The 144,179-nt window shown below is 42.8% G+C and overlaps 2 protein-coding genes across 6 annotated transcripts; one reads left to right on the top strand and one right to left on the bottom strand.

Annotated features, from left to right (window-relative positions):
* Positions 1-30,282: 30,282 nt before the first annotated feature.
* EXD2 (exonuclease 3'-5' domain containing 2) lies at positions 30,283-62,224 on the bottom strand. 5 transcript variants are annotated; one of them, XM_061611135.1, is made up of 11 exons: positions 57,383-57,490; positions 53,458-53,676; positions 49,524-49,874; positions 45,802-46,061; positions 43,733-43,859; positions 42,885-43,207; positions 42,179-42,285; positions 41,404-41,539; positions 40,081-40,437; positions 37,808-38,026; positions 30,283-33,887 (listed from the first exon to the last, which is right to left on the bottom strand). In XM_061611135.1, the coding sequence occupies exons 3-10, from the start codon at positions 49,848-49,850 to the stop codon at positions 37,810-37,812; spliced, it is 1,854 nt and encodes a 617-aa protein (XP_061467119.1). In that variant the 5' UTR covers positions 49,851-49,874; positions 53,458-53,676; positions 57,383-57,490; the 3' UTR covers positions 30,283-33,887; positions 37,808-37,809. The 5 variants fall into 5 exon arrangements, with proteins under 5 accessions (XP_061467119.1, XP_061467117.1, XP_061467116.1 ...); XM_061611133.1 differs by lacking the exons at positions 30,283-33,887; positions 57,383-57,490 and adding an exon at positions 61,771-62,224 and having other exon boundaries at positions 36,874-38,026; XM_061611132.1 differs by lacking the exon at positions 30,283-33,887 and having other exon boundaries at positions 36,874-38,026; positions 57,383-57,485.
* DCAF5 (DDB1 and CUL4 associated factor 5) lies at positions 62,070-129,833 on the top strand. The gene is made up of 9 exons (XM_061611131.1): positions 62,070-62,705; positions 83,364-83,507; positions 85,321-85,357; positions 86,429-86,568; positions 96,939-97,068; positions 103,472-103,685; positions 111,765-111,831; positions 115,618-115,745; positions 126,998-129,833. The coding sequence occupies exons 1-9, from the start codon at positions 62,492-62,494 to the stop codon at positions 128,780-128,782; spliced, it is 2,859 nt and encodes a 952-aa protein (XP_061467115.1). The 5' UTR covers positions 62,070-62,491; the 3' UTR covers positions 128,783-129,833.
* Positions 129,834-144,179: the final 14,346 nt, after the last annotated feature.

The raw sequence follows: 144,179 nt of genomic DNA, 5'->3' as shown, positions 1-144,179 counted from the left end.
GTCCGTCTGTCTTCCCAAGTAATTTGCAGAATTTTCCGGAGGCAGTTTTGGTGAAATATTTCAAGAAGTTGGGAGTGGCATTTATAAATGGTCCATGTTTCACAGGCATACAGTAAGGTAGGTAGTACAATGGGTTTGTAAATAAGCATTTTGGTCTCCCTGTGAATATCCCGATCCTCGAACACTCTACGCTTCATTCAGGAGAATGCGGCACTCGCAGAGCTTAGATGATGCTGAATTTCAGCATCAATGTCAGCTTTTACAGAGAGATGGCTGCTGAGATAGGGGAAGTGATCAACGTTCTCCAACGTCACATCATTAAGCTGGATTGATAGTGCTACAGAGGGACTGGTTCGCACCTGTTGATGAAGCACTTTGGTTTTTTAAATATTAAGTGAGAGCCCAAGCTTTCCATATACTTCTGTGAAGACATTTAGGATAGTTTGAAGATCTTTCTCTGAATGTGCAGAGACTACATTATCATCGGTATATTGAAGTTCTCCTAGTAGTATGGTATCGTTTGCATATCTTAAATTATTGATATTTCTCCCTCCAATTTTCACACCTCATTCATCTTGGTCCAATCCCGCTTTTTGTATGATATGTTCTGAGTATTGATTAAACAAATAGGGTGATAAAATACACCCCTGTCTCACACCCTTTCTCCATATTCTGTCCTTACAGTAGCCTCTTGTCCACAGTATAGGTTGCACATCAGGACAATCAGATGCTGAGGTACCCCCATTTCTTTTAAAGCATTCCATAGTTTTTCATGATCTACACAAAGGCTTTGCTGTAATCTATAAAGGGTGATTTTCTTCTGAAATTCCTTGCTCCGTTCCATTATCCAACATATGTTTGCAATATGATCTCTTCCCTTTCTAAAACCAGCTTGGACGTCTGGCATTTTTCGCTCCATAAATGGGAAGAGCCTTTGTTGTAGAATCATGAGCATTACTTTACTTGCATGAGATATTAAGGCAATAGTTCAATAATTGCTGCATTCCCTGGGATCCTCTTTCTTTGGAATTGGGATATATATTGACCGATTCCAGTCTGTGGGCCATTGTTTAGTTTTCCATATTTCTTGACAAATTTTTCTCAAAATTTGGACAGATTCAGTCTCAGTAGCTTGTAGCAACTCTATTGGTATGCCATCTGTTCCCGGTGATTTGTTTCTTCCAAGTATTTTAAGAGCAGCTTTCATCTAACTTTCTAAAATTTCTAGTTCTTCATCATACGGTTCCTCCTTTAATTAATCTGTCATTCTGTCATCTCTTTTACAGAGTTCTTCAGTGTATTGCTTCCATCTTCCTTTTATTTCATCTTGATCAGTCAGTGTGTTCCCCTGTTGATTATTCAACATCCCTACTTTTGGTTTAAATTTCCCTTTCATTTTTCTAATCTTTTGGAATAGGGCTCTTGTTCTTCCCTTTTTGTTGTCCTCTTCTATTTCTATACAATCACTATTGTAATAGTTCTCTTTGTCCCTATGTACTAGTCACTGTATTGTTGCATTAGGATTCTGACCATGCTTCTATCTCTTCCTGTTTTTGCTTTCCTTCTCTCTTTAACCATTTTAAGAGTTTCATCAGTTAAAATTAACAGTAAGAACAGAGAAAGAAAGAAAATCAAATAAGCAATAAAGCCATTGCAGATCAAGTTGTAGTGATTGGTTAGTAATTGTATTAATTGCTTGAAATACCTCCTTCTGGAATGAGATAAAAAGAAGTTCCATGTCCCCAAGTCCAGGCTATAGATTTACAAATGTTCTTTTTTTGTTTTGCAGGTTTCTTCCTCAAGTATTCAGCCAAAGCTGAATGTGTATGGCCAGAAGCTGGAAGTTGCCATCTTGTAGAAGTGCCACATTTCATAAAATTCGTCTTCCTAAGTTCCCTTTCTTAATGCTCTTCGTTTGTGGGTTCATTTCTCCATTAATGCTAGTTTATGTATTTCTTGATACAGTAGGGCCCCGTTTTTTGGCAGCCCGCTTTTTGGCATTCCGCTAATACAGCAGCTTTCAATTTGAGTAAGGCCCCATTCATACGGCACTTGTTCCGCTTTTACGGCGTTTTTTGGGTGCCGGGCACCATTTTATTTACAGAGTTCCACTTTTCAGCGGGTTTCACTTTTAGGTGGGGGTCTGGAACATAACCCGCTGTATGAGTGGAGCCCTACTGTACCAGCACTGGAGCTGATGAGAATCAAGGGCCTTCCTGTTTTTAGCAATCACAAGGTGTGCAGCAATAACAAAAAAGGTCACCAAGCCTTTATGTATTGCTGTTTTAGAATGCCCATCAAAAATAAATAATAAAGCCATTTGTGCATCAAGTTGCAGTGACTGATCAGTAATTTTATTAATTGCTTGAAATACTTCCTTCCAGAATGAGGCTATATTCTTGAACATATAGTGTTAGTCTTGCCAACTTTCTGTTTCAACTCTATTAATGGTTTAACTATGATCTAATAATTTAATGATCATTTCAGGTCCTCATCCATATGCTTGTGTTTTACACAAAGCATGGAAGCCTGCTCAAAAGGCACAATAGAATGGAGAAATTAACAGCTACTTAATAGCTTTTAGAATGGGATTTACCATAGGACCTTTTATTTCCTAAAATGCATTTGGAATCTGTCCAGCAACAGCAATAGCTAACTTTAACATATGGCATTTATCCTTGGAAGTGAACATTTCTGCACCTTTTGTAAGATCCAGAAGCCTTGCTACAAATAGTCAGCAGCACATGCTATTAGTTATTAATGAGCTTTTGTTTTTTTCTGAAGAGGAGCCTCTCCAGTTGCAATCAGGAACTCAGCCTCTCTAATGGATACCAGTTTCCAAATGGGAAACCCCAAGGCTGAAACTACTAGACTCAAGGATACTAGACTACTAGACCCAAGGGTAATAAGTGAATCCAAGGCAGAGAACTCGAATCACATATGGCAGATTATTCAAGAAAGTGAGCCTCAGCCAAGCCGCAGACCAGTGAGCCTCTGCCAAGCCACATGGAAGGAGGGTTTCTGATATGGTGGAATATTCAGAACTATTTTTTCCTACCTGCAGCCTGAAGTTGTATGGTTAGGCAGGCTACATATCTGTATTTTACATTCAAGGAATTATGTCAGAAACACAAACACTGACTCTCATGATGTACACACAGCGGGCAAGAGGTCCATGTCCTCCTTCCTTCCTCTCTCTCCTGTCCTCCATTTCCTACTCCCCTCTTCTCCATCCTGTCAATTTCTCTCTCTTCCTCCCGCCTTTCCTCCTTTCACCCTCCCTGACACAGCCCTACCTGTCTGAGCATCTACTGCCTGTTCTTCTCTATGCCGGATGTCTGTTGGCTGAGCTAAGCAGCACTTCATCACTACCCTTGGTCTCTGCTTACCCTGGGAAGGCACCAGGTGAGCAGGCAGGCAAGGAAGTGCTGAGATTGGGGCTGGGAGCTGGCGAACTTGTCTTGGGCATGGCTAGTCAAGAGGGCAAGCAGTGGTGATGTGAGCTTGAGTGCACTAAGCAGAGGCATTGTCAGGGAGTGGCAAGGCTCAGGTCTTTTGCACAGGCCCCAGACAGACCTCCTCTCCTTTCCTCACCTTTCTTAAAGTTACACAGGGCAGCTAGGCCTGCTGAAAAGTGCAGTACTGGTAAGAGACCCCAGGCACTCACCATCGTAACTCACTCAGAGGGGCCTGCATTTGTATCTATGCATATCACTTAGTATATGTATATAAAGCAAGAACTTGTAGAAAGATCATGGCGTGTACAAGAAAACCATTAAAATAAAATCAATAAAAATTATTCAGTGTATGCACATTTGTGCCATGGGCCTACACCCTGCATCTTTTAAGTACCAAGCAATGGCCCTGGAGCAAGACCACCAATCAGGCTATAATTTGCCACTGTTCCAGTTGTACCAATGGGGAGGCCTGCAGAGATCGTGTACATGTGTCATGGCCATTTAAGCTTCAACTGCATGGGGCAGTGCCATGCATGCATGTGCTTGTACTCAGGTCTCCCTTTGCCCAGTATGCATGCATGTAGTTTGCTTGCATATGCAAACTCACAGTTTTATTAAGCATAAGCCTGAAAGAAAGAAACAAATGGGGACAGGAAAATCAGATAGGAATAGACACGTGAAGGCCCATTAAACTGGAAAAAAATCAGGGAAAATAGGCAGAAATCATCTCTCCCCCCCCCCATTTTTTTTTCTAGGCCTTCACATCTCTAGACAGGGAAACTGGCTTTCCTCTCTGTTGTCTGGCAATGAAATCTAAGGAAGGCCTCAAAATACCAGCTGAACCATTGTCCGCCCCCACCAAGTTGGCAACCTTAGTACTGGCTTATTACATGGAAGGAGGGTTTTTGATGTGGTGGAATATCCAAAACTATGATTTCCTACCTGCGCCACCTCATTCTTGCTCATGAGTAGAACAAGGAAAACATTTATGGGAGGTAAAGGGCAAAACAGGGAACATATTTCATTCATGTTTGTTCAACCAGAGAGAAGAGATATAGCAATGCACACACTCACACTAGGTGTTGGCATGGGGGTGGTGTTCCAGCAGGCATACCAGAATTAGTGCCAAAGAGTCAGTGCCAAATCAAGACTTGTGAAGTCCACTGTTGCTAGCACAAACTGAACTGTTGTTAGTTTACATACAACCAATGAAATCTCAGAGCATCCACCAGGTGGTCAAAGAGAAGTATATGATGAGGCCATGTTTTTCTTGAAATCATTCGGCTCACTTACAACACAGTCCTTCATTTACAGCACAGACTTCATCATGTCCCTCGTGTGACATGTATGGCCCTGAAGGATGGCCCTTCTGCCTCTCTATATCCCTGTTCATGTGCTACTTGCATGCAGGTGTCGGGCACTCAGTTTCAACTTGGAGGAGGGTTGTGCTTCTTGCCCCACCCTGCTGCTACTGCTGCACTAGCACTGTCCTCCAAGGACTGCACATTGAGCGCAGTTCTGTCCAAAGGAACCCATTTCATGAGTAGTTGCTCGTGCTTAGGGGCTCCACATGGCTGAGAACCCCACACAATCAGGTGTTCTGCTCATCTGGGGCCCATAAGCATGAGCAGCAGCCCTGCAAAAGGAATCTCCTGCAGACATCCAGAGTTATTGAAAGGCAGAGCTAGTGCGGCAACACAGCCTCAAGGAAGGAGTGAGAAGGAAGCCTCTCTTGCTCAAAAATGTGAGTGCCCTGCACACAAGAAACATGTGGGCAGGGCTTATTTCTCCTTTTGGGTAAGGCAAAAGAGGTTCTGAATGGGTGCCTAAGGTCAGTAATGGATCGGATGCTTTATTCAAAATCAGACCCATAGGTTTAAAACAGAGGTGGAGAACTTTTTTCATGGCGAGGGCTGTATTCCCTTCTGGGCAACATTCCAGGGTCCACGTGCCAGTGGTGGGTAGAGCCAGAGGCAAACGTGGGTAGCCACACACCCCTCTCCTCTGTCCAGGGAAACAAGAGGCACTATCAGAATTCAGGGACACATTTCAGCCAGGCAAAAGCACTCAAGGAGCGCCAGTAGGGGGTGTGGCCTGAGAAGAACCCCAAGACCAGAGAGAGGCTTGGAGGGCGACATTTGGCTCCCAGGCCTGAGGATTCCTGCCCCTGATTTAAAAGTCCTGTGCCAGGTGGGGTTTGGGGGGGGCAGAACCATATTAACAGTGCAGTTATATGCAGTTACGTTTCATTAGAAATAACCCTGATTAAGTGTTATTAAGTAATAAGGGATTTATTGAGTAACCATGCTGAACATTTGAGCTGCGGCGGGCACATGTACTGCCCATGAGTGATTTGTTGCCACAGACACCCTTTGGCCATGTTGTTATGAGTTTGCCACTCAACCCAAAGCCCTTCCTAAATGGGTTGACTGGGAAGCCAGTGATGGTGTAGCCAGTGGCTGCTGATGGCTCCATGTCAGTGGGGGAGTGGAATCTGTTCCAGTTGTACCCTAAGCTTCAGCACCTTGGATAGCTCCTTGAAAATTTGGACTAAAACCTGGAGTGGATTCCACTCCCCCACTGACATGGAATCTCCAGCTGCCACTGGGTGTAGCTGAAGTGGGCAATACAAGGGCTATTTTGTCTCACTCATTGTCAATGGCTGCATGAACATGCTGCTTGTGAATAACATATTACAAGGTGGGATATAAATATGCTAAATAAATAATAATTAAGAATACATTTCTGTGTAAATCAGTTGTAAATAGATTCAGCTGAAATCCATTGGGCTTCAATTTAAATGTGTTTAGGTTGGCTGAAAGATTCAGTAGAGGATACAAAATAGTGTATCTTCTAATCCACAACAGTCATTTGCCATATTCTTCAGAGCATCTAATCCTTAGTTGCATATTTTCTCTGGAGCAAAACAGCGGAAAACATTCTCTTATTTCCATGGTAGTCATTAAAATCCAAGGTCTGGTGCATGTTCTGAATATGTAGTAAGGCTAATCAAATTAATTCATCCCCTTCTTGCAAGACTCTTTTCCACAAGCCCTGTTTACATTTTTGTCAAGATAGAATGCTTCAAACTCTAAAGCTGCAGGGAGATCCTTGTATGTGAATTGAGGGGGGTACCTAACTTTGATACATCTTCCAGATTCTTCAGGCAACCTAGACAAAATTATTGGTCATTTAGGTAAGGTTTGAAGAACCACCTCATGCACTTAATAACTCTGAGAAGAGATTGGCAGTTTGTAGTATTGCAGAATGAAAGTCTTTTGTTTCCACTTTTTTTTAGCATGGATAGCCATGAAGTGCTTCTGACATATTGTGGCATAAGAGAGATGGTGCAACATCTGGAGTGGTCTAGGAGCTTTTCCTTAACACTCCTCTGATCGGGGGAAATCAGGGTCAGCAGTATTCATGGCCTGCAGAGGAGGATGTGCCATTCATAATAGCAGAGGAAGATGTGTCTTCAGCTCTGGAAACAATTTAAACTAAGTCATACAGAGTTAAATTGAAAATATTTAATGCCACATGATCCTTCAATTGAAATCAAGAGGCTGGAGGAGTCATAACTTTAACTGGCTTCATGGACTTTCTTCTTTTTGAATTTTGTTGGGTATTTCACACACAGACACACACATATGCAAATATGCAATCCTCCTTTTTGTACTTAGGCTCCCACTAGTAGTTGTGCTTCATTCTCCATTTTCACAACATTTTTACATGTGTAATTAAGACAAAAATATTCCTTTTTTATTCCTCCCTACTTTTCTCACGCATAAGTTGTTGTTGTCTTACTTTTTATTGCCACAACATTTTTAATTGGCATAACAACACTTCTAATTGGAACCACTTTTTAGCTGCTGATATTATTCAAAGGGTGTTGAATATCATATGCTTTGGAAACAGAATTCTCAGACTGTCTGGCAAGCTTTCATAAAGAGGCATGGGGAGTTGCTTGAGGAAGGGCAAGCTCCTCTGCACTATGCACTCCTACCCCCCACCCCTCATACACAGCCCAAAGGCAGGGGGTGTGCTGGCCCAAAAACATTTTGCTGCGTGAAGTGGAACTCAGAGGCACCTCCCTTCACTTGTAGTAGAGCCCAAATGGCATTTTCCCCCTTCACACCTCCTGAAACATCACCTAAATGCTTGCCCTTGCTAGTGCCACACTTCGGAAAGTCTTTCTGAACCATTCAGATACCAATTCCTGCTACCAGCTCCCTCCTCAAAGTATTGGCATCTGAAACAGGTTACTTTAAGCTGTTGCATGGTGGGGCCGGCCCTAGCTGGGGATATGTGTGCTTAGGCAATAGGGCCAGGAGGCACAGGAAAGGTGGTCACCTCTAGAATGTCACTATTTGCAGGAAGGGTTCAACTGCATACCAGAAATTTAGGTTTGCACAATTAAAAAGTAGATTAAAGTGCTCTGGCACAACAAATCCACTTAAGAAAACCCAGAATTTTTGCAGTTAGGAAAGTGATGGGGAAATGACTAAATATATGGGATAACGATCAATTGATGGGAAGATGTGTAACCTCCATACAAACAAATCAAGAAATGCATATTAAAAATATAAAACTTTGTACTTTTGTACACTGCTTTGGATTTATAAATATATAACAAATAAAAATCATCAGTACAGAATACAAAAGCAGCAACATTGATTAACTGGTCAACTCAAAAGTCTTTTGAAAAAGAAAGGTCTTGTCCTGCTTTTATGACAGACCATATCAACATCTTGGAGGAGAGCATTCCCAAGCATTGGTGACCTCACCACTCTTTTACAACCAAGTCACACTCTCAGAAGAACATCTATACTCTCTAGATTGGAAATGGGCTGCTTTCCACTGAGGCTGCTGCCACCATGTGGCTTCACTTCATGTCTTCTGTACTATAGTTCATGGTGATTTTTAAAATCCTTTTTTTAAACATGATCACCTGCAGCTGATGCCAATTCCAGGTGCTCAGTGAAGACTGGTGGCTCCGATATCAGTGGGGCAGGAAATCCACTCCAGGTTTTAGTCCAAACTAAAGCAAAGCACCTTAGACAGCTGCTTGAAAGTTCGAACTTTCAAGTTCAGAGTGGATTCACTTGCCCACTGACATTGGAGCCACTGCTCTCCATTCCAGGTGCGACTGCTGGCTACAGCTGAATCAAGCATGTCCTTTTGGAGGATGGAGCCAGCTTGTAGTCACAAAAGGCAAAGATAAGCAAAAAAAGGAAAAAAAGGTCAGGGAGTTATCATACATCCCCAAGCATTATGCTGCCAATTCTTGTTTGAACTCTCAGTGCAATCTGCATGCCGTTTTTGTTTATTTATTAAAATATTTTATGCCTCTTTCCCAAGTGCTGAAAGTGATGTACACCAATCAAACTCAGAATAATACTGACAACCAGTACATCGCCATGTGTGTTATGTGTCTTCAAGTCGATTACGACTTATGGCGACCCTATGAATCAGCGACCTCCAATAGCATCTGTCATGAACCACCCTGCTCAGATCTTGTAAGTTCAGGTCTGTGGCTTCCTTTATGGAATCAACCCATCTCTTCTTTAGTCTTCCTTTTTTCTACTCCCTTCTGTTTTTCCCAGCATTATTTTCTTTTCTAGTGAATCATGTCTTCTCATGATGTGTCCAACGTATGATAACTTCAGTTTCATCATTTTAGCTTCTAATGATGAAAAATGGAAATGGACTGCCTTCAAGTTGATTCCGACTTATGGCAACCCTATGAACAGGGTTTTCATGGTAAGTGGTATTCAGAGGAGGTTTACCATTGCCTTCCTCTGAGGCTGAGAGGCAGTGAATGGCCCAAGGTCACCCAGTGAACTGCATGGCTGTGTAGGGATTTGAACCCTGGTGTCCCAGGTCGTAGTCCAACACTCTAACCGCTACACCACAATAGTTATGGTTTAATTTGTCTTTTTCGCGATCCATGATGTGCACAAAGCTTTTCTCCAACACCACATTTCAAATGATTTGATTTTTCTCTTATCCACTTTTTTCACTGTCCAACTTTCACATCCATATATAGAGATTGAGAATACCATGGTCTGAATGATCCTGACTTTAGTGTTCAGTGATACATCTTTGCATTTGAGGACCTTTTCTAGTTCTCACAGCTGTCCTCCCCAGTCCTAGCCTTCTTCTAATTTCTTGACTTTTGTCTCCATTTTGGTTAATGACTGTGCTGAGGTATTGATAATCCTTGACAAGTTCAATGTCCTCATTGTCAACTTTAACATTACATAAATCTTCTGTTGTCATTACTTTAGTCTTCTTGACATTCAGCTGTAGTTCTGCTTTTGTACTTTAAAATGCCTCAGAAAAATAAAAGTATTACTCAAAACCTTGATGAAATGGAAAAGTTTTACAGCCCTTCTGAAAAGATAGTAGAGAAGATGCTTTCCTTACCTGTTTTTGGAGGCTGTCCCACAGTTTCAGGGGCTAATGCCAAACAAGTTCAGACCCTCCTAGCCACCACTGCCTGAATCTGTCAAACATACAGCAGGGCCAAGTGACTCAGTTGGTGGCTGGGCTCACATGGGAGAGATTATCCTTAAGCTGGGGCAGCCAATATGGAACCCTCCAGATGTTTTGGAGTACACTTCTATGATATCACCCCTGGCTATTGGCCAGGCTGGTTGAGGCTGATGGGAGTTGTAGTTCACAACATCCAAAGGGCACCATGTTGGCTAACCCTGCTTAAGCTATGAAGGTCTTTCCCATATGTGGAGAGATAGTTCTTAAGGTATGACATATTTAAAATATATTGGGCAGTACAAAAGAAGCAGATAGTGTTTATCAGCAAATTGCTGTTTGGTATCCTACTAAACCAACAGCACTACATGTTGAGGCTATCAGAAGAACCACATTTCGTCCCTCATAGATGTAGTAAACACTTCTGGCATAGCCTGTAGAGCTAAAAGTAATTGCAGGATTCACTTTGTAGGAGGTCTGTCACCCACATGACGCCTAGAATGTATGTTCCTTTAGCCAATCTGATATCTAAATAACCTGAACAAATTGTCCCCGGATTGGCAATTTATAAAAAGAAGGAAAAATCTTATCCTGTTTCTGATCGTTTGCTGTGAGACTAGCTTAACCTCTGTACAGAAAATTGGTTTTGAGTTGGGAGGGGCTTTAAAAAAGACACTGAAGGAGAATTTTGCTAAAAGTCACAGCAGCTCAAAAATAGTTTACTGTTAAATATAACATTTTGAAGCCATCTTTCCTTTGGAGTCACACTAAGCATGAGAAACTATGCTTGCTGACTGTAGGCCAAATATAGAACGCTGAGGAACTGTCAGTCTTGGGGGAGAAAACAATTCATCAAGCTCTGCAGTTGTGCAACCTCTGCTTATTTCAGTGGGACCTGTGTGGGTACCCCAGGCAAGCCCCATTTAAATGACAAGAGGCTGTGCAGAAGCAATGCCTGCTGCTGGATTGCAGCTCTCAACTGCAGAGAGGCAGTGTGGTGTAATAGTTAGAATACTGGACAAGGATGGGTGTTGGGAGACTCCCGGTTTCTGCCCAGAAAATATACTTGCATTTTTGCATGCACTAACTTCCTGACATGCAGTTATGGTAAAGCGGGGGGGGGGCTCTGTCCCACTGCTCGCTCTACTCACCAACCTCCTACTGACTTCCCACAAGACATTTTACTTCTTGAACTGTCTGCCCAACCAATAAATCATTTCAGCTTCTCTCTTCTATTCTACAACCCCACTTAGCACCCCTGTTCTCACCTTCACCCCCATGTCCATGCCTCCTCCTTTTCTGTCACCCCCACTTGCACACAGACAACCTTGGACAGATCCTTGAAAATTTGGACACAAACCCAGAGCAGATTCCACTGCCCCACTGACATGGAGCCACCAGCTGTCACTGTCCACCCCTTTTAAGCAACAGGAGAGGTTTGAGTAGAGCGAGGAGGGGCCACTTAGATAAAAAAAGTGGCCATTTTAAAAAACAGGAATAGTCTGAGTACAGTGAGAAGGGAATTAGAAAAGTCTCCGGGCTCATCTACATGGTGATTTATTGTGTGTTTGGTGCTACTCACATCTCCTTATAGTTCGCCTGGTTCACATGACATTACCAGCAAACAGAAGCTATCACGCAGTTTTCCCCCTGTAAATCCATACTAACCCAATCCAGTGATAATACGAAAAAGGGAAAAAACGTATCTCCCTTTCTCTTGTGCTTGCAGACACTTTATTCTGATGCTTTTAGGTGGGTGGGTCAATCACTCCCCTCTCCACATCCATTATCTCCTCGCCCTTCTTTCATGTAGTTTCCTTTAGGCTGACAAGCAACTTCTGACTGCTCTCCTCCATTCTGCTGGCCATTTTTATGTTGCTGCAAATGGTGCCTTATTTTTCTTTCCCCCCTAAGCATAATACTGCTCAAACAAAGATTTGTGTTTTAGCTATTGTACCAGTGAAAATACAAATAATCACACTTCTGGTTTTTTGTTTTGTTTAAATGGAACCTACTGCAACTGGTAGAACAAACTGAGCATGCTTGGTTGCCAAGCAACCAGAGGGAGTGGAAATGTTAAATTAGAGGGCATGGTCATTAGGAAACTGCGTGATTGATCCTTTCCCTCAGTGTGAATAGAAAACACTGTGTTTGCAGCTGGCATTGAGCCCTTACTGTGGATGGTGCAAACAGAAAATGGAGGTAAAAATAGCATCTTTAGTATGAAGTAATGCTTTCATGTGGATAAATCCTCTATTGTGATGCTGTTAGCTTTTTGGTGTTAGCTTTTGTGTTGTACCCATCTCCACTTTTTATCCTTTTTTAAAAACCTCAACGCTCCTCCCTTCCCAATCTATTTAGACCTCTCCCATTGTTTTGAACCACCACTTTTTTCCTCTCAGTGTCCCTCAGTTCTCACTTTCACACCATGGCCACTGCTGTTGTGCAGCCTGCTTTCTCTTTTGCTCTCCTACCCTGCCCTGACTTCATGTAAATTCAGGATTGTGATGCTGCATTAGAAATCTTCCAATAGGGGCTGTGTGGTGACAGTCTACTGAAAACATATTTCAGAGAGATAAATATGCTTTATGCATTATGCTGTTTTTACTTTAGGAAGATATTTGATTTCCAAGTCCCAGGAGCAAAAAAACAGGAAGCATGTCAGGGTTCAGTGCTCCGCATCTCCAACAGAAATTGGCTGATCCACTGGATATGTTTTAAAGTATATGCATATTTTGAAATAATTACAATAAATAAATAGGAATACAATATAGATCATCATATTGGGAAAGATTGTGACCAGGTGATCTATACCTGTTCAGTCTGCCCATCCAGAGCTCATATGTGGACAGAACTCTAAGGCACCTTTTCTCCCTTCTTAGGGTTCTTTATCTTTAAACTGGGCAGCCCTTCAAACAGAGGACTACAAAACAGAACACAAGGCCATCCTGTAAACCATAGTTTGACGTTGGCTTGTCTGAAACAAACCATAGTTAAAATTAACAATATGTCAAGTTCTGATGACATGGCAAGCTGCAGATAATGAAAAATGGAACAAATTTCTGAAATCCTTGTAGCCACACCAGAGGAGGAGGGAGCAGTATGCAAACCCAAGGCTTACTTTGGCTCATTCTCATTAAAGCGGGCCACTATGAATATCAGTGTGCCTTATTTCAGAACAGTATTGGTCCACAAAACTTTATATAGGATCTGTAATATGAAGTTTGATTTGGCAGTCCTACTCCCACTCTTTGAGGGACCAAAAATGCCTCTGATGTGCCAAACTAGATTAAAGATAGCCTGATAGAAAAGTTTTGACAGTAGAATGTAATGTTTCCACGGTTGCCTCCAGGGATGTAGCCAACATGTTGACTTTGCAATGAAGTTTGACAAGTTGTGTGCACATCCTTCCTACACACACTCATACATGACACATACTTTCTCAGTTGGGGCTGCAATCCTATGCACACTTACCCAAGAGTCAGCCTCATTGAACACAGTGCAACTTACTTCTGAGTATGCATGGACAGGATTGTGCTGCATGATTATCTGATTTCTAGAATACATGTAAAACAGAAAATAACAGCAACAACTGGTGTACACCACCCAATTAAATAAATAAAATAAAATAATAATAAAAGTGTGGGCCTTCGTGTATATCATGCAATGTAACATTTCAATATGCAATGCATATACCTACATGAATCTGCCTCAACTTTAATCAGGCTATCAGCCCATCTAGCCCACTACTGTTTACTCTAGCAGGCATAATCCAGTGGTGGCTAGTATCCATTGGGACTGGTAGGGCAGAAGACAGGGAGGCCAATCTTAGGTGGAGCCAGAGCCAATGACAGGTGGAGCCAGAGGCAAAGACATATGGAGCCAACTAATTTTAGTTTTGTTCCCATCCTCCTCCCTGCTGAGTTTTACAAGAGCACAACTGAGACTGAGGAGGAGGAAGCCGACACACTGAGCTACCACCTGGAGTGGATCTAAGTAAGAAGACAGACAGATAGGGCTGGCTGAGGGCAGACCAAAATTAGTGGGCCAGTGCCCCATTCACCCTAACGGATTCGTCGCCACTGATGTAATCTCTCCAGGGTCTCAGGTAGAAGACTTTCTGAACCCTTCTGCCATTTAAGAACTGAAGCTGAGGCCTCTTCACACAAAGCATTTGCTCCCCCATGGAGCAGTAGCCCCGCCCCATATTTCTTTCCACAGTGACTTGGAGGATGTAGTTCTTTCTCTTAAGTTAATTTATTGGACTCTTCCTTCTTTGACATTCAGAATAACCCCATCAGTAGGACTTTCCCTGTCCTTTCTATGAATATTATGTTCACGCATAAGAGGATCCCATTGATTTTCACTGTTCCACTAGGTTTCTGGTGTGCCCACTGTTTCTAAAGCCTCTGTATATTCCAGCTGCTCTAATTCATCTGTCTTGGCTTTTATGCTTCCAGTATTTATAAACTATATATATTGCATCTCTCTTTCACTGTCATTTGTGGGTGTAATTTTTCCTGTGACACTTTAGCCTTTTGGGTTGACTATCATGTGCCACCCTCATCTTAAATTGTTTTTATCCTCTGCCCAGTTGGAGGTCACAGAAGGCAGAATGCGCTAACAAGAGAAATGGCAGGGGAAGTATAAATGATCAGTAACTCAGAGATGCTCAGGGACATGATGAGAGGAGAACAAGTTCAAGTTCTATTTACTCTCTTTAGGGTGGGCTGGATCCAGAAGTGGCCAATCCATGGGCCATTTTGATAGGGGGTTGAGGTGACCTACTTGACAATCACCTGACATTATTTGGGGTCAGGTGACTAAAACATCAAAAAACACCTGTCAAGGAAGATTCTCTTTTTTGCAGCCTGAGCTTGAATTCAGCACTATTTGAATTCAAGCTATGGCAGTGTTCTTCCTTTTCTCTTTTTTAATTTCCTGGGTTGAACTTTCCCCTACTAAGCAGCCAAGCTAGTGTTACACCCTAGAAATAATGCCCACAACTCAATATATCCTGGTAATTTCTGTTGCTGTACACATACTATATTCTGTTGTTTTAATGGTATTTTCATCATTATTTGTATTTTTGGATGTTGTTTGGTTCTTTTATTGTTTGTTTGTTTTGTTTTCTTGATTTATTGTATTTATTGTATTTATATATTGCTTGTTTTTTATCTTTTTGTACACCGCCCAGAGAGCCTTCGGGCTTAGGGCGGTATATAAATAAAATAAAATAAAATAAATAAATAAATAAATAAACTTATGCACTGACTATAAAGCAGTGTGAGGATTCCACCTTTTTGCAACTATTTTGGGCTTCCCAACAGGTCCAGTGCCACCTTCACTCTTGAGAGCCAGGGGGCAAAGGGGGAGAGCCAGGGATCAAGGCAACAGTTGGAATGTGGTGAGAGAGGGTATGGGGGTGGCAGGCAAGACATCCACTAGGTTTGTCACTTCAAGCTGTCTAGAGATTATTGCAGGTTCCTCCAGGTCCCCAGTTGTATTGGAGTTCTCCATGAGGTCCAAGCTTCTTCCTCAGGATCTGGGTCAGGTGGGATCCTCACACCCACCATACCAGTGTTCCAGTCTGGATCACATATACCCTATCCCACAGTTGTTATTTGTAAAAGAGGGAGGGAGAGAGAGAGGCTTTCGCACATCGGCACAATCATGTCTAACTTGTCCCTTAGCATGTTGTTTTAAGTATCCTTCAAAGCTGTGTTTTGAAAGAAGGAAAGATTCTGACATTTTGCAAAAATTAAATAATTCCATTGTCCATTTCCCGAGGTCAGGAAGGCTGGAGCTTGGATGGCACCTGTTGTTTCAGCAAGGACGCCTATGTAGGAGCTGGAGGCTCTGCTCCTTCCTGGCTCTCAGTCAGACCCTGATCAGAGCTGGTGTTTCCGTGCACTTTCCCCTCGGCCTCAGCAGCCTTTCACACAGCTACCTGGGCACTTCGGTGGAAGCTCTGAAGCACTGCCTGGCTCACTAGCTCCTCTGCACCTGTGGCCCTGGGTGAGTTGGGGGGCAGTCTAAGAACCAGTCATGCAGCTGGGGTGTGAACTTCCAGTCCTGGGCCAGGGACGAGATCTGATGGGTCCTGAGGTTTGTTGGCAGTGAAGAGATCAGCTGGAGAGTGCTGATCCCCTTGCTCCTCATCTGAGGAGACCACATGTTTGAAGTCTGGGCAGGGCTGACCCCTGACATCTAGTTAATAAGCAAAGAACAATGTCAAGCCACAAAAGTGTTGTCTTCAGCATGAGTTTTTGAAATCCAGAAGACAAGGCTGCACCTACATTTCATTACCAAAATGGGTAAACACCACAGGGAAGGCAACAGTGAAAACCACCAGGTTGCACCTTAGGCAGAGTATTTTATGCCCTTTTCAGGCATTCAGTATCCATGGCCACAGGACAAGTATGAGCCTTTGTCTCTGGTACATATATATGCCTTTTTTTGGATGCCTGCACAGGCTCTCGAATGCCTTCTGAGCAGCTTCTGTCCAGCGGAAAGGTCCTGAGCCCTTCAGGCAGTCCATGAGCGGCACAGTCTGCTTGGAGTAATCGGCTATGAACCGATGGTAATAATTGGCAAACCCCAAGAAGCACTGCAAATCTTTCTTGGTCTTGGAGGGCTGCCACATGAGTACGCAATGGACCTTCGCCGGGTCCATTTCTACTCCTGCCGGGGAGACCCGATACCCCAGAAAGTCCAAAGTGGTCAGGTCAAACCCACATTATTCCAGTTTAATGTAAAGGCGGTGCTCCCGTAACTTCTGCAACACTACGCACACATGTGCGTCGTGTTCTTCTGGGGTATCCGAGTAAATCAAGATATCATCCAGGTACACAATCATAAAGCGGTCCACAAAGTCCCTGAAGATGTCATTCATGAAATTCTGGAAGACTCCAGGGCCCCCCGACAATCCGAAGGGCATGACTAGGTACTCATACTGTCCGTAACGGGTCTTGAATGCAGTCTTCCACTCATCCCCCTCCTTGATCCGCACCAAGTTATAAGCTCCTCTCAAGTCCAGTTTTGTGTAAATTTTGGCAGATCGCAACCACTCCAGCATCTCCCTGATGAGCGGCAAGGGGTAACTATTGGGGATTGTGATCTGGTTGAAGGCTCTATCATCATTACACGGACGGAGCTCCCCCCTTTTTTCTTAACGAACAACAGGGGTGCTCTGGCTGGGGACTGGGAAGGGCGAATGAAACCTTTTTTCAAATTGGTGTCCAGAAACTCCCTTAGCGCGGCCAACTTTGGTTTGGACAGAGAGTAGATCTGCCCAGCGGGGATGCGCGCCCCAGGCATTAAATCAATGGCACAATCATAGGGCCAGTGAGGAGGGAGTTGTTCCGCTTCCTTTTTGTCAAATACGTCTCGAAAATCCCCATACTTGGTGGGCAAAGCTATTTCTCTTGGAGTAGTCACCCCTGCCAACACCTCCGGCTTCTTCCCAGGCTGGCAGTGTTGATGGCAGTGCTTGGAGATAAAAGCCACCACAGCTTCATCCCAAAAGATTGTGGGGTTGTGCCGGACTAACCAAGGCATGCCCAACACCAACGGAAAGTGAGGCAAGGATGCCACATAGAACGACAGGTCTTCCTGATGTCCAGGGACTGTCACTTCCAAAACCTCAGTCGCTCGGGTTACTCCCCCGGACTTCAGGGGCCGGCCATCTATAGTTTCCACTGCCAACGGCTGGCTCAGTTCTCATGTGGGGATAGCGTGGTGTCACGCCAAATCTTGGTCCATGAAACAAGAAGATGCTCCGCTGTCAATCATAGCCTTGGCTGAGAAACTCTTGCCTGAGGGCATGGTGATGCGAATGGGTAACAGGAGGGCACCTTGGGACGGAAGGGGTCTTGGCGGAGGCTCAGTGTCTGTGGCACCCCCCAACTCTCTAGCCTCTACGAGAGCTGGGATGTGAAGTTTTCTGGCAGCTGGGGCCTCCTGGTCTTGGCTGCACAGTTTCGGGCGAGGTGACCTGGCTTCCCGCAGTACAGGCACAAGCCTTCCCTCTGGTGCCTTTCCCTCTCCTCCTCTGTCAAACGTGGTCTGCCCCCCCAACCTGCATGGGCTTCTGTCCCGAGAGAGTAGGGACGCCTGGGCTGGGTACAGGGCACGCAGTGGAGCAGCAACCTGTGCCCGGGAAGGTTACATCCGCCATTCCAACTTCCTCCCTTCCAGGCGGCTGTCTATCTGCAGACTCAATTGAATCAACCCCCTCAGGGTGTGTGGTGTGTGGAGCACGCTATTCATCCAGAACTTCTAAACTCAGTCCATTTCTGTAGAAATACATCAAGGCAGGGTCGTTGTACTCAGTTTCTTGAGACAAGACGCGAAAAGCATTGGTGTACGCTCCCATGGATCCCTTTCCCTGTCTCAGAGTTCCTAGTTGGCGGGCCACCATCTCCTTCCTCTGGGGGTTTCGGAACATATCCCCCATCGCATCCTTAAATGCATCAAAGTGTCGCAATACCTGGTCATTGCGAATCAAATACGGGATGGCCCATTTGGCCGCTTCTCCCTCCAGTAAACTAATGATGAATGCTACCTTCGCATCATCAGTCGGGAACTCAGCTTGGCGCACCTGGATGTACAACTCACATTGGGCTAGAAACGTAGCAAACTGTTCACTGTGGCCCCCATATCAAACAGGGAGCCCTACTGGAGATTTGACAGGGGCTGCTGCCGCCCCTGGCAGCGCAGCTTGGATTTGGGCAATCAAGGCTCTGAGATTCTGGTTATGCGCTTGCAGGGCTTGCGTTGCGGCTCTGTGGTTCTGGTTCTCAGTTTGCAATGCTTGTGTGGTCACTCGGAGGTTCTGGATCTCAGTATACAAGGTTTCCATGGTTATGGGTATTCCCCCTCTTGCTCTGTCCTGGTCCATGTTGTCCATCATGGGAACAGATTCGAGTAGGGATGGTGGCTGAATCAAACTGTCCTGTCCAGAGCCAAAACCACAAGGCTGAGATGCGGGTGCAATTAAATCTTGTTTTATTAAAGTAATGGATACATCAAAGGCATTGCGCTTCATAGAAAAACCTGCACTAACTCACTAAAAATCCCTAACTACACTCTAGACGTGCTCTGTGGCGTATGAAGGAAGTTGACTCAGCAACTCCCCACTGTGAGCTGCAAGCTTAAGTAGGGAACGTTTTTGATCATAATCTCTGACTCCTTCGCAGGTCCTGTCTCTGCCCTGTCCATTTCTCGTGGTGGCGGGAGCGAGGTGATGGGGGGCATGTTTCCAACGGCTCATCGGAGGACACCTGCTCCTGAGTAGCAGGCTCAAGATCAGGAGGCTGCATCATGCTGGTGGCATCCTGGGAACTGCTTGGCAAGGGAGGAGTTGGCATGTTCTCTGGAGCTTCCCTCAACAGGTCCTCTGCAACAACAGGGGGCAGCGCGCTCTCCTCTTCGGCGATCGTGCCATCCGTGGGAATTGGTTCGAGTTCAGGCTTGCTTCCCTCCCCAAGGTCCTGCTCAGACTCAACAACTCCTGGGTCTTCCACGCCTCCTGGCAGCTGAGGCGCCTGAAACTCATGCCTCCCCCCTCCCTGCCCCTCCACGGAGAGCTGAGGCTCAACACAGATACAAAACTAGCTTATTGGGGAAGAGGCTAGGTTTTCTATGTGTGGGCAATTTTTTTATGTGGAGTAGCATTCTTCAAGTATGCAATCCCCCATTGGCAACCTCAGTGATACAATTCAGAAAATACTATACCATGTGACCCTCCAGACTGTGTGATTCAGCTCAAGTCAACCTTGTTGGAAACACCCCCCAGAAAGAGTTATCCCTTGGTTGACATAATTCCTAACTTGTCCCCAACACTTAATGCCCAGAATAGATAGCCAAATATTGCTCCTCTGGTAAGTACCATTTATAGAGTGGCTAGTTATGTATTGCCAAACAGGAGGTTCTGCATCATCAAAAAGAGGATGCCAATTTGCATAACATTTGCAGATGGTTATTTATATGTATATAATTGCAAATTTAGAAATAATTACTATAATTTCAATAGAAATACAATACCTCTCACCATAATGGAAAAGGCATGGAGTGTGCCTGCTCAGTCTGATGGCCCGGGCCTGCTAACTATTGATGGGCAACATCAACTTCGCCCTTTTCATGGTTCATTATCTTTAAATCAGGCTTGGGCTAGAGAGTCCTCAAACTGACAATGTTTTCAAATAGAGGACTGCCCTCTATAAAGTAGGACCCATGAGCACCCTAACTATACAATTAGCTACTTTAAATAAATGGAAAACAGACAATTCTGAGAAAGTGTCAGATCAGTCAATTTTTATTGTAGCACACACGCTCAAACACTTGGGTTTTGTTTGTGGTTTGTTGCTTGTTGTTTGTTACTGAACAGACAGCTTGATTCACATTTCAGCTGAATCTAAACAGTTTATGGGACAAAATAGTCTTAAATTCAAGTAATTTAACTGGGTTGTGAAACAGATCTGGGAAGCAGGAAATAAAACCCATGATTTTATTCACATATGTTAACAAGCCCTATAAAGATGTAACCAGGCAGTCTAACCCTTTGCCTGTTTATTTGGATGTAAGTCACACACTGTGTTTAATTGGGCTCACACTAGGTAAGCGTTTATAGGATTGCAGCCTCAATTGACTACGAGTCTACCTTCATGCCAATTTTTATTAAACAACTGCTGTTTTCTTTATTTCTTTATAAAATGTATTCACCATTGTCCTGTCTGAAAAGGCACCCCAAAACAAAACATCTATGACGATAAAAATAAAAGCAATAACGAATAAAAATCCAAATGACATTTCTCACCTTACAATGCCAGTGAGAGCAAAGACATCTTCCCACCCGGCCCCTGATTCCAAAGCTGTGATGCCACTGCTAAGAATGCCCCACAGCAAGCCCCACAAGATTTTACATCACGCGGCTAAAGAAGAACCTGCAATGTTAATTAGACACAGTTAGGGACAGGGCAGTTTGCATTTAGAGCAGAATTTATCAAATTCACCCTTTCCAAAATAATATGAGGACTGAAACACAGCCGTCCTTCAACATTTGCACTTGTTCGAATTTTGTGATGCAGTTCTCCAACAAAACAATGTTTACAAAAATGCATTTATTAGGGAATAAAGTGCACAAAAATGAATATATTAGTGAAACTAACATACAAAACTGCTTTATATTAGGAGACATGGCTTGCAAAAATGTCTACATTAGATAAACCTATAAATTGTGTTTAGTAGGAGAAACGTTGAAGAATTTTCATGAAGATTTTTTTAAAAATCACAAATTGCTACAGAAATGTGGAGAACTAAATTTCAGATTGGAAAAAATGAGAACTGAATCAAAATTGACAAATCTTCCCATTCCTAGACACAATGTCCCCAGCATAATATGGGATGGAGAAAGAGTAATCCATTACCCACCACCAGTCTCTCTTAATATTTGAACTTGGAGTCACCCAATGGCATTGACTGGCAGTAGATTCAAGACAGATTAGAGCAGAGGTAGCCAATGTGGTGCCTTTCCAATGTTGTAGGACTACAACTCCTATCATCTCTGAACATTGGTTATACTGGCTGGGGCTGATAGGAGTTGTGGTCCACAATCTCTGGCAGACACCTTACTGGCTTCCCCTGAACAAGAGAAACACATGCATCATTCATGGATGAAATTAGCTTCCACAGGATATGGTGATGGCCCCTGGACTTTAAAGGAGGAGGAGACAAATTCATGGAGGATAGTTCTGTCCAACAGTGGTTAGCTATGATGGCCATATGAAGCATTCATATTCAGGGATAGCATACTGCTGAATTTCCTACCAGTCCTGCTTATGGACTTCCTGGAGGCATTTGGCCAGCCATTTTGTGAGAAGCAGGATGATGGACTAAAGAAACCCCCCAAGAGGAACAGAATGGAATGACAGACTTTGATGTGTCGAGCTTGGAAAAGTTACTTTTTTAAATTACAGCTCCCATCAGCCCCAGCCAGCATGGCCACTGGAGTGGGCTGATGGGATTTGTAGTCCAAAAAAGTAACTTTTCCAAGCTCTGGTCCTGCCACTGTGGGGGCAGCCCAACAGGCCATGATGAACAATTAATGGCTAGATCGGTGGTGCAGCTAATCCAGTGTGACCCACCGAAAGGTTTCTGTTTTTCAGAAATCCAGTTGTAGCTGAACTAGTTTGAAGTCTGATCCCAAGATCTGATATATTGAAAGAGGAGGGATTGGTGAACTGCAGGCTCCCTGCACTCCAATTTGTGATGCTTTATATAAGTACTTTAGTGGAGAGTTACATTATATGGCTGTGGTATACAAACGGCTGCTACAATTAAAGTTCTTTTTTTAAAAAGCTAGTTTTACAAAAAATGTGGTTTTTCAACTTACATGATTCCTAAGTCCATGTATCAAGACTTTTAAAGACCTGCCTCATGCCCCCACCCCCACCCCAGCTGACCATTTGACAGGAAGCAATTTTAGAGGAAAGACTATTGTCGAAAAAGTACCAACCTGAGTCTGACATCTGCGAGCCTTATTAAAATGATATGTAAATTAGATTGCTTACATGCAGCTAATGTACTCCAATCACCTGTGCTCCCCCAGGTCTGGATGCGGCCTTTAATGCAGAAATTGTTGTCCAGCCCTCTCCTCCGCAGTACTGAGAGCAGGAACCAGTCACAGCAAAGTAGAAAGCTTGTGAAATAGGTATTCGCTTTGGTGGTGGTGACTAAGAATTGCTTCCAAGCGTCCATGTAAGGAGATGTAAGAAAAATCCCTCTCAACTGCAGGCAGCTGTGCCCCCTGAAAAGCCTCTCCAGACTGTTGGGGTCCCTCCTGAACAACATGGGATGGGGCAGGGGGCTGGTAGGGGAGGAGAAATCACCCTCTGTGATTTCCCCCTCTCTCCAGTAGCCTCCTGCCCCTACCATGTATTGTCCAGGAGGGATCCCAACATTTTGGAGAGGCTTTATAGGGGGCACAGCTGCCTGCAGGAGAGAAATGATGGGGACAGGAAATGTTCCTTTTGTCTGCTTCCTTACTGTAATTTATTTTAGGATCCAGGTCAAAGAGTTTGGGATATATGAGCATCTTTGGCTACTACAGTAAAAATGGTTCCTTAATCACAATCACTTTTGAAATGCCAACTATCAAATTTTTAAGGGGGAAAATATAGTGATGCACCAGGCTTATGAAAGAAAAAAAGGTGAGATGAAATCCTTCCGCACAGTCCTTTCGGCAGCATAGTAATTAAATGTTCCTGCTGAACAAGCTCTGAAGCCTGCTCCCCTAGGAAGGTGGCACAGGCTGTTTGCATCCAGTGTGGAGAATAAGACCATCTGTCCAATTTTTTTATCACTTTTGCTGTTAAGGGCTCCTCTGCACGTTTGTTCTCAGAGTACCCTGAACTCCCTTCATCTACACCACTCTCACTGTTGGGATCTCATCAGTGCCTCAGGCAGAAAACTCTGCTTTGATGGAACTGGTACAGTGTTCCTTCTTGTACTGTTTGGAAGCGCGTGGAGTAGGAAAGGGAGGCATAGCCTCTTCTTCCTTCCATCACAAGGAACTAGGGAACAATGGCCGTATTGCAGCTCGCACACAGAGGCTGGTCGAAATGGTTCTGCAGAACACTCTGGGTGCAGAAGCTCACTGTGAGGACCAGGCAATTTGCTTCATGCCACCACAAGAGTTCTGTCACCCACAAGTAGATGGACAAATCTGTCCTTCTTGGTTTCTCTCAGTTTCTCTAGTTTCAGCTCACTGCATTTCTGCATTAGTGTGTGACTACTTTTTAAGTCCTCATGAAAACTCATCATCAACATCTTAGTGTGCGTTTCTCCTAAAAGACACATTTTTGCAAGCAATTTCTCCTAAGATAGTGCATTTTTGTATGTTATTTTATTAATGTATGCATTTTATGCACACTTTTGCATAATAAGCACAGTTTTGTACACATTCTTGGTTGAAGAACTACATCGCAAAATTGAGAGATGTGCAGATTTCAAAGGACAGCTGTGCTTGAGTTCATGCATTGTTTCAGGATTCAATTTGGTAATTTTGCATGACCAATGCAAACTGAGCTGCATTTCTCCCCCATCCGTACCACCAAGTTCCCCTCCCCCACCCCCCATGTAACCTTACTTGCTGCTTCAGCAGCAATGGTAGAAGTGGTGGGATGGAGGAAGGTTGGAACCCCACTCTTCCTCCTTCCTCCCGTCTGTTCCCTCGCACGCCGCTACAGATGCAAGCCAGGTGCTTGGAGCACCAGGAAATGTAGTGCTGTCAGCATCCATAGGAGCTTGCCAGGCCCCAGAGAGGAAAGAGGGGAACATTCTGCCACCACCACTTCTGCCACCAGAGGACCAAGCCACGTAAGGAGGTGAGTGGGAAATGGAAGGGGCCCCCAGAAATGAAGGGGTTCATTGGAGGACAGAGACTGGACCTCAGTGTACTCCTGAATCCTTATGACATCATTGGAATGTATGACCAGGTCTGATTGACTTGGAATTCAGTGTGGAATAACTGGGTTGTTTTCCAAGTTTAGGAGAACAAGTTTAGTTTCCCGAGACCAATTCTGATCTGAACCAGGAGAGTTTGCTCCATGGTGATATGGAGGTATCAGGGGTAGCCCATGTTGGAACCTAGGCTGTAAACATGCTAGTTTCCAGAGAAAACCTTTCCATTAGCCACACCTGGAGAGGGAATGGATTGATCTGCCAATCAGCTGCGCAATCTCTTTGAAGCTGAATTTAAAAAAAAAAAAACACTCAAGCTGCTCCCACCAAGTTTTACAATAAAAGGGGCTGTGGTTTGACTAGCATCATGTGCCTCTGTTTTCAGGTGGAGACGGACTGGAACCGGCAGAACAGTGAGCGTGTTTTTACCCCTAGTGAGTCCTAGATGGATCCAGAATAGAATATGGCAGGATAAGGTGCAGCTAAAGCAGAACCTAGTAGGATGAAGCTGGCAGAATCTGAAATGTCCTGGCAATTCCGTCCCAGTGCTGGTTACCTTAGAGGATATTGTTTTGCTGGCCAGATCAGCAAAATTCTGGCAATCTTTTGTTGTAGACATCTTTGCTTCCCCCCCCCCCAGGTCTACTTGCACGTTCAAAGAAGGAAAAATAAATCTGGGTATTTTTACACCTCTTTATAAAAAGACAGAAATCCATTACCTTGTCTTCTAGTGTTAGTTCTACCTGTCCAGAGACTATCAGAACACAATTCATGTTGATTGTTTATTTGTCTGTATGTTTGTCTGTGCTCTGCTTCTCTGTGGCTTACCCCCCCCCCCAGAGATGAGGAAATTGTTTATGCCTTGGGACAAAGAATCATTTTCCACATAGTATTTTCTGTGATACTTCTGGGATTTGGAGTAGCTGCTTCTGACCCAGAAAGAAATAATTGGCTAGTGTTCCCTTTACAAAGGCAGAATCCCCCACCTTCCCTTACTCAGCAGGTAAGGGAGAATCTAAGACAGCCCTGACTTTCTTCTCAGCATAGGGGAAAAGCAGAAAGGAACAACAGTAATTTAATCCACACTGAGTTGTTGTGTGAAAAATATGAAAGTGAAATAATCTAGTGCTGAAACTAATGTGGCTTCAGACTCAGGACTGGCTTACCTGCACAAGCAGCCAATGGTCCCTTAAGCAGCAATATTTGAGGGAGTGGTACTGTTGCAACAGCAAGCTATCTGGGCGGTGCACCCCAAGATCCACTGCAGTGTTGGCAAGCATGGTGTGTTGTGACTTTTGGATTGTGCACCGTCAGCACAATGCAAGATGTGCGATTCAGCATCCTTTGCAACATTGGAAGGGAATCGCCCAGAGACCTTTTGGGGTGCCTCCAGACTATCACTATTTTGCAGGAGGGATTCAAGCACATACTGCACATTTAGGTTTGTGCAAATAATAAACACATTATTGCCTTACCGATGGGGAAGTGCACTGACAAGTGTGGGATGAACGGATGATCAACAGGAAGATGTATAAATACCCCACAAACAAATCAGGATGAATGTTCATTATCATATATAAAAACTGCCCCTCAGACAAATCAGAACAAATGCTTAATAAATACCAGATATAATTTAACTTCCACATAAGCGTTGTGCAAGCAAGTCAGGATGAATGCTCAATAAACAGGTGGTCTGGAGGAGTCCTTTATTAATAGGTGCTGTAACAATGTTGCAAATAAATAAATAATCAAATGATGCACTTCTCAGATCACAGAATGCAGCCACTGAAAGCAACTAAGTATTGAGGGCCAGCCTTGTGTGGTCTGTTATTTACAGTAAATTTAGTTTAATGTTGTGACCACAGGTCATAAAATAACTGACCAAAATGTACACAAAAACATTAATACATCATACATTCAAAATGATTAAAAACATTGACACAAAATAAAAAACAATAAAATCCAAAATACCACAATTTATATTAACATAGTGCCCTTCATATGTTTTGGACTATGAGTCCTATTGTCCCCACCCATTAGTCAAGCTGGCTGGCTGATCAGAGTTGTCCAAAACAAATTGGTTACCCCTGGCTTATATGGATGGATGGTCCAATTGTTTTCAGGCTTAAAAAAGGAAAATTCTCAATGTGCTGAATTTCCATGGATTTCCCCATTCTTCTTCCTTTCTTATAAAGTTCTTATACAAGTTTTTTTTTAAAAATCCTAATCAATTGCATCTTGAACTCAAATTTAGCAGCTTTAGTTCTTTTTAATCCTGTGTGTGATAAACTGAGATGTTCAAAACATGGCCTTGTATGGCAACAGAGAGTTTCCTCAGGTTTTGGCTTTATTTTTTGAAGGATAGCGTTTTTGGAAATGTCTTAAGTGGTTTTATAAAGTAATAAGTTACTTTCTGAACACCCTGCCCCCCATTTCCCTCAACTCAAGCCATATGTTCTTAGTGAAGCATTTCGGCTTTTGGAATGAAGCTGAGTGCTGAAATGTGATGAAGTAACATATGCCAGTCAATGTGACTAGTGGAAATGGACAACTGCTTGGTTACCAAGAAGTCCTTTTCCAAACAAATGTATCAGCCTGGCAACCGCCCAGAGAATAATATTCTCTGGGACAGTAGGGACATGTTACTTCAAGTAAACCCGGGGTCTACTACTTTACCTAGCCCTGAACAGGTTTGCCACATAACATTTCAGAAATAAAGGGGCACAAGAAATGGTAGCTACCTTTGGCCTGTGCTCCCTCAAAATGGCCTGAATACAGAAGGGAGGCATTAGATGACATAATCCAAACTGCATGTCAGAAGGGAGGTGGCAAAGAGAAGGGAGGGGATGAATGGAGTAAGGCTGGGAGCCAGAGAATCAGGAAGAAGATGATAAGCAGTCAGTTGGATGGGGGAGGCTGGCTTTAATATGGATCAGCACACACCCCTGAAATATTATATGTAAAGGCAGCTTGTGTGTGTGTTGCATGTGCGTCTTGGTCACACTGGCCTTCCAGTCTGCTGTACCTTCCTCTTTTGTAGAAGGTGCACACCCAATGGAGACACAACTTGACAGGTCCTGCCAGAGACAATGGACCACTGAGTGTGGAGCTGGGAGGCCCCTGCATCTCTGGATTGGACTTCCTTATATATAGCAGGTGGGAGAGGAAGTTGAAGGCATCCATGAGCTGTCCCAACCATCACAGCTCACTACAACATTGGCAGTGCTTGAATGGGGGGGGGGTTAAATCCCTGCCATTTATGATGGACCTGTTATCTTAGAAGGCAATGGTGTTTGTGTTTGTGTGAGATTTTATTCACTTATTTTTCACCTGAAGCATTTTTATCCCGCTCTAGAACCAGTAATGGCTTACATATGACAATGTTAAAGGAATGAGGATTTCTTTCTTTCTTCATAATTATTACATTTTTATCCCACCCTTCTCACCAAAAGAATTCTCTTAGCTCCTCCTACCTCTGTTCAAGGCTTCTACCTCATCACTGAGCTCTCTCCATGTCTCTCTGTGGCTCTGTGCCTGGCTGTTGAGGGCAATCTGGTCTCCAACTCTGCATCACTTTTACTCTGGCATGTTCAGTACTTGAATTGAAGAGGAGATGGAATGGCCTCTTAGCATTTTTTTAAGGTTACCATGGGGCATGTTTTCACCAAAATGAGGATTTGGGGGCTTTGAGGAGGATTTCACTAAAGGCCTTATAACCTTTCCTCTCATAAGTATTGTCATGGGCAGCCCAAGACATTTTGCTACCTGAGGCGAAGGACAAGATGACATCCCCTCCCACTTCCACATATAGAAGCCAGCTGGACTGACAGTTGAAGGGAGTGTCCTCCGCTGTACCTGACAGCAGATGGCTTGCTTAGGGGGCACAGGGCAGAACATCTGACACACACACAGTTTTGTCCTTCAACAGAACTGCCAGGGAAATCAGGAGTGGGGGGGGAGTGCTCTCTCTGCTACCTGAGACAGTCACCTCACTCTGCTTAATGGCTGGACAGGCCCTGAACATTGCACTCCAACCCTGACTTCCCTCCAGTATGACAAGGAGTTTGGAGGAAGAGCCACTCCCTCAGAGGACAACCAGAGATGGTCAGGCAGTTAAGTGCATGCCACAGTTCCCTTCTGTTCTGCCAGTTCCAGTGCGTCTCCACCTCTCTCTTCTGAAAACGGAGGCACACGACCCTAGTCAAACCCTGCCCTTTTTTACTGTAAAATCTGGTGGGAGCAGCTTGAGTATTTGTTTTTTAAATTCAGCTTCAAAGAGATTTTGCAACTGATCAGCAGATCAATCCGTTCCGCCTCCAGGTGTGGCTAACAGAAGCACTTTGCTCTGGCAACTAGTGTGTTCACAGCCTGACTCTTCCCCCTAAATGCAATGTTAGGCTCTGCTGCAGAGAGGTGGTCTGTGGGTCCCAGGCTCTGGTTCAGAGCAGGACTGAGTCTTTTTGTGTGGGAAACTTACCTATCAACAAGGAGGCATGAACCTGATGCAGGGAGGCACTACTACAGGGACTTTCCTAAGACAAAGAAATAAATCCCATCATGCCAACTGGCACTTTAAGCAGTGGTGTAGAAGGCACCTGTACAAGCATAATTTCAGTGCAGTTCATTCACCAAGGTTTTAAAGCACTAGCTTATGATCCTACATAGTTTTGTTATTTTTAAGATTTCTGTTATTTTTAGATTATACAATGTTTGATGTCCATCATTGTTTTTCTCTGCTGCTGCTTTTCTAGGTCTGAGCATTTTATGATTGTATTACTAACACCTTTGTTATTTTTTATGATTGATGCTTTTATGAATTGTACAACTGAGTGTTGCTATATGGACTGAAAGGCTGAAAACAGCAGATAAAGACTTACACAGATTAAGAAAGTGTGCCTTGAGCAGATTGCCCTCACAGCTGGGTAACAAGCACCAGTACCAGGCACTTGTGACTAGGAGAACAGGTTTCCAGAGCAGAAGATGGGGCTTCTGGAAAGATTTGATTACTGATCACCCTCACGTTAGAAACATTAATGGGAACAGTAGCCTTTGTGGGTGCAGAGAAGAAAATAATGGGGAACGGGGGAAGAGTCCATGGCAGAGGAACCACCACAACCTAAGTCCTGCCAGGTTTGTGTTGGCCAGGCAGAAGGTGGCTGTGCGTGCCTTATCTCCCCCCCTTCCCCCTTTTTTAAAAAAATCCCTCCTGAAAATAATTACACCATGGTTCCCCTGCCTGCATTCTAGGGGCGTATCTAGGGGCAACAAATGCAATCTGCCCCCATCACACCCCTGGAAGTGCCCCCCTTTTTGCCCTTACCATCAGTAGAGCAGCCGTGGCAGTGGAGCTTTCTGCTGCCAGTCAAGTTAATTGGTTCTCAGAACACCCCGGCTCTTGGCCTCAAATTCCACAAAAAATTATCCTCAGAAAGAGACTACTCTGCCTTTAGTTCACTTCACCTACAACTCTGAGGCAGAATTAGCATTAACAGAGGTCCTGATATGCAATTTTTGTTGCAAATTGTTTATGAAGAAAAGCTAATGTGATGAAGAAGCAGAAGGATCCTTTCTTGTGTTCCCCACACCTTCGCAAGCACATATGACGCGGACACAAGATAGGACCTTTTCGGTGGCTGCCCCTAGGCTGTGGAACTCCCTTCCGAGTGAGGTGCGATCAGCTCCCTCCTTGCTGTCTTTCCGGGGACAAGTAAAGACTGTTTTATTTCAACGGGCATTTGGGATAGAGAACGACCAGGATTAAGTGTCATAGGTTTGGTGATTACATTATATGATTTTATTATTTTAAATTGTCCGCTGTTTTTAACCTATATTTGATGGTTTTAATTTTTCTCATAGTTTAATTCTTTTTTAATAGTATACTCTGTATGTTTTAATGGTGTTGTTTTTAGTTGTAAGCCGCTCTGAGTCCTATTGGAAAAAGGGAGGGGTAATATTATCATTATTATTATCCCCCACTCCATTGAAAAAAGCTAAATAAGTGAATAGAATTTTATCTGTTTTGTTTGGGCATTAATTCAGCATTACTGGATATTATAAAAAGAATCTTGTGGCACTTTCAAGACTAACAATTATAGCACAAATTGTTGTGGACTAGAGCCTACTTCAGGACTGTCTCCTCCTACCTCAGCCTTCCTGCTGCCCAAAATCTGGCAGAGACAGGGATGTCTCAGGGTCTCAATGGGTCTTACTTTTTGGAAATAGGGTCCCTATGTTTCCAGCATCCTGTGAGCCGGTCAGCACAAAAGGGGAGTGTGTTAGCCACTGAGAAGAGTCTTCTAACTTGCTTCCTTGTCCTTTCCTGCTAATTGGAGCCAATCAGAGTGAGAGGAGGCAAGTTAGCCACTGAGAAGACTTGAGCAGCAGATAGATAAACCCATAAATGCTAAATTCAATAATTCAAGCAATATCTCAGATAGTGGTAAAGGACAGTCAAATGGCGACAGTGACACAGAAGCAGAAACCAGTCAGATTATTCCATAATCTTAGAAGGTAGTGTAATCTTTGGAGGGGGGTGGCTGTGACTATTATGAAGGGGCCCTGCACTTCTGAATTTGCCACTGCACTACTGGGCAGAGAGGTCCATCACTACACTTCCTGGAGTGGAAGTGTGATTGGCAGTGACTAGGCAAAGGGAGCACCTTCACGGTGGCAGCATCCAAATTGTGGAGTATCTTATCCCATAAGGTTAGGTTAGACTTCTTTCTTGCTGTTTTCTGCTGGCTAGTGATGACCTTTCTATTCTGACAGGCTTTCGCCTTTCAGGGTCACTAATTTTTTTTTATTTGAAGAAATGTTTTTATCCATCATGCCTGCTTCTATTGCATTTTATTGGTGCTGTGGTTTGATGGTAAGGTTGCAATTTTCATTTATGTAAGTTAGTCTGAGTGATGCATAGACATCAGAAAGGGGGGGTAAAACAATTTAGAAGCGGGAAGAGTAGAGAACGGTCTCTAGGGTGTCTCAATCAAAACAGAAACAGCATGAAAGACACTGAGGGGCTGGGGGGTTTGCTGTAGCCCTTCAGCAAGCTTCACTCACTGTGTTCAGTTGAAAGTAAAAGGAAGCAAACCTTGAAAATAAGGCTCAAAGACCAGGAGTGAAGAACCTGTGGCCCTCCAGATGCTGTCGGACCACAACTTCCATCTCTCCTGACCATTGGCCATGCTGGCAGGAGCAGATGGGAGTTAAGAGTCTAAAAAACTCTGGAGAGCTCCTGCCCCCCATTCTTGTTCTTCAGGATCCAGGCACACTCCTCTGGAAGCAGGAAAACACTCTTTCCAATTCATGCAAGAGAAACAACTGCAGCACCCATACAAGGTCAAGGGATAGTTCTCCCTATTCTTTTCCCTTTCTAGTCGTTCCTTTCTTTGCAACATTCTGACTTCTTGGGTGCCATCTAGTGACTCACTGACATTAGTTTCTTTTCAGCACTGGGATCAAGCAGAAGACTGTTCTACTCTGCAGAGGAAGCAAGACTCAGGGAAGGATGGGGGAGGATGTTCGAACGGAATGGAGATATACCTCCTTCAACATCTCTCAGGGGTTATGATAGAAATTCTGTTTCATGATCTTGATAAGATCATTCACTGTTGCTCAAAACACAAGACTCATTCATCTAATGAATTTGAACAGTTGGAAAGGGGAGAAGTTTTGAAGGCAGCAGTCTGAGTTTCTATCAGGAATAGCAAAAACAGATCAGTTAGAAATGGGTAATACTCATGTGCTTGAAACTGGTTAACACAAGCATTTGTATTTCTGCCCATACACAGGAGGAAAGATTTACTGATTTTCTTCCCTTTCCCTAGCTGCTGTTCTTTGTGGCCAGGGCTACTTGAGAAATTCAAGTTTTGCAAATTCTATGCGCTGAGCTGATTCACACTTCCCATACCTAACGTACCAAGTGGAACATGGCTATCTGATTTTGCACTTCTCCAAATGCTGCAACACAGTTCTCAGCTTTAAAAAAAGTGTAAGAATGTGTCTAAAAATGCACTTAGAAAATAAATTTTGAAGTGTGTATTTTAAGAAGAAATGTTCACAATATGTATTTAAGTGATTTTCATGCAATTTTTTTTTATTTAAAGAAGCAAATTAAGCGTAGAATGGAGACAAAAGATATTTATAAGTCAACAGATGTGAAACTGACATGGGCCCTAAATAGACTGATTTGTCCATTCCTATTTGTGGCCCTGAGAAATCACTCTAAAAGGCCCAGGGGACCCGCTGGAGGGGTATGTGATGTCATATGGAGCTGTGGAAATATCTGTGACCTCGCCATGCACGGACAGAGTTTCCATTCACACAGCTCAAAAGCTCCAACCCAAAAGAGAGAAAACAAAGCAGCTGATGCATCATTTTTGAAGTGAAGATTTACTTTAAAATGTTAAAATGCACAAAAATGTTGACACTCCTATCAAATGTTAATGGTAAGCACAAACAGGCAATAGCACATTTTTAAAAACAATTACATTCCCTAGAATATATAAATAACAGTTAGATCTCACAGTACCCTGTGAGGTTAGTTAAGTGAAGATTCAGATAGCCATTCTTGCCCACCCCATTGCAAGGCAGCTTGTTTTAATTTATTTACAATATTTGCATGCTGCCCAATAACAGTGTTCGCTGGGCAGCTTACAACAATAAAACATTAAAATCCAATATCAATAAAACAGCAGAATAAAAATATCAGCAGGAGCCAGTAAAACATTATAAGATGCACAGCATCAGTAAAAAGTACAGAGCAGATCTAAAATTCAGCGGATTAAGAGGCAGTCTTTAAAAGCTGGTACCAAACACAGCATGAAGGAGGTGACAGGAAAGCCTCTTCAGAGCAGAATCTGATCTGTTTGAGAACCAGTTCAAGACTGGCAACCCTCAAATATCAGGTGTGTTAAAATCATGTTGTCAGCAAACTATCAGTCAACATGCTGGACTAAACCAGTGAAAATACATCTTATTTTTAGCTCTTTTGAGCTCACTCCAGGGAACTAGTGGTGGCAACCAGAAAACACTCTATTTTCAACTAAGAAAAATTCTCATGATTCTCCTCTGTGCAAGATGATAGCAAAAAGTCATTCTGTACCCCCGTTCTCTCAGTAATGCCCAGCCCATGAGGCCTTTTAGAATGTTGTTGAGGACCTAAATGTGGTGGACAAAAGCATTCCAAGCCAGAAAAACAGAGTAAATGTAAGGAGAGGGAAAACAAGTAGAAAGGCTTTTCGGTCATTTATCTTCTCAGGATGGACTGTTAGCTATCATTCAGAGGTTACAGGAATTGTTGGTCAATAAGATGTTTATTGCTTAAGTTATAAATATGTTTTACATGTTGAAGTAACAATTACCTCTGCCTCTTCCATGTGTCTGAAGAAGGGATAGACAGATCTGTTTACTTCAGTTCTCTCATATTCTCATTTTTCCAATCTTAAATTCAGTTCTTCACATTTCAGCAGAAATCTGATTTTTTTAAAAAAAATCCTGATGAAAATTCATCAGCATTTTAGCATGAATTTCTCCTGATAAACACATTTTTGTATGCAGCTTTGACTATTGTACATATTTTTACAAATGCTTTCCCCCAATATAATGCATTTTTGCATGTTATTTTCACTAATATATTCACTTTTATACATACTTTCCCCTAATATATACATTTTTGCAAACATTTGTTGGAAAACTGCTTCGCAAAATTTGGAGATGTGCAAATTTCAACAGATGGATGCATTTTGGTACTTGTATTATTTTGGAAAGTACAAATTAGGTATGTCTGCCTTTAAATGTGGATTGAATTGCATTTCTCCCGATTCCTAGTCTGAAGTAAGATTTCTACCTGGAATTCTTGAAGGAGCTGACACTTATAAGATAGGTGTTAAAACTCTTCTAGGTTGCATTATGTTCATACTGCAGGATGAGACTCACATGACTGAAACCTCTCTCCACAAAAAATAAAAATAAAAATTCCTACCTATAGAAAATTATATATCCAAGAAAAGGCTTCTAGCCTAACCTCCTCCCTGACATGCTAGTTTTGCCTGTGTATGTGTTTTGTATGCAATGCCAGTATGAACACAGTCTGAAGTATAAATCCAGATACAGTTTTATGACTTTAATAAGAACTAGGCTGTAGCCAACCCCATTTCTCTTCAAGATATAAAAGGATGCCTGTCGAAGCCCTGGTCGAACTGTGGAATGCAGAGATGACCCGGGCTGTAGACACAATTGCTCCTGCGCGCCCTCTCCTGTGTAGAGCTCATACAGCTCCATGGTATACTCCGGAGCTCAGAGCGATGAAACAAGATAGGAGGCGGCTTGAGCAGAGGTGGAGGCGAACTCCCGATGGATGCAATTATGAGCTGGTAAGTGCTTCCACTAAGCTGTACTCAAGAGCGGTGAGGGTGGCAAAAAAACATTTCGCTGCCACTATTAAGTCATCTCTTTGCCACCCAGCGGAGATTTTTAGAGTTGTCCAAGGGCTACTGCATTCTGGCCCTCAGGACATGGTAGAGTCATCGGTGGCCCACTGTGATGAGTTTGCTGGACACTTCCAGAATAAGATCTTATGCATCCGCCGGGACTTAGACTCCCAGTTTATAGCAATTGATGCTAATGAGGTGTCTGGAGCACAGTCTTGTCATGTTTTATTGGATGAGTTTCAGTTGGTTCAGCTCGAGGACGTGGACAGGGTGCTTGGACAGGTGCGTGCAACCACTTTGGTACTAGATCCTTGCCCCTCTTGGCTTATAAAAACTAGCAGGGATGGAACAGCTGGTTGGGCCAGGGAAGTGATAAATGCCTCTTTACGAGAGGGAGTGGTCCCTGGCCATCTGAAAGAGGCGGCAGTGAGACCACTTCTGAAAAAACCTTCCTTGGATCCAGAAAATTTCAACAACTACAGACCAGTAGCGAATGTTCCATTCCTGGGCAAGATCTTGGAACGAGTGGTTGCTGGCCAGCTCCAGGCGCTGTTGGATGAAACCGATTATCTAGATCCATTTCAATCGGGTTTTAGGCCCGGTTTCGGCTCCGAGACAGCCTTGGTCGCCCTGTATGATGACCTATGTCGGGAGAGGGACGGAGGGAGTGTAACTCTGTTGATTCTCCTTGATCTCTCAGCGGCTTTTGATACCATCGACCATGGTATCCTTCTGGAGAGGCTCGCGGAGTTGGGAGTTGGTGGTACTGCTTGGCAGTGGTTCTGCTCCTACTTGGTGGGTCGTCTCCAGAAGGTAGTGCTTGAGGAACATTGCTCGACACCGTGGATTCTCCAATGTGGAGTCCCACAGGGGTCAGTTCTGTCTCCCATGCTTTTCAACATCTACATGAAGCCGTTGGGGGCGGTCATCAGGAGTTTTGGAGTGCGTTGCCATCAGTACGCTGATGACACGCAACTCTACTTCTCCTTTTCATCTTGTTCAGGTGAGGCTGTCAATGTGCTGGACCATTGCCTGGCCGCGATAATGGACTGGATGAGAGCTAACAAACTGAGGCTCAATCAAAAAAAGACTGAGATGCTGCTGGTGCGTGGTTTCTCTGATCAGGTGGTGGATATACACCCTGTCCTGGATGGGGTTACACTCCCCCTAAAGGAACGGGTTCGTAGTCTGGGAGTCTTTTTAGATCCTTCCCTGTCACTTGAGGCTCAAGTAGCCTCGGTGGCACGGAATGCGTTCTACCAACTTCGGTTGGTAGCCCAGCTACGTCCCTACCTGAGTAGGGAGGACCTCACATCAGTTGTACATGCTCTGGTAACCTCGCGACTGGATTACTGCAATGTGCTCTACGTAGGGCTGCCTCTGAAGGCAGTTCGGAAGCTACAGCTCGTGCAAAACGCGGCGGCCAGACTGATAACGTGGACCAAGCAGTCCGAACACATAACACCTGTTCTGGCTCGCTTGCACTGGCTTCCAATATGCTTCCGGGCCAGATTCAAAGTGCTGGTTTTAACCTATAAAGCCTTATACGGCGCAGGACCACAATACCTGCTGGAACGCCTCTCCCGATATGAACCTGCCCGTACACTACGTTCTACATCGAAGGCCCTCCTCCAAGTTCCGACTCATAGAGAAGCTCGGAGGGTGGTAACAAGAACTAGAGCCTTCTCAGTGGTGGCCCCCAAACTGTGGAACAGTCTCCCCGATGAGGTGCGCTTGGCACCGACGTTACTATCTTTTCAGCGCCAAGTCAAAACCTTCCTCTTTTCTAAGGCATTTTAATCTAACTTAATCTAGTTTTAACATGTGCTGTAACTGTTTTTAGTTTTCTATTCTCTTATATTTTTGTTGTATTTTATTATGGGATTTTATTGTATATATTTGTATTCTTTGTTGTACACTGCCCAGAGAGCTATGCTAGTGGGGCGGTATAAAAATTTAACAAATAAAATAAATAAAATATAAATAAATAGAAGTTGTCACTATGCAACACTAGCAAAACTACACATCCCTGGTTTACAATATTCTTTTGTATTTATTTATTGCAGCAGAACAACAAATACAAAATGCACTAACAATGCTTTCCCACTATGGGAACAATTTGGCGAGGGCAGGAATATATATTGCCCTTTGAGAAGGATCAGTTCTGGAAAAGACAGTGGAGGGAAGGTAGCTATGAAATGTGGTCAGGGCTGTTTACACCCGATATTAGCTAATAACTCTTCCATAGCAATGAGAAAAATGGCCAGAAGAAGTAAAACATTCATATGCCTAACCCTTTCAACAAAGTAGTGGTCCTCTTGAAACTGCCTTTGTGGCTTGGCAGACAAATGGCTTCTGAAAATTTCTTCCCTTGCTCTGGGTTGCCACCAGTCAAGGGAGTGCTTGAACCGAGATAGATGGGGTATTGAAAAGCTTGAACGGGATGAAGCCGAAGCACTCAACAGCATCAAATCCACCGTGTCCCATAGCACCACTAGCCTGTCATATCTCCTTCTGTAAGATACTGTATATGAGGCTCTTACCTGATACCACAGCAATAAAACAAAAACAAAAAAAGGTTTATTGCAGTCCACTCTGGGGACTGGGATCGGAAGGGACTCACCTGTTACTTGGCAACAACATTCTTCCTCACCATGATATCGTTCATGGTACTGAGGATCCTCCCTAACAAATATCTGGCTATTATAGTCTTTGTAGAACAAAGCAGCAAAGAAACAATTCATTCAAACTGCAATTAAAAGTTCATTTAAAATAGGGTATTTTAACCTTACTCCAGTTTTGCTGATTGACATGGATGACAATTTCCTAAGCGATAGGAAATCTGAGCAGGATCTTGCACATCCAACATGGAAGTATACTGGACAACAATGATCCTCAGGATATTTCCCAAGTTCATCAGCTACTCAGTGTAATAATTCTCATTACTCTTCTGCACACGCTAACCTTCAAGAGAGTTCGACTTGGAGATCCTCCCCATATTTCCGGATTAGCTTCTCATGATTGTGATCAACAGACCACTGCTTTGGGAGATGCTTGGGATGCATAACATCCAAGAAGTGCTGGCGCCAACGACTCTCCAGCTGCATGAGGGAGCGCAGGCCCCCATTGGCAAAATACTGGACCACTTTTAGGCCATGCGGCACATAGCTCTCATTACAAATCCTAAAAAAAGGGCATAAACAAAATTTGGAGTCAGAGAACCACAGGGCTTTTATGTAATTCCAAACCACATAAAGGTTCTGGCCTCCTATCCACACTTTATAATAAAACAACCTATAACAGAACGGTAAAGTCATGTCTTTTACAAAATGACAACGTGTCACTAAGTGTTGTAAGTCCTACTCTCCATCTTGGAAAGTGAAGTTCCACAAAGGGGAAGCAAAAAGCCCCTAACAAAATTCGAAGCATCCTTGCAAAAGCCAGAAATCTGTGGTGACTAAAAAATTCTTCGTTTCCAGCCTTCCTTCCCCTTTCCTCTTCCTTCAATCTTATCTCAAGGGAAGCATACAATGGCTTGGGTGCTAGTAAAGGAAGGCACTCCTGCTGCCTTTTCACAACAGCATCCAAAACCTTCCTCTTGGCCTTTCCTAAGGGAGGGACCAGCGGGCAGCGTACTGGGTTGGGTGCCACTGATGGAAGGTGCCCAGAGCACTTTCTAGCAGCGGAATCCAACTCTCTCCCCTCCCTCCCCATCAGCCTCTCTCAAGGGAAGGGCTGATGAAGAGAGCAGCTGGTTGGGTACCCCATTTGAAGGTGCTCTGAGCCCCTTCCAGCAATGGCATCTAACCCCTCCCTGCTCAGCTTTCCTGCTCCAGATTGATAGCAATTTTGCCACTTTGGATCTGCATATCCAGGGCTCTCTAGGCACCTCAGCTATACCTTTAAGCCACCCACAGCTGTCTCCCTAACCTTGGAGTTGGAGAGGGTGCGTTGATTGCCACACAACTACCCAGTGATCTCTGCCCACTCAGCTTGCTTGCCAGAGGGTGACACTATACTTGGAATGGCACACAAAAGTGTTGAAACCTGCTGCTGAGACAACTCAAAGCCAGATGAAATTATGGACAATTTAGAATATCCTGCTGGGGCTGATGGAAGGTATAGTCTAAATCACCTGGAAGACACCAGGTTGGGGAAGGCTGTTATGTAGCCCAAAACCGCACCATCCATACACAAGGAGGAAATATCAGGAAGCTTGTGGGAGCTCAAAGCCTTGAAGAAGTACAAATGTTATTTGGGGAAGGAACCCTACGAGGAGGAAAAAACTCAAAACAACCCAACGAGGAATACATATGCTCACTGGACACCAAACACTGCCTGACTGTTAAGGACAAAATGAAAAACCAGAGGAGGAGGAAGTATCCTGAAAGAGAATATACTGTAGCTGTCTAACTGGAACCCAGAACAAGAGCACTACACTCTGCAACATTTTGCTCCAGATCCCACCTGCTGTCTAACAACAGATCAAGGGTGGGGATGAAGCTGGTGTTCCATTCCCATTTGAAGACCAAAGAAAGGGAGGATATGATGCAGCATCTTGAGATCAAGAAGCCACATCTCAACATCAGATTATCCCTTTCAAATTCATCTTCTCTTTAACCTGTCGATGCGGAACCTTCGGTCCATGGGCCAAACTTGGCCTGCCAGGCCTCCCCATTTGGCTCATGAGGCTGTTTTCACCTCACCCAGCTGCCCAACACCAGATATCATATATGATATCAGGTGTGGGGCAGGTAGTGACGTGGCTGCAGAAAGCAGGACTGAACTCTTTGCGCATCAGTTGGGCAGACATCAGATGACTGACAGGTGGGTTGTCCCACAAACCTGTCAAAGTTGGTCCACCGAAGTGGGGGGAGATAAAGACCAGGCCTGCTGGGCTCAAAAGATTCCCCACCCCTGCTCCAACTCCACTCACTACATAGGCTAACTCTCCAGAGCAGGCATCCTCTGTTTAAGAAGTCCCCCACCCACTAAGTCAGACCTTGTTCATAATTCCCAGCTGACACTGCTCATGAAGGCAGAGGTGGGGCTTGACCAAAACAAACAAACAGGGGATCTGCGGGTAAACAAACAAAAGCCCTGAGGACGTTGCAAAGGAATAGATAGAAATGAGAAGTGCTGAAGATGAGGGTCAGGACTAGTATGTGGATCCCCATCGCCAATACAACCTAGACACAGAGCGGTCTGCAGCCTAACCCACTAGTCTCCAACTCTACCTGGTTTCCAGTCCAGCTGCTTCCTGCAGCATCTCCAGGGAAACTGTCGCAGAGTCAAAGAAGTCCTTGATGACCTGTAACAACTCCTCTTTCCTGGCATCAGGCAGGCTGTCTGCATTCAAGAGAGCTCTTGCAGCTGAACGGACTTGCCTGCGGATGGGATCCTCCAGCAGACGAACACTCTCCTCACAGCCAATGGGGGCGCCAAACTCCTCAGCCAGCAGCTGCTTGAGATGGTTGTCATAGTAATTGGAGATAGCATGACAGGAGGTGCAAAGAAGAAGCACGTCATGTGAGTTGTGGTCCTTCATCTGGATGGGGAAGTGTCTCCGGTACTCGTGGGGAACTATGTTCTTCCTGTTGAAGAAGCAGCAGTGATTGGCAACAGTCAACTGAAAGCACCACTGAGCCTGCAACAATCCAGTGGGATCCGATATAATGCAGTAACTTAATTTGCTCAATTTTTGCTGCCGTGTTTGCGCATAATGTTAGGACTTGGTGAATTTTATTGCGTTTTTCTGACTGTATTTGTGTTTTGCCAATAAGTATGTTTTATTGCATGCTTATAGTCTCATTAGGCATCTTAGGTTCTCTAATTATCAGGGACAGAGGTTGTTGGACTGCATCAGCCCCATCCAGCATGGCCAGTAGTCAGGGTTGATGGTAGTTGTAGTCCAGCAATATCATATCCCTCATCCCTGATCACAAGGGCACCCTAATGAGACTAAAAGCCAGAAATTAAAACATACATATCAGCAAAACACAATACAATTAGCAAAGAGATAGAAAGGCGGATCAGAATTTTTTGTGTGGTATCCAACTAATGCATCCCATCAATGCAAAAATTTCTGCTAGTCCCTCCTCCCGCCCTCCCCCAATCTCCTCCAGAGAACACCAAGGACAGATTTTGGGGTGTGCAGGGGGAGAGAGAAATCCCGTCGTACTAGCAGAAATCCTTGCTCCTTGTGATGGGACACAATCCTTAGTGCTTCTTTGGATACAGCCCTTTTAAATTTTGAAAAGTGGCAGAAGCTCCACCCACAATGCTTTATCGGAGTCCATGATCATGCCTGGTTCTACTTGCATTCATGCAAATGCAAAGTAAAAAGCCAAGCAAAATCCCTCTTCAGACCTTCCCTGCTCAACATGGGCATGGTCAGGGACAGAGTGGGCAGTGTGATGTGTACTATGGTGTTAAGGGCGGGGCTGCAAATGCATCCCTGCCCCCATACACAGTTTGAGCAAACACCTGAACACCCTTCAGTCTTTAGTATTTTGCTCTACCAAACTAAAATACACTCCTGGGTTTACTGGGCAACTCACCGAATATAAGACTCTCTTTTGCCACAAACAACACACAAGTTCTCTTTGACTGTCAAGTAATAATCCACCTTAGATTCGGGGCGCCCAGAAGGTTCAAACTGCAACTTCACAATAAATGGGTCCGTGCTCACCAACTCTGGAATGGCAAAAAAAGAAAGCAAGGCCTTAAAATGTTTAATTTCTGCTTACATGCCTCTTCTAAATAATGGGCTGCACAAAATAATGAATGCCTAAAGCTGAACGCTCAGCAGTGGTAGAGTGTGGTGTATGGGGCAAATCGTGCTTGTTTTCCACACCAGCTTCTTCAGCTTCTGTATCTGTGTCAGTGTGGTTCCATTTTGGCCCCTGGACTGGGTCTAGTTGCCTTTCTGTTCTTTTTCAACCCTTGGTACTTTCATCCAGACTGAGATATCTAAAACCCATTTCAGAGGAGAAAAAAAAGATATGACACAGGCATCATGAGGCCAGGAAGGGGTTATGAAGTGAAACAGGGCACACGTAGACGAACCTGATATAAGAAACTTGATGAGTTTGAGTGGAATGGATAGGAAGAGCATCTGGACCCCACCAGACTATCCTACAGAGGCGGCCCAAATATCACATCTAGATTGTAATGTTGATCTATATTTAATGGTGGGGTTCTTTGTCATATGTAGTTGAGTTTTTAACTCACCAAAATCTTGCCCCCTCTCCCCGTCAAAAGCTGTTTTTTCAACCTTTATACCCCATCTCCCAAAGAATTCTTGTTGACTAGTACAAAAAGAGGCTCACAAACCTCCAATGCCCTTGTCAAGGTACCACTGAGCCTTCTTGCGATCACAAGTGCATAGAGGCTGCCCATCTGGTGCATGTAAGAAGCAGTTGTCATACAAGGGAGATTTCCTGTGAAAACAAATGGATGTCACAACCCCATCAGAGAATTAACTATAAACTTACATTGCCCAAAATATACAGTGGCAGTACCTTAATACTTCCTCTTATGGCACACAAAGTCACAAGTAATAAACTATACTGTCACCTCAGTCTTGGGATTTATTTGGAAGCAAGGCCTATGGATTTCAATAGTCCTTCAAAAAATGACTGAAATTCTATGCACACTTACTAGGGAGCCTATGCACACCAGCCTATAGGGAGATGGCTCTTCCCCTAAGCAGGGCAGGCATGCTCATTTCCACCAATAACAAGCTGGGAAAGGGCTGGGGCTCAGTGACAGAGCATCTGCTTTCCAGGCAGAAGGTCCCTGGTTCAATCTCCATCATCTGCAGGAAGGGCAGGGAATGCCTCCTGTCTGAAACTCAGGACAGCCAATGCCAGTCAGTGTAGACAGTACTGAGCTAGATGGAACAATGTCTGACATGGTATAAAGGCAGCTTCCTATGTTCCTAAGTTAACCAAATGCCTGGGGGCAAAAATATGAATTTTTCACTGGTGCCAAAAGTCCACCAGTTAGTGAAAAACTATACAAAGCTGCATACAGTTACCTCACGGAATATCCTATGCCCAGCGGCTTTCGCTTGTGTTTTCGAGGATCCTTTATTTGTTGGTTGACAGGGAATTGTCCATTAGTTACTGGTTCCTGATTGTTTATTTTTTTCACTGAATTTCCTGTATTTTCATCCTCTCCAAAGCTACTACTGTTTCTTCCTTTGAAAGGTACATCCACCAAACCCTGACATGTCTTCAGGACCTTTTCCCAACCAGGAAGAGCATATTCACTGTCTGCTGCATGAGGGAAGAAGGGCAATCTCAGCAGACGGAGGAACAGAGCTACTGACACCTGGGCATCCCTGGCAGCATAAGCAACCTGAAGAGAAACAGCAAGAACTCAGTGTTACATTATGCAAAAGCAAATCTGATATTCAGAAGGACCCAAGATGAACATGCCCAAGCATGAAACAAATGAATGACAGTTAATAAGAAATGGAAGCCCACTTATTCTGCTTAGAACCCACACACAAAAGTGCCTATTACCAAAGCTCCATGTAGCTATAGTAAAACTGGCTTCCTACACACCCACAATTCTCCTGACTCTCATTTACACCCTCCATTATGGCAACTTTTAATGCCTGTTTCTCCATTTTTACAGATCCTCAGGCAATACAATCAAAGATAAGGAATATATATATATAAATCATGAAGCAGTGTTTCAGTCCCCTCTTATGCTCAAATGTATTCTGTTTCTTGGAAAGCCTTGCTCCACTTTTGCTTCATGGGGGAAAATGAGAAGTTCCAACTGCCACAGTGAATGACTGAGGAACTACTGTGAGCTGCCTTAGCTGACAGACCCTCCTACCACAAGCTACCACTACTGCAATGGAAAAAAACAAACCTGTTCTGGAGACAGTTCTTCTACTTCCCAGTTGCTGCAGCACAGATGATGAGACTTGTCAAGAGGGTAGTTGAGGATCCTCTCAGCAAGGGATTTGAGGCTAAGCCCATTTTGGGGAAGGGCCTTACTTTAGGTTTTGTAAATGGGGGGGAAAAAAGGAAGAGTTATTTTTTATCCAGACAAACTTAATTTTAGGCTTTGGAAGGGGATGATGCATATGTTTTTTTCAACTACTATAAGAAAGTGCCATCTGTGCACAGAACTTTCTTCGCCAAGACTGACATCTCACTGGTTAATCTAGAGAGTTGAGCTCTAAATTGTTAGGGTTGCCAATGTCTTCTTGAAGTCATTTCAAAATTGCGGTTACTTGCTGAAAAGTAGTAACTGTGTGTGTGAGTGTGCGTGTGTGAGTGTTAAAGGGAATGTTAAATTGAGTGGTTATTCTGCATAATAACCAGCCATTGTGCACATTCACCAGACCTCATTGAGAATTTGCACATTAACCTTCCATGAGAAGGGAACTGTGTACACTTCCTGGTCAATGCACTTAATCTCCAACAGGCCTTGGGGAATGTGCATATATCACCTGAATTTTGTACATTCCCTGGCCATTATGCATAATCTCCAACAGGCTTTGGGGAATGTGTATATATATCTTGGCTGCATTGTATACCTTCTCCGGGCAATATGCACATTCTCTTGTCAGTATGCAAAGTCTCCAAGAATCATGCCTTTCTTTCTATCTCTTGTTCAGAAATGTGCAACCTGTGCCCCTTGGGTTGCTTCAAGCCCGCTGCCTAATCTTGCCTAATGTTCCACAACATACCCTCCCATTGATCAGTAGAAAAGCAGGAAAGGGGGGGCTCCAGATAAAGATTAACATTTTTCTACAGTTCAGCCCCCTTTTCACCATTCTCACCTGTTCCCCCGTCGGCTGAGCAGCAGCTCCCCCTCCCATGATTCTGATGGAAATCCTCCCCCCACAGACACACATTATTAAGCTAAGGAAAAAAGCTTAATAGCAGTAGAGAGTCAATCATCATGGGAATTACAAGGGAGAAAATATTCGGACTAGACAGCTCTTCCAATAGAAGACATCTTCAGATACAGGGCTGTCCCTTTCAACCAAATGCCTGTCCTCTGAAAAATAGGACAAATGTCCACCTTAGTACTATTTTATACTTCATAGAATGTGATGAATTTATAAATCAGGTCATGATGTTTGAAATGCCCTGCTTTAGTTGCTGACTTTTTCCATATTTTCTAGACATGCCTACTTATTAATCAGTTTTGGAGAATGATTGAAAAAGTATAGGTTATTTTTTATAGTTGATCCTAAAATGGCTTTATTATATTATTTGAAGGATATAGTGCCAGATACTAATTTAGTATTAGTAATTAACCAACTAACTGCAGCCAAGTTAACTTACTAACTGCAGCCAAGTTTTGCAAGTAATGAGATGACACTCCCCCTATTTTTGGAATGGTATTTGAAAAGATGGCATATTGCTGTTATTTCTAAGATAATTGGCACAGCAATCCTAATCCCCAGATCTGCTGGCTGGAGGGGGTTAGGATGGAGAGGAGGTGCCTCTTTGCTGTTTGGAGGGCCACGTCTGCTGCAGCGGCCCCTGTTATGCCCACTAAAATCTTCTCAAGCATGGATCTACCACTGGCAGCGTTCCTGCCACCAGTAGCTAGCATTAGCCCCCAAAACATGGCATTCCAGGGGATAAATATCAAGATGCTATTCAAGTTTGTTCCCCCCCCCTTATTGTGAGTTCTTGTATTTTATATGTGATTAATATATTTTGTATGAATTACATATAAAAACAAATTTGGGGTGAATTATATTCCATATCTTTTTATGTTTTTTAAAAATGAAACAAATAAAATCATCAGCAACAACAAAATGAAAGATTGCTGCCATTCTTTGCCAACTGCATTTTGTATTACTCTAGGGAAAAGCCATGCTAGTATCCTTCTCTGACAATCATATTTTTGGAACATTTCAAAATATTATTTTATCTGCCCATCCACACACACACCATTCTTGCAAGGATACATACCTCTGTCTCATGGCCAGATACCGGAGGTCCATGCTCCCTTTCACTGCCACACTATAGTCATGAAGTAGCTTGCAGGCATCTTCCCAACATCCTACACCAACTTTTAGGATACCACCATCTGCCAGAACGTCCAGCAAAGTCTGTGGAAGAACCTGTCCACCACTGGTCAGCTGGGGCAAGCGAAGAAGAACACAAAGACCACTGGAAACAGCCATCTGCAAGAGAGAGACAGGCTTGGCCTTCTTCCCTTCTACCGAGACCTTGGAAGAATAAGAAACAAAAAGTTAATTTCTGTCTGGAATATATGTCACAACAGAATAGAAGTAAAGTGCTATCTAAAAGCTATTCAGCCATCTAGGTTAAATGTATTGGGCACATTAAGCATTTTCAGTCAATATTTTTGCCTACCCTAATCCAGGGTTGATTTGATTTAAATTATGATTTAAATCACTTCTCTGAAGGACTCAATTTAAATGATTTAGATCACACTTTAAATTACTAGTGAGGAAGATTCTATTAATCATCATTTTTTAGTAGAAGTACATGATTGTTTAATACAATCTTAATACATGTTCAGAGATTTCATCCAGGTTTCATTGGAAGGTAGGTACACACTAAGCAATTATTCTGAATTGCTTTCAGATTAATTTTCGACAAAAAATGGGATGATAATTTCGTCATTTTAGTACTAAAGCAGAATGAACTTGTGAAGTCATTCAGATGAACCAGCTCCAACTGTTCAATTAATCATGATATTTTTGTCATGATGTGCCAGAATCACCACCACCACAAAGGCCTTTACATTGTACTAATAAGATTGTTTATTCTTCTGGTTAGTTTTCTTCTTCAACAAACAACAACATTAACAAAACACGAACATGGATTTTTGAATGGTTAACAATTTCAGTTTTTAGTGTAAAGTTCTTTAAAAAATAACATATAGGCAATTTCAACCAAGTCAACATAAGAAAATATTGGGTGGTACAGCTAACTCAGTCATCATCTTCTTCACCTTTGTCTTCCTTGTTCATTGCCTTGAAAAGAAACACCAGCTTTCCTGCTTTTTTAGTTCCCAACTTATTGCTCCATTTAGAATGCATTAGTCCAAAGGAAGACAAAGTTCTCTCTATACCTGCAGAAGAGGCTACTGCTGTTAAGAGCTGGACTACCACTTCAGTGGTCTCCTCCCTGTTCAGATCTATTCCATCTCTCAAATTTTCTATTCACTGACCTTCTCTATCTTTGCACTTAGAGAGAGGCAAGGCCAAGAGAGAGAGATTGCACTTCATGTAACACCACTTGCAGAATAGGACTGTTCTCATCTCTATAAACTGCTGTTAACATATTCATAGAATATAATAAGAAATTGTATAATTAGCATTCATGATTATATCTAACTTCTTTTTTTACTAATTGCTTTAAGAAAATTTTAAAATCTCATTTAAATTTTAAAAATCCCATTTTAATTTTTTTTTTAAAAAAATCATTGATTTTATCAACCCTGCCCTAATCTGAATTGATACGGGTTGTATCACCTGTCCTTAATTTGCAAATTGATTCTGGGCCCTAAAACTGCTAAAAACTACACCCTTATGATGCAGACACCTTTCCCCTAATTGCAGGATGTATGAGGGTAGCTATGCACCTTGCACAATCTCAGAAGCTCTCTCATCTCCAGACAATAATATCATGCAGTAGAAAGACTGTTGAGTGTTTATGTTTCAGGCCCCTTGGGCTAAAAACCTGGTAGTTCTTTTTTTCTGGTCTGACACTACTCTAGTGCCATAAACCTAGCTATTATCCTATCCCTTGTTATAGGCTAGCTGTAGGTTAACAGTCTTCCATAAAATAATTGTTGTGATGTATAAGAAAAAGATACCTGGACAACTGCACCCTTTTAAAAGTCAGAGATAACAATGCAACTGCATCAGTATCAACTGCATTGGTGACCTCAAAACTGGACTATTGTAATGTGCTCTATGTGGGGTTTTCCTTAAGGCTGGTCCAGAAGCTGCAGCTAGTGCAGAATTCAGCTGTTGGGCTGCAGAGTGGGGCATCTTATCGCTCACATGTTACACCACTCTTTAAAAAGCTGCACTGGCTGCCACTGCGCCAATATACTATAAGGGTCTTCTTCTGACTTATGAAGCCCTAAACACCTTGGGGCTGGGCTACCCAAGGGAGCACCTTCTTCTGTATCAACCAGCCTCATCATTTAGATAATCTGATCAGGCCATCCTGGTCATGCCACAACCTGTAGAGGTCCATCTCACAGTGACTGAGGTGAGGGCCTTCTCCACTGTGTGTCTCTCTCTCTCTTGAATTACCCTGCCTCTCAGCTAAGGCAGGTGCCAGCACTGATGTCATTTGGGATCTTGCTAAAAATTCTTTTACTTCATCTGGCTTTGGCTGGCCATTGGTTGAATTTATTAATTGTACACTATTGCTGGCCTATTGACTGTTTTATCTTGTATTGCAATTTTATTTTTATTTTTACTGTACACCACTTTGTGATTTCAAACAGTATATAAACATTTTAAATAAAATATCTGACCACACATTCCACAGCTATGATCTAGCACTAAAAACAGATATTGGCACTGAACCTGGTGAGTCCTCACCTAAGACTTCACCTAATATTTAGAGTGATTCAAGTCTGATCCTGAGCTTTACTGAGATGAAAGACTGCCTGAATACCATATGTAAGCCACTTGAGCTCTGTGGAGGAAGATCAGGGGAATGTGTATACAAGGGTGAAAAAGTGGAACATGTGACAAAATGCGCGTGAAGAGTACTCCTCTTCAAAGTTCCAACCAGCCAGCCATGTCCTCTCCAGGATGCTCCATTCCATTCCCTCAGTGTCACCTACACCCCCAGGCAACACACACACAATCAGTCAACATTCTCTGGCCACTGAGCATGCTCAGTCCTCACTAGACTGTTTAGGGCTTTTCCATCCTCCTCATTTTTTTTAAACGTAGTTCTGCAAACTGTAGGCTTTCTGCAAGCTTGCTGACATCATCCAGCATGAATACTTTTGGTTACATAAGGAACCACACTCTGAGAAAAAGTTTGCTATTAGTACTTATACTATAAGGATGGTACACAATTCACTTTCACTGGTAGACAGATTCATAGGTTGGTGGTCTTTGTTTTGATTTGGAAAGAGTTAATATTTTATGTAGATTTTCTCTAAGATTCCCCAATTGCCATATGGTCAACAGGCAATCCAGGAGTGCTATGAGAAAAACAAATATAGAACTGCCTGTGAACACAGCTTCCAGCTGAAATGTCTAATTAAGCTTGCCACATTAGCCCTGTTTTAGGCATTCTTACACAGTCTTTCCCGCTTCAGATGTTTCCGCTCACCGCAGGTAGGTCAAAAGTGGAGTGGCTGACACATATAGTCCCATACTCCCTCCCTGGGCAGAATTTAAGAATGCTTAAATATGGCTATTGTTTCTCATGGGCATATAAAGAGGCCCCAAACCAATTATGGACTCATGGAAGAACATCTGGTGGTGAACGAGGATGAGGAGAATCCATGTGGCAAACCATATTCTGTGGTATTGTAGGGGAAGGAGAGCTGCCACATGGAAGTGGCTTGCCAGAGGAATATAATAGCATATAGGCTAATCCTTAGTCTCAGCATAAGAAGCAGAAAAAGAAATAATCTCTTTCTGCCTTAAGATGTTAGAAGGTTTCCATTGTTTACAACTTACCCACTCACAGTCAATTCCAAGGACTGGACAACGTTTCAACTCTTTCTTAAGTAAGGGTTCCATTTCATTCCATTTCTCTTCCTCAGAAACTATCACCACTTCCGCCCCAAGAATCTTCTCCACCCAGGGGGTTGTGGGAGAGGAGAGGAGTGAAAGAAAATTCTCTTCCAAGAGGTCTTCCTTTTCTCCTTCTTTAATTGCTCTTCCTAGGTTAAGTGTAATGCAAGTTTGGTCTTTCCGACGCCGGATGACTTTCCAGAAAACCAGACCTCCTGCTGCGATTCCTAACAGGGAGGCCACAGTAAGAGCAACTGTTTGTCTCGGCATCTTTCATTTCCCATACAACTTCACCTACACAAAAATGGCATTATTTACAGAGTTATCTTCTACTCTCCATAACAAAATATTAAGGAAAACAGTCCTAGATAGGCCTGTGGTGGAGGGGACTATTAAACTGTAATCTTATACCTACTCACCTGGGAGTACAAACTCAGTGGGGCTTACTTCTGAGTAAGCATGTGTAGGATTGTGCCATAAATTATTGTACTTCTGATGGGTCATACAACTGAGATGTTCAAGAACTGACAAACATTTGTTTAGTCAAGGTACAATTTAGGACTTACTAAGTCCAGAAATGTGTGATGATACAACCAGGCCCAGCACCAGTGAGTGGCCACAACCTGATGCTGCCGCAGATTGCCAAGCAGGAACTCCCAGTTTGGGGAGGTTTTTGCAGTGTGGGAAAGGAAAAAAGTTGTCATTTGTGATCCCTAAACTGCACTACGATCTCATCCAAGGCTGCCTAGAGGAGCAGTTATGTTAGAAGTGGGCATACACTGCAACATTTTGTTGCAAGTCCCACTTTTAACTACCTCATTGTAGCTAGCCCTCACCTAAACCAACATAAAAGAGAATTATCTATTTCTTACAATTTACAGAAGTACAACTAAGATCTAGTTACCACTGTTGTGGTAAACCTATCTGGGAGAAGACTCTTCCTTGAAATTCTAGTGTGTTTTTTAATATGAAAGGAGAGTGCTATGTTGTTGTTATTTAGTATGGAGGGACAATCAATCATCAGAGTCCCCATGTGCAGTCCGAAATGGTGTGGCTCAGGCACAGGATTATCACAGCTACACCTAACCTAGTGCTTTGCCAACCAAACATCCATTTTAGGAAAATAGACTCGGATTCAACTTCTTGTTCTTCAGGATATGCCTAATACCTCCTCAAAAGCCATCTTTTTAATGAATCCCAGTTCCTATGCCCTACTGTTACATGCAAATACAATCATTGTGTATCTTCTCCCCCCAGCCCTCCCCAGCCCAATTTTCCTGTCTCCAATTCCCTCTCCTTTCTTTACAGTCTCCTTTGTGCCCATTTTCTAGACTGTAACCCCTTTGGCACAGGACTCTGTCCTTTCGTCCTCTGTAAGATGTCATTTACATGGATGGTACAAACAAAATAAACGCCATGTTTTGTGAAACAGTAAAATAACAATTACATTTAAAGTTATAATTAGGGCTTACAGCCATTTAAATACCTTTTAGTTGTTTGAACTGCCTTTTAACTAAATTGACCAATTCAATTTAAATTAGCATGTAACAAAAGTCTCAATATATGCATCTTTGAGAGCTTGAGGAAAGTTTCTTCTAACATGAACAATTAGATTCTGATTTTGATACTATTTTTATTGATGATTTTAAAATTTCTTGTATCAAGCAATATATAGATTTTGTTAAATAAATATATTTTAAAAATAAACATTTATTTTTAAGGTAATTGTGGAACACCATCTTTAATATTTCCTTTTTCATTCCCAGTAACATACTGGAAACAAATTAGGCTGCAATCTTAACCCCACTTACCTAGAAATAAGACTCACTGAATTCAGTAGGACGTACTTCTGAGTAGTCATGTTAGGATTGCACTGTGTATGTATTTAAAACACGACTTCCCCCAAAGAATAGTTTAGCCCTCACAGAGGTACAAGTTCCAGCACACTTAACAAACGATAGTTCCCATGAATTGGGGGGGGGCAGTCATGTATTTTAAATGTATGGTGTGTACACAGCCTTAGTCTCAAAAAAAATAGTGTGCCTCCTAACTCACAGCCCTACCAATTAAGTAACAAAACCTTTGATTAATCAATGACATTACTAAGAGCCTACTACTTCCAGGCCTAATCATAACACTCTACAATGTATCTTCTAAAATTATGGACCTCAAGTGATAAAATAAACGGTGGGTAGGTTTTTAAGGTGTATTAATAAATTGTGTGTCGTTATTTAATTTGATAAGATTCGAAGCTGATATATTATTGATTGGGAAATAACTTCGAATCTTGCACCTGATTGGCAGAAGAAACAGACCTGCACTCAGTTGTGGAAAATCCTTTTAGATTATTAAGGAGGTGGAGATACCAAGGGAATCTGAAGGGAAATGACCATTGAAAAGAATTAAGAGAGGGAGTGGGAGGAAGGAAGAGCAAAGCCTAGGGGTTTAATATTTTAAAAGTGCATTTTGAAATGCCTGTTTGGAAGATTGCCGTAGAGTCTTACCTTTGTCACCTTGTGCTTCCCTAAAAAAAGCAGGATGTAAATAGTGCTTTTTTGTGATGGTACTCACTGGTACAGATACCGCCACCTTTTTCTTGGCTGCCCATAGCCACTATATATGCAGCCACCAATAGCCCTCTTATTAAGATATGAATACCACCCCCTCAGTTTTTGCAAAACAAACAAAAAGCACTAGATATAGGTGAAATTAAGTATTTCCTCAATTCTAATTTGTGTGTGTCTTCAAGGAGCGAAAGATCAATACAGTTTCTATTGCCATCATTTTGTGGCGATATTCTATGATGGATATGTCCTACCTCCCCTGTCGGAGGCAGTATGCATCTGAATACCAGTTGCTGGAAGTCACAAGTGGAGAGAGCACTGTTGCACTCAGGTTTTGCTTGTAGGCTTCCTAGGGGTATCTAACTGGCCACTGTGACAGCAGAGTGCTGGTCTAGGTGGAACTTTGGCCTGATCTGGCAGGGCTCTTCTTATGGTTTTAGAGATACTATTACACCATGACAACTGATTTACCTTCTTGATATTTGTAAATCTTAATTTACTCAATGTGATTGGCTTCCCAGTTCTTCAGTTCCATTTCAACAGCTACCAACTGTTTTATTTCACCATTAAGGCTCCCTAAATAGTGTTATTGGCCAGGAGGATTAACTTCGCAGGAGGCCAGCATTTAGATCTCTCCATTGTAAGACCTCCCTCCCTCACAGTTTAATCAAGATTAAAATTTATGTACAGAACTGAGCAATGCAGGAACATTTTTTTGTATCTGTACAGTGTTCAATTTTAAGGCACTTTTAACGTGTTAAATAATATCGTCTTTTCGAACATAATCCAACTCATCTAAACAGCACAACACAATTAAACGTCACAGAACAGCTTCATCCCCCCCTCCCCGAAACTTAAGTTTGAAAACTGAGAGTGACACGATAGGCTATAGACGAGGGAAGATCGCCTAATATTCTGTACTTGGGGGTTGGGATGCCCCTTACTTCATCAAGACTAGCTTCAGAGATTTCATAAAGATAGGTGTTGTCTTCAGAATACTACACCTCCACTCGAGTAGACCTAATTCCTCTAAAGCCCTTTGTATCGTGAAGTTTTACACTAGCACCCTTAACCCGGCTAGCGTCGCATGGCGGGGGAAGCCAACAGCTCCACCAAGCTTTGAGCAATATTATGAGTGCAACCACTGGGAGAGGAAAACGCTAAGCTACAAAGAAATCAAACACGGCAGCATGTACTCTCAGCGATGCCTTCTCCCTCCAGACCCAACAAGCTTGTGTTTCTTTTTCTCCCAAAGAGCTGAAACTCTCAACACAACGTCTGCCATTAACAAAAGACGCACGCGTTTACCTTACCTGCTTCAGTTGCGTAGGGAAGGAACTCCTTCTCCGTAGTCTGCGCTCTTCCCGGAGACTGTTTCTAAGCGAACGCTTCCGCACTTTTAGTCTCAGCGGGCAGGAACGTACAATGTTGTAAGACCTTCCAGAAACGCAGGGCGTCGCCACATTGTACGGCAATTGCGCGTGGGTTCTATCTGTTTGGGCTTCTCTGCTCTGAAACTCTGGCCGCTAATGCTGCTTAAAAGAATAAGCCCTAGTGGATTAAGTTCTCTTTAAAACTAGGAGAGTCTGTATTGGGGAGTGTGTACCGTTTGCATTCATTGGCATGTGCCTCTTGCGCTATTAGTCACAGCCTGCATAGCCCTATATAAATATGTTAAATATGCTTACGATCGGGGTAACTGGGATATTTAGAACTGCTTAAGCAACAGCAAAACCTTTTCCCGCCACTTCTAAATTAGACTACTGAGATGAAGAAAAACGGGGGGCGGGGGAGCAGGAGTAGATTTTTGTATGACAGGACTGAGAGTTCAGTCCTGCTATTGAAAACAAATTTCTGGGTAAAGAGGCACCCTGTTCCTAAATCTAAGTATCTTGCTTGCTCAGTTGTGCACCTGGCCCCAATGGATTGATTTTAGGATGCTAGTAAAAAATAAAAAGTTGGTCCTGCAGGCGTTAAGTCTTCCTTTACCTAGATTACATAATAGAAGACATAGTAGTCAAAAAGGGTGCAGAGAGCAGAGCTGGGTCCTGTTCAAAATCCAGCCTCAGGATTGCTGCCTGGCCCTTCCCTTAGTTGCCAAGCCAGGTGAACAGAAGTGCTTGTACCAACAGAGCATCCTGGAAGTGTGGGGGAAGCTTTGGCCTTCTGTAGGATAGTAAATATTCTTTCAGTCTGCATTACTGAATTTGGAAGAAGTACCAACTTCATGTTCTGTACTCAGAGTCATAAACAGGGATTAACAAAATTCCCCTTCACTTGGTAGGCATTCTTTTAGTCATCTGGTGACTTCACAGCCCCTGGGATGGGGAATAGGGAGCAACAAATCTATATGCCTAAAAACAACAAGAAGTCTCATAACATCTTAGAAGCTAAGAAATAAACATTTATGGACTAGAGTCCACTTCATTAAATACCACTTCATTATATGCAGCAGGCAAGTATGGGTACTACTATACATGGATGTAGAGGGGAAAACATACTAAAACATGGAGTTAAATGGAAACAATGCAAAATTAAGTCTGGTCAATTAAAGCTTAAATACATGAGTAGTAAACACAGTGACTCTTCACAGCTGCAGTAATAGGTGATAACAGAACCATTCGATAGAGTCGCTTGTGCATGCAGCGCTTGCAAGGTACTAGTTGAAGCTCATATATATGAGCGACTCTCGGCTACCTAAGAAGTGTTTCATGGAACAGCTACAGAGGCCCTTTTATAACACCTGGGTTACACATTCCAAAGCGATTTTATCCACATATGGGATCAACACCGAAATTCTTCCCTCCCTTCCCACATGAAGCTCCTTTATAAGGACAGAATTTTGCTTTACTCTAAAAGAAGGGACGTTTATGGTTCCACGCTTTCAGCCTTTTCACTATGGTATCCACTTGTCAAAACAACTTTTGGTCTTGAACAGTATTTTCGCTTCCTGACCACCCCTTCCCTAAGAAAGGCCTTTACGGCCCTACGATTTCAATCTATGCCCTCGGCCTTTCTGGAGGGAAGGTATGTAAATCTTCCTGTCCATCAAAGGGTTTGCATCTGTAACTCTGGGGAAGTGGAGGATATTGTGCATTATTTATTAAGATGCTCTCTGTATAATGAGCTTTGGCTGAAATTTCTAGCTCCCATTCTCCACCCCTTGCTAAGCAGGCCCCCTTTGGAGCAAATATGTGTTCTCCTAGTGGGCTCTGACCCTTTTGTAACTCTTCAGGTGGCGAAGTTTGCTTTGGCTGCCAGGAAAATGAGAGTCTGACACCTAACAACATTGGGTGCTCGCATGGGGTCTCCCTTAGTTTTAGCCTTTAATCCATGCCATTCTCGGGTTTGTAGTGTTATCACTGTGATATGCGTTACCTTCCGGTGAATGTTTTACTTTTGTTCTTGGGTTTTACGATGGGGATTGGTATTTTACTTCTTCCCACTGGACTTATTTTATTTTATTTTGGATAAGTAGCGCAGTGGGTTTTATTTGGAAGATTGTACTTTTTTGTACTACATTGTAATGGCCTATGGCTGTAAACAATAAAGATTATTTCACAGAACCAGAACCATCTTAGTATCGCTAAGTAAATTAACACCTAACATATAACAGAAAACCATTGTCTTTATGCAGACCCAAATTAACAGAATCAAACTTTGGTAGTAGTTCTACATTTATTTATTTGTTGAATTTATCTCCTACCCTTCCTCACAGAAGGAACCCAAGGTGGCAAGTACTAAAAGACTAAAAACATCATTAAAACAAAACTTCTTTAAAAACATCTTACTAAAATCATTTCTATCCTTCTCTTTGTTTTAGACAATTTCAAAGTGGGTTACAAATTAAAATACAACAGCATAAAAACAGGAGTGGATAAATTACAACCAAAGGAAATCACAACAGACAGTCTGGCATTAAACTCTATAAAAGGTCTGAGTGAAAAGCCACATATTCAAATGGTACAAGAAGCTTAATAGCGTCAATGCCAGTCCTATATCAGAAGACAGCATGTCCCAAAGGTGGGGCACTACCACTGAGAAGGCTCTCCTTTGTGCCATCACCAAATGGACTTCTGCAAATGGCAGGGCCACCAAGACAGCTGATCTTAATAAATGGGCTGGTCTATGAGGTAGCAGACTTCTGTCAGCTACTCAGGTTCCAAATTCCATACAAGGCTTTATACACACGTATCAGAACCCTGAAGCATGCTCAATAACATACTAGCAGCCAGGGCAGTTCTTTAGAATCAATGTTACATGCTTGAAGTAAGCAACCCCTGATAGGAACCTAGCCATGGCAATCTACACGAGCTTCAGTTTCTGGTTCAGATTCAAAAGCAGCCCCCCACAGAGCACATAACAGTAATCCAGTACTGAGGTTACTAACACATTGGTCACTGTAGCCAGAATCTCCCTGTCCATGAACAGTCATATCTGGCAAAGCAACTGGAAGTGGAAAAAGGCATTCTTTACCATGAAGGTCATTTGTGCCTCAGATGATGATTCTAGCAGCACCTCCAGACTATGCAATTGTTCCTTGACAGGGAGTGCAACCCCATCCAGAACAGGCAACCCACCCTGGACTTGGGAACTACCTACCCACAGGACTTCTGTCTGGTGGGGATTCAGTCTTAGTTTATTGACGTCCATCCAGCCCACCATTGCATCTAGACACTTGTTCTGGACTTGCACTGCCTCACCTCATTTGGTTGGCACAGACAGCATACTGATGATATTTTGCACCAAATCTCCTAATGACCCCTCCCAGTAGGTTCACGTAGATGTGGGACAGTATGGAACCTCATGGAACCCTCATAGTCTGAAAGCCAGGGGGCAGAGCAAGTGTCACCTAAAACCACACTCTGGAGCAGCCCTGCAGTTAGAAGCAGAGCCACTACAGCACAATGCCTCCAACTCCCATCCTGGCAAGCCATCCCAGAAGAATATCATGAATACCATGGCTGACGGTATCAAAAGCCTCAGAGAGATCAAGGAAAATCGGCAGGGTTGCACACACACCCTCTCCCTCTCCCAGTAAAGATAATCCATCGGGGTGACCACAGTAATTTGGGCCTCCAAACTAGGCCTGAACCCAGATGGTAAAGGGTTTAGGTAATCTGTTTCTTCCAAAAACATCTGGAGCTGTACCACTACAGCCCTCTTGAAGACCTTCCCTAATAAGGATTATAGTTGGTTCACGCTTCAAGATACAATGTAGAGAAGCCACAATATCACCTGTTTCAAGGCAGCAACCACCGCACATTGAGCCCACCTGGTCAATCCACTCTGGGTTGATCATCCCAGCCATGAAGACATGTTGTACTCATTCAAAATGTGTACCATGAAGATTTTAAGAGAAATCTACAGAAATAGAAAATGATCATTCCTGTGTATGTTGTAGATATATACAACATTCAGTTCCAATATGCATTTCTGTACCTAGAGGGTGCTGCCATCTTTATGGGAGAAGCATCTAAGGCCTTAGTTGCTTGTTAATTGCTGCTTCCCTTTTTTCTGATGACATTTGGTCCAGTTGGAGATACCTGAAGCAAGCATCCTGTGTCTGCTGTCCTTTTGACCTGGCCCCTCCCATGTAGTTCACCTTTTCATCTGTCCCCTCAAACAATTGTAACAAAAGTGAGGATCACAGGACCACCCCCCATGCATTTAAAAATGTGAAGAGGTCCACAGGACTACACTACTTCAACAATAATATGTGCCATATCTATGCCTACACAGCAGATGAATCCAGCAAAAAGGCTTCCTCACCATCCACATGTTAGGCTGCCAAGGGCAAAGTTTCTACACATGTACTGATGTACACACATAGAGGTCGTCCATGCAAGGTGGAGCCATAAGTGGGTCAGAGTCTTTCCTCATGTGGAGGAGCTCTACCCACATACTTTAGTGCCCATGCAGAGCTCTTTCCCATGCTGTCTGAACATGCAGATAGCAGCAAACATTTCCACTGCATTGTTGTGTAAGTATAGCAAGAGATGTGGCTGTGGTGTGTGTTATCTGGGATGGAGCTAGCCCATATGCCTCACTTCTCGTGTTCTTTCAACATGTTTGGGGAGTATCCTATGAATCTGCCTACAGAATCCCTGATGGAAGAGTAAGACGTTGACACATTTGAGAATGAAATCCTATGCTTGCTTACCGAGCTTCACTAAATAAAGTTGGTCTTGCTTTATTTTATGTTATGTTAGTTACCATATTTGTATGGCTACCCATCAATATATGTTCTCTGGGTAGCTTATGGGGCAAAGAACAAAATACAATACTATAATGCAATTAAAATACCCCTAAAAATGTTCCTTGCTTGCAGCAGAAAAATTAAACACACTAGTAGCTCAGATTAAAAGATATTTAAAAGGCCCGGGTGAATAAAAAGGTCTTTATATGGTGCTAAAAAGACCTTAGAGAAAGTGCCAGGTAAACTTCTCTCAGACACGTATTCATAGCACAAGTGAGAAGGCCCTTTCCTTATTAGTTACCTGCCTCGCTCTTCCTGGCACACAGAGTAGAGGCTCTGAAGAGTATCTTATGGTCTGGTTAGATACATATGAAAGAAGGCAATTTTTCAGACAACCTGGTCTCAAGCCATTAAGACCTTTAAAGGTTAACACCAGCGTTTTAGTTGGGCCTGGAGATGGAACCAGTGCAGCTGATAAAGCACTGGTGAAATATGACAGAAATACACAGTTCCAGTCAGTAACCTTGTGACCCTGTTTTGGACCAATTGGAGTTTCTGGACTGTTTTAAAGTCAGCCCACAAACAAAGCACTGCAATAATCTAAACAGGCATTTACCACAGTGTGAGTGACTGTGGTCAAGCTATCTCCATCCATGTATGGTTTCTGCTGGTGTATCAGTTAAAGCTGATAGAAGATGCTTTGAGCCACAGAGGATACTTGAGCCTCTGATGACAATACTGGATTAATAACCACCCCAGATTTCAAACCTAATTCTTCCGGGGGAGTCCAGTCCCATTCAGAACAACCTGAGTATCAGCCATCCAGGTGTGCAAACCAACCAACAGTACTTCTTTCTTGTCTGGATTGTGCCACAGTTTATTTGCCCTCATCCAGTCTATTACCACCTTTCCCTAGTGTTCACCTGCCACGACTCATTTGGCAGGAGCACTTGGAGAAGGGCCTCTGAAGATGATCTTAGAATCCTGGCTGCTATGGACATGCATAGGGTTGCTCTGTAAATTTCATAAATATGCCAAACAGTACAATGTTATAGCATAAGTTATACATGATACCTGCTCCACAAAGACAGATGGGGCACTCAGGAGCAGTCACATGAATGGCTTTATGAGGATCACCATTCCACAATGTCATGAGAGCCTCAACAAGAATATCAGCCATATCTGCCAGAAAATCTCCCAGAGCATTTATGAATCCATCGGAATCTCTGTGGGCAGATCATCTCAATGGAGCTCCCACCCTTGCAGAGTGAAGTAGTTGCATTCAGCCCAAACCTCACCAGGGAGTGATCCAGCCATGACAACAGACCCCCCCATCACTGAAATATTACCAGTCTGCTCTGTGGCAAAGACTCCAAATGATCTAGAGTTAGGGGTGAGCAGTGGGGTAGCCAAGTTGGCTGTTCATACCAAATTGTTGTAAATGTACTGCGTTCAAGGTGATTCCGACTTATGGCGACCCTATGAATAGAGTTTTCATGAGGCTGAGAGGCAGTGACTGGCCCAAGGTTACCCAGTGAGCTTCATGGCTATGTGGGGATTCGAACCCTGGTCCCCCAGGTCATAGTCCAACACCTTAACTAACCACTACACTACACTGCCTCTCCTACCAAATTGTTAAGAATGGTTAAAAGAAAAGGCAGTGTGAGGAGCTCCAAAAGGATCTCTTCCGACTGGGTAAACAGGCAGTAGAATGGCAAATGCAATTCAAAGTAAGCAAGTATAAATTGATGCATGTTGGGGCAAAAGGTCCTTTCACATATACTCTCATTGGTCTGAACTGATTCAGGCCATAGCCAATGGGTCTAGGGGGGGCCTGCACCCCCTAACTTTTCTGTCCCCTTATTTTTTTTAGCAAGAATAAATAATTACATTTATTACATAACACACACACCCCAATTTTTGGGGTGCCCCCTCCCAAACTTTTAGGCTGGCTACTGGCCTGAACTGATCTTAAGATAGACTCATAGTCAAATATACAGTAGGAATTTCAAAGGAAGGCTCTAGTACGAAACTGCTGAATCACCATTCATCAAGAATTTAAACTCTCTTTATTTTAAACTGAATAGAGGCAGTGTTTTCCTTTTTCATTACAGGTGTTCAGTAACTCAGCATTGCCAGGCTGATAGGTGACTATGAGTACAGGGCACTGTCCTTGTTTTGCATTCATTCTAGCTCTAATTAAATTATTACTATCTGTACTTTTTGAATTTTATTTCTCACTCCCTCCAATTTCCCACTCTATTAATTTTAATTTTATTTATTTAAGGAATTTATATTCTGCCTTTCAGAGCAACGTTCTCCCAAGGTGGCTTACAAAAACTAGTTAAAACTCAGTGTTCATTACTAGATGAGCACAACATCTAGTGATGGCTTCCATATGTGACGAGACCACCACAGTAATATCTTCGTAACAAGATCTAGGGCCTTTTCGGTGGTTGTCCCCGAATTATGGAACAGTCTCCCTGATGAGGTGCACCTGGCGCCTACACTTTTATCTCTTCAGCGCCAGGTTAAAACCTTTTTATTCTCCCAGGCATTTTAATCTATCTTTTAGCTTTTAATGTATATCAGGTCGTTTAATTGTTTAATATGTATGCTTTTACTGTTTTTGTGATTCTATTGTATTTTATCCTATGTTGTGCACCGCCCTGAGACCCTTCGGGCTGTGGGCGGTATAGAAATCGAATAAAATAAATAAATAAATAAATAAAATAATCTTATTGCGTGTATTCCTGTAATTGAAGATTTAACTTCATGTATCTGATAATGGACTCTGGTCCATGAAAGCTTTTGCCATAATACAATTTGTTAATCTTGATGGTTCCATAAGACTCTTTGTTTTTGCTGCAACAGACTCACTCAATCATCTTTCTGAAAATTAAAAGATAATCTCATAACTGACAATTATATCAAGGCAGATTCTACATATTTTTTAAATTTTCTTTAAAATTGCAACAATGCATAAATTTGCTGTTTCAAGAAATTGGAGGCATCCCTTGCAGATACGTTTAATAATGAAAAGTTAGGTATACTTTATATTAGTACCAATGTCAAATTTATCCTTGTCTGTTGTTTGTTCTAGTTAATGCCTTCAAAATCTGTTCCCCATTGACCACTTTAAATCAATTTCTGTGAAGCCCTTTGAACTGATGAAATGCCATACATTTTCAAAAGATTTTTTTTCTTTCTACCTTGCTTCCTTTGGTGATTCAAAACAAGATTATCAGGTTTCCATTTTATCTATGGGGAATATATTAAATGGCAACTACAGTCTCAAGAGATGGATTAGAAACAAACCAGAAAATTCGGGAAGCACAGTCTTCCCCCAAAGTTTATTCTAGTACATTTCTAACAAGGGTGAAGGGAGAGTAGGTTATATTGACATTAGTCAGTCAAGGAAATTAACCTTAATTCTAATTTCAGTCCTCAGAAGTACTTTACTGTTAGTAGGGAGATCAAATGAGATCAGACTCCAGCAGGGCTCTTGAATCAGGGTGTCTCTTATTACGTCTGTTCAACTTCATAATAAAGTGTTGTTTTAATTATTATGAGGATCGGCCAGAGGGGGATAATGTAGCTGCATCCGGCAGTACGAGGTTCACCGTTCCCCACCTCGTTCACCCTCTTCTGGCCCCGCCCAAGCGCGATCTAGTGCCTTCCCGCTGTTGCGGCCCCTTAAAATAAAAGTGGATCCAATAACACGTTGATCCCTAGTGGGAGAGGGACGTACTTCCGCAGATTTTTCTTGTGGGGAGGGAAGGCGAAGGAGACTGATATAAGTTAGACACGTTTAAAAAGAGGGGGGCTCTGCCTGTAAGCGGGCAAGCCACGGGCCTCCAAAGCCACTGGCCCCCCGATCAACGTTCAGTCCAGGGCAGCAGCCGGCAGAAGAATCGTATTAAGGAAAAGGCTGCAGCTGTGAATCAGCTGCTGCTACCGCTGCTGCGAGGCAGGGGAGGAGTTTAAAGGGGATCAGGAAGCAACGGAGTGTCTAACACCTCTCCCCTGCTATGGCTGGCTAAAGAAAAATCATCATAACCATAACGGGGGGGGGGGAGGCGGGGAGAAGGCAGAAGGAGTGAGCCAGCGAACAAGAAAGGGGGTGGTGGGGGAACAGCACCAGCAACATGAGAAGGCGAGCGAATCTGGGGGGCAACATGAGGTCAGTAGTGGGCTTCTTGTCCCAGAGGGGCTTGCAGGGAGACCCCCTGCTCACCCAGGACTTTCAAAGGAGGCGCCTGCGAGGCTGTAGAAACCTCTACAAGAAGGATCTCCTGGGCCACTTCGGCTGTGTCAATGCTATTGAATTCTCCAACAATGGAGGCCAGTGGCTGGTCTCAGGTAATGCAACCCCTCCCCCTTTCTTCCCCCTCCCCCAAATTTTTATTTCCCTTCTTCACTTCCCTCTTCCCCCCCCATCTCACCCCGCATCTCTGAGTCCGCATCGGGAGGGAACGACAGCGGTATTGAGAGGCGCATTCCCCCCACACACGCACACACCCCTGATGTTTCCCAAATAGAGATCTAAAATGGTTGACAGGTTTTCTGGGGGTTGTTTTGTTCCCGACCCCAAATCCCGTTTATTGTGGTCTCATTTGTAAGAGTGGAAGTTTTGTCTTCACCATCAGAAAGTGTTGCCTATCCTGCGGGGCTTAATAGTTTTAAATATATACATAATTATATTTTAATAACTGAATATTCAGTTCTCCTTGTGTATGTGTTGGAGTAACTGGAAACAAAATGGATAAGACTCGGAGGAACTGATAAAGTAAATAACGAGAGACGCAACATATCCCAAATGAAGACCGGGGTAGCTCTTTCGGATTTGGGGTTATTCGATTGTGGGTTTTTGCTCCGCTTATGAGGTGTGTGTGGTTTTGGGGAGAGCTGGATGATCGAGGAAGGGGGCAGCACTTGGGGGCACTTATTTTTTAAAACTTGGGAAGGATTAGAGTAATTTTATTTTGCATAGCTCTTTTCTTGAAGGGGATGGTGTGTGTGCTCATTTTACTGCCTTCCCCAGTATTAATCGTAATCGGAAGTGTGTGAGGGGGGGATTCAGTAGCTTTATGGGGAGGGGGCTGCTGTCAGGTGTCGGGGAGGCTCGGAGTTGACGTTAGCTGCTGCGACAGTAAGGGGGGTGGAATAGGGGGGAGCCCCTTCGGGACAGCGCTGAGGGAATAACCCCTTCGGCCTGCCTCCCTCCGCCCTTACGTGCCTCTCATCGGGAGACACATCTCCCCTGCTGCCTCTGCCGCCGCCAATTGAGGCGCCGCTCCCCGCTCCGAGGTGAAATGTCTAACTCCAGGCCGGGGCTTGAGTGGGAGCTGCAGGCCTCGCTCTCCTTGAGCTCCTCATAGCGACAGGCCTGGGAATCGATGGCTTATTCCGTCCAGGGAGCGGAGGGCGACACAAGGGTGGTATCTCGTACCGTCCGCATTGCCCCTTGTTAATTGGCGGGCGTGTGTGTAGTATCACTTGCAAGTAGCCATGGCTGGGGGCTCTTGACAGATGGAAAATGGGAGGCAGTGCTCACATCTCCCCCTCCCCTAGAATGAAACGTGGGGCACGTAAAGGAGAGTGCACCGTCAAGACATTAAAGGATAATTAATCCGGAATAAGTACCACAGTCCGGTTCTCTACACCACTTCTAGTCTCAGACTTGGGCCCTTCATCCACTAGTGTGCGTTATCGCTTTCACGTATCCTGGCTACGCTTTGAAAGTAATGGGGTGGGTGAAGCCTGCATAAGTGGTAACTAATCAGTGTGAGCTGAGATTTGACATGCATTCCTTGTTTTTCAGGCTGAAGGTTTGTTGCAGCCACCTAATTAAGGCAATTCCGACACAGCATCCCTTTTCTTCAAAAGAAAAAGGGAACCGGGTCAAAGAAGGGCATTGTGCTCATCTCAAAAGTTAAAGGCAGTAGAACCAGTGAAAGAGGTTTTTGGCATTTTACTGATAAGTTCTATAGACACTACCGGTTTCTGGAGGCAGAATTGGTCTCTCTGGCTTGGAGTGCCTTCTATAGGCTTTAGCCCCATGTGGATGGGGATCAGCTGGCTTCAGTAGCCTGTTGTCTGGTAACCTCTAGGTTAGATTACTACAATATTTTTATATGCTGGGCTGCCTTTGAAGACTGGAAACTCCACCTAATGCAGAATGTTAATGGAGACCAGGTAGTCTGAACATATAATGCCGGTTCTGAGCTGGCTGTGTTGGCTTCCAGTTGGTTTCCAAGCCCAATTCAAAGTGCTAGTTTTAACCTGTAAAGCTTTACACGGGTTAGGATCCCAACACCTTGCAGATAGCCTCTTCCCATGTGCCCAGATACTAAGATTTGCTGTGTGCCGTCTCTGGTAAATGTCTGAGGATGGCAACGAGAGAGGGCGTTTTCAGTGGTGTCCCAGTTTGTGAAATGCTCTCCTTGGGGAGGCTTTCCTGGCACCCACATTAACATATTTTTGGCACCAGGTATTTGAATATTACTATACCTATGGCTCCTGCAGGCATTTTATCTAGTTTTTTAAAAAGTTAATCTTACATTGTGAGTGTGTATGAGTGGGGGTATTCATTTATTATAATGAGTGGTTAATCACTTTTAATGTGTGATTGCGGGTTTTAAATGCTGTATGGTATGTATTATTAGTTGCTTTCGGATTCTGTGGACAGCAACAAAATAAATCATAATATAGGGAATATATAGGAATATAGGAAGCTGCCTTATAGAGTTGGACCATTGGTCCATCCTGCTCAGAAATGTCTACACTGACCGGCAGCAGTTCTCTAGGATTTCCCAGACCTACCTGGAGATGCTAGGGATTGAAACTGGGACCTACATGCATACAATGTGTTCTACCACTGAGCTGTAGCCCTTTCCCTAAATATATTTTAATGCCCTCATAACATGCTCTGAGGGGGGCACTGCTTCTGTTTCTCAAATGTGAAACAGAGATTGACATGAATGATTTACCTGAGGCCATCTGCTGAGTCCATAGTTGAGTCCTATCTAGTCATCTGCTTAGAAGGGAATATTTTTCAATATCAAAGAGTATTTCTGCTATTACTAGGCTAGCCATAATTATATTCCATTTGATTTAAAAGGGCTTTAATCTAAGGCTGTCAACAGATTAAAAATTAGCTAATTTTCTTTTTGTCTAGCTTTCAGCTAATTTGAGTAAATCAGTAAAAGACACGGTAAGGTGCTATTCTGAATGAAGGGAACAGCTCATGAAATGTGAGAGATAAAACTGTATTTCTCAAAGTAGAATAACCCCAAAACTTGCACTCATTATGTTGAAGAAAAGGCCGTCTTTATTGCTTTGCTACAGTGTTGTTGTTACATCTGAAAATATTCCATATTAAACTAACATGTCAGAGCTGAAGTGCCTTCAGGAATAAATAAATTCAATGCCCATCATTTTTATGGAAGCTCCAAGTTTAGAAGACTTGCCGATACAGATTTCAACTAAACTCTGTCAACATCTATACAAAAAAACAGTAATTCCATGCTTGAACGAAGATCTACATTCCCCCCTCCACCCCCCAAATTTTTTTGGTGTAGGGATAAAAGCCATGAAATATGATGAATACCACAGAGGCCTGTTTTTAGCCCTGATTAATTGGTAGGAAAATGTTCACCAACTTTTAATCACAAATTAATCTGCTGATAAGAAGCAGTAATCCTAAACTACTCCTGCCTATTATTTTCTATATTATTCAAAGGCTGCTTTGTTGTGATTAACTAAATAATACAGAGTAATCGCATTTAGGTATTTGCTGGTTCTATCAGGTGCAGCTCCCAAAATTGGGGTGGGTGGATTGCTATGCAATATATAAAGAAGAGGATAAAGAGGATAATGATTTTTAAGGACAGGATACTGCATAAAAGGTGCTTGCGATGATGCAGCCAGCAACATGTCCTCTGGAGTCTTGGCTTATTAAACTTGCTGAGGGGCTAAAATCAAGTGGATACTCTTGGATGAAACATTAGTTTAACCCATTCCAGTCTGACCCATTCCATTGGGTGATTGTCCCCTGGTAGTTGTGCTGTGGGATGCTGGAGGGCATCATCTTGTCCCGAATGCTGTTTAACATCTGTATGAAGCTGTTGGAAACAGTCATCAGGAGATTTGGGGCAAGGTGTCAGCAGTACGTTGACAATACCCATCTCTGTTTCTCTAACATCTGAATGTGGAGAAGCCATGTAAGCCCTGGACCGCTGCCTGGAACTCGGTGGTGGGCTGGATAAGGGCCAATAAACTGAGCCTGAATCCTATCAAGAGAGAGGAACTATTGGTAGTTGGTTCCTGAGTTCAGATATTTGGTCAATTGCCTGCTTTGGATGGCGTTGTACTCCTTCTGAAAGAGCTGATTGGTAGTCTGGGGGTACTCCTGGATCCCTCTGTTGCTAGAGGCCCAGGTGACCCCAGTGGCTAGGATTGCCTTTTACCAGCTTTGGCTGGTGAGACGACTCCTGGGAGGAAGGGTGGGATATACATTTAATAAATAAAATAAATAAAAGACAGCTATTGTGTTTTCTGGACTGGGATAGCATGACCACTGTTGTCAATGCACTGGTAATATCCAAGTTGGATTACTGTAATGTGTTGTATGTGGGGCTGCTCTGGAGATTGGTCCAAAAGCTACAGATGGTGCAAAATGTGGCAGCGTGACTGCTCGGTAGGGCAGGATATTGCCAACATGTTACCCTGCTGCTGAAAGAATTGCACTGGCTGCCCATTAGCTACCGGACCAAGTTCAAGGTGCTGTTATGTGGTGTTCCACATAACATAGGAAGCAGACCTTTTGTGTAGTGGCACCTACCCTTTGGAATTCCCTCCCCTTAAATATTAGACAGGCGTCATCTCTAATATCTTTCTGGCACCTACTGAACACTTTCCTATTTCCACAAGCCTTTTAAGTAGAGACCTTATCGCAGATCTTATTTTGTCTGTTCTGTAATTGCTTTTTAAGATGTTAGTATTTTTTTTAAAGATGCTTTTAAGATGAGGAAGGGCAGGAGATGATGATGATAAATAGCCTTGGCTACAAAATGTTCCCCCTTCTACAAATTAAACAATAGACCTAGAAAAGACAGAAGAAATACACTTAGAAAACCAATGTTTTATTTAATGCTTTATTTTGCTGCCCTGGGCTCCTGCTAGGAGGAGGGGCGAGATATAAATCAAATAAATAAATAAATAAATTCTTAGTATTTGTATTAAAATGTAGTAATGGCATATTTGGGGCATGTTTGAATGTTATAGAGAGCTATAATTAGTATTTGCTTTACGCTTTGAACATTGAACACTTGTCCTAGAAGAGTATCTAAGAGGTTAGGGTATCTTTTTTTTTTTTAATAATTTTTATTCAATTTTTTCAAGAGGTTAGGGTATCTATGAGGTTTCTGGAATAGTTGCAAGCAGTCATTCTGTTCTGAGTTTGAGTCCTTCTAAATGTGAACTTGTAAAAGCTGTTGAAACTTAATAAGCAATTCAGCAGCAAAGGAAGGAATTAGTTCTCCGTTGAAAAGAGTTTCTCATCAGTTTGGATGATACCATCTAAAGACATGGGAAAGCACACAGTGTCTTACTTAGAGACTTGATGCACAGGGATACAGTTCCTGGAATAATTGATGCAAGGGGGACTCTTGGCAGGTATAGCCTTCCCACCCATCCCCGTAGTAATATGACAGGAAGTTTCACTTGCTGACACTTTCTATACTGCACAGCTATTCAATCTATTGGACCATTGTCCTCTCCCATATCTGTCAGACCATGGGACATCTCTTGAGATGCCTACATTGGCTTTCCCATATCCACCACAAAAACTTTAACTTTATAGGTTTCTATGGCCTTGCTCTATCTGCCCCATCCAGGGCAGTAGTCGTCCAGGGTCACGGAGGGGGGGGGAGTCTTAGGTCTCTTTTGTTGTGAGGAGCAGGATCCCTATGTCTCCAGCATCATGTGAGCCAGTCAGCATGAAAGGGGTGTGTGTTAGCCACTGAGAAGAGTCTTCTAACTTGCTTCCTTGCCCTTTCCTGTTGATTGGAGCCAATCAGAGTGAAAGGAGGTGAGTCAGCCACTGGAAACCTCCAGCAGCAGGTAGATAAACATGTAGACGCTGAATTCAGTAATTCAAGCAATGTCTCTGACAGTGATAAAGGACAGTCAGATGGTGACAGTGATACAGAAGCAGAAAGCAGTCAGATTATTCTATAATCTTAGAAGGTAGTGTAATCTTTGGAGGGGCTGTGGCTTTTAGTGGAGCGTGGCTGTAACTATTATGAAGGGGCCCTACACTTCTGAATTTGCCACTGCATTACTGCCCCCATCCCTTTTGCCTTAAAAAAGGTAAAGGTGTCCCCGCACTTATAGTGCAAGTCGTTTCCGACTCTTAGGGTGACGTCTTGCGACGTTTACTAGGCAGACCGTATATATGGGGTGGGATTGCCAGTTCCTTCCCCGGCCTTTCTTTACCCCCCAGCATATGCTGGGTACTCATTTTACCGACCATGGATGGATGGAAGGCTGAGTGGACCTCGACCCCTTTTACCGGAGATTCGACTTCCTCCTTCCGTTGGAATCGAACTCCGGCCGTGAGCAGAGCTTCGGCTGCGTTACCGCCTGTGACCTTTGCTCTTCAACATTTTCTCTTATCAGCTGCCTAAAAGCCTCCAGTTCTCTCTCTCTGTCTCCTCCCAACTATTTGACCCATTTTCCCTTGCCACCCACAATCCCTCTTCAAAGCCCACCTTTTCTTGCTTTTCCTGTTTCTCTAGTTACCTTTGCTTTCCTACTTGTCTCTTCTGTCTCATTTGGTGACTTTGCTTCTCCTTTCTGTGTGATAGCTGTTGATTGTTGTTGTTGTGTTGTATTTAAATCCCATCTTTCCTCCAAGGAGCTCAGATGGCAAGCATGGATTTCTTCCTCCCCATTTTATCCTCCATAACAAGCCTTTAAGGTAGGCTAGGCTAAGAGTATGTGACTGACCCAGTAGGCTTTATGGGTATTTGAACCTGAGCCACCTCAGCCTACTCACATATCAAATATTATATTTGTCCACTTAATGAAAAAAGTTGCTGACTTCCTAAACTTGTTACAAGACTCTTCTCAAGTGAATAAATTCCCTTTATTCTGAATGAAATAAAGGGTTAGACTTCTTCTAGTGACTAATTAAATTAATCTTTGGAAGCTCACATTAGCATACATGTCCAAAAGCCATTTTCAGAATATACCTCAAAGTCTAGGAGAAGGAGGCTGATGACTTTCACTTCTGTAAAATGTAACCAAATTTCAAATATGGCAACCATTTGTAAATCTGCAGCGGACTGCATACTTTAGAGACGGACTAGAGAGAGTATTGATCTTCACAAGTGAATTTTATTTGCAGCTCTAATTTCTTTAAAGTGTTGTTCTAGAAGTTCTTTATTTGATATAAACAAATTCTATATATCCTGAATAAACTGCAGCAGTGTATTTTCACGAACAGAAAGTGCTTATGACTTCTCACTTTAATTACGGTATTATCATCTTTTTACTTCTCTTCTCCATCCCAATCTTGACCTTCTTACTTGGATCCAGAATTCTTTTGTCAGGGTTATCTGTTTTTTGTTAGCTGGTTTGATCACATCTAATGGTTTTATTTATTTATTTATTGTATTTATATACCTCTCCATAGCCGAAGCTCTCTGGGCAGTTTACAATAACTAAAAACATTAAAAATAAATATACAAATTTAAAACACATCTTTTAAAAACAATTTAAAACACAATTTAAAAATTTAAGAACACATGCAGTTTCCATCCTCGGCAACCTCTACCGTTTTGCATTCAAAATACTTTTCTTGGTCTTTGGCTTTGCTCACCCATTCACTCTGTCTCCCTCCTGGTTTCCTTCTGTTAAATTTTGATTCTCTCCATGTTCTATCATTCTTACTGCCACTCTTACTCATTCTCCTATCAGGCTTTCTTAGGCCTTTAACAAAGCCCCGAGTTCTTCCTGAGAAGAGATTTGAAACAATGTTGATCTTGAAAGATTAGCAATATCCTTATTTCTGAACTGTTTCTCTGTGTGAAAATATTATAACTCTTTCTATAGAGTTTCTTGTCATAGAAGGAATGACTGCCTAACTTTGTAAGAAGAATATAAGCATTAGAATTGGTGCCCAGCAACACAATGTTGCAGTGTGGAGTGCTTCTGTTCACAGGTCCAGCCACTCTACTCCTTCCTGCCCCCCCCCGCCCAATGTCAGTCAGCATTCTGTGTCCTCAAGAGTAAGATCAATCCTAATTGGACTATATTTGGGGCTTTTTTGGGGATGTAGATTGGACAAGATAATGGTTAATCCCATGTACCTGAAAATCTTGATTTCTCCATTTATATATGTCTGCAGCCCTAACTTCTTTCCTGAGGGACATCTAAAATAAATTTTAATCAAAGTGAGCTAGAGTGGGTTACCTGAGTGGATCCAGCAAGTAATAGTGAATGTCTCATTGCAGATAGGGAGGTACCATTGACACTTAAAGAGGTGGTGATGCACTCTCTGCTTAAGAGGACCTCCCTGGACCCACATGTGTTAAAAATTGATCATCCAGTTGCTATGAGAGTGGCTATATTACATTCTGCAATGTAAATTGAAAATACCCCCATGTCATTCTGATACTTCCCATAAGCTTATTTCAAAACAAAACCTTACAAAACTTATAGTCCTGAACTCAGAAATGCTTGCTTAACAACTCTCTACATTTTCATGGTGATACACAAAACAGTCAGAGAGAATTGAGAGTTTAAAGTGTAAAAAGAGAGGAAAAACCAGACCCCTGTTGGACTTTTTTCTCTCAGAGTTCTTGTAATCTGTTGAAATTAATTAAAAATCAGCCATGTTCACAGAGTACCTGTAATCCTATTACTAACCTTGCCCCATACTCTGACCTTGATCTTCTGTAGTTTAAAAGTTTTAAAAATGCCTGACTGATTTTTAATTAATTGAAGAAATGTTGGCTTGACCTCAGTGATAATGTTGGGTATGCTCAGTAAGAACCAGCTTTCAGTGTTCTAAAAGCCAGGCTCTCAGTGGCTAAGCTTGCCTAATCAGGTGGCCACACCCACACCAGACTTTGATTTCACATGAGAACAGTCATGGCTTCCCCCAAAGAATCCTGGGATGTGTAGTTTGTGAAGGGTGCTGTGAGGAGACTTCTATTCCCCTGACAGAGCTCCAGTGGCCAGAGTGGTTTAACAGTCAGCCGCTCTGATTGAACCTCTGTGAGTGGAACATGGTATCTCCTAGCAACTCTCAGCACCCTTCTCTACCTACACTTCCCAGGATTCTTTGAGAGAAGCCATGACTGCCTATAGTGAAATAAAGGTCTGGTGTGGATGTGGCCAGGGACAGCTTTGGTTTAAATTTGGGTGGGAGGCTACATGTGCCTGCTGTAGAATAAAAAGTTGGGGGAAAGCCTGAAAAAGAATGATACTGTTCACAATTATTTCTCTTTGGAAAGGAAAGGGCCTTCCCCTCTGCCCAGTGCCCACCCACCCAATCTCCTGCCCCTCCCCTCCCTGCCCTCCTCCTGCCCCTCCCCATGGTCAGTTTTACCTATCCAAAGCATGATTGCACAGGAGTAAATCCCACTGAACTCAGTGAACATGAAAATGATCAAACCGACCTTGCTCCTCTCCCCCCCCCCATCCCCTGTGGTCACTTTCACCTATCCTAAGCATGATTGCAGAGGAGTAAATCCCACTGAACTCAATAAGTATGCAAATGATCAATCCATTCTCAGCAAACTTGCACAGGATCCCATTTCTTACCTCCCGGACTAAAAAGCAGGGAAATTGACAGAGGCACATGTTACCAAAGACCAACCCAAATTGTGTTTGCATTTTGACAAATTTGTAGGGCAGTCCAATATCTGAGAGAGGAGGTCAGGTGTCCTGCTCCCCTGGTGCATTCACTATAGCTACCCAATTTCCCTGCTTTTAAAAGTTTGATAGAAATATCTGTGGTCTATAGGTACATTCTTAAACCGCAAGGTTTTTTGCCTATTAGTGAATCTTCTCTTCTTAGGCAAGGTGCTTGAGAGCAGTGGAACTACAAGCATGCTTGGAAGAAGTAGAGTATCTGTACCCTGTTCAATCTGGGTTCAGGCCCAGGAATGGCACCAAAGCGGCCTTGGTTACCCTGGTTAGTGCCCATTTTTTCAGGAGAGGGATGGGGAAGTGCTACTCTATTGATTCTTCTTGACCTCTCGGCAGCTTTTGATACAATAGTATCGTGGAGCAACTCTGTGGATTGGGTGTGGGGAGTGCTGTATTGCAGTGGTTTTCTCCTATTGTTTGGGCCATTTCCAGAGAGTAGCAACAGAGGGCTTGACACCATGGGAGTTAAGAAAGACTCCTGAGGGACAAATTGTCCTTATGCTGTTCAACCTAAAGCTGGTGCAGAATGTCATAAGAGGGCTTGAAGTGAGATGTCACCAGTATGTTAATGATACACATCTCTGCTCCTCCATATACTATAATCTGAATCAGGAGAGGTCATTCAGGTGCTGGATCGCTGCCTGGAGGCATTAATGTACTGAATGTGAGCCAATAAACTGAAATTGAATGAGATGGAGGCACTGTGTGTTGTGGGCTCTCAGGTTTAATTTCAGTTTATTGGATGAGGTGTCTCTCTCCTGGAAGGATGAGGTTCATAGCTTGGTATGCTTCTTGACCCAATGCTATAATTTGACCCCCAGGTAGTTTCAGTGGCTAGGAGTGCCGGTTTCCAGCTTCATCTAGTTCACTTTTCTGGACAGAGACAGCTTGGTTGCAGTGCTCCACAGTTTACTGACATTAATGCTGGACTGTGATGCACTGTTCGTTAGAGTGCCCTTACATACACCCTCAATTCGTGTCGATTGTTTCTGAGTTAAGTTCAAGGAGCTTCGGTTGACATACAAAGACCTGAATGGCTTGGGCCAATATCTGAATGAGTACCTCCTTTCATGTAGACCTGTTCAGGTGCTAAGCTCTGTATTCCACCTTATGAAGTGCATGAGAGGTCCTTTTCTCTGGTTGTCCCCAGGTTGTGGAATGCCTTCCCCTTTGAGATGTAATTGGCCTCATCACTGTATACCTTGTGATGTCTGGTAAAGACTCGCCTTTTTTGCACAGGCCTTTAAGGATGGCGGATGAGATCAGAAAATCACTCCTTTTAATACAGGGATGAGGAACCTTTTTGGCGTAGCAGGACAAATCTTTATTTCTCCCCACCCCAAAGGCCAACTTTTAACAGGGGGGTAAGATCTGACACCATACAGCTGGGATGTGGTACAGAGTCTGCCTTGCTATAAGAGCAGGCTCTGCCATGGGTGGCAGGGTTGACCCGTAAGGGGATTTCTCCTTTGGGTTGTCATGTCAGGGAGGTACTGGGGCAGGGACACCCTCCTCTGTCTGTTTGGATGCAGAGTTTCAGGCCAGGCACTGTGATTGACAGGGCCTGTTACCCTTATTTAGGCTGAGAGCCTGGGGGCAGGGAAGATTGGTTTGATCGTGTTCCCCTTGAGTCAGAGATGGGGACGGGGGAGTATTGAAGTGGCTGTATTATCTTCCATCTGACAGTGTGCAAGGCACTTCTACTGGGTGTCATTATATTATCTGTCGCCCTGACCTCCCAGCTATATATTGATGATGATTGGATGTGTCTGGGTAGGCAGGTAGCAGGGAGTTAAGAAAATGCTGCCCAAATCTCAGTGATGGTGGGCAGGGGAAGGTATAATGGGAGTAAGGGGGTCTCTGTCCTCTGCTTCAGTCCTCTCACTCCTCTGGAAGTTATTGGTAGCTTATCTGCTGAGTCCTCTCATCTGGTGGTGCTGTTATTGAATGCCAGGTCAGCCCATAATAAGGCCATGCTCATCTGCAACTTGATCATGGATTAAGGGGCTGACTTGGCATGTATTACTGAGTCTTCGATGGGTGAACTGGGTGGGCCTGACCTAACTCAGCTGTGCCTATCTGGGTACTCAGTACAGCACCAGGCTGGACTAGGGGGTGGGTGCTGCTATTGTCCATATAAGCACCATCTTCTTCACCAGGACACCTGTTGATATTGGGATGGGTTTAGAGGGTCTACACCTGGTGTTGGGGCAGAGAGGCAAATTGGAAATGCTGCTGGTCTACTGACCACCCTGTTGCCCAGCGGCATCCCTGACTGAGTTGGCTGAAGTGGTCTCTGGTGTGTTGTTGGAAAACCCCAGGACAATAATTCTGGTTGACTTCAGCATCCTAGCGGAGGCAGCCATTATACTACCATGGGACTTCATGGCCTTCATGACAACTATGGGGCTGCCTCAGATGGTCATCAGTCCAACACACTGGGCAGGGCATACCCTTGATGTAGTCTTTACTCCAACTCATAATAAGGAATGGACAAAGGTAAGCGGTGTGCAATGCACTCCTATGTCATGGTTGAACCATTACCTACTGAAGTTTGGACTAGTAGCAGCAATTCACCCATGTAAGGATGGTGGGCCCGTTCAGATGGCCCATCCTCAGACTGATGGAACTTGAGGTGTTCCTGGATGCTCAGGGGGATTTTCTAGCAGAGAAAGCTGACAACCCTGTTGAAGCCCTGGTCTCACTATAGAATAATGAGATGAAATGGGTGACTGACATGACAGCTCCTGAGTGTCCGCTCCAGTGTTATAGAGTCCAAATGGCTCCTTGGTGTTCTGGAGAGCTTTGGGCTGTGAAGGACTAAAGCACAAGTGGCCCAAGTCTCACTCCGAAGCCAACCGATCACTTGCTAGTGCACAGAATCACGTCTACCACATGCAACAGTACAGGCTGCGAAGAAGGCTCACTTCACAGCTTGCATTGCATCATCTAGTGGCCAGCCAGCGGAGTTATTTCAAACCGTTTGGAGGTTGCTGGCTCCCACTGTGAGGGAGGGGCCTCTAGAGCATTCAAGGATCCACTGTGACCAACTGGCTATACATTTTGAGCATAAAGTCACTTGAGTTTGGAGTGACCTTGACTCCACTGTTTCAGATGAAGTACACAACACTGAAGTTGGTGATGTGTGGTGGGATCAGTTTCAGCTGATGCAGTCAGCTGATGTGGACATGATTCTGCGGGCTACACATCTGACCATGTGCCCTCCTGACCCCTGTCCCTGCTGGCTTATTAAATCTAGCAGAGGACTGGTTGGGTTCAGAGTGTGGTTAACACTTCATTGCATGAGGGAGTGGTCCTTGTGGCCTTGAAAGAGGCAGAGATGAGCCCATCCCTAAAAGAAACCAGCCCTGGACCCCTTGGATTGGAATAACTATTGTCCAGTCACAAATACCCACTTCTTGGGGAAGGTGGTAGACAGGGTAGTGGTGGGGCAGCTGTAGGCATTCTTGGATGACAAGGATTATCTAGATCCCTTCCAATCTGGGTTCGGGCCTGGCCATGGGACTGAGTCATCCCTGGTTGCCCTGATGGGATGACTTCTATAAAGAGCAGGACAGAGGGAGTGCAACCTTGCTCCTGCTTCTTGATCTCTCTGTGGCTTTTGATGCCATTGACCATGGTATCCTTCTGGACCGGCTCCATGGAGTGGGAATGGAAGGCATCTTAATGTAATGGTGGTTCCAGCCCTACATACAGGACCAAGTCCAGACATTAGCATTGGGTTATTGTTTTTTGTGCCACAGGGTACCATCTTATCCATGATGCTATTTAATTATATAGCCACAAGAGTGGCAGTATACTATAGCCAGCATGGTTTTTTCACATTCCACGTGTTAAATTGAAAATATCCCCCATGCTTTTCTGCTGCTTCCCATAAGCTATTTGAAAACAAAACCTTACAAAACTTAGTCAACTCAGAAATGCTTGCTTAACAACCGTCTAAGTTTTCATGGCGATACACAAAACACTCTGAGAGAACTAGAGTTCAAAGTGTAAAACAGGACCAAAAAACTCCCTGTTGGACTTTTTTCTGTCAGTGGTCTCATAATTTGTTGAAATTAATTAAAAATCAGCCATGTTCACAGAGTACCTGTAATCCTATTACTAACCCTGCCCCATACTCTGACCGTCATCTTCTGCAGTTTAAACATTTTAAAAAATGCATGGCTGATTTTTAATTAATTTAAGAAATTTAACACTGAGGTCTGTTATAGCCTTAGGCTTGCTCAGTAAGAACCATCAGTGTTCTAAAAGCTAGAGTCACAGCTGTTTGGCTTGGCTAAGCAGGGGGCAACACCAATGCCAGACGTTTATTTCACTATAGACAGTCATGGCTTCCCCCAAAGAATCATGGGAAGTGTAGTTTGTGAAGGGTGCTGAAAGTTGTTAGGAGACTCCTATTCCCCTGACAGAATTCTAGGGGCCAGAGTGGTTAGATGGTCAGCCCTTCTTCTGGGGATTGTAGCTCTGTGAGGAGAATAGGGCCTCTCCTAGCAACTCTCAGCACCCTTCACAAATGAAACTTCCCAGGATTCTTTGGGGGAAGATGTCTGTCTATAAAGTGAAATAAAGGTCTGGTGTGGATGTGGCCAGGGACAGCTTTGGTTTAAATTTGGGTGGGAGACTACATGTGCCTGCCAGTAGTGTAGTGACAAATTCAGAAGTGCAGGGTCCCTTCATGATAATCATAGCCATGCCACACACCCCATTTTTGCTGCTGAGTTGAGAATGAGATCCTTGTTAATGCCTTCTTCCACAACAACAAACGTCCCTAGGAGCTGATAAGCATGAAAGGGTAGACTGTCAGCTACTGAAAAGAGTCTTCTCAGTGGCCAACTCGCCTCCTTTCACTCTGATTGAACTCAAAAAGCATGCTGATGATCAGACCAGCCTTTCCCCTCCCCTTCTCTCCTTCCTTCTTCCTCCTCCCCTGCCTACTTCAGCCCTCCCTCCATCCCTCTTCCCCCCTTCCCCCCCATGGTCAGTTCACATATCCTAAGCATGATTGCATGGGATTAAATCCCACTGAAATCAATAAGCATGCAAATGATCAAACCTGCCCTCTTCCTCTCATCCCCCTCTTCCTCTCATCCCCCTCTTCCTCTCATCCCCCTCTTCCTCTCATCCCCCTCTTCCTCTCATCCCCCTCTTCCTCTCATCCCCCTCTTCCTCTCATCCCCCTCTTCCTCTCATCCCCCTCTTCCTCTCATCCCCCTCTTCCTCTCATCCCCCTCTTCCTCTCATCCCCCTCTTCCTCTCATCCCCCTCTTCCTCTACCCCTGCCTTTCCCCTTTCCCCCGTGGTCAGTTTCACCTATCCTAAGCATGATTGCCAGGGCTGGTTCTAAAAGGCGGCCAGGTGGGGCACTGGCCGAGGGCCCCTGCGGGCCCCTGCGCTCTCCTTCCGCAATCCATGGCAGGATTGCTGCCATGGATAGCAGGGAAGGAGCTTCAGAGCCTCCCACCATTCCCCCGCTTCGCCTACCTTTCTTCTGTTTTTTGTGGCTGCATGCACTGTGCATGCAGGTTTGCCATCAATCAAGATGGTGGCCAAGGTTTCCCTAAGGGTCTGAAGCCTCTGCCGCCATCTTGGTTGATGGCAGCAATGCGTGTGTAGCACTCATGCGTGCCATCAACCAAGATGGCGGCAGAGGCTTCGGCCCCTTAGGGAAACCTCGGCTGCCATCTTGATTGATGGCAAACCTGCGTGTGCAGGCATGCTGCCGAAAAAACAGCACAGAGAAAGGTAAGTAGAGCGGGGGAATGGGGGGCGGCTTGGGATCTCCTGCCCTGCGATCCATGGTACCAATCCTGCTGTGAATCGCAGAAGGGGAGTGCCGGGGCCTGGGGCAGGCTGGTGTCCAAGGGCCCTGGCATGCCTGGGGCCGGACCTGTCTACAATATCATTTTTGAGGTGAGAAGACCAGAGCAGTACCTAGTAGATTTGTATAATGGAATTACGATAGAGGTCGTTTTATCTTTAATTGCTTTCCTAATGATCCCTAGCAGGGAATTCTCCTTTTTCAGAGCTGCCACTCACTGGGTCAACATCTTCATCAAGCAATGCACTATTTGACCCCAGGGTCTCATTCCTGGTCAGTCACTGCCAGTTCAAACCCCATGACAATACATGTGAAATTAATATTTTTTTTCTCTCAATGTGTATCACTTTACATTTCTCCACATTGAATTCCATTTGCCATTTTGCTGCCCATTTACCATATTTGCAGATCTCCTTTTGGAGCTCTTCACAATCCTTGTTTGTTTTGACCACCCTGTGTAATTTAGTATCAGTAAACTTGGCTACCTCACTGCTCACCCCTAACTCTAAATCATTTGTGAACAAATTAGAAAGCACAGGTCCCAATACCAATCCTTGAGGAGGGCTCCACTTTTACATCCCTCCATTGGAAGAACTGTCCATTTATTTCTACTTTCTGCTTCCTAATCCTTAACCAAGTACTGATCTACAAGAACACCTCTCTTATTCTGTGACTTCTAAGCTTATTCAGGAGTCTTTGATGCAGTACTTTATCAAAAGCTCTTTGAAAGTCTCAGTATACTATGTCAACTGAATCATCTCTATATGCTTATTGACGTTCTCAAAGAACTCTGCTAAGTTTGTGAGACAGATCTACCCTTGCAGAAACCATACTGGTTCCACTTCAGCAAGACTTCTTATACTATATGCTTGGTAATTTTATATTTGAGAATGCTTTCCACCAGTTTTCCCAGAACAGATGTTAAGTTAATCTCCCTGGATCCCTTTTTTTAAATGGTGTTACATTGGCCGCTTTATAGTCCTCAGGAATGGATCTTGGACAAGTTATATATTTTTGTTAGAAGATCAGCAATTTTATATTTGAGTTATTGTAAGAACTCTTGAGTAGATATCATCTGGGCCCAGCAATTTGTCAGTTTTTGTTTTTTCTATAAGGCCTAAAACTTTGTCTCTCATCACTGCTATTTGCCGCAGTTCCTTCCTGAGAAAGTTAGTTCAGGCACAGGGATCTGTACTGTATCTTCTGCTGTGATGACAAATGAAAAGAAGGTACCACCAGGCAGCTTCTCGGCAATCCCCTTATCCTTCTTTAGTACACCTTGGACTCCCTTGTTATGCAAGGGTCCACCTGCCTCGCTAGCCACTCTCCTGTTACTAATATATTTAAATATTTTTTGTTGTTGGTCTTTGTTTTTAGCAATGTGCTCCACATATTCTGTTTAGCATCCCTTATTGTCTGCTTGCATTTCTTTTGCCAGATTTTGTGTTGCTTTTTGTTCTCATTTGGACTTTTATTTTCTGAAATAAGCCTTCTTGCCTCTGCTTGTTACCTACACTTCACCCCTGTCTCACATCCTTTCCAATTGGGAACCAATCAGTTTCTCCATATTCTGTACTTACAGTAGCCTCTTGTCCACAGTATAGGTTGCTTATCAGGACAATCAGATGCTGTGGCACCCCCATTCCTTTTGAAGCATTTCATAGTTTCTCATGATCTACACAGTCAAAGCTTTGCTGTAATCTACAAAGCACAGAGTGATTTCCTTCTGAAATTTTTTGGTCCATTCCATTATCCAGCATATGTTTGCAATATGATCTCTGGTACTTCTTCCTTTTCTAAATACAGCTTGGACAGCTGGCATTTCTCTTTCCATTTTTGGTAAGAGCCTTTGTTGTAGAATCTTGAGCACTACTTTACTTGCATGGGATATTAAGGCAATAGTTCGATAATTACTGCATTCCCTGGGATCCCCTTTCTTTGGAATTGGGATATATATTGAACACTTCCAGTCTGTGGGCCATTGTTTAGTTTTCCATATTTGTTGACAGTTTTTTGTCAAAATTTGGACAGATTCAGTCTCAGTAGCTTGTAGCAACTCTATTGGTATGCCATCCGTTCTTGGTGATTTATTTGTTCCAAGTATTTTAAGAACAGCTTTCACCTCACATTCTAAAATTTCTGGTTCTTCATCATACGGTTCCTTCATGAATGAATCTGTCATCCTTGCATCTCTTCTATATAGTTCTGGGAAAAACAGAAGGGAGTAGAAAAAGAGGAAGACCAAACAAGAGATGGATTGATTCCATAAAGGAAGCCGCAGACCTGAACTTACAAGATCTGAACAGGGTGGTTTATAACAGATGCTCTTGGTGGTCGCTGATTCATAGGGTCGCCATAAGTCGTAATCGACTTGAAGGCACATAACAACAACAACAACAACAATGCATTTTGGAGAGATTGGACCCTCCTGACTTTCTTTTTACCAATACCCTCACTTTGGGAAATTTTAGAATGTGAGGTGAAAGCTGCTCTTAAAATACTTGGAAGAAACAAATCACCAGGAACAGATGGCATACCAATAGAGTTGCTACAAGCTACTGAGACTGAATATGTCCATATTTTGACAAAAATCTGTTAAGAAATATGGAAAACTAAACAATGGCCCACAGACTGGAAGCGTTCTATATATATCCCAATTCCAAAGAAAGGGGATCCCAGGGAATGCAGTAATTATCGAACTATTGCCTTAATATCCCATGCAAGTAAAGTAATGCTCAAGATTCTACAACAAAGGCTCTTTCCAGATATGGAGCGAGAAATGCCAGATGTCCAAGCTGTATTTAGAAAGGGAAGAGGCACCAGAGATCATATGGCAAACATACGTTGGATAATGGAACGGAGCAAGGAATTTCGGAAGAAAATCACCCTGTGCTTTATAGATTACAACAAAGCCTTTGACTTTGTAGAATGATCATGAAAAACTATGGAATGCTTTAAAAGAAATGGGGGTGCCACAGCATCTGATTGTCCTGATGCACAACCTATACTCTGGACAAGAGGCTACTGTAAGGACAGAATATGGAGAAACTGATTGGTTCCCAATAGAAAAAGGTGTGAGATGGGTGTATTTTATCACCCTATCTGTTTAATCTGGATGCAGAACATACCATACGGAAAGCGGGATTGGACCAAGATGAAGGAGGTGTGAACATTGGAGGGAGAAATATCAATAATTTAAGATATGCAGACGACACCATACTATTTACAGAAACCAGTAATGATTTGAAACAAACGCTGATGAAAGTTAAGGAGGAAAGCACAAAAGCAGGACTACAGCTGAATCTCAAGAAGACTAAAGTAATGACAACAGAAGATGTATGTAACTTTAAAGTTAACAATGAGGACGTTGAACTTGTCAAGGATTATCAATACCTTGGCACAGTCATTAACCCAAATGGAGACAATAGTCAAGAAATCAGAAGAAGGCTAGGGCTGGGGAGGGCAGCTATGAGAGAACTAGAAAAGGTCCTCAAATGCAATGATGTATCACTGAACACTAAAGTCAGGATCATTCAGACCATGGTATTCCTGATCTCTATGTATGGATGTGAAAGCTGGACAGTGAAAAAAGCAGGTAAGAGAAAAATCAACTCATTTGAAATGTGGTTTTGGAGGAGAGCTTTTTGCATACCATGGACTGCGAAAAAGACAAATATTTGGGTGTTAGAACAAATTAAACCAGAACTGTCACTAGAAGCTAAAATGATGAAACTGAGATTATCATACTTTGGACACATCACGAGAAGACATGATTCACTAGAAAAGGTAATGCTGGGAAAAACAGAAAGGAGTAGAAAAAGAGGAAGGCCAAACAAGAGATGGATTGATTCCATAAAGGAAGCCACAGACCTGAACTTACAAGATCTGAACAGGGTGGTTCACGACAGATGCTGTTGGAGGTCACTGATTCATAGGGTCGCCGTAAGTGGTAATCAACTTGAAGGCACATAACAACAATAACTTGTTTGTCTATCAAGGCTAAATCACTTTCATGTGTGTGCTATTGAACAAGTGTAAATGGATTATTACTCTTCCGTTTGTGAGCCATTTCTAAATGTGCTGTCAGCAACAACAAAATGATTACGTTCTTGTAAGGACTTACTTTAGCAATTTAAATTAGTTGGATTGCGAACCTCAATTCCTTGTACCTAATAAGTCAATAATAATCAAATAGAATGACTTGGTAACTCTGCCATTCTCATGAGACACTTGCACAAGTAGATGGACCTGTGGCAAACAGTTGCTGAAGCTGATTCATTGGAAGGGTTATAACTGTGACTAGGAGCTGAAATTCACCTGCTGTGCTTGCCTCTAAACTCTCCTTCTTTGGGGACTCTTCTTCTCATGTGAGAATGTGTATGGGCATTTTTGAGTTGTGGTTACGCCTGTAAATAGATACAAACATCTTGAGGGGTGTTGTTTGTTATTATTATTACATTTATATCACACCCTTCCTTCCAGAAGGAGTGTGAGTTGTGCTGCTCCCAGGTGTACCCTCCGACTTGCTGCTTGGATTTGTTATTGTGGCAAGATGTTTACACACATCCAAGTATGTTTGGTTCATAACAACTCTATCTAAAATGGCAAAACGGTATGCTAAGCTCAAAACCAATAGTAAAAGCGGAGTTCTTTCAAGTATCTTTTTAAAATGCTAGCCTGAGGTTGTGAGAGGATTTTGCAGGTTTTTGTCTCTTTCGCAGAGCGTGTGGTAGGTATCCATTTGTGTTGGAAGCTAGTTTACCTTTAAATCTTTTCACTTAATCATGGCATATGTTACAAATATTAGAAATAGGTTAATATAACATCGTAGCTGGACTTGGAACAGAGAGCCTGGAGTTGAAATCCCCACTGAGCTATGAAGCGCAGTGGGTGATCTTCACCAGTTGATGTGAGATCAGCTTGTAAAGGGGGAACCATGTATGCCAGATGGGGCTCCTTGTAGGAGAGATAGGATATAAATGCAATAAATAAAATATGTAATAGTGCTGACTCTTCGGCTATGTACAGAACAAAGAAGTGTTCATGGGTGATACATGTGTGGTATAGGATAGCCTCTTTCTGGAAAAAAAGCTGAAAAGATTTTGTTTATAATGGAGTTGCTCAAAATACTGCAGCAATATATGCGCAGTCATTTGGATTTTATGTTGTAAAATCTGTTTTCAACAGAAACCGTGCAGATGTTTGTAGTGGTTTTTGTAAACTCTCCCATATAGGTGGAGATGACCGTCGAGTTCTTCTGTGGCATATGGAACAAGCAATCCACTCCAGAGTCAAGCCTGTTCAGCTGAAAGGGGAACATCATTCAAACATCTTCTGTCTAGCTTTTAATAGTGGCAACACCAGAGTTTTTTCTGGAGGTAAGCTTCAAAGAGAACACCTTCAAGGGAAGTAATGGTTTCAAGGACCTGTCTGTATCTTTATTTTTTCTGCAGTATACTTTTTTGTGTTTCACATGTGTGGGCTTGGCATCATAACCACAGTGCCTGCTGAGGGAATGTTGCGTTTTCTGAGCATGTTTTTTAAAGGCAGAGAACAACAGAAGGACCTGCCCCCCCATCCTTTGTAATTCCCTTTAGCAGGTTGACACATCTCTTAAATTCACTCAAGAGTTCACATGCCCAAGCATCTTAAAACAATATATATATATAAACAGGGGTGAAAAGCATCAAAGTTCTTCCCCACAGCAAGTTTATTCTCTCCCCTCAGTCCATTATGTGTGGGTAGGATATTATGCTATTTTTTAAAAAATGTTTTTAAAGCTTTTTTTTTTAATGTTAACGTTGTTTTGTTTTAATGCATTTTAAGGTCTTTTTATGATGTTTTAAAGTGTTTTTAGCATTTCTGTTTGCCTCCCTGGGCTCCTGCTGGGAGGAAGGGTGGGATATAATAATGATAATGATAATAAATAAATAGTATGGCATGTGGTAACAAAAGGCAGCTGGCTCACACTTTGACTGATCAGTTGGAGAAAAATTCATGTAGATTCAGCTAGGCGTGGGCTGGCTTGGGGAGGGGAGCTGCATTTTAAAAATTTATTTCTTTTAATTTAACAAAATATATATACCGCTTGATTGTAAAAAACTCTAAGTGGATCACAAAAAACATTAAAATTATTAATAAAACACTTAAAAACAAGTAATTAAAACATTTTAAAAACAATTAAATCAATAACAAACTAAAAAGATTAAAATACATCAACATCTATGTGTCTGGATAGGCTTGCCTAAACAAGGAAGTTTTAAGCAGGTGCTGAAAGGAATACAGCAAAGGTTTCTGTCTGATGTCAACAGGCAGGGAGTCCCAAAGAGTAGGTGCTGTCACATTAAAAGAACAACTTCTTGCAAGTGTATTGACCCATGGTGAACCTTGAGGGGGGCACATGTCAAAGTGGGTGTGGCAAAAACTATCATTCTTCAAGCTTCCTTCCAAAAGACATTCCCGTTATTCTAAACTGTTTTAAAACTTTTTTATTCCTGATCCCACAAAATGTTTTGAAGACACAGTAAGAATCTGCAGGAGCCGTCAGTGATTTTTTAAACTTAAATTGCTTTAAAAATAACACTGGGGGGGGTGTCACAAAATTGTTGGGGGGCTTGTTATGGCCAGTGCAGGCTAAGCACCCCTGAGTTAGGCCATCAGTTCAGAGACAGAGGTAAAAATAACGTTGAGCCGTAAACAGGAGTTCCAAACCTGTGCTTGCCTTTCACATGCAATGTGATGGCTTTTGCAGGAGAAGAAGGGTAAATAGGAGTGGGGGAATGCTTAAGCTTCTTCTCCTGCAGCCACTTTCCCCCACTTGACTGGATGAACACTTAGTCCTGGAGCCGGGCAAGGAGTGGTACTTCAGTGGGCAGAAGAATGGGCAAGCATCTTCTCCCTGGCAAATACCACCCCATCACTGCTGCTCAGTATGTCAGAGGCAGGCAAGCAGGGGACTGGGAATCAAATGTTTGCCATGGACATCTTGTTCTGCCATGAGAAAAAAAAGTAGCAGGCTCATTCTCTTCATCCTTTTTTCCCATCAAAATTAAAACTGTGCAAGGACAGGATTAACTATGTTTTCATTACCAATATTGCCACCCTGGGCTCCTGCTAGGAGGAAGGGCAGGATATAAATTAAATAATGAATAAATAAATAAATATGACATCAAATTCTGTTTCTTCTTGTAGGTAATGATGAACAGGTGTTGCTCCATGATGTTGACAGGTAAATGCATTTTCCCCAATGCCTGAACACAGTTTATTGGAATGTGGTGCTGGGGAATCGCCAAAATGCCAACAGGCTGTTGCAGGACACTTTGCCTAATACAAGGGTAGCCAACATAGTGACCTCCAGATGTTGTTGGACTACAGCTCCTATCGTCCCTGACCATTGACCATGTTGGCTGGGGATGATGAGAGCTGGAGTCCAATGATATCTGGAAGGCACCATGTTGCCTACCCCTGACCAGCTTGGCTACAAGCATATGAAATCCCACTCTTATTGGTTATCTGTTTATTCCCTCTCCTTTTGCGTGTTCTCTTCCTCTCGCCTTTCCCTCTTTATATGGTTACTAGAAAACATTATGGAAAATCTGCATCAGGCTTGGTTGTAAGGTGCAGCTGAAGATCTAACCATATCTACTCAGAAGTAAGCCCCATTGATTTCAGTGGGGCTTATTTCCCAGTAAGGGATTAGGAGTGCAGCCTTAGTTAATAATGTAACATAGCCAAAGGCCCTGATTCAGGAAAGTATGTGCTTGTGTGCCGGGGCAGGGGGGCTTTCTTTCCTTTTCTGTATTTAACCCTCTACCCTGGGGGCAGATTCATAAACAATTTTTAAAACCTCAGAGTTTAAAGAACTTGTGGGTTTTGTGGATGGTATGGGAACAGAAGTTCTGTTGGGCAATTGGACCAAAACTATCCACTCTACGTACCACTCTTGATTTATTTTGGTATTTCCTGCTAAGTTACAGCCCCATCCTATGCATGATAACATTTCAGTGGGACTTACTTCCAAGTAAGTGTGCATACAATTGTGGGGTTAGGCTACAGTCCTATACTCACTCACTTGGGAGTACTGAACCCAATGGGAAAATGTTAGTAGACATGTATAGGATTGTGCTGTTAAATCTCCAGATCTCTGCTGATACCTTTTCTACATACCATTACTCATATGAAATATACAGGAGAATCAACTTGACATATTTTTAAGTAACATTGTTCAGCGCTACGTGTCAGCCTGTCCCTCCTAGCTAAATGTAAAAGATGAGAAATTGATGTCTGTGTCTGTTTTCAGCGGTGAAACCTTGGATGTGTTTGCCCATGAAGATGCAGTGTATGGGCTGTCAGTGAGTCCAGTGAATGATAACGTTTTTGCAAGTTCATCTGATGACGGCAGAGTTCTCATTTGGGATATCAGAGAGTCTTCCCAGGGAGGTGAGGGCTATGTATGTGTGAGTGTGAATGATGGTGACCTTACTCTCTGGAGGGAATTAGTCCTGAGATGTGAAAGTTCAGAAAAATTCGGATGGCAGGAGTGGGAGAAAGAAGGGTTCCTCCCCACTATTCTCTCTCTCCGTCTCCCATCCTTTTTCTGAGTAGAGTTTTCCATTTTTCCAGTGGAAAAAAATGAACATTTTAGGAACACCGGGGGAATGTTTTCCTTTTTAGAATGCAGTGGTTTTTAAGACAAGGTTTTACTGTTCAAAATGTGCACTATGAAGAGGGTTTTTTAGTAAAACAATCTACAGGATTAGGGAGTGACTGTTCTTATGCAAACTGTAGACATAGACAATACTCAAATTCAAGATGCATTTCTGCACCTAGAAGGTGCTGTCATCTTCATGAGGGGGGTATATAGATAGAATGTTAGCTGCTTGTGAGTTGCTACATGACCTCTGGTGACTTTTAATCTAGTTTGGGGATACTTGAAGAAAGAATACAGTATCTGCTGTGCTTTTGACCTAACCCCTCTCATGTAGTTGATATTTTCAGCTCTGCTCTAAAATGACATGACACAGACACCTTGCTACAAAAAAAGCCATTTATACTTCTGAGGCTTCAAGTTTATGCAGGTTTACTTAATCGGGAGTAAGCCCGATTAAACATCTGAGTAAACATGCATAGGATTGCTCTGTAAATTTAGTAAATATGCTGAATAGTACAATTTTATATGCAATGCTTTTATTTATTAAAGTATTTGTAAGCCATACTTTCACAAAAGTACATCAAGGTGGCTTACAACATACAGAAGCATTATAAAATTAAAAACCAATAAAACATAATTAAACAATAATAAAAGCATCAACATATATATATATATATTTATATACACATACACATGTAATTGTGATTAACAAAACAGAGGTTTTTATTGTAATACCAAAACATTTTGGCTTCCACCTTCATCAGCTGCTAACATACAAATGCTGTTACCAAGGTGGCAGTTATAGAGCTTTGAGGAAGGAATGTTTAAGATGCTCTATAGTGAGTTGGCATTTTGTAATTTTCTCTTGTAAAAACATTACGTACCTTGGGTTATTGTTGTGCATATATATATGTAGCCATCAGCAGAGCTTTAACATCAATGCTAGAGTGACAAAACTGTTTTCTTATGCTTTTGTATTTTGTATTGGAATGTTATGTTATTAATTTGATATGTTAAGTTATTAATTTGATACATTTTAATTGATTGATAGCCTGTTTTATTATGACTTTAAATGGGATAATGTTTAGGTAATCAATTGCAGTTATTGTTGGATTGTTATGTCTTGAAATGATTTGAAACTATTGTTATGTTTTCGAAATGATTGTTATTGATGTAGTGATTTGCATTTTTGTGCTATTGTAAGCTACTTTGAGCATATTTATATGGAAAAGTGGGATATAAATTCAAGTAATAATAATAAATAATGGTTGGAATAAAAAAATCATGTTAACAGGCCTGTATAAAAAGTTCAGTTTTCAGGAAAGAAGGGATGGTTCCTGCCGAACCTTTATTGGTAGGGAGTTCCACAGGGCAGGGTCTGCCACACTACAGGGTTGGTCCCTGGTCGAGCCAACCAAACCTCAGGGGGCATGGGGAGCCACCAAAAAGCCCCATCAGAAGATCTCAGTGATCAAGATGGAACATAGGGAGTCAAGTGGTCCTTAAAGTACTTTCAGGCCCAAGTTGTTTAGGGCTTTGTGAATCAACACAAGTACCTTGAACCTGGCCCATGCATTTCTTTCAGTAGCTGGGTAACATGTTGCCAGTATCTTGAGGCCGCAAAGTAAGCCTTCTTTGCTGCCCTTATTGCCACATGGTAGATATCATTATGCTCTCTAAGTAGTATTCTGTTGGCCTCGAAGCGAGTTCTATACCATTGGCGCTCTAGCCATTGGCCAGTCTGTTACATTGCACACAGCTCCCTAGAGTACCAGGAGGCATTGCAGGCTCCATAGCGCTGGAGAGGGCACTCAGGAGCAATCGTGTCGATAGCCCTCCACATTTCAGCATTCCACAGTGAGACAAGAGCCTTGACAGGATTACATGCTGTATCTACTGGAAAGTCCACCAGAGCATTCAGGAATCCATCAGGATCCGTAAGTCTCCACGGGTGGGCCATCTTAATTAGTCTCCCAATTTGCCATGAGTCCAAACTTAACCAGAAGGTGGTCTGACCATGATGGAGTTGTAGAGACCCAGCTGTTTCCAGACCACCCCATCTCCCAACTTGGAGCAAAGACCAAATCAAAGGTATATCTTGCTCTGTGCATAGAGCTGATGACAACCTGAGACAGTCTCATGGTTGCCATGGAGGCCATGAAATCCCGAGCCAGTCCAGCAGCAGCCTTAGCATGAATGTCACCTAGGATTGTCATCTGGGATTCCTTCAACACCACACTCGAGACTACATCAGCCAGTTTGGTCAGGGAGGCTGTTGGGCAGCTGGGTGGGCGGTACACCAACAGCATCCCCAGTCTGTCTTTAAGTCTCATAGTCAGATGCAGGTCACCTGGTGATGGAGAATGAACTCTGTTAAACCATGGCAATCCCACCTCCCTGACCTTCCTGGGTTAGTGCTGCACCAAGTATCCATTGGGGCAGAGCTGGGTAAGATCTGTCCCGCCCATCTCTGCCACCTGGGGTCTCAGTCATGCAAGCCAGGTTGGCACCCTCATCCACAATTAAATCATGAATGCATGTGATCTTATCATGTACCGACTTGGCGCTTAGCAACAGCATCACCAAGCCACGGGGCAGAAGTAGAAGAGCACCCAACAGTACCATGGAGCTCTGGGGAAGTTGGGTGTAGGCTCAAGACGCATCTGTTGCCCCATCTCCACCCTCCCCATCTCTGACCGTGTGTGTCTCTCCTCTCAGTGAGATGCATGTTACCAGCGTATCCTGGCCCTGTGTAACTCCCCCAGACACAGGCTGCATAGAGTAAATTATCATTTTTGCATGACACTTCCCCTCCCCTCTTTTCCTTCAACATGGCTATGGTTTGTTAACGATGCATTCTGTGCTGAAATAGTAATAAGTTAGGGAATAAGAAAGTTAGTACTGCATATATTTACATTTTACCCAAAATCTATGTTTTGGCTCCAAAATGTCCAGAAATTTGACATCTCTGGACTGTGTTAAAGGTCAAAATGGATTGTATGGTCGCCTGTTGTGGTGGTGTCTTAAATTATTTTACGGGTTTATACCCCACCCTTCTATAACAAGTATTTATAAGGAATCTAGCCGTAATAAAAACCAATAAAATAAAACAAACCCCCCACAAGAATAGAACATGTCCATTTCCAGCATAACCCAGTATCCGTGGAGATTAAAAAGTCTGGGAAAATGAAACATCTTTACCTAGTGCCAACCCCCCCCATAAGACACAGAAGTCATCATGCAGAATAAGATATTGGTGGTTGTCAGGGCTGGCTCCAGGTTTCTGAGGGCACAGGGTATTGGGGTGCCTTGACCACTCCCTTTCCTCCTCAAACTACACCTTCCCTCTTGGCCTCACCAATGATTAGCTGTGGCCAAGAGGGGGGCTGCATAGAGGAGGGTGAGATGTTGAGCAGGCTGACTAGTGTGTGGTAGCTGTGCTTTTAAAATGAAGCGATTTAGCTCCTCTGTGCAACAGCCACCTGCCATAAAATTACTCATCATATAATGCCTTGACTGGACATTGCATGTTGCCAACCAGCTTCAATCCAAAGATAGAGAGCACCCTAGCGAGGGAGCCTGCTCCACGAGCTAGAGGGAACCCCAGCTGACAAAGCGTCAAGGCCCCAGCTGACAAAGTGTCAAGGCCCCAGCTGACAAAGTGTCAAGGCCCCAGCTGACAAAGTGTCAAGGCCCCAGCTGACAAAGCGTCAAGGCGAGTTAAGCAGCAGAGCGAGTTCAGCAGCAGGGCGAGGAGGCCAGGGCCCCCCACTCTGCCCGTCTGTTCCCTGACCTCAACTAAACCGCAGTCGCCAACCCATTGACGTAATAAACCTTAAACAAAACTATGCAGGTAAGAAGCCAGCAGGGGTGTGGGGGCTTTCCAGTGTTTTGCACCGCCTGCAGCATGTACGACTATCTGCCTGTTGGACAGAAGTCGTGGGTGTGCTCTCGGTGCAATGAGCTCCTGGCTCTCCGGGAACGACTTCATTTCCTTGAGGCCAAGGTGGCGGACCTGGAAAAGCTGAGAGAGGCAAGAGAGGTGTGTGGAGGAGGCCTTCAGGGACGTTATAGCTGTGTCCCACTCCAACGATGATAGCTCTCCTGCTATCATGGAGAACGATGGTCTCGGGGAAGGAGAGCATCCAGCTGAGGAAGAGGGAAACGATCCCTTAGAAGGGACCCATTCCTTGGGGGATGAGCAGCTATCCTCTCGTGCCGAGGATATATCTCCAGGGGCTGGAGGGATCCTTGTAGTGGGTGATTCGATCATTAGGAACATAGACAGTGGGGTGTGTGATGGGCGTGTAGACCGCAAGGTGTTTTGCCTGCCTGGTGCGAAGGTTGCGGATATTGCCCGTCGTTTAGATAGTTTGGTAGACAGTGCTGGGAAGGAGTCAGTGGTCGTGGTGCACGTTGGCACCAACGACATGGGGAAATGCAGCCGTGAGGTCCTGGAAGCAAAATTTAGGTTGCTAGGTAGGATGCTGAAAGCCAGGACCACCAAGGTGGCTTTCTCTGAAATGCTACGGGTTCCACGCGCAGGACCAGCCAGACAGGCCCAGCTTTGCAGTCTCAATGCGTGGATGAGACGATGGTGTCGGGTGGAAGGGTTTGGATTTGTTAGGCACTGGGGAACATTTTGGGACAAGCCGGGCCTGTACAAAAGGGACAGGCTCCACTTGAACCAGAATGGAACCAGACTGCTGGCACTTAAAATTAAAAAGGTGGCAGAGCAGCTTTTAAACTGACTGAGGGGGGAAACCCGACAGGAGCTGAGAAAGGTCCGGTTCGGAATAAACCTCCCCCCTGGGATAAAAACCAAAGAAATGATGAAATTTTAAAAGGGGTAGGCCTAGAAGTAGGCATTGTGAGAGCAGGGGCACAGGATATAAATTCAGAAGAGCAAAATTACCACAGGCCTAACCACAAGTGCCAAAGACACTTGAAGAGAGACACTGCTTACAAGTGCCTGTACGCTAATGCTAGGAGCCTGCGAACCAAGATGGGAGAACTGGAGTGCTTGGTCTTAGAGGAGAGCATTGATATAGTGAGCATAACGGAGACCTGGTGGAATGGAGAAAACCAGTGGGATACGGTTATCCCTGGATATAAACTATATCGGAAGGACAGGGAAGGACGTATTGGTGGCGGAGTCGCTCTATACGTGAAAGAAGGCATTGAATCCAGCAAGCTCGAAACCCCAAAAGAGGCAGACTCCTCCACAGAATCGTTGTGGGTGGTGATACCATGCCCCAGGAGGGACTTAATACTGGGAACGATCTATCGTCCCCCTGATCAAAATGCTCAGGGAGACCTGGAGATGAGATATGAAATTGAGGAAGCATCCAAACTAGGAAATGTGGTAGTAATGGGTGACTTCAACTACCCGGACATAGACTGGCCGCATATGTGTTCCAGTCATGACAAAGAAGCAAAGTTTCTAGATATTCTAAATGACTATTCCCTAGACCAGTTGGTCATGGAACCGACCAGAGGGACGGCAACCCTGGACTTAATCCTCAGTGGGGACCGGGACCTGGTGCAAGATGTAAGTGTTGTTGAACCGATTGGGAGCAGTGACCACAGTGCTATTAAATTAAACATACATGTAACTGGCCAATTGCCAAGAAAATCCAACACGGTCACATTTGACTTCAAAAGAGGAAACTTCACAAAAATGAGGGGATTGGTAAAAAGAAAGCTGAAAAACAAAGTCCAGAGGGTCACATCACTTGAAAATGCTTGGAAGTTGTTTAAAAACACTATATTAGAAGCTCAACTGGAGTGCATACCGCAGACCAGAAAAGGTACCGCCAGGGCCAAGAAGATGCCAGCATGGTTAACGAGCAAAGTCAAGGAAGCTCTTAGAGGCAAAAAGTCTTCCTTCAAAAAATGGAAGTCTTGTCCAAATGAAGAAAATAAAAAAGAACACAAACTCTGGCAAAAGAAATGCAAGAAGACAATAAGGGATGCTAAAAAAGAATTTGAGGAGCACATTGCTAAGAACATAAAAACCAACAACAAAAAATTCTATCAATACATTCAAAGCAGGAGACCATCTAGGGAGACAATTGGACCCTTGGATGATAAGGGAGTCAAAGGTGTACTAAAGAACGATAAGGAGATTGCAGAGAAGCTAAATGAATTCTTTGCATCTGTCTTCACAGTGGAAGATATAGGGCAGATCCCTGAACCTGAACTAACATTTGCAGGAAGGGATTCTGAGGAACTGAAACAAATAGTGGTAACAAGAGAGGAAGTTCTAAGCTTAATGGACAATATAAAAACTGACAAATCACCGGGCCCGGATGGCATCCACCCGAGAGTTCTCAAAGAACTCAAAGGTGAAATTGCTGATTTCCTAACTAAAATATGTAACTTGTCCCTTGAGTCCTCCTCCGTGCCTGAGGACTGGAAAGTGGCAAATGTAACACCAATATTCAAAAAGGGATCCAGAGGGGATCCCGGAAATTACAGGCCAGTTAGCTTAACTTCTGTCCCTGGAAAACTGGTAGAAAGTATGATTAAAGCTAGATTAACTAAGCACATAGAAGAACAAGCCTTGCTGAAGCAGAGCCAGCATGGCTTCTGCAAGGGAAAGTCCTGTCTCAGTAACCTATTAGAATTCTTTGAGAGTGTCAACAAGCATATAGATAGAGGTGATCCAGTGGACATAGTGTACTTAGACTTTCAAAAAGCGTTTGACAAGGTACCTCACCAAAGACTTCTGAGGAAGCTTAGCAGTCATGGAATAAGAGGAGAGGTCCTCTTGTGGATAAGAAATTGGTTAAGAAGCAGAAAGCAGAGAGTAGGACTAAACGGACAGTTCTCCCAATGGAGGGCTGTAGAAAGTGGAGTCCCTCAAGGATCGGTATTGGGACCTGTACTTTTCAACTTGTTCATTAATGACCTAGAATTAGGAGTGAGCAGTGAAGTGGCCAAGTTTGCTGATGACACTAAATTGTTCAGGGTTGTTAAAACAAAAAGGGATTGCGAAGAGCTCCAAAAAGACCTCTCCAAACTGAGTGAATGGGCAGAAAAATGGCAAATGCAATTCAATATAAACAAGTGTAAAATTATGCATATTGGAGCAAAAAATCTTAATTTCACATACACGCTCATGGGGTCTGAACTGGCAGTGACCGACCAGGAGAGAGACCTCGGGGTTGTAGTGGACAGCACGATGAAAATGTCGACCCAGTGTGCGGCAGCTGTGAAAAAGGCAAATTCCATGCTAGCGATAATTAGGAAAGGTATTGAAAATAAAACAGCCGATATCATAATGCCATTGTATAAATCTATGGTGCGGCCGCATTTGGAATACTGTGTACAGTTCTGGTCGCCTCATCTCAAAAAGGATATTATAGAGTTGGAAAAGGTTCAGAAGAGGGCAACCAGAATGATCAAGGGGATGGAGCGACTCCCTTACGAGGAAAGGTTGCAGCATTTGGGGCTTTTTAGTTTAGAGAAAAGGCGGGTCAGGGGAGACATGATAGAAGTGTATAAAATTATGCATGGCATTGAAAAAGTGGATAGAGAAAAGTTCTTCTCCCTCTCTCATAATACTAGAACTCGTGGACATTCAAAGAAGCTGAATGTTGGAAGATTCAGGACAGACAAAAGGAAGTACTTCTTTACTCAGCGCATAGTTAAACTATGGAATTTGCTCCCACAAGATGCAGTAATGGCCACCAGCTTGGATGGCTTTAAAAGAAGATTAGACAAATTCATGGAGGACAGGGCTATCAATGGCTACTAGCCATGATGGCTGTGCTCTGCCACCCTAGTCAGAGGCAGCATGCTTCTGAAAACCAGTTGCCGGAAGCCTCAGGAGGGGAGAGTGTTCTTGCACTCGGGTCCTGCTTGCGGGCTTCCCCCAGGCACCTGGTTGGCCACTGTGAGAACAGGATGCTGGACTAGATGGGCCACTGGCCTGATCCAGCAGGCTCTTCTTATGTTCTTATGTTCATCTGCCCACCTAGCACATTAGGTTCAATGGAGAAGGCTGCCGCAGGGATTCAACATAACAGTCCAGCTGGGAAATTCAAGAGGGAAAGGGCCAGGTTTCTATCCTGACCCTGTGTTTGGGAAAGAGTCTCCTGACTGGGTGGCAATAGATCTTGGGAGCCAGCAGGAAGGTTAGGATGATGGCTGTCAAGCCCTGCAGCCAGAGAACCCTTTGAACCCTTCATGGGGCCTGTCACTTGCCCACTTCACTCCCCGAATAACTTTCAGTAACTCTGTTGCCAGCACTGGTGGCTTTGCAGCATCGGGGCACTTTTCAAACGTCCCGCGCAAGGCAGAAAGAGCCGCTTTGCTCTTGCACTCAGTCTCCCAACGGTTACCCTGGGTGAGCCCCCGCTTAGCTGCCCATCAAGCTTTCCGAGCAGGTGGCAGCAGCAGCAGCAGCAGCAGCCTGGTAGCTCAGCCCACCTGCCTGCTGTTCAGCAGCAGCTAGAGCCAAGCCAGCCTCTCTATCATCTTGTGATTTCCACTTGGGCCGGTGGCAGTTTCCTGTAGGTCCCAACCCGGCAAGAGGTGGCGCACCTGAGAAACTGCTGTAGCTTCTCCTGGTGCTCTGGGAAAAGGAACTGGTGCAGCAGCACCTGCTCCAGATTGGGAGTGGTAATGGGAGGCAGCAGGGGGAGTCACGTCCTGCGCCAAGCCTAAGGAAAGAGCGGCACCTGTAGTGCTGTGCCCCACCAGAGTCAGGCCTCATTGTTTGGTCAGGAGGTGGTACTTGGTACCCTTACATTCATGGGTCAAGACTCACCTTCCCCAGCCCCCAGTTTGCCATGGTCAGGGCTGACTATGCCTCTGCTTTTAAGTCTTTTCAAGCACTGGTTTTGCGAATACTATCCTGAGCACTTGTAATTGCTCCCTATAGCGTTTTGCAAACTGAAAAGTTGCCTATCAGTCTGTGGAGGACTATGTCGAATTTAACTTGCTAGATTAGATTTTGGGAATAGAAAAGGGGAAATGTCAAAGCCTTTTTGGAATCAAGGATTCTTGGAGGCCTCATTTTGTTGAGAGTTCAATGTATGTCAGAAATTGATTTTTTTTTTGTAATGTTGACTTAGAAGCTGCTGATATGTCACCATATGGGTATGAAATGTCTCTACCTGTGAATGACTTAGGAACTAGTAAAGAGAGGGTGTTGAGGGAGGTGGACTTAGCTGAATGACGTCCTTGAATATATGTTCATATAGAAGTAAGACCCAGTTGAGTGGGGTTAGGATTGCAGGCTCCGTATGTGGTTGTTCACAATTTTAAACATGGGTGCATTCAATAGTGAGGGGGTTTGTTTAATGAGGTCCAGGTTTTGTCATCTAAATGTATGTGATGTTTTCCTGAGTTCCAGGTATGTAGAGGTTGGAGGGAATGGTAAGCAGGACAAGGAAGCAATTGTTCATTTGATCCTAGATCTTGGCCTGCTTTGCTGGGCATAAGGGTTTTGTTAGAAGCAAGTCTTCAGGAGAACAGCAGGAGTACTGGGAAGCTGTGCAACAAGGAGAGAATATGGATTTTGCCAGGAAACTGGAGATTTGGAGGTCTCTAGGCAATTTGGACAAGTAATTTGCAGCGTTATCTTCGGATGCTGATGGAGCAACTATTCTTGCTTGTTGTATCACATTAAAGTTATAAAAGAAAATTGATGAAAAATCTCTTCTGAAGTGGTTTCAGTGCCACATTAATTTTGATGTCATAATCTGGTTTTAATTAGAAGGAATGTCGAGCACTTCTGAAAAATTGGTTTGTTGTCTTGTATGCAAGTGAATGCAATTTATATGGATTTTACTAAAGTAACTTATTTAAGACTCTGTTAGACACAAATCTAAATTAAAATATTTGCTGCTGTTGGCTATAATTTCAAGAACATTCACTCAGTAAAAAATTGTTTCTGTGGGTAAATACTACTGTTTTGGTGAAGATATATCATACATTTCTGTGCCCAAATTGCTGTGTAATGTGTGGGAACTCTTTTTAATGCTCGGAAAGATGGCATAAAACCTGATGGATATCAAACTTACTGACTTGAAAGAAATTATAGAAATGTTGACAAATGTCACATTAATAATTTTTTTAGCCAGGAGCCAAAGCATTGCACAAGAGGTGCTAACATTTCAATAAATTTATCTTCATTTTTTGTTAACAGAGCCCTTCTGCTTGGCTAATTATCCATCGGCCTTTCATAGTGTGATGTTCAATCCAGTTGAGCCCAGGTTGTTAGCCACCGCCAACTCAAAAGAAGGTGTGGGGCTCTGGGACATTCGCAAGCCTCAGAGGTAAGAATCTGCTTTCTTTTGCATTTTATGAACCTGAGAAGACAGAAGGTAATTTGGTGCTCACAGTAGAACTTGGTGCTTGATTACGTGGAATCATAGGAGAGTTGGAAGGGGTCTGTAAGGCCATTGAGGTCAACCTTCTGCCAGTCAAACTTCTGCTGGAGTGTAACTTTTTCTCTAAGTAGTAATTGGCATTCTGTTGGAACGTATAAGATCAACGGGGTAGCTGTGTGCCTGTGAACGAACATAAGGTTTGCTGTGGGCCCAGCAGTAGCCTTGGTTAAGAGGGAAGCAGCAGATTGATCAAGATTAGGGTTTGAGACGTTTAACTACGTATGCTACTGCTTCAGGTTCTTAACTGTCTACGGCTCACTTCTGGCACTCAGAAGTTTTGGACAGCTTGAGACGTTTATATTTGAAACTTCTATGGAGTCACATTTTTATGCTGAAAAAATCTGTTTGATTAGTAATTCTGTTATAGGACTGGCTGCTGCCACTGCTACTGTCCACTACTAGTGGTAGCTGAATTATCAGTGTGCTCTGTACATGTTTTTCAATTCACTTTATTTTGGAACAGAAGGGATCTATGGATCATCTAGCAGAATTAGCTGCTGAAAGTGGGAAGCATTGCTGAGTCTTTCCCACCTTTATTTTGAAAACTTTAAGTGAAGAGTGCATCACTAAGCAGTCTTCCATCCTCACTCTATTATGAATTGCCCTTTATTATCAGTGAAATGTCTTATTCAATCAAATTGTTTTTTTATGTCATTTTTAAATCTGTTCCTCCTTGGTCTATCCTAGACTAAATGGGATGTACTAAATGGCCCACTGAATCCCTACTCTTTCCTTCCCTCTGTCTGTTGAGGATGACCAGAACTAATAGATTTAAAGTACAAGAAAGCAGAAACATCTCTTCCTTCTTTCTGAGACATTTTTTAATTCTTAAACTATCAAAACTGGGTGCTTCCACACTGGCCATTTTTTCTGTAATTGACATGATTTGTTCACTCAAGTTCCGTAGAGGATTTGGATGATATTGCTTATAAACTAGTCTCACATTCAGTTGTCTTCCCATATGTTCACTTGCTCATTTGTAAACAATTGCTTTGGCTTCAGACACAATTGTTCTACTTTCCTTGCATGCAGAGACTTCTATTGCACTATCATTTCTCTTTCTGTGGAAGAGAGTTGGATGGCATGAGCAGTGATGTAGCTGGAGATGGTGTCTCTATCCACACCATTCTGCATCTTCCATTACCTGCCTGCACCTCCACTTACTCCACTTACCTTCTCATTGTCTCTTGGCAGCTTTCATTTGCCATTTTTAAAATCTCTTTTAAATAGTGCCACACAAATATCATTAACACATTTAAAGTACATTCTCATTTACCCAAATGACAAATTGTGCAAAGCTATCCTGCACAGTGGTAGACTTGTTTGTTTCTCTGAAGGTAAGAAAAAAGGGCATGGAGATGTTGCCCATTTGTGCATTTGTAGTATGGGCAGGTGTTAGAAACCTGTGGCCCTCCAGATGTTGTTGAAGTCCAACTCCTGTCAATCCCAGCCAACATTGCCAGTAGTCAAGAGTGATGGGAATCGTAGTTCAACAACATCTGGTGTACTTCACCATGTTCCCCACCCCTCGGTTACAGGATTTGAGTTAAAGGGAAAATAGTTTCTGTGTGAAAGGTGGAAGAGCAGTGGCTGTATGGTGCTAAACCTTCCTAGTGTGGAAGCACCACTTAGCCACAACAAAGGGATCACAGGAATGCATGCTACCTCTTAGCTTCCCTCCTTTCAGCTGTGAACTTCTCCTTCCTATCTTACCTGTGAAAATGTTTTTAGGCTGGTGCAAACATGGTTAATGCTGTCTTGGAGTCTTATATAACCAGGATTTGAAACTAACAGTAAGCCATGTTTTCTGAGCTTCGTTAAACAGGAACTCTTGTTAGACTTTAAATCATATTCTGAAATACTGGATTTGTACAGCATCTTCTATAAATGCCCTGATAACTCTAAGGACCAGGATAGGAAACCTCCAGACCCCAGGCCAATTTTTGCATGGCACTGGGCCAAATTTAACCTGCAAGGCTTTCCCCCCCTCCAAAAAAACCACGCTGACTTGGTCTACACCTGACATCATATGTGATGTCACAGGTATCGGGCAGATAGAGGTGCAACTGCATAAGCTGCATATCCAAGTTCCCTGTGGGGCATTGGCTTGGCAAAGCCCCTTGCACTGCAGTTCCCAAGCGCCTGACATCCAGCTGACTGTTGGGTGCTTGGGAATTACAGTGCAAGGGACTTTGACAAGTGAATGGGGACAACCTACCTGTCAGTCAGCTGACGCCGTAATGATGTGATATAATTGACAGGTGGCTTGTCCTGCTTACCTTTCAAAGCTGCGCTGTCCAGGTGGGAATAGGAACAATCTGACCCATCGGGTCAAAAAGGTTCCCCACCCCAGGCCTAGGAGGAAAGTGTCTTAAATGAATGGAGATAATTGCTGGGGATTATTTTTAAATGAAGAAGAGGTCTGTCCTTTAAAAGGTGGTAACAGTGCCCATAGCTCAGTAGCAGATGGTCCACTTTGCATGCAGAAAGTCCCAGGTTCAATCCTTCGTATCTCCAGGTAGGTCTGGGAGAGACCCCTGTCAGAAATCCTGGTGAGCTGCTGCCAGTCAGTGTAGACCCTACTAAGCTAGATGGACTGAGGGTCTGACTCAGTATATGGCAGTTTCCTGTGTTCCTGAGTAAACAAAATAATATTTCCGTCCAGACATAATGTGCACAGTGAGTGTTTTTGTATGAAATAATCTCCCAGAAGTGGAATGCATGCACAGAGTGATCAGAAGATGCAACATGGGCTATCCTAGGTCCTTGCTTGATCTCGTTAGAGAAGTTATCTGCATGATCTTCTGTTCTTGTTTGAGACCTCAGGCAAACATTTCTCTTGTATAACATGGGTGGCTTAGACAATGCTGTTACGAGGGTTTTCTTCCACTAGGTGGTGGTAGCTTTACACATACTGTACTGTGGTTTGTTAATACATGGTAGCGTACATGGAACTAAGTGTGGCAATTTACACATTGGTGAACATTATTTAAGCATCCACTCTTAAGGCCACAAGACATAATCTTTCCAAGGCTGTTTTCTAGACTTGGACTTTCTCGACTTGTCTACAAAATACATGCCATAGAAAAGTAGAGTTGGAAGGGGCCTGTAAGGCCATCAAGTCCACACACACCCGGCTCAGTGCAGGATAGAGTTAAGCCTTTATGGTGCCACAAGAGTCTGTTTGCTGGAAAGGGTTCACTTCTGGAATTGTGAGACGTTGCTTATTTAAAAGAGGGATAGGGAACCTCAGGCCAGGGGGCCAAATGTAGCCTACTTGGTCTTCCTAGCTGAACCTCAGGAATCTCCCCAGGCCACACCCTGTTGCACCCCAAACGATTTTCCTTGACTGGAGCGTGTCCTTGAGCTCTGATAATGCCTCTCGCTTGTCTGGATGGAGGAAAGAGGGAGCGTATGAAGAAACTAGCCTACTGTACAAATGCAACATTTACATTTGTGGCTTCAACCACTTTTGCCTCTGGCCCCACCCACCACTGGCATGTGGCCCTTGGAAGGCTGTCCAGAAGGAAATGCAGCCCTTGGACTGGAAAAAAAATTCCCCACACCTGATTTAAAACGTCATGTGACATTTTTGCCTGTTTCAGCTGTCTTCAAAATGTCTTGAGATTATGTTCGATTTCAGCCATCATCTGACTAGCTGTCTTCTCTAAAAGTTGGCAAATAATGTTCTCTAGAGACCTGTTCTTCATAGTTTACATATCAGGATACATGGTTCATGCTACTTACAAAAAATCTTGATGTTTTCACTTCTACATAAAAGAACATGGATGGTACTGTTTTAGCTTCATAACAAATAGGCGCTTGAAGAATTGAATTTGCTATTAGGATATTCAGGTAGAAGAACCTGCAACAAAATATTGCCATGTGGAGTGCTCAAGTTCAGGCTTCTCGCTGTGCCTTCTTCCAGGATACTCCATTCCTCCACCTTCCCCAATTATCCATTCCCCGTGCATGGGTGGTGCCATTTTACTGTAAACCGCCCACAGAGCTTCGGCTATGCAGCGGTATATAAATACAATAAATAAATAAATAAATAAATTTTGGCTGCATAAGCTCTCAGAGAACGGGTTTGCTATTCGTATATGGAATGTGACAGGATTGTACTGTGAGTTTGCCATAGGACAGTCTCCATGCTATTTTTCATTCTGCCCTGCGATATTCTTTTCTCCCCTACCCTTTTGTGTGCTTCTCATCCAGTTCGATAAAAGAACCTTACTTTTTAGTTGAATGTTTGGGTTCTCGCTACCGCCGCCACCACAGTGCCATTCTTGCTGTCAAGCTAGATGTCCACATAAATCCTTATTACACACTTTAAAATATTGAAATATGGTGGCTTTAAATATTAGCTTGGCAATTGTGTTTACTACTGTGTGCTAATCAGTTTTTTCTGTTGTGTGTTCCAAGCATTTAATCCTTCTTTTTTAGTCTTCCCACACCCCTCCATTATACTGTAAACAGCAGTGCTAGAAACTGTAAACACTTTCCTGCCTGTCTGCCCTTCCTTACTTCCTTGCATCCAGCCTAGTGACTGTAATGTCCTAACACCGTTGGCAAGCATTCAGCACATTTAGCTAGGCGTGTCCATTTTCAAGATATAAAGATTTAATAATATAATGAATACAGTTGTCATTTCTTCCTTCCTTTTTTTAAAATGTCCCAATCTTGTGCTGTCTTTCCTTTCTGCATTTTGCTGGCAGTAAGTGGTTGTTTTTAAGCCTCAGGAAAACAATCCATCCAGATGATAAAATGTGCCAAAAGGACAGAAGCTTGTTTAGCCTATCTTGTCTATTTTTCCTGGAAAAGAAACAATTGGCTGATGCGGGCAGTAACTCTTGTTTGTCATGTTTTCTCCCTTTTCATGCATCTATTAGTTACTAGTAAAATCTGATTTAATCTTTAAAACTCTATTTTTGGATTAGGATTGAAAACTTCACTGTTCCACATATTCTGCTTTGTTTACCATTTTGTATGATGCCTACATGGAAAATGATGTCTTAGTGGCCAGTTCACATACTCAGTTTCTGCTACAGTGCAGGGGAAAAAGTTAACTTTTGTATCTGTTCTGTTATGTCATGTCATGTCATGTCAAGAAGACTAAAGTAATGACAACAGAAGATTTATGTAACTTTAAAGTTGACAATGAGGACATTGAACTTGATGGGGGAGGGCAGCTGTGAGAGAACGAGAAAAGATCCTCCAATGCAAAGATGTATCACTGAACACTAAAGCCAGGATCATTCAGACCATGGTATTCCTGATCTCTATGTATGGATGTGAAAGCTGGACAGTGAAAATAGCGGATAAGAGAAAAATCAACTCATTTGAAATGTGGTGTTGGAAGAGAGCTTTGTGCATACCATGTGGACTGCAAAAAAGACAAATAATTAGATGTTAGAACAAATTAAACTAGAACTATCACTAGAAGCTAAAATGATGAAACTGAGGTTATCATACTTTGGACACATCATGAGAAGACATGATTCACTAGAAAAAACAATAATGCTGGGAAAAACAGACAGGAGTAGAAAAAGAGGAAGACCAAACAAGAGATAGATTGATTCCATAAAGGAAGCTGCAGACCTGAACTTACAAGATCTGAACAGGGTGGTTTATAACAGATGCTATTGGAGGTTGCTGATTCATAAGGTCGCCATAAGTCGTAGACCCACTTCCTATGTTCTGCAGAATGGATCTCCTGAAGAGATGATGCCTGGAGGAGGCCCTCACCTGCAGAGTGCTCTAGTCCCAAGCAGTATAGGGCTTTATATACCAAAACCAGCACCTTGACCTTAGCCTGGTTGCTAATTGGCAGCATTAGAACAAGCCAGTTGTGATCAACTTAAGCTCCTTTAATTTCAAAGGTACTGGGCTCCTACTGGGAGGAAGAGCGGGATATAAATCTAATAAATCATTAATAATAATAAATAAAGGAGCTAGTTTTAGCAACTAGTCTTCTGGATTAAGGTCTTGAAATAAAGATTGCTACTTGTCTGATATTTTGCTACACATTTAATTCATACGTTTGTCCTAAAGTATAGAGCATGGATGGCTTGTTGGAGCCTCAGGATCATCTCCCTCCTGGAAACTTATTTAGGATATCTGACTATAACATTCTGAGAACTGTAGTTCATGGAACCCTTACATGCGTAGTCACTACGCCTCCTTTGAACTCTTTTACTGATGTAAAGAGCAGGGTTGGCAAATAGATACTTCATGGTAGTTGAACTGAAGCAGCTCATCTGAGTCTTTCTGGTTTCCTGTTTCCTAGTTCCCTGCTCCGATACGGTGGGAATCTATCGCTTCAGAGTGCTATGAGTGTGCGGTTTAACAGCAATGGAACACAGCTGCTCGCTCTGCGACGTCGGCTGCCACCAGTCCTTTATGACATCCACTCCCGTCTGCCTGTCTTCCAGTTTGACAACCAAGGCTACTTTAATTCTTGTACCATGAAAAGCTGCTGTTTTGCAGGCGATCGTGATCAGGTAAAAAGCATCAGTTATCAAGTTCTAAGAGCTGTATAAATAGGTTTCAAGAGCATTTAAGGCATGGCATTAAAACATAGAGTTGATGCACCTGTATATAAGTTTTCCCATCACTTTTTAAAAAAGTTCATATGTTATATTGCGAGACCAGGCCAACATATTTACAGCACTAGCCAACCTGTGAGGTGAACTAGGCCGAGAGATGGTGACTGGACTGAGCTCCTCACTTGGGTTGTGATTAGAAGCCAAGTGTCTCTGGTTGAAGTCCACTGTCCACTTTACCATACTTACTGTGACCTTCAAACTAGCCATGTTAAGGGGCAAAAATGAAACACTATCATTCTAAAAAAGTAAATGGAAATGAAACCATGGTGCTTATTTATTTATTTATTTATTTTATTAAATTTCTATACCGCCCCATAGCCGAAGCTCTCTGGGCGGTGTACAAACTAAAACTTCCATCTACAATTAAAACACATATTTAAAGCTTAAGGCTCAATTTCCCCACAATCAAGCCATCATATGAATTTATCCCAAAGCAGCCCCTTGAAAGGGTTGCCACATGGCAAGCTGTTTCTGTGCATACAGCGGCTTACAACAGGGAGCTGCCATTACTCACCATCTTACTGTGGTATGCTAAATCTTGGGCCAAATTTCACAGTAAATAGCTGCAGACAAACTACACACCATATAGAGCAGCTGCTGTATGGCTATATTTGCCTGTGCATTGGGTGTTGGTTAAAGCAGAAATTGGAGCAGAAATGGTACAGAAATTGGAGAAGAAATTATACACCATGTTGACTTGATTTGAGATGGCTGGTGCAAATGTTTAGAAATAAGATCATATGCTTTTTGCTTTGTTCCATTTGCTTCTACTTATTTGTTAAATTGATATCCCACCTTTCTTCATCATGGAACCCAAGGTGGTGTACATTGTGGTTTCCAGATAGTCACACATCCAGATACTGACTGAGACCCAAACCTGCTTAGTTTCAGCATGGTGGCGGCCCTGGTCTGAAGATATTAATCATCTAGTGTGTCATGACTCACTCATGGGTTATGACCGGCCCTTGGATGGCTCACAACAGTGGCACCACCATTTTCTTGGGGGGGGGGATTGTTTTCCTTTGTTATGGAGAGGAAAGAAAAGGTCACGTCCAGTACGGTGAGGAAAAGAGTGGTGCAGGTAACAAATTAAAAATGACTGCTGTTGGGAACTTCCATATCTTATTTAGACAACATGAGGAAGAGAGGAGGAGAAGGCAAAGAAGAAAGTGGCCTTTAGGATATCTGGTTTTGGTGGCTTGGAAAGGGAGGTTTTCTCCAGGTAGCATGCCATCATGTGGGTTATAGCGCCATCTAGCATCTGAAGGCAAGAATGCACAGGAGTCAAGACCCGGGCTGCTCCATCCGGTCCCACCCCAGTTCAATCTTGCCTTCGTCCGAGGCTGTTATCTTTTCCTTTACTCCTTGTAGTGACTTTTGTGCTGTGAGTTTGGTGTGTTTAGGAGTGGTGTGTAAGGTGTGAGTGTTGTTGGGGTGTATTGTGAGGAGTGTTCATTTTCTTGGGGGGGGGATTGCTTTCCTTTGTTATGGAGAGGAAAGGAAAGGCCATGTCCAGTATGGTGGAGAAAGGAGTGGTGGAAGTAACAAATTAGAAATGACTGCTGTTGGGAACTTGCATAACTTGTTTAGACACCATGAGGAAGAGAGGAGAAGGCAAAGTGGTCTTTAGGATATCTGGTTTAGGTGGCTTGGAAGGGGAGGGCCTAGTTTTTTGTAACTACACTAATGTTCTTTCATTATAAAAAGTGAGTAAAGTAGTAGGAAAGTGTTGCTGAAACATGGATTTCTTTAGAATCCTGAACCCTTAAGAGTCATTTTCTAGAACTTCACAAGAAACTTCTTTTGTATTAGACCAGTGTTGCCTCTTTCCTTCCTGATTAATTCTGAAATCAATGTTTTACTTTGCTGTAGACATAGCAAAGTTCTGGGGGCTCTAATAATAAAAAACACTACTTTACTGCTTTTTTCAAGCAAGAGTTAGTGTATGCTCTGTGAATAAAACAAAAATTATCTTGACTCTCTGGCATGTCCTCAGACATTACATCACCACCCAGTCTCCTTTGTTGACATTATGCATGTACAGGAGAGCTTCAGGAATGCAGCAATCACTGGGCTGCTCTCTAGTAACGTTCCCAGTCAGAGTTCCAGCATTCCTTGTGACGAGTTTTGCACACTGAGAGACTCTGAATAAGGATGCTTTGGTTTTTGCCTTTCAACACAGTGCCCCTAGAAAGAGCAGTGGCTAAAACAACTCCACATCATTGTTGGGTTTTTTAAAAAATAAATAAACCGGGGACCTGCTTAGGTGCCACCTAAGAACAGAATTGGTTCTTTTTTTCCCTGCCAGTCATCCTTGCAGACAGATTTTTGCATAGTTCAAAAGCTCACACATTTCTGCAGCACTAGGAATTTATCTTGGATGTGCTTGCAACATAGGTTCAGGGTAGAAAACATTAAACAAGTTGTCAGCTTTAGTCCAAAAGGGTAAGTATTTGACTACTTCATACCACATCAGTTCCCTGTCAGCAGTGGTGCTGCTTGCTGGTTTAACTGGTAGGATCTCCTTAATCATGCCAGACATACATGCCTGTGTTTTGAAACTATAAACTAGATGTGGGCAACCATTCACAAACCTAGCTTGAAACAGTTGTACTTCAATAAACGGGAATGAGGGAACAATGAACTAAACATTCCATAGGAAGGTTTTCTGATTATCTTTAAATGCACTTTTAATGATTAATTTTGACTTTATTAAGGTCTTAAGACAGACATATATTCTTTATACCCGTAAGAGAATAGCCACAAGGCTGAGGGGAAACACTGAAATTTCCTTGTGCTGTCAGTGGGGGGCAGCAGTGGCTATTATGAAGTGGAAAGCATATACAGTATAGCCATGGCTACTCTGATATTGACATAACTTACACTGTTCAAACAGCTAGAGGCTAGGATCCCCCCCCCAAGTGTTTTCTGAGTGCTCAGAGTGAGAGAATTAATCTGGACACTTGAATGTTAACGGTATAGTTTTTATCCCTAACTCTTTACTCCTACTTCCTCACTAGCAAACCTTTACTGTATGTCTTTTTAGAAGATTCTTGTCTCCAAAAACATTGTCCCTAATTTTATGCCTTAATTAACAATTATTATATTTTGTCAACTTTCTTGTGTGTGGGATGTGTTCTTTCAAATAAGAGGTACATCCCTTTTTAAAGTTATTATTGAAATTTTCAGCACATTTCCCCTCATATTTCTTTTAAAATTCTGGAATTCTACATAGCTGATGTAAACTAAGGAAGCTGATCTGCTTCTTATGACTATTTTGAGAGTGGGAGCTGGCTGTGCTGAAGACTACTGAGCATTCATGCAGAGGAGCAACTTGAGAAGCTTTTGCAAGTCCTGCTATATTTGATTTTGGTTTTGGGGTTTGTTTGTTTTTGGCAGAGTGGGGAGTATAGGGAAATATTCAAGGGCACTTGAATATGGAGATGGCAATCCAAACGGAACTGTGAATTTAGGAAATCCTCAGTTCAAACTTTGCACATGCTGATGACAGTGTAGGTGGCTTTAGGCAAGCTGCTATTCTCTCTGCTTCTGGCCTCCATCTGCAGATTAAGCACTGGCTTAACTGACAAATCTTCTCCCACCCCTGGTGTTTCAAGCAAGCTATCCATTTTTTCAAGTGGCATTTGTTCATTTGTTGCCTTAGTCAAAACAAATTTTGAAGTGCAAAATTGCTGTTGTGGGTAGATGGGTTTTTTTTGGTGTTACACTTGGGGGTAAAGAGTTTAAAAACACCCCTAACCTCCATGCTAGGGTCCTGATAAGAATTGGAAGCCATGCGCTGGCAGTGTGTGTAAAAGCAAAAACTAAAAAACAAAAACCAACAAACTTGCACATAAAGCTAACCTAAAGTGTACTTTGGCCCTTTATGATCATGAATCATCTTTGTACAAAAAGAAGCAAGAAAATATGGACCTCACAAAAAAGGACTGGCTTTCATTTTCCTCTTTAATCCTTTGCATTTGGCAAAAACTATGAAATATGAAAACTTCAAGATACTGAGTGTAGTTAAGAAAAATGTATTCCTATAGATGGCTGAATTCCAGAATGTGCAAAACCCACTGCTATTATGACTGCAGTAACCAATGCTGATCATATTCCAGCTTGCATAAGTTGCCTGTAGTTTGCTCCTTTTGGGGCAGAGGAGGGAGGGGCGGAGGGCAAAGACATGCACGACGAGAAGCACCAGAGCCAGCAGTCTGAGGATGGCTCATTCTAAACATTTGAGGTATGTTTATAGAGGTCTGGGATTGCTGCTTTGTGCAGCAACAGCTATGAACCACGCCTGGGAATTTTCTTCCTTCTAAGGCAAACTTCTGAATCAGCAGCTTATCATATGACAGCCTTTCCTCTCCTCCCCTCCTCTCCCCTCCCCTCTTAGTTTTTCCCAGCAAGTCACAGATGGAGGATGACTTATATCTTTGCTCATAGAATGATTCTGAATGTTTTTAAAGAAACTGTTAATGTTGTGTTTGAACACAATCCTTTAATGTTTGGAAAGGCTGATGGAAGCAGAAAATCATGGGGGGGGTTCTTCTTTGTGTTGCTCTACACTGTGTTGCCACACACTGGAGCGTTGGCCTTTGGCCTGGTTTGCATGGCACACTAAGGCAAACCTTGGCTTAGTGAGACCTTCTCTCCTGGAGAGGAACTTGCAGCTGCTTTGCTCCTCTCCAGCCCTTTTTCTGCCTGGCTTAGCGTATTGTCCAAACTCGGGGCTCGTGGTTAAGCTCTCTCCTCACTAACCAAAGTTAGTTCCTGTTATTCAGCTGTAACCACGAGCTGTAACCAAGCTCTGGTAATGGATGACACACTAAGCCAAGCCTTGGCTTGGCTCAGCACAGCACCACAGCAAAAAGGCCTGGGGACAAGCAAAGCAGCCATGAGCTCCTCTCTGGGAGTCTGCGCTGTCTTACTAAGCCAACATTTGACTTGGTGTACTTGTGAACCAGGGCACTGTGCCTGACCTGTATATCTTCAGTGCTGAAGAGACCACGCACCTTAGCAAATCTTCGTATTCTCCTCCAAGACTAGTTTCTCTGACCACTGTTAATATTGACCATTGCCTTAAAGAACAACTGACTAGAAGAACAGAGATGGATCTTCATTTTTACTTCAAAACCCGTAGGCAACAGGTTGGCTAATTTTAGGCTTGTCAGTCTACTTTGTTTTTTACTAGAGCTCCAAGATCTACCAGCCAGAACCATGTATACAAAACATATACAAAAATTAAACAAAAAAACCTGCCTCTGAGTATGTTCTGAAATAGGATATTTGTTCTTGGTACCAGAGCTGAACAGAGCTTGCAGTATGTATGCACACACCCCCACACACCCCACAAGAGACTTTACCCCTGCTCAGTCTACTCACTAACCCCCACCACTCCCACCAGGATAACCCCTCTAGAGCTTCCCCTTCCCACCCCGTATAACTATTAAGCTCTCTTCACCTTCTCAACCCCATTTCTGAAGCTGCTTCTCTCTTCTATTCTTTGAACTCCTGTCTTCCCCTCTACCCCCATGATAACCTCTGCTGCCTCCCACGCATTCTATTAAGCACCCTTTTCACCTTCTGCCCAGTTAGGAAGCCACCACTATTCTTCAGCCCTCTTTGTACCTGGTTTCATCTTCACCCCCATTCCCATGCTGCTGCCTCCCTCCTTTTTTACAACTCCCTTTTCACCCTCAGCCCTCCTCTCTCATTTCCTCACCCCTCCTTGGCACACAGACCATCCCCATTTCCATGCTTCCTCCCCCTCCGATTCTTCAGCCCTCTTTCAACACACACCCCATTTTAACCAACAGCAGGCGTTTGAGCAAAGCAGGAATGGAGGACCACTGAGGGGGGGAAAGTCTTGATTTTAAACCACAGCAGGGGTCTGAATACAGCAAGAAGGGAGCTGGGAAAGGCTCTGTTGTGCCTGTGTCAACTTCTGTGTCGTACCCATCTCTTTTAACAAGGAGAAAAGCCCCTCCTTCAGTGTTCCTTCCTCCCCAGTCGCTTGTTTTAAAGCCGCACTGTTCCCCTCGTCCTGCCCCTCTCTGTCCTCACTGCTTCGCCAGGGCAGGAGAGGATCTCAGTATTGTCAGAGTATGCATATAGACATAGTCCAGAGGCCACATCTCTGCTTTGCTCCACCCCCTCCGTGTCACCATGGAGATGAGACCTGCCCCTCCACCACAGTGACTTTCTATTTGGCAGGGTATATTTGTTAGTGCAAGGTTCTTTTTAGTTGTCATTAACTTATGCAGGCTGCATTCACATCTACAGCCTAAGCGACTTTCTATGCTAGATCCTGTTTTGGACATTGCTACCATGTGCCGGAAGGGACTCCACTGGCTGTGCTGTTCCCGGGAAGCTGTCCTCTTAAGAGCACAGGTCTATAAAATGCCACCTGAAAGGGGGTTGCTTATGCAATGGGGCAGGGGGGTAGTTTGGCAGCTAGGCTACCGTGCCTGAACAATTTGACTTGACATTTTGAGAATTTTGTTTAGGGTGAAGATAAAATCTTTTTGCAATGAGAATGAGCACATCCAAGTTGGGCAAAACAGCCAAGGGTGAAGATCTGCATTTTGCCTATTAGTGAATTTGAATAATTGCACATGTAGGCACTATGTGAGTACAGGAAAACATAAACAAGGGATGAGAGCCCCAGCAAACTGGCTTCTTCTTATGCCTGCTGCAGCATGCAAAGCAGGAAAGCTTTAAATCTTTCTGCCTATTGTACCACAATGGGGAAGAAAATACCCCTCCTCCACAGCTGAGCTGTATAGATCACCTAGGGGGGCATGAGAGCTGAGAAGGGGTGGTATGACATGTGGCCCCACCCACTGTTGGAATGTCGCTACCAACTGCATTCCACCATGTAATGCACCCCTCTGCCTGCAAAAGGTTCCCCACCCTGGCATAAAATGCAAGAGGAGAATGCTCCTCCTCTCCAATCTATAAAGAAAGGTTACCTGCACTACGAACCTACAAAGTTTTTGTTTTCCTTCTCTATTACTTTTTGTTTCCTTTTGTTTCGCATTCTTTAAGAATGCAGGTTCTTCACCCTCTTTGTACTCAATCTAATTTACTTGGCCTAATTGTCTAGTTATTAGTCTAATACTTTAGCTATTGCCTATAAAATAAAAAACAGAAACAAGTGTTCTCTGATTAAAGGCGTACCAATGTCTTGTAAGGGGTTAAAACTATGCTAAACCTTTACCTTATTTTCCTTCTGTTTTGTGCCTTTGGTACAAACCGAAGGAATGCTTTTTGGATTGCAGGTTCCACAGATTGGTCAAATATTGTGAAATATGCAACTTTCTGTATCCCCTAAAGCTATTCTCGGGCATTCTGCTTGCTTTCTTCTAACCACGCTCCAGCTCTTTGCAGAACTTTTTACATTGTGTTAGGAAATGTCCAGCTTGCTAGCACTTTCCTACCTCTGCAGTGCTTGCAAATTCATTTGTTAAGTGTAACTGTGTTTTTCTTTTTCTTTTCATTTTCCAGCTAAACAGACTAGTAATGTACTTTGAGGAAGCTTTTAAAATTATAGATATGTGGGACTTGGTAAATCTGTCATGCAGTGAGCATATTGAATCAGTGAATTTGGGAGAGAACTCCATTAGTGTTAAAGCAAATAAATAATATTTTTTTAAAAAATAAAACAGGGTGGGTGTTTGACATGTGCAGTGTGATTTTTATGGGTGTAATTTCATTGGGACTGGCAAGTAAATGTGCACTGGATTGTACCCTTTAATTTTTGTAGCTTTCTTTCCCTGTGTCCCAGGTTAATAATTCCTGGTCTTTATATTTTTTAATGTATTTTAAATCTTCAGTGCTTAGCTAGGCGCACACACGCACGCATTTCATCATATAATAAAGCTACTGGAATCTCCCAAATATGTATATTACAAGGGTTGCCTTACTGGTGGTTTTGTTGTAACTTACTAGTATTATCATCTCTAACAGTACATCCTCTCTGGCTCTGATGACTTCAATTTATACATGTGGAGAATTCCTCCGGATCCAGAAGCAGGTGAGTGTTTATGTGGAATCTTCCAAATTAAGTTCATAATGCTAGGAAAAGTGGTCTTCTGGAACATTAGCATGTTGGGACTGCAATCCTGTACTTGCCTATCTTTGTGTACACTCAGTGGAGCTTGGAATCCTATGTGAGTCTACTTTGAAGTGCTGAAATCTCATCTCATCTCTCTCTCTCTCTCTAATTATATATAACCTGAAATGCAACTACATGGTCTTTTTTTATTAGTATAGAGGCGTATGTATGTAACCTCACCCATCAATTTTCTAATCAAAATCATGCCCCTCAACTAGCTGCTTTTTGCCTTGAAGGGGTGGGAAAGACAGGTAGCATATTTTTCACATAACTGTGTGCTCTTCATTGATACAAACAATCCCAGAGTGGGGTACATGACAATTTTAAAATACGGCACCTAAAATAAAACACAGAAAAATAAACATGGGTTGGTCCACGTGTATTGTCTTGGTTGCTAATGTTTACTTATTGACTACTGATACGGTGTTTTTAAAACAAAACAAAAGTTCCTTCATGTCCTGTTTCTGGGCTTCAAGAGACATCTGTTTCTTAAGCAGTGTGACTGAGAGACCAAACTGAAATACATTAAAATCAGATCTTAACTGTGCTGCCAAATACTACAGTCAAAGGGCCTTCTGGAGGAAGCTGGTTCTTTTCAGTACTTTCAGCACTTTTAAGTAATTGTCAAGACTTGCTTGTGATTCCATGATCTTGGTGGCTGAACCAACCCAGGCTTGTATTTGTATGATCTAGTAAATAGAGTTCTCCTTTGATAAAGGCTTGTGACTGTTCAGAGCCTGAGACTCTTACAGACATTATTATTATTATTATTATTTATTAGACTTTTATACCGCCCGACTAGCAATAGCTCTCTGGGCGGTGAACACAGAGAATACAATAAAATACACAATATAATACAGTAAGAACATATAAAATAAGAACAATCTAAAATCAGTACAACAGATATGAAAATCAGGTTAACTTAAATTAAAATGCAGAACGCAGCCTGCTTATTACATAGCAGGTTTGTGTTAGAGTTCTTGCCTTGCTTGCAGCTACATACAGACCAGTGTTCTTCCTTCCAGAATTCCTTACTGTAAGCCCTGAGGTGGACTAGTCTCCGCTTAACACAGAGCGCTCTGGAATCCTGTTTCTGGATCAAGCAATGGATCTGCCATAAATATTACAGTGACGAATCCACTAGTAAACCACCAAGAGACTGCATAAAAACAAGTGCACATGTGTTGGCCTGTACGTAACTGGAAATAGCTTTTCTTCCCATCTATGCTGAGGCCAACACTACTGTACATTCTGGATAATATTTAGTGCCAACAGGGTAGTAAAATGGAATACCCAACTATCTCTTTACACATGGTTGCATCCATGTGTCTGAAGTTGCTGAGGGGCAGACTGAAGGAATTTGGATGCTACACTTGGTGAGAAATGCTGCTGTATGTCTCCACCAAACGTTCACATCTTCAGCCTATTCTGTTGCCCTTACACTGGTTACTGATATGCTTCTTTCCACAAGTATGTGTGGTATATATGTTTGCTTACTGTATCTTGATTACTATTTCACCACTGGCTTAATACAGAGTCAGGGCATCCTTGACAAAGCGATTTTTCTTGCTGCTACTGAAATAGTGACTAATTTGGTAGAAGGAGTGGTGTGGGATAAGGATTAGGTTTTCTGCTTTTCATATGTATATATAAAAAAAATCTCCAAAAGTAGTGCCGGGTATTATATGCAGCAGCAGAGCACACATTCACTGAGGCCAGAAAATATCAAGAAAATACGATCATCAAAAACTGACTGTTCATGGGGAAGGGGAGTTGTTTGGCCCATGATACTCATGCAACTGCTTTCCACAAAGTGGTGTTGGGTGGGTGAGGAGAGTGGAATTTTCTTGCAAATATGTAGCTTGTTAAGAAAATGTGATAAACATGCAGCACAAGAAATGCTATTTTGAATGAAGATATCTGGATCTTATATAAGAAATTAGTGATATGTGTGATTGTAAGTTGTTTTTAATTTTTAAGGGTTATTAAACTGTTTAAAATATTGTTTAACTGTTTAAACCTTGGGACCTCAGGGTGAAGGGTAGATAAATAATAAAAAATTAACAACAATATTAACAATATTTATTGTACAGGTCAGGGATAGGGAATCTGTGGCCCTCCAGATGTTGTGGCACTCCCAACTGTCTTCAGCCCAAGCCTGCATGGCTGATGGTTTGGGATGATGGGAGTTGTACTCCAGCAACATCGGGGGGGGGGAGGCACAGCTTCTTAATCCTTTGTATAAGTGAACATGTGTATATAAGGATCTTAAACAGCTTTCAAATACAAGAGAAAAATAACAAATTATTGGGTTTTGGTGGGGGGAATGATCAGTAACCTCAACACCAGAGGTTGGCAAAAAAAGATTTCCCATTGCATTCATGTAACAAATTTAGGCCTTGTGAAAATCTGGCATGTCATTTTCTTCCTATCCTATTCTGATGGAGCACTGCTTTTTTAAAAAGTCAGTTTTATAGAAACCTCACTATATAGTTCAGCTAAAAGTTCCAACGATACGGGGCAACACATGTGGATATTATTGTCTCAATACTTAACAAGCATGTGTCTAGTCTCTCTGACTTCAGATAAAAGTTTGAAATGTCAGTGCTGCTTCTGGCTGCTCAGAAGCAGAGATTTTATTCGACTTGGTGGCTTGAGGAAACAGGATGAGGCAATTACCTTGGAGATAGAACTTAGCTTGGAAAGTGAGCCTATGTATAGCCATTTGCTGTGGCTGAGGATTTTGGATTTTGGTGTGGTGTTTGAGTTCTTAATGGAGGTATGTTGTCTGTCACTGGGCTTGTCCACACCAGAGTTTACTGTGGATATCTCAACTTTTTGCAGCATCCACACAACTTCCCCTTCATCTAAGTGGCAGCCCACACTTTCCTGCCACTAATTCAGATTTTCCCAACCAGCAGATAATCCAATAAGGGAAGAAAATCCAATATAAAATGGCATGTTGTCCAACTGTGGATTCACTGAAGCACACTGTGGGGTTTTTTTTTACATGTGCAGCATGTTTCTCTGTGTGCCATCTGTTAGCCACACCCCCTTCTTCCACTTCATTTCCATCTGTCCAAAGGAAAAGATATAACCAGGTTGTGGCTGAAGGCATGTGCTGTAATTTTTTAATTGATAAAACGGCTCTCTTGTGCAGAAATGATCTCGCACAAAACAGCTATATTACAAATAAATTTGCCCTTGCAGCTACAGGAGGCTGGTAAGGAAAAGGGGAGGAAAGAAAGCAACAGCGCTTCATGCAGTTACTCCAAATCCTTGCTTGGCTTGGCACATTTTTTTTTTTTAAAGTTCTTTGGTGCAGATCTGGTATATCGGGAAAAACTTATTTCAGAAAAACAAAAAAAAATTAAAAGGCATGCAGAGGTAAACAAAGACCTGCACCGATGCCCACAAGGGATCTCAGGTTTCTGCGATTTATGGTGGGCGGGAAAGTACAAATTGAGGGAAAGGAAGAGCAACACACAGCAGGAATACATGCAGTCAAGCCCCACTCACTAGTAAGGATGGGAAACATCAAGATAGATTTTGAGGCATAAAGTTGAAAACATTCATGTGTGCCTCAGAATGGACACTGCCTTTGAAATTATTACCAGTAGTATTGTGATGTTTGCTTATGTACCCAGCTAGTACTTCAGTCTCAGTGCTATGGGATATGGAAATACCTGTTCTCTCATTTTTCAGGTGGAATCGGCAGGGTGGTTAATGGTGCCTTTATGGTGTTGAAAGGTCATCGTTCCATTGTGAATCAAGTCCGATTTAATCCTCACACCTACATGATCTGCTCCTCGGGTGTGGAAAAGATTATAAAGGTGAGCTTTTTTTGCTATAGTTGTAAAGTATCCTTTTCTCTGATCTTACAGTAAATGTAGCCTCTTCTTACTGAGTAAACTTTTCCTTACTCATTCTCTGTGATGCTTGTTCTTAAACAAGATCAAATCTTGTTGGTTGCTCTGGTTATGCAGGATTTTTACTCTTTGCTTGATTGGTTTAGTATTTTCCAACACATAGAGAATATTCACAAGTACAGGTCAAAGCTGGTACATGCAGACACCCTTCAGTGAGAGCCAGTGAGATAATTAGAGCCAGGTTCAAGGTCCTTGTATTAATTTACAAAACCCTGAACAACTTAGGTCTAGGGCAGCCTTTCCCAACTAGTGGGCCACCAGATGTTGTTGGACCACAATTCCTATCTTTCCTGACCATTGGCAATGCTGGCTGAGGCTGATAGGAGTTGTGGTCCAACAACATCTGGTGGCCCACTAGTTGGGAAAGGCTAGTCTAGGGTATCTTAGGGACCCCCTGAACCCTTATATCCCAGCTCGATCACTGAGATGATCTGCAGGAGCGGCTTTGATCATCCCCTGAGCTGGTGAGGCATATTTAATATCAACACAAAATCAAGCCTTCAGTGTCTTCAGCCCAGTTCTCTGGAATGATCTGCCAAAAGAGTTTCAGCAAGCACCTTCTGTTTTAACTTTTACGCACCTGCTGAAAACTTTTCTGTTCCACCAGGCTTATGCAGACAATTAAGAACATGCTTTTTCGCAACAATTGACCTTTGTTTTTATTGTATTTTTAATGTTTTTTATTCTATGATTGCTGTTGTTTTAAACATGTTGTAAACAACTTTGATGTTTTTAATGAAATAGCGGTATACAAATATTTTTATAAATAAATAATAAATAAAATAATGGGAGCCTGCTCATGTCTCTTACACATTTGAGTTTGAGGGGGTTGTTTTGTTTGTTTACTGAAATGCAGCCATGGGGGGCTGAGACTTCCATCAGAGCAGCAAACAGAAGATCTTTCTTCAGATGAATCCAGGCCATTTCACAAGTTACAGATTGAGAATATATACTTGGTTGGTTGGTTTGTATCTGTTTTTTTTAAATTAATGCTGTCACTGATTTTTGTTTTTAGTTCATAACAATGCAACAAACAACCCAAACAACAAGAAAGCAAGCTAAAAGAAAAACAAAAAGTCTAAGGGGGCACGGGTGTATCAATATTCTCAACTTCAAAAACACCATTGTGTTGAGCTAGACATATAGTTCAGTATCATCTTCCCATATGCCTTGTAACAATCTGATTTCTATAATCTGCAATATGTACAGTATTGTTTGTATCGTTGGACTCTCTTAAATTTTTTCCAAAGTAGTAAAATGATAAGTTTGACCAAAAGGGTATACCTAATTCATTTTTGCTGTCCTAGTGCAGGGTTCCATGGAATAGGGAGGTATTCTATCATTGCTATTTTACCTATACATTTTAGATCTGTTTCCAGGACCAAGTTGATATTACCAATGACCTCTGTTCAGAATTAAGAAATGGCTGGACAGTACCACATCATGTGACACAATGAGTACCTGTGGTATAGACTGCTGCATTTGGAGTGGCTACCTATGTTAATTTCACCACACGTGCATTTGTAGTGTACTCATGCTAGGTGGGGGGGGGGGGAGCAGCACCAAAAATAAGAGGAAAACCTCAAGCAGGTTCAGAACAAGAATTTATTAACTCAAATGAATTTCCCAAAGCATTTAAACAATTGTCTTTTATCAAGGCTAGCAACTGAAAGGCCTCCTGTATCAAGAGGTGCTTTCCAAGAGTGTGTGTGTGTGCACATAGCATATGTGCACTTAGGGAGTCCCTCATCAGATGTTGCCTTTGAAAAAAGACAGCTGTTGAAATGACTTCCTCTCGTTTTCATATGCAAAGGAGCCATATTCGTTGGCAGTGTCCTGACGTGCATGTATGGTATGTGTACCTTGTGTAAGTCATCCTGAGCTCCTCGTAGGAAGAGCGGGATACAAATGTGACTAACACACAATCATGTTGATGCATTGTCTCTTTAAGTCATGGGTTGCCAAGGTAGTGCCTGCGGGCACACATGTGCTCTCAGAAGCCTTCTCTGACACTCCCAGGGTCCCATCTTCCCATCCCATCCCCACTGAAATTAGACTTGTGCAAGTTAACTCTTGCGTCCCCAGCTGCACACTCCAGTATGGTCACCCCCCCTATTCTTTAATTAGGCTTGGGGGGCAGGAAGCAAAAACACTTTTTCACTGCTAAATGCTTGCAGGTAGGAAGGAAATGAGCCTGTAGGCATATGCACAATTGTTGCATGTTGTTGCATGGTAGATCCATAAGGGTTTCTCCAGTTTGTAAATGTGCCCATGGGCCTCAAAGGCTGGCAACACCTGTTCCAGTTGTAAATAATCTTTAACATCTGAAGCAGCTCTCAGCGTCTTCAAATGCTCATTGCAGGATACTATTATAAGGAGGGATACCATGATAAATATTTATGAAAGGATGGGAAATTAGTAAATGTCTCAAATGTTTAATAGCTTGAAACAATTTTAGAGGCTGCTGCCTGTGCAGAAATGTGATTATCTTTTGCCAAGTTGAGATTATGTGAGCCAGATGTAGTCCATGACGTTGGCTATGTTTGGGACAGAGCAGATGCTAATTTTTGTTATACACACTGACCATGTTTTTGTCTCTGCTTTCCGCCCAGCAGGTTTTGTGGGCAGGTTCAAGAGGATTTAGTTCTTAGTTCAGTTTTCAACCATTCGCTGAAGAACTTTATAAACATCTTTAGGGCAGATGACCGTAGCTGAGGTTTACATAAACACTTTAGCCAATCACAAATTGACTGAATACATTTAACCCTGTTGGCCATTTGCAGGCTGGGGATCATGACTGGCCCAAATCTCTATGAGCATGGCAGAGCTTGGAAGTAATTAGTTACAAGTGACTAATTACTTGTAATTCATTACTTTTTTGATCAACAAGTGGGTAATTCCTTTACGTTTTTATTGTAATAGAACTAGGAGTAATTTTATTACTTTTGAGGAGTAATTGTAATGTTTCCAGCATTACATTTGGGCATTACTTGCTGGGGAGAAGCAGGGGAAGTCTTCTGCTCCTCTGATTTGTGGATGAAAATCATGTGCCTCAAACTGGGCTTCTTCCCTCATGCTGTGTGGGTGGGTAGGAGGCAACGAGGGAGGAGGTGGAGAGTGAGATGGGGTGGAGTGGAGAAAACAACTGTTTAGAAAAATGGATGGAGGTGGTGAAGAATGGAGTGGAGGGAAAAAGGAGCTGGAGGGCAAGAACATGGATAAAGGAGGAGAAGGAGGCAGCAGCAGAATGGAGATAAAGAACTGTAGAGGTGAAAGATGACTCTGTGTGTGTGTGCATGCGTGCGTGCGAATACTGTGTTTGCACTTGGCAAACAAAGTGGCGTTACCACCCTCTCTGGCTACTGTGCTGCATTTGCAGTATTTTAACTTTTTTGCATCTTGGAGGGAAATGTTTGCTTGTGTGACAGTCCCTTAGTTGGTGACAGGGCAGGGTCCGGGAGGTGGTTAAGTGAGAGAGGTTATGCTTGCTGGCGGGGGGGGGGGGTTGCACTTGGTTTGACATGCAAGGATCTGAGTAGTGGCCTCTGCCTCCCTCCCCACCTCCCTTACCAGCGAAGAGACCACCACTGTTATCTTATGGATAAAAAGCATTATTTTACTACCTCTGTATGTGTTTGTTTATTTTTAATGTTGTTTTAGGCTACTTAGATGTGCAGCAGCCAAGGCCAGCACCTTGTAGGTGTAACAAATGTAATTGTAGTGATTACTTTTGAGAAAAAATAATCAGTTACTTTCAGAGCAGTTGTAATTTTAATGGTAATTACTACTTTTTGGGCCATGTTAATTGTAACTGTAATTTATTACTTTTTAAAAGTAATCTTCCGTGGCGCAGAGTGGTAAGCGGCGGTAACGCAGCCGAAGCTCTGCTCACGGCTGGAGTTCGATTCCAACGGAAGGAGGAAGTTGAATCTCTGGTAAAAGGGGTTGAGGTCCACTCAGCCTTCCATCCATCCGTGGTCGGTAAAATGAGTACCCGGCATACACTGGGGGGTAAAGAAAGGCCAGGGAAGGAACTGGCAATCCCACCCCATACAAAACGGTTTGCCTAGTAAACGTCGCAAGACGTCACCCTAAGAGTCGGAAACGACTCGCACTATAAGTGCGGGGACACCTTTACCTTTTAAAAGTAATCTTCCAAGCTCTGGAGTATGGTCCAGTGCCTTTCTGCATAAGTCCTGTGTCTTTTGAATCAGTTGTCCAATAATCTATTCATGTTCTAGGCTGTGTCTGTGGCTTCTAGTTTGCAACTGCTCTCTCTCCCCCCCCCCCATTCTCTAGACACGTTTGTATATTTAAAAAGGAATATCTCTGGCAATAGAACAAGTGTGGATTTTAATTAAAGTTACATTATATACCATTGAAACACCTTGCTTTTTGTTTTCCAGAAGCCTGCCCTAATTGTATACCAGTTTCTGCTAGATAGGTTTTATATGTGCAGGCTTAATTGGTTCAATCTAAAGCCTCTTGGAAACTTTGGATGTAGTGACCATTCCTCCTCCGAATCCTTCCTGTGACTTGGTCTTTTGGATTAATCAGAGTATAAGCATTCCCTGTGTTGCTCTTCTTGCGTCTTCATTTTATTTCTGTTTTTCTGAGGTTGAAAGATTGATTCAATGAAGTGTCCATTTCTACATCTTGTAAGACTATGCTGCTTGAGTGCCTCTGGAAAAGAGAATTCTTGTGGGGTCACAGGCTCAGCATGTGTGTCGGATGAAATGTGTCTATATTTTCTAATGTACAAGCTTGAAGGAAGAAATACCTCCAGGTGTAACTGCCTTGCTGGAACTTTCATTTTTCTGTGCCTTGTTCTGATGCATTTTGGCAAGACTCCTACTCTAGAATGTCTCAGCTTCACATTGTTAGCACTTGAACTCATATCATAAGATCACATGCCATAGTCAAGCATTGTGTGCCCCCTATAGATCTCCTCACCTGTTGAAATCAAAATGTGATGCCTTGCTGTGGAGTGCCCTGTGGAAGGTTAATTCAGTAGAAACGCAGCAGCTCAAGAGGGTCAAATTACTCCAAAATGCTTGGGTGTTGTTTAAAAACACAATATTAGAAGTTCAAGTGGAGCGTTTACCGCTGATCAGGAAAGGTACCAGCAGGGCCAAGAGGATGCCAGCGTGGTTAATGAGCAGAGTCAATAATAATAATAATAATTTAATTTGTGGGTCGCCTATCTGGCCAATGGCCACTCTAGGCGACGTACAATTTAACAACAATACATTACATCATAATAAAATACATCATAAAATACAATATAACAATAAAACAATAAAACAGTTCCAGTACAGAGTAGTAGGCTATTGGTCGTAAAAATTTAACCCTCCCCGTAAGTCCCAAAGGCCTGTCTGAAGAGCCAGGTCTTCAAAGCTTGGCAGAATACATTCAGGGAAGGGGCATGTCGAAGGTCATACGGGAGGGAGTTCCAGAGAGTGGGGGCCGCCACTGAAAATGCCCTCTCTCTTGTCCCCGCCAACCTAGCTGTTTTAGTTGGCGGGATTGAGAGAAGGTCCTGTGTGGCTGATCTTGTTGGGCGGCATGGTTGGTGGCGCTGGAGGCGCTCCATCAGATAAACTGACAAACATCCTATTAGAGGCAAGAAGGCTTCCTTTAGAAAATGGAAATCTTGTCCAAATGAGGAAGATAAAAAGGAACACAAACTGGCAAAAGAAATGCAAGCAGACAATAAGGAATGCTTAAAAAGAATTTGAGGAGCACATTGCTAAAAACATTTTTTAAAAACAAAAGATTCTTTAAATACATTCAAAGCAGATCATCCAGGGAGGCAGCTGGACCCTTGGATGACAAGGGAGTCAAAGGTGTCCTAAAGCAGGATAAGGAGATTGCAGAGAAGCTAAATGAACATTTTTGCGTCTGTCTTCACAGAGGATATAGGGCAGATCCCTGAACCCGAACTAACCTTTGCAGGAAGGGAATCTGAGGAACTGTGGCATACAGTAGTGATGAGAGATGAACTTGTAGGCTTAATAGACAAAAGTTTAAAAATTGCTGGGTCCAGATGGCATCCAAAAGTTCTTAAAGAACTCAACTGTGAAATTGCTGATCTTCTAAAAAAATATGTAACTTGTCCCTCAGATCTGCCTCCATACCTGAGGACTGGAAAGTGGCCAATCCCCAGGGGGGATCTTGAAAATTATAGGCAGGTTAGCTTAATACCTGTTCTGGGAAAATTGGTAGAAAGTATTGTTAAAGATAAAACAACCAAGCATATAGAAGAGTAGGTCTTGTTGAAGCAGAGCCAGCATGGCTTCTGCAAAGATAAGTCCTGCCTCACAAACCTCTTAGAACTCTTTGGGAGTGTCAGCAAGCATATAGATAGAAGTGATCCAGTGGATATAATGTACTTAGACTTTCAAAAAGCTTTTGACAAAGTACTTCACTAAAGACTCCTAAGTAAGCTTAGCAGCCATGGAATAAGAGGAAAGGTCCTCTTGTGGGTAAGGAACTGGCTAGGAAACAGAAAGCAGGGAGTAGGAATAAATGAACAGTTCCCCAATGGAGGGATGTAGGAAGTGGAGTCCCCCAAGGATTGGTATTGGGAGCCCTGCTTTTTAACACGTTCATAAACTATTTAGTTAGGGGTGAGCAGTGAGGTGGCCAAGTTTGCTGATTATACTAAATTGTTCAGGGTTACTAAATCAAAAAGGGATTGTGAAGAACTCCAGAAGGACCTCCCCATATTGAGTGAGTGGGTGGTAAAATGGCAAATGCAATTCAAAGTAAATAAGTGTAAAAGTATGCATACTGGAGCAAAAAATCTTAATTTCACATATAGGCTCATGGGGTCATGGGCGGTGACTGACCTGGAACGAGTTCTTGGGGTCTTAGTGGATAGGTCAATGAAGATGTCGACCCAGAATGCAGCACCTGTGAAAAAGGCAAATTCCATGCTAGGGATCATTAGGAAAGGTATTGAAAATAAAACTGCTGGTATAATTCAATGTATAAACCTACAGTGTGACTGCATTTGGAATATTGTGCACAGTTCTGGTCTCTTCACCTCAAAAAGAATATTGTAGAGTTGGAAAAGGTTCAAAAAAGGGCAATCAAAACTATCAAGGGGATGGAGAGACTCCCCTATGAGGAAAGGTAGCAGCAATTAGGGTTTTTTAGTTTAGAGAAAAGGAGAGTCATAGGCGACATAAAAGAAATGTATAAAATTATGCATGGCATGGAGAAAGTAGATTGACAAAAGTTTTTTCTCCCTCATAACAGTAGAACTTGTAGACATTCAATGAAGCTGAATGTTGGAAGATTCAAGATAGACAAAAGAGAGTCTTTTTTCATACAGCACATAAACTGGAATTCACTCCCACAGGAGGCAGTGATGGCCACCAACTGCGATAGCTTTAAAAGAGGAAAAGTCAAATTCATGGAGGACAAGGCTATCAAGGGCTACCAGCCATGATGGCTACACTATGCCTCCATAGTCAGAGGCAGTATACTTCTGAAAACCAGTGGCCAGAAGCTGCAGGAGAGTGCTTTTGCAGTGTGGGCTTCCCGTTGGCATATGGCTGGCCACTGTGAGAACAGGATGTTGAGCTAGATGGGCCGCTGGCCTGATCCAGCAAGCTGTTCTTACGTTCTTAACAGTTCTTTGTGACGGTTCACAAACAAATTTAAAATCCAACTTGATTTGACTTTTGAATTATTAGCATGGATTGATGGCACAGTAGATAAGCTGATAGTTTGTAGGTGGAAGGTAGCCTTTGAGATGCGGCTTTAAATGGAGAATACAAAGCAAAGTGATGATTCAGAGAGGACATAATGGTGAGTCAAAGGAGAAGACGGTAGAAAAGCTTACTTGGCAGGCAGATGTTGCTCTGGAAGCAGTAAAAAGGTGGGGGTGTACATACTCTTGAGAGAAACCGATGGAAGTCTGTAAAGGGTTGACAGCAGGAGGGCAGTGTTGAACTGAATATTGATGGCAGTGGCAACTTGTCCAAATGTGTGGGAAGGAAAGTTGTAAGGTATTGCTTATTTATACTTTTATAAAAATCAAAATGTGCTACTATATAAGAGATGGAACATTTCTTCACCCATGTTTCTATGGAGATAGCCATAGAGACGGGCTACTATCTGTCTTTTGCTTTTATAAGATAATCTAATTATACACACTTGCTGCAAAATCATAATTTAGTTTATCTGAACATAGCATAGGATATGTTGGATTATGACTTATCCTGACATTCCTGAGACACCGCCTTGCTTCCTGCATATAAAATGAGTCTGAGGCTTTCCTGCCAAGTGCAGATGATAATAAAAGTGTAGCCCCTTTGCAGGGCTTTATTTACTTCTGGGCTACTATCCCAAATATAAAATCTTCTTGAAGGGTAGACGTGTTAATCTCTTACAGCAAAAACAATCAGTCTTGTGGCTTGTCACATCTTGGGTCCCGGACATACAATCCTTCCTGCTCCTTCACGCCTGAAACAGGTGACCCCAAAGATGCCTGCTCAGTTCTGGCCAGCTACCTACTGCACCACAAGCCTCAGAAATTCCACCACCTCCTTGGAAGTGGCTAATGGGTTTTGAATGTGGTTTATACCTGTGGATTTATATGTCGTTTTTAGCATTTAGAACCCTGTTTGGTACCGTAGTAAAGACCAAACACACACATGGACTTTTAAGTAAACAAACCAATGTTTATTATGATCACGGTATAAACTATAGATACTATATTTGTTCATTCTAAACCTAACCTGCCTACCTACGCATACTAAACCCAACCCACAATAAGACCCAAACCCTACACTATTAACTCACAAACTTAGCCCTGTCTAACTCCAACAACCACCACCAGCTGTCACTTCTTTCCCTCTTTAAACCTTTCACTCTCACTCCCCCCTCCCTTGCAAACACTCCAGCCAATCACACTCAACATTCTGTTAACCATCACCTATCCTATCTGAACATAAGTTAATAGAAACAAACATTGTGTTTTTGTCACATGGCTCTTTAAAGATGAGCACATTTATCATAGCAAAAGTTTTCATGGGCTCAACCCCATTTTGTCAGATGCATGAAGTGAAATCTTAGTTAGCAGGTATAGAAAGGAGAAAATTGTAAGGTGGGAGTCATGCAGTGCCACATTCTTAGTAATACGCTCACAAGTATATACTTTGCCAAGTTATGTTTTCAGGGTTCAGGTTTTAAAGTGGGTGTGGGTTCTAGGATTGGGGATGATGTAACAGAAAATATAATGAGGGAAGGTGTGAAGAGTCTGCCTGTATTTTAAAATAGTAGCTGTTGAAGTGGGAACTCACCAGTCATTAAATTTTCTTGCCTTTGATTACTGTCTAGCCCACTCTTTGGTTTTGATACTTGCCTTCAAATCTGAACTTCCATGCAAAACTAGGAGGACTAGCAACTTAGATCTGATTTTTTTCTTACTGATATTTGGAATCTCCCCAAATTCCACATTCATGTTGTAGACCAGTGGGTTTTCCTGCAGGTATTCCTCAATCTCGAACTATGCTGCTGAAGTAGAAGCTCTACTCAGCAACTTCAGTTATTATTCCAAATTAAACCAGGAGCAACGTCCACATCTCTGTACCTTTTGTTTTGGAGGAAGCAATTTGAAGGATGCATTTCTGAATTGGGCTACTTACTGAACAGGTTCCTCTCAAGGCCTGTTATGATGACCTCTCTGGACCCAGAAGTGTTAAACTATCCCCCAGTCACAAATATCCCCTTCTTGGGCAAGGTGCTTGAAAGGGTGGCAGTGATCCAGCTTTAAGCATGTTTGGAGGAAGATGAATATCTGGACCCAGTTCAGTCCGGCGGCAGGCCTGGTCATGGTATCAAAACTGCTTTTGTTGCCCTGGTTGATAACTGTTGTTGGGAGAGAGGGGGAGTGTAACCCTGCTCATTCTCTATGACCTCTGTGCAACTTTTGATGGTGTTGACCACAATATTTTCCTGGACTGACTCCATGAGGTGGCCCAAGAGGGTGGAGGGTAGTGTTTTACAGTGACTCCATTTCTGCCTCCAGGGTCAATGCCAGAAAGTAGCAATGGAGAGCTATGACTTGGCACCATGGGAAATGACATGCAGCATTCTGCGGGGAGTTCATTCTGTCCCTCATGCTCTTTACTTGCCGTGGGTCCTTAGGGTGAAGGACAGGTGATAAATACTAGAACTAAAATAAATAAATAATGTAGAACATGTCTTCCCATGGCCCCAGCCCACAATTTAGGTAAGGGCTAGATGACGGAGGGGAGGCAGGGCCTGCTACAGTAGGGCTGTCAACTAATTATTTTTTAAAAAATTATAGTAGTATAAATGTGCTTAGCCATCACTCCCACCAAGCCATATGCTGTCCACCTCCCATGCCCATAGCTGTGCCTGCAAAAGAGGATGGATCATACCTATTGTCAATGTACATGTTTGCTCATTTCATTAGCAACAGGCATGATCCATTCTCTTTTACAGGCACAGCTATCTGCATGAGAGGTGAATGGCATAAAATGGTTATGCTTGCTTAATTCATATGACTGGATTTCAGTGCTAGCCTAGGCATATTTTTAAGAGAATCATGGTAGGTTAAGAGAAATTTTTTTCAGCCTCATAGTATATGATTGAAAATTGTTGCACTGCCATCGTCATAGTATTTGAGTATAGAGGAGCCAATGTGTCTTAACCATGTTCTTCATGGACATTTAGCTCACAGTGCGAAAGTATCTATAACTGCTAAGATGGTACATCTCTAGAACAAGTAGCTCTAGTTTCCTGGGAAACAAATGCCTTCATTAGTACCTAGGGTTTTATACAGAAAGCAACCAAGTATTTTTACCACCTCATTTCTCTCTTCCCCCTCCCTCTCCAATGTAAACACCTATAAGACAAAAATAAAACACTGCAGTCTGGTGTTTCTGTCATTTCAAGCTGAGAGCATTTTATGAGTTGTCAATCCTCAAGTGCAGGTGGGGGAAGATTTTGCATCTGAAATACAACATCTCTGTGAAACTAAGTAAAAATAATTGCTCTTTAAGATCAGCCATATCAAAGTTACAAAGTGATGTAAATATATCAATAGTTTGCTGAAAAGCCTTAAAATAGTGAGTGGATGATATATATAAAGCAACTTTTTTTCTATCCTTTTACAGATCTGGAGTCCTTACCGGCAGCCTGGTTGCACGGGAGATCTGGATGGTAAAATTGAGGATGATTCACGTTGTCTGTACACACATGAAGAATACATTAGTCTTGTGCTTAACAGTGGCAGTGGCCTGTCTCATGATTATGCCAATCAGTCAGTCCAAGAGGATCCACGAATGATGGCCTTCTTTGACTCTTTGGTCCGTCGAGAGATTGAGGGATGGAGTTCTGATTCAGACAGTGATCTGAGTGAAAGCACAATCCTGCAGCTCCATGCCGGAGTAAGTGAACGCTCGGGTTACAGTGAATCTGAATCCTCCACGTCTCTGCGTCACTCCCCACCACACATGACAGAAGAATCTGATGAAGCTGCATATAACTTGGGTACCTTGAGATCTACTGAATCTCCACCAGCCAGAGAAGCTGTGGCTTCTCGCCAGCAACGGCTGTCTGCACTGAGGAGGTATCAAGACAAACGTCTTCTGGCTCTTTCTAATGAGTCTGATTCTGATGAGAATACTTGCGAGACAGAGCTAGATGCTGATCTCTTCCCAAGGCCAAGGTCCCCAAGTCCTGAAGAAAATGACTCGAGCAGCTCCAGCAGCAGCAGCAGCAGCACAGAAGATGACGAGGAACTGAATGAGCGCCGTGCCTCAACCCGGCAACGCAATGCACTAAGGCGCAGACAGAAACCACAAAAGGAAGAAAGGACTAATGCAAATGTAAATACAGAAAACACAAGTACCTACTTAGGTGAAGACCTCTGTGATTACCCCCAGATCAAAGTGGATGACCTCTCTCCTTCTCCAGCTTCATCTCCTGAAAGGAGTACTGCAAATACTGAGGTCCGCAAAGAGAAGGTCTCTCCTTGCTCAGAGAGTGAAACTGTAGACAGAAAGATCTACAAAGCTTTCAGGTGGCTACATTATTCTTATATGTCTTATGCAGCTAACAAAGATGGTGAATCTTCACGTGGAGGAGGTGAAAGTGAAGGGAGACCAGGAACTAGCAGAAAAACCCAATGTGGCCAGGATCTTTCTCCTGAAAACCGCAACAAAGAAACCTTCAAGGAACGCAACTCAGCAGAAAATTCTAGAAATGGTCAAGATCACGAATGTGATAATCAGCGACAACTAGAGGATCAGGAAAGCTGCACCCAGGATAATGGAAGCAGTGGGGCTGTAGATCATTCTTTTGAGACTAAGAGGCTCAATGGAAAAGCCATTTGCAAAGAACGAAGTCGTTGCATTGAAGAGCCATGCAATCAGGCTGCAGGATTTGTGGAACAGAAAAATAACCAGAATTGTCAGCCAGCATCCAGCCACAACCCACTGGTTGTTTCTAAGGATTCATTTTCCACCACTGCCAACTGCAGTGGATCTGGAATTTACTCTAAAAACCCAGTAGATGACAATGAGGACAGAAACACTGACAATTCCTGTGCAAACCACAGTAATGGCCATTTACACCCTCGCTCTTCTTACCTTAGTAACGGACAGAGTTTTGGAGAGCAGGAGGCTGTGGCCCAAGGAAGACAATTACACTTAAATGCTGATAATGGCAGCCTTGTGCAGACATGCACCTCCTTGCACAAGGAATGCAGCCTGTCTGCAACAGACTCTTCCAGTCACACCGTGAGCATGAAAGAGGATGTTATGGAGTTGCATCCTGCAGACAGTGATGGCCCGCAAATCCATGGACGACAGAAAAGGCACAGAGCAGAGTTTGAAGACACAGATTCTGAGAAGTCTTCCTCAGAAAAGAAGCTAAAAACACATGCAACCTGGGTCTGAAATGTTGCATTTCCAGTTCTCCATTCCATTCTTCAGTGGGTCTGTTTTAAATTGCCAGGGGCTATGTTGTATAAAAATCTAATCAACTCCTTTAAAATGAGACTGACTATAGTGTACCCTTACAAGGTTCTGTTCAAGTAAATCTTTATTCAGCCAGTTGACTTATTATTGTGTGATGTGTGGTGTTTGTTCAGCTAGCTACCTAATGTGGCTATTGTAAATTTTATTCTTCTGAAAAGAGTTCTTGCTTGTTGAAACTGTGGGTTTTATAGTCTCATTGAGTCAACTGATAGGCAACGTACATCTATGACTGATGCTTCTGGAGTGTTTTCTGTACAAGAAAATGGGAGCAAATTGAATGCAGCCTTTTAACCCTCTCTTGTGTTTCTGAAGTCTTAAAGAAGAGTGACTCTGTTATGATTTGGTGGAAGCATCCTCATGGTTTATTGTATGTAAAGTAACATCATACAGCTGTTTGTACTTAAAATACTCTGATTGCTCATTCAAGAGGTGGGGGATGGGTTTTTTGATCTAGAACCTGTTATGGTAGTATCCATAATGACCTTACTCCCCCCCCCCATTAACACTCACCCACTGCAACGTAGACATATTTGTCATTGCGTTAGAAGGTAGACTCCACTCCAGCGGAAATTCACTAGTATGATTTGAGAGCAGTGCTGGACCTCGCATTGGTTCATTTGCTGTTTCCAAACTGTGATCTGATTTTCAAAGTTACTTGCAGCAAAGCTACGTAATTCTTGTATGTAGCTATGTATCTTTTTTCTACATGATACTGGTTATAGCCCAGAAAATATAGGGTAAATCAGAGGAGGAGAAAGATGCATAATGATGTACCTAAGCTAACTGTGAGCGTGAACTGAATCTTGAGACCTGATTCTCTTTTCTTTTGTTTTCATTTAAAAAAAAAGAACTGATCTTCTTTGGAACAGTAGGCTGACTTTAGAGACCCTGGTTTTACAAGTCCTGCACTATAGTACAAAAAGTGCAGATTGATGTATGGTTTCCAATTAAACAAATATTTTTGTGTGTATTGACTATCTTGTTTTTTATAGTAAACCACAAAATTGGTATATATTTTTATAATGGTTGCATACCAGAGGGGGGATGTCTCTGCATTCAGCACTGACACTAGTAAATTCTTCTGGAAGTCCCAAGGAAACAGTTCCAATCTTCATATGTTACCAGCTGAGAGTTTTTAATAATGGTGACTGGCATAATAATACCCAATTGAGCAGGTGAAGGGGGAGGTGTTCGCCTAGATGCTGTTGTGATTTGCACTCTACTTTTGAGAGGCTTGCCTGTCACTTTCCTAAGAAAAACTACCTTACAAAGTAGGTTGGTAGGTGCCAACCCTGCTACTGTCTCCCTCAGCATTAGCCAAAGCTCTATTTCACCAATGCTTTGCTATTATTAGGGTTTGTTAGTGATACCCTTTGAAAAGTCATATATGGATTAAGAATGGGGAGTGGGATGGGAAGAGTTTCAGTAAAAGTCCTACTGTGCATATGTTTAAGATCTCTTCCATTTGTCTCTTCCTGGTTTTGTACATATATTGAGCCATTGATGAAAAAAGCACGTGTGAAAAGGGCACCTACAAATAAAAAGGAACCAGTCAACTTTTAAAATTACAATATAAGCAGCATTAGTCTTTGCAGCCCAATTCTCTGCATCTTTAGTCAGAAGCATCTTTAGTCACAATTCTTCTAGACTTAGGGTTGTATCCAACAAAGTTATCCCGTTGGTACAAGGACTTTTGTTTACCCTCTCCTCCCCTCATGTGCCCCCCAGATCTGTTCTGGCGGTTCCCCCAACCCTCTAGAGCAGATGGGGGAGGACGTTAGGTCAGGAGAAGGAAGAGAAGTTCCATTGCACAAGCAGATGTCCTTGCAACAATGGGATGACTTTGATGGATGCAACCCTTAGTCCCACTTAAGTGTGTGTATGATTGCAACCACATAGTACGATACATAAGATTTATAAAGGTCATGGAAGCATTGTACTGAGGTGATCCTTAAACAATAAGCCTTGAAAAAAATGCTAAGGATTATGCTAGAGGGTCACTAGTGCTGAAAGTACTTGAGCCTCTTAGAACTTGAGCAGTTATACACTGTCCTTGGATTGTTGCTTGCTATGGACCCTATTCTCATAGGAGTTTCCTACACTGCTGGGTCAGTGCTTCAGAGCCAAACTGAATGGTGGGAGTTGTTACCATGACAAAGTGAGGGACCTTGTTGGGTAGTGTTCTGAACAACTTTCCTTTGTATATGTTGTATGCTACTGTGTCAATGGCTAAGAATGGGGAGACAATCATTAACTTGTTGGACCCTTTTTAACAATGAATTATTAACTTGTGCTTAGCTTTTCATGCAAGGGATCTTCTGTAATACACAGCTGCTCAGTTAAGTGCCACAGCCCTGGCTTCAGATGCATTGCTTACAGTTTAAGGTATAACTGGGGGAAAGGAGAAGTGCATCTTCATGAAATGAAAATGGGGATTTCAGAAGAACTGGAAGAAGAGGGAAAAGGGAAAGGAAGACAATGTGCTGCCTGAGGAAAAAGTGGAAGAACTACAAAGGGCAGAGGGGGTATGCTTCAAGTCGAGTACTCTCTTGATCTGCTTTACAAATAAATAAATAAATATTAAGCTGATTGTGGTGTTATAAGTGTGTAAGTGTATTTGAGGGAGGAATGTTTCCATAACGGAGATTTGAAAGGGACAAATGTTGATGATTCTGCAATGGGAAAACCACTGTGCATTAGCATAATTGTTAGCAGATTGATACTTATCTCCAAATCAGTGTAACTTGGAATTATGAATTCAAAAGCATGTGCCTTGGGGTTACAAAATAAATCTTTGTGTTCTGTCCAATTTAAGCTTATCTAGCTTGAAGCTCAACATATGTCTCCCCCTCTCTTTTTAGCACTTAAGAAATTATTCTTTACAGGCGCATTGACTGGCATTCAAAACTGTGCTCTGCAGCAGCTGCCAAACCCAACCAGTAAACAAGGGCTTTTCCTTTAGGACTATGCTGTGTTGACTGATTTTGTTTCCCTCTCCTCTTTAGGAGGTGTTATAGCACAGTGCCAAAATTTCATTGACTTCTATTTGGAAATAATTGGTAGAAATATATATAATCTCCAATAATGTTTAAGGAAACGGGCAGGTTTTTCAAAACCAGGCCATTACTGAGCTTTATAATGTAGGTGATAAAATAAATGATGGGTTTTGACTCACGTTGACCAGAATTGCAAGCTTCTATATTGAAAGGTGGTGTGACCTCCAGTTTCCAGATGCTGGGACTAGAATACCATCATGCCCCTATGTGTGAATTCCCTTCTGTCATCTGGCTGGGAAAGGTTGGAAAACATAATACCAAGCCATCTGAATCATTGGTTTAACACAACTTAGCACTTCTGACTTTTTTTATCAAGGCAGCAAGCTTTAACTTATAGTTGGATTTATCAACTAAATCTGCAATTGATTTAAAGAAGGGTGTATTTTTTTTAATAACTGAAGGGCATTCATGTATGTGTTGACTGGTTTGGCTCTGGTTTGCTTCTCCTAATAGGGAATGGTGGCCTAATGGCCTTTCCTTCCAATGGTGATTAGTAGCTTGATGAAATTAAGTTCTTTTACTACTTTTGATATTCTCAAAGGCAGCTATATATATTAGTAATGGGTAGGTTTATGCATATGAACGCCAGGTAACTTTTAATTAAATCTTTAGATAGCTCAGTTTTGTAGATTCTTGCATAAAAGTAGATGAAACATCCACGAAGTTGACTCCTGGAGAAATATGCATCAACCATCTGTGACTGATCCAAGGTTCATTTCTGCCCTGTGACAGAGAATACCTTTAACAAAACTCGTATGTATTGCTACAGATGGCTTGAGAGACTTGTTACACAACCTAAAAGAAGTGGATGAAATAAGAGAGTTCTCTAAGTTACTGGCTACTACTGTAACTCAAAGGATCTTTGATTAACCTGGGCTGGAGTAGGAATATGCAGGCTTTAATTCTGAGCAACTTTAATTTAGCCATACCTACATTGCATTTAGATAAATATAAGGATGCAATCCCTACTCATACTAGCAAGTTACAATAGGCCAGCAATCCAATACACATAGGGTTGCCAGGCTCAGGGCCTGAGACTGATCCTGTATCTTTAGGAGAAGAGAAAGTCAGCCAAGCACCAGTGTTCTTGCAACCCTGTAATGGGAAAAACCACAAGGTTTAATTCTCCCTTCCCCCTGCACAACTTTTACAGATACAGAAGTCCTCTTGGTTGCCAGGACCAGACTCCAGGATACAGGATCAGTCTCAGGCCCTGAACCTGGCAACCCTAAGTACACATGTACCTGGGAGTAACTCTTACTGAACCCAATGGAGAGCTTACTTCTGATGTATTGGATTGTAGCCTTAGACACACTGTATTCCATAAGGCATGTTCAAGCCATTCTGCAGGGTTGTAATCAGCACTTTGTTTATGGGTGGGGGCTTTGAGGAGAGTTGGAAAGTGTTAGGCCCACCCCTTAAATCCCCAAGACAATTGCTATAACTGTCATTATCACCACCATCATACACCTTTCCTGCTACTGGGAAGGCTAGCTCATGTTCCTCTAGGAACTGTATTTTTAACTCTGAGACCTGACCAACAGTATGGCAAGCACTGTATGGTCTTTTCCATTTCTCCACTCTTAAAAGGCATCCTTCAGGATCCCAGGAACGTCTGCTTTATTCTTCATAAGCTCCCTTTGTTGCAGAGAAGAGAGAACAATGTGCTTGCATTGTGCAAAGTATTTCCTTCTGAGTTCTTACAGTAGCCCTGTGAAGCAGGCCAATGCTACTCCAGTAGAGCTGAAAAATAGTGACTTGTCTCAGGGGTCCCCCCTTATGGAGGAGAGTGGAGCTGGGATGGGGGGTACCCCTTTAATGTTATATAGGCCAAATGCACTTACCACAGCATAGGCAGAAATATAGGCAAGATGAATAAACCTACCCAAGTATTCTACTTGCCCATATGTACAGCTTGGTTTCAGTTAGAAGTAAATTGACCATGAGCAGCTCTGTCATCAAGTTGGACTGCAGTCCATTGGGCGTAACTTAACAAACTTGTGCTGGCTAGAGGCTTATGGTAGCATTAACATCTGAAGAGACTAATTCCTCCATATGTTCTCTTATGTTTCTGGAGATTGAAAATGACCCAACCGCATGTGTTTGGGGTGAAGTGTGTGCTAAACTTTCTTTCAGTCCAGAGCTAAGCCAATTTTGTGCCAAGTTCTGGCCTTGAAAGCAAGAAAATTTATGCTGGGGGGAGGGATTTGTGTCTGAAGGACACAATGATTGGCTTTATGACTGGAAATTTCAGCTGAAGGCTATATATTATGGCTAGATTCTCAAAATCATTTTGTAGCAAACATTTGAAATATGATGAACTGTGTCAAAGCAACTGTAATCCTAATTTCAAAATGTGGAATTCAACTTTTGGCAACATGCATTTAGTGTTCCCTTCTAAATACAATTTTATAAACCATCTCTAATAAAAGCCTTAGCTTCTGACTTTATTTTTCTCTGAATGTCTATTAAATACTCATCATTTGACATTGAATCTGAACAGCAGAAAACTGCAACATTTGTGTCATTCACCCAGAGAAAGCTGATGTAGATACTAAATCACTGGATGGAATGTAGTTTAAGAAAACTTATTAACAGTCCTACGTGGGATTTAGGTATGTCACTCTTGCATCCATCACAGTGGACACAGCTGCATCCCCACTTCTAATACTGGCCAGGCTCAAACCAGAATAGTTACTGGGATGGAGACTTGCCTAGGAATCCTAAAACTCTCAACTCCTTACAGGAAGGACAGTGTCCACCATAACAAATAGCCATGCCAGCTAATTTATGAAGTCAGCTAAGTAAATTTATTGTTAGTACAATATGAAAACTGCTTTACAATGCTAATTAAATCCTTTAATTAGCTGGACTCCAACTACCATCAGCTGACCAGGGTTAAGTCCAACATCTGGAGGGCTACAGGTTCCTCATCTTCTGCCTTCAAAAGTAGTTTGGAGGTAGGGGTTATTGACAAGTGACATTCAAAGTTTATTTTAAAAAGATGGCCTTGGTTTCTATGTTCTCTCTCCCTCCTCCCTTGCTTTAATGTCTCTTCCCAAAAGATCAGAATGTTTAAATAGTCCTGTAGCTATGTCTGTGTTTGCCATAATGTTCCTGGGGTGAGGTGGCATTGGGGCAATGGCTGATACTTAGTTCAGAATGACCTACTACTAAGCAGATCACAATTGTGTTTTTCCATTAACTAACTTTTGAAATTATTATATTTATATCCCGCCCTTCCTCCCAGTAGGAGCCCAGGGCAGCAAACAAAAGCACTAAAAACAATCTAAAACATCATAAAAACAGACTTTAAATACATTAAAACAAAACATCCTAAAAAACATATTAATACAAAACATATTTAAAAACGTTTTTTTAAAAAAACTTAAAACTTCTTTAAAAAAAAAGCTTCTTATGTTGTGCACAATGGACTTCCTGATAAGATGGGATCTGCGGGAGGCACTCACCTGAAGACCACAGTGATGGACTGGGTATAGAAAGGGTAAGACAATCTTTCCAGTTTCCTGGTCCCAAGCTATATAGGGCTTTGTACACCAAAACCAGCACCTTATCTTAGCCCAGTAGCTAATAGGCAGCCTGTGCAATTCATTCAGCAGTGAGATAACATGCTGGCGATACTCTGCTCCAGTGAGCAGTCTCACTGCCACATTTTGCACCAGCTTCCGGATCAACCTCGAGGGCAGCCCCACATAAAGCGCATTACAGTAATCCAGCCTGGAGGTTACCAGTGCGTGGACAACAGTGGTCAGGCTATCCCAGTCCAGAAATGGCTGCAGCTATCTTACCAGCCAAGCACTTCTAGCCACTCAGGTCACCTGGGCCTCTAGTGACAAAGATGGACCCAGGAGCACCCCAGACTACAGACCTGCTCTTTCAGAGGGCATAAGACCCCATCCAAAGTAGGCAACTGGCCAATTATCCGAACTCAGGAACCACCACCCCACTGTGCCTCCGTCTTGCTAGGATTCAGACTCAGTTTATTAGCCCTCATTCAGCCCACCACCGAGATCAGGCAGTGGTCCAGGGCTTGCACAGCCTCTCCCAATTCAGATATTACAGAAAGTAGAGCTGGGTATCATCAGAGTATTGCTGACACTTCGCCCCAAATCTCCTCATGACTGCTCCCAAGGGCTTCATATAGATGTTAAACAGCAGGTACCCTGTGGCACCTCACAGCACAACTACCAGGGAGCCAAAAGACAATCACCCAATGCTATTCTCTGAAAATGACCCTAGAGATAGGATCGGAACCACTGTAAAACAGTGCCTCCGATACCCATGGAGTAAGTCGGCCCAGAAGGATACCATGGTTAATGGTATCAAGAGCCAATGAGAGATAAAGTAAGAATAACAAGGCCGCACTCCCCCTGTCCTCCCAATAAAGGTCATCCATTAGGGCAACCAAGGCTGATTCAGTCCCATAACCAGACCTGAACCCAGACTGCAATGGGTCAAGATAATGTGTTTCATCCAAGAGTACTTGCTGTAATACAAAGGGCTTCTTTGAAAGCAAAACTTTAACAATACATCTTACTAGATGTTGAGTTTTTGGAGCCTTCAGCTGTACTTGTAGCCATGACAAAAGCAGCACACAGCAGCTGAAATCCTCGCCTTGATGCCTTTGCAAAGAATGTAAAACAGCAATTGTACTTGTGCACTAAGTTAAAGCATGTGGGAAAGCTTTACAATTTATTTACAGTACCTTGCAGAGTTCAGGAACCCTGTATCTTTTTACATCAGACTTGATAAAAGGCCCTTTATGTTTAGAAAGCTTGCCTGTTAATATAACACAGCCAGACTTCAATATAATTACCAAGGTGTCTCGGTTTGAACAGAGGGGATAGGGTGCACGCAGGAACAAGTGTGTCTGGTATATGAACCAAAGCCAAAAGCTTTCAACTCTGATTTGCTGGAAATGAAGATACTCCTTAGCGTGAGCCAGCCAAGGGGTGGAACTGAGCCACGTCAGAATAAGGCTTCCTGAGAAACACAGCTCAGAAATGAAGCTAATGCGATAGACAAAATATGAAATGACAGGACCTGTTTGAAGTTTCAAGACCACCATCATATATTAACCTCTGCTGATGAATCTGTACTGATATTAAATACACACAGAACTTTTAACATGTCTGCCTTCTCAAATTGTGTGCTCATTGCTCATTGCTCATTAGATTTTGCTTATATTAGTCAGCTGGAGTTGTTAGTTGGGTATACTCAGTACTTAGCTGAGTGTGCATTTCTGTGAGTTACCTTTTGAATTGTGCATATGTTGTTATGTGCCTTCAAGTCGACTTTGGTGTCCAGTGATACATCTTTGCATTTGAGGACCTTTTCTAGTTCTCTCACAGCTGCCCTACCCAGTCCTAGCCTTCCTCTGATTTCTTGACTATTGGCTCCATTTTGGTTAATGACTGTGCTGAGGTATTGATAATCCTTGACAAGTTCAATGTCCTCATTGTCAACTGTAAAGTTACATAAATCTTCTGTTGTCATTTAGTCTTTTTGACGTTCAGCTGTAGTCCTGCTTTTGTGCTTTCCTCTTTAACTTTCATCAGCATTTGTTTCAAATCATTACTGGTTTCTGCTAAGAGTATGGTATCGTCTGCATATCTTAAATTATTGATGTTTCTCCCTCCAATTTTCAGACTTCCTTCATCTTGGTCCAATCCCACTTTCCGTATGATATGTTCTGCGTACAGATTAAACAAATAGGGTGATAAAATACAACCCTGTCTCATACCCTTTCCGATGGGGAACCAATCGGTTTCTCCATATTCTGTCCTTACAGTAGCCTCTTGTCCAGAGTACAGGTTGCGCATCAGGACAATCAGTTGCCGTGGCACCCCCATTTCTTTTAAAGCGTTCCATAGTTTTTCATGATCTACACAGTCAAAGGTAAGCTGCTCTTAAAATATTTGGAAGAAACAAATCACCAGGAACAGATGGCATACCAATCGAGTTGTTACAAGCTACTGAGACTGAATCTGTCCAAATTTTGACAAAAATCTGTTAAGAAATATGGAAAACTAAACAATGGCCCACAGACTGGAAGCGTTCCATATACATCCCAATTCCAAAGAAAGGGGATCCCAGGGAATGCAGTAATTATCAAACTATTGCTTTAATATCCCATGCAAGTAAAGATTCTACAACAAAGGCTCTTGAGAAATGCCAGATGTCCAAGCTGGATTTAGAAAAGGAAGAGGTACCAGAGATCATATCGCAAACATACGTTGGATAATGGAACGGAGCAAAGGATTTCAGAAGAAAATCACCCTGTGCTTTATAAATTACAACAAAGCCTTTGATTGTGTAGATCATGAGAAACTATGAAATGCTTTAAAAGAAATGGGGATGCCACAGCATCTGATTGTCCTGATGCGCAACCTATACTCTGGACAAGACGCTACTGTAAGGACAGAATATGGAGAAACCGATTGGTTCCCCATCGGAAAGGGTGTGAGACAGGGGTGTATTTTATCACCCTATTTGTTTAATCTACAGCAGAACATACCATACAGAAAGCGGGATTGGACCAAGATGAAGAGGGTGTGAAAATTGGAGGGAGAAATACCAATAATTTAAGATATGCCGACAATACCATACTACTAGCAGAAACCAGTAATGATTTGAAACTAATGCTGATGAAAGTTAAAGAGGAAAGCACAAAAGCAGGACTACAGCTGAACGTCAAAAAGACTAAAGTAATGACAACATTTATGTAACTTTAAAGTTGACAATAAGGACACTGAATTAGTCAAGGATTATCAATACCTCAGCACAGTCATTAACCAAAATGGAGGCAATAGTCAAGAAATGAGAAGAAGGCTAGAACTGGCGAGGGCAGCTATGAGAGAACTAGAAACAGTCCTCAAATGCAAAGATGTATCACTGAACACTAAAGTCAAGATCATTCAGACCACGGTATTCCCGATCTCTATGTATGGATGTGAAAGTTGGACAGTGAAAATGTGGATAAGAGAAAAATCACCCCATTTGAAATGTGGTTTAGGAGGAGAGCTTTACGGATACCAAGGAAAATGGGAATGGACTGCCTTCAAGTCGATTCTGACTAAGAATTAAACCAGAACTATCATCAGAAGCTAAACTGATGAAACTGAGGTTATCATACTTTGGATACATGTGAAATGTGGTGTTAGAAGAGAGCTTTGCGGAAACCATGAACCACGAAAAAGACAAGTAATTGGGTGTTAGAACAAATTAAACCAGAACGATCACTAGTAGCTAAAATGATGAAACTGAGATTATCATACGTTGGACACATCATGAGAAGACATGATTCAGTAGCAAAGACAATAATGCTGGGAAAAACAGAAGGGAGTAGAAAAAGAGGAAGACCAAACAAGAGATGGATTGATTCCATAAAGGAGGCCACAGACCTGAACTTACAAGATCTGAACAGGGTGGTTTATAACAGATACTATTGGAGGTCACTGATTCATAGGGTCGCCATAAGTTGTAATCGACTTGAAGGCACATAACAAAATGCAAATCTGCATGTATAAATACATATTTAGAAAAATTATAATAGGAATACAATCCAATTCTCCATAGTGGGAAAAGACTGTGAACAGGTGACCTGCATGCCGGTACAAACTGCTATTAAAGATCTATCTCTTGATGGGCCACTTTAAAGCCCCCTTCTCCCTTGTGTTTGAAACTGGGCATGACCTAAACAACCCTTTCAATAGAGGACCCTCTGTAAAGTAGGAGATATGGCTACCCAGTCTGCTTGTAGTTCCCCAACCAGATTAGCAGAACAAGCAGGAGCCACACAGTGCTGGAGAATCCAGTTTTGAACAAAGCGCTGTTCATTGGCACTGTGTTCTTATTTCAACTGTCAAAGGTTGAGATCTGGTACAAACTAAACCCAGCTTACGGGACAGGATTTAGTCCAGGGCCTTCCATTTCTGACCCCTAATCTATGATCAAATTAAAGCCCCTCACTTACAGCACAATCCTAACCATGTCTACTCAGAAATCTTTTGAATTCAATGGGATTTACTTCCAGGTTAAGCAGGGTTAGGAATGCAGTCAAAGTTCACTAAATGGGTACTTGAACATTAGGGGTCCAAGTCAGATGTCTACTATACTTTTTAAACTTTGTTTTCTAAAAGTATTTGGAAGGGTGACTTAGCTCTAGGAATGCTGCAGAAGATATTATGGTTTTAGACACGCTTGTTGGGGCTACTCCATGCTGGAGCTAGTTACAGCCTCTTTTCCCAGTTGCAAATCTATTTTTGAAAATCATCACATGTGGATCTCCTGATTGCAACTCAGCAACAGTGATGAAAATCTACCATCTGGACATGTTCAAAGTAAATATTTAAGAAAACAAAATGCCATTTATGGTTAACTAGTTTGTGTACTTCTACAACAAAATGTAACCTAAATAACTTGGATACCTCAAAAGCCAGCATTTTAAGATGCATCTCATTAGCAACTTTATTACTTGTATTGAATCAAGCTCCATTCCCCTCTTGTCTAGATCATGATGCAGGAATTGATGCAGGAATTGATGCAATTAACTAGACAAATCCGTCATTGTGCCAACAAAGAAATGCGCTGAATTGGCACTAAAACAGGATCTGTGAAAATTCACTGCATAGTTCAATTGCATTAGCAAGCAAGCAAACCTGCAAGGGTTGTGATTTTTTTTACAGCAATCTAGTCTATTCCTCTACACCCTTCCCTATAAATCTATCGCATTTCGGGTGCAATCCAACTCACCTTTCTGCCAGGCTGTGTGAGTCAGATGCCGCGGAGTGCCGGCTGCACCAGCCTCCACCAGCAGCAGCCCTCCACCATGGCGAAGATGTGGCTCCACCAGCAGCCTGCTGGCACTGCCAGGGGATGCACTGCGGATGGCCAGCCCAGAGGTCAGAGGGCTGGTGGAAGCTGGTGAAAGCCCCCAAAATGGGGCGTTCTGGAGGTGTGGGGGGGTGGAGCTGGGAGAAGGGAATTACACCTCCTCACATCCAGACCCCTCCCCTGGGTCCTGATCCCCCTACAAACTCTGCCAGCCAAAAGGCCGGCACAGTAAAAAAAAAAAAAAGTCCCATTGTGATCTACGGGGACTGCTTATTGCCCAGGAGACCTGTTTGTCAGAGCCAGCACTTCCTGGCTGGCTCATGCACGCGGCTCCTCATGGAGCCCACATTCAGCCAGGCCGGCAGCTCCCAAGCGGGAGGAGGATCCCTTGGAGCTGTCCGCTGGCAGTTCTTCCTCCACTGGCTTCCCGGCAGTTGGATTGCTCTGCCCATCAAATTATATCAAATTATTATACAGCCACTAGAGTGGCTGTATCCTATAGTCATCATGGATTTTTCGCATGCTAAATTGTTAAATTGAAAATTGCCACCACTTACCATATGCTTAGAGGCACATGTTATCACATTCTTCCAAGCTACACAGCAAGTGGATTGGACTGTGAAAGACCAACCCAAATTGTGTTCACATTTTTACAAATTTGTCAGGCGGTACAATATCTCAGAGAGGAGGTCAGGTCTCCTGCTTCCCTGGTGCATTCACTATTGCTACCCAATTTCCTTGCTTTTTAAAGTTTGATAGAAATATCTGTTGGCTATAGGTACATTCTTAAACGGCAAGGTTTTTTGCCTATTAGTGAATATCTTCAATGCAAGAATATACGTGAATGAAATTCATTTTTTCTGTCACAGCTGATTACACAATATTGTAAACTGTTAAAAATATTCTCAGTCAAGGACGCAATATATTAAACCCACAAATTAAAAGGCGATGCAAGCACCTCTTATGACTAGTTTGGTCTTTTCAGCTATGACATGAAGCAGATGGCTGGCCCTTGCATTTCTGTTTACCTAAATAGCAGCCAAGGGGATTGTTCCAGATCAGGACTGTGATAATGGTAGGGGGTTAAGTCACCTCTTCTCCTCCCCCTTCCCCACCACTGTGATCCTAATCTGGATGCCTCCCCTTGGTAGGCTGCTATTTAGTAAACAAAAACCAAGAATGCAAGGGTAGCTCATGTATTCAACATCACATCTAGTTCAGCAACACATTACCTGCCTCCATGAGGTGTTCCATTTTCCTATTAGAAAACTGTATTGCATGGCCATGATAATGAAGGTTACAAAATGGAGGATAAGCAAAGGGCAAGAGTTTAAGCATTTATTTGATTTTAAGTAAGGTAGGAAATTTTTATCTCACCCTTCAGCACAAGTTCTTTCATTGTTAAAATAGTAAACAAGAAGTCGTCATCACCAATCACAGTCTGCATCCATGTTGGAATTGCTCTTTAATATGTTTTTAAAGCTTTTTTTTAAAAAAAAGATGTTTTTAAACATGCTTTGTTTTAATATGTTTTTAAGAATGTATTGTAATATATTTTAAAGTCTGTTTTTATGATGTTTTAGAGTGGTTTTAGCACTTTTATTTGCCGCCCTGGGCTCCTGTTGGGAGGAAGGGTGGGATATAAATCTCATTACTAGTAGTAGTAGTAGTAGTAGTAGTAGTAGTATTTATTTATTTATTATTTGATTTATATCCCGCCCTTCCTCCCAGTAGGAGCCCAGGGCAGCAAACAAAAGCACTAAAAACACTTTAAAACATCATAGAATCAGACTTTAAAATACATTAAAACAAAACATCTTAAAAAAAAATTTTTTTAAGCTTTCAAAACCACTTTTTTTAAAAAAGCTTAAAAACATTTTTTTAAAAAAACAAAAAGGTTTAAAAACATATTAAAAAGTAATTCCAACACAGAAGCAGACTAGAGTAAGGTCTCAACTTAAAAGGCTTATTGAAAGAGGAAGGTCTTCAACAGGCGCCGAAAATATATTGGAGATGGTGCCTGTCTAATATTTAAGGGAAGGGAATTCCACAGGGTAGGTGCCACCACACTAAAGGTCCATTTCCTATGTTGTACGGAATGGACCTCCAGATAAGATGGTATCTGCAGGAAGCCCTCACCTGCAGAGCTCAGTGATCCACTGGGTATATAAGGGGTATGACAGTCTTTCAGATGTCCTGGTCCCAAGCTGTATAGGGCTTTGTACACCAAAACTAGAACCTTGAACTTGGCCCGGTAGCAAATGGGCAGCCAGTGTAATTCTTTCAGCAGCGGGGTGACATGTTGGCAACACCCAGCCCCAGTAAGCAGTCTCATTGCTGCATTTTGCACCAGCTGCAGCTTCTGGACCAACCTCAAGGGCAGCCCCACATAGAGCACATTACAGTAATTGAGTCTAGAGGTTACCAGTGCATGACAACAGTGGTCAGGTTATCCCAGTCCCAGAAACGGCCACAGCTGTCTTACCAGCTGATGCTGGTAAAAGGCACTCCTATCCACTGAGGTCACCTGGGCCTCTAGCAACAAAGAGGGATCCAGGAGCACCCCCAGACTACGGACCTGCTCTTTCACAGGGAGTACAACCCCATCCAAAGCAGACAACTGACCAATTATTTGAACTCAGGAACCACCAGCCCACAGTGCCTCCATCTTGCTAGGATTCAGACTCAGTTTATTGGCCCTCATCCAGCCCACCACCGAGTCCAGGCAGCAGTCCAGGGCTTGCACAGCCTCTCCCAATTCAGATGTTACAGAGAAATAGAGCTCGGTATTGTCAGAATACTGCTGACACCTTACCCCAAATCTCCTGATGACCGCTCCCAAGGGCTTCATATAGATGTTAAACAGCATGGGGGACAAGATGGTACCCTGCAGCACCCCACAGCACAACTGCCAGGGGGCTGAAAGACAATCACCCAATGCTATTCTCTGAAAACGACCCTGGAGATAGGATCAGAACCACTGTAAAACAGTGCCTCCAATACCCATCTCACCAAGTTGGCCCAGAAGGATACCATAGTGAATGGTATCAAAATCTGCTGAGAGATCTGCTGAGAGTAACAGGGTCGCACTCCCACTGTCCTTCTCCCAATAAAGGTCATCCATTGAAGTAACCAAGGCCAATTCAGACCCATAACCAGGCCTGAACCCAGACTGGAATGGGTCAAGATAATCTGTTTCATCCAAGAGTACTACTCCTACCCCTACTAATAAAACCAATCGCATTGCACAAAAAAATAAAACAGCCACATACAAACTGATCAACTAAATGTTTTCAAAATGCCTAGACAACTGAGACAGGACTTTACCTTACATTAGAAAGACACAACGGCTGGTATCACATTATTATTGGGGGGGGGGATTCGAAAAGCAGGACCCTACCAAC

This window comes from Rhineura floridana, chromosome 2, assembly GCF_030035675.1.
Source record: "Rhineura floridana isolate rRhiFlo1 chromosome 2, rRhiFlo1.hap2, whole genome shotgun sequence".
NCBI classification, from domain to species: Eukaryota; Metazoa; Chordata; class Lepidosauria; order Squamata; family Rhineuridae; genus Rhineura; species Rhineura floridana.
The sequence above is the reverse complement of the archived record's forward strand: the minus strand, read 5'-3'. Positions and strand labels throughout refer to the sequence as shown.

What these genes read in the sequence shown, in the direction of transcription:
- DCAF5 (XM_061611131.1), top strand. Translation starts at nt 62,492, where the DNA reads ATGAGAAGGCGAGCGAATCTGGGGGGCAACATGAGGTCAGTAGTGGGC. An exon ending in AGGCCAGTGGCTGGTCTCAG is followed by an intron (nt 62,706 to 83,363) that starts GTAATGCAACCC and finishes TCTCCCATATAG; the next exon opens with GTGGAGATGACCGTCGAGTT. An exon ending in CACCAGAGTTTTTTCTGGAG is followed by an intron (nt 83,508 to 85,320) that starts GTAAGCTTCAAA and finishes TTCTTCTTGTAG; the next exon opens with GTAATGATGAACAGGTGTTG.
- EXD2 (XM_061611133.1), bottom strand. Translation starts at nt 49,850, where the DNA reads ATGCCGAGACAAACAGTTGCTCTTACTGTGGCCTCCCTGTTAGGAATC. An exon ending in AAGAACTGTCTCCAGAACAG is followed by an intron (nt 43,208 to 43,732) that starts GTTTGTTTTTTT and finishes GTTTCTCTTCAG; the next exon opens with GTTGCTTATGCTGCCAGGGA. An exon ending in GGCATAGGATATTCCGTGAG is followed by an intron (nt 42,286 to 42,884) that starts GTAACTGTATGC and finishes TTGTTTTCACAG; the next exon opens with GAAATCTCCCTTGTATGACA.